Here is a 144,179-nt window from a genome sequence, read left to right as displayed (position 1 = left end):
CATGTAAGCACACAAGCAGGAGGCAGGGGCAGGGGCAAAGGGAGAAGGAGAAGCAATCTCTCTGCTGAGCAGATAGCCCAATGCCGGGGCTCTATCCCAGGACTCTGGTATCATGACCTGAGCTGAAGGCAGATCCTTAATCAACTGAGCCACGCAGGTACCCTGATCCCAGATAACTTATTTGAATTTATTTTTAATCTCTACAAATTTGTTTGGATATACCTTATTTTTTTTATTTTTTATTTTGAATATACTTTAAAAATGAAAAATTTGTGCATTCAGTTCACCTAGTTTTGGCTGTCATAATTTGTGAGGTCACCTAAAAAAATATAATGCCAGTGTCAATTCTAGGCAAAATTGTGTTGCCTCTGGTTCCCAGAGGTCAAGGAACTCTCATGGAGGTGAGTGACCCTCCTTGCAGAGCTGGATCAACAAAACCAGTTGTGCCAGGTGCTTTCTTTCTATCTTTAGCTTGATCCCCTGGTTTTCCTTTGATATTTGGTTGTATGTATCGTTACTGATTAAGTTTTGCCCTGAGGATGATCTTGTGCTTTTTACTGAGAGCATCTGCTGCTAATCAGTGGAATCAGGAGCTGCTGGCTCCTGTTTCACAAATACTGCCTAGTGCCCACAAAATGAAGATTGTGATCTGGTCTACCTTCTAGAATTGTAAGTGTTATATTTCATTGTTTTAGAGAATAATGGCTGCTCATCTTAGGGATTCAAGGGTCTCAGCTGATAATCATTACCTAGTTATATTTCCTTGATGGGTTTTATATTTGAGTCAATGAACCTTTATATTATGTAGTAAGCCACATCCTCATTAAATTGGGCATAGGTATATACAGTTCTCAGTCATAAGGGTCAGGAGGCACAAAATTTTAGGTAAAAGGCAATGGCTTCCTGTCATTCCAGGAGGTATCTGATAAAGTATATTCTCAACAACTATGTGGGTTATAAGGTTCTGTCCTCTGGAATTAGATTGGACTGGTCTGGGGATCCCTGGGTGGCTCAGTGGTTTAGCGCCTGCCTTTGGCCCAGGGCGTGATCCTGGAGTCCTGGGATCAAGTCCCACATCAGGCTCCCTGGACAGAACTTGCTTCTCCCTCTGCCTCTGTCTCTGCCTCTCTCTCTCTCTCTCTCTCTGTATCTCATGAATAAATAAATAAAATCTTAAAAAAAAAAAGATTGGACTGGTCTGATGTTTTTTTCATCTGAAGAAGAGTGCTATGTGTGTGGTTGGGAGGGGGCACAGACAGAGGCAGAGGGAGAGAGAGAGAGAGAATCTTTTTTTTTTTTTTTTTTTTTGAGAGAGAATCTTAAGCAGGTTTCAACATGCCCAGTGTGGGGCTGAATATGGGGCTCTATCTCAAAATCCTGAGGTTGTGACCTAAGCCAAAAGTAAGAGTTGGATGCTTAACTGATTGAGCCACCCAGGTGTCCCTGGCCTGACTCTTCTGTGCTCATTTGCCTCTTTCAGTTACTGCCCTTGGCTATTGCTCTTGATTCTTCACTGGGCATTTGAAGGCCTCTGTTTTGTTACCTAGATAATGGTTGTGGCTTTACTTCACAATGTTACCCTTGCCTTCTAATTGGAGTTGGACAAGTGCTGAAACTTTTGCAGAAAGTGACCTTACTATGCTTATTATTTTTGCATGACTATCACTTTAGAAAACCCTAGAGTTCATCTTAGAAGAGAGGAATTTTAACTAAATTATGATTTTAAAAGGTGCAGCCCAGAATGAATACAGAAAAAATACATTCAATATTACAAAATGGCATTAGTATGCCAGATGATGCTTTGTTGTGTCAATTGGGAAATAAATGCACATGCAGTAGGTATAACATGACCTCTGACCATGGAATATGGTTACATACTAACTTTTAATAACCAAATTATGGTAGGTAGAGTGCTTACTGAACAGCAGCTCCCTATAAGCTTCCTCCTAATTCCCACTTTGAGACCCTCAAAAACCTATAATCCAGTTTGCCATTTGGTGTGGGCTTCCCATTGACAGTGCCCATTATCATAATGCCAACATCCATGTCCAGAGTGGTATCCTTAGCATGCCAGAGAATCCCTAGGTTCCGTGTTGAAGTGAGAATTCTAACTTCTTTTCTGCTGAGTGTCACATTCTTTTTATTTTATTTTATTTTATTTTATTTTATTTTATTTTATTTTATTTTATTTTATATTTTATTTTATTTTATATTTTTTATATTTTATTTTATTATTTATTTTATTTTATTTATTTTATTTTATTTTATTTTATTTATTTTATTTTATTTTATTATTATATTATCAGGGCCTCAATAAACAGTTCCTCTCTTAAACAGTTCCTGATGTGAACCCTTTGGCTATGATTTTAACTGATCTCATTAAAAAATCCCTCACTTGTTCCCAGTGGTCTTTTTATTCTTTCCTCTTTCCCAATTGTTCTTCCTGTCCCCCCACCAACCTGGTGCCATTTTGTAAAGCAAATGTTTCTTTCTGCCCCAGCTATATAATAAAGCTCTTAGGGAAACACAAAGAAAATATATGCCAGGAGGTACATGGAGCACGAGAGAAGAAAGGTGGGATATTGTTGACTTTAATAGCATGTAGGCTCTACCTCAGTGAGGCAAAAATGTCCTGATAAGCTAACAAAAAGATACTCTGTAAAAGATTGATGCTCACTTACTTTGAAGGCCTTTCCTCTTATTTTCAACTCTCCTTGTTGCCCTTTTTTCTTAGAGTTGACCTCTGCCAGGAGGCAGGCTAATAGCCATCCTACAGAAGCTCTAGAAGAGGTGACTGTCAAGGAAATGGACTGACCTGGTCTTTGAAGTGAGGGGCACATGGACCTTAGATCATGCTGTTGTGGACATTATTCACTGTGCTTCTGCTGCCACCTCTACTACCTTCTGAGATGGGGGGCAATCAAAGAGAGGAAAGCTAAGAACAAGAAATTAAGGGGAGGAAACCAATATGGGCAGAGCATTTTGAATTATCTGTCTGGAAGAGGGGTCTCTCAAACCAAAATTAAGCTTTTTTTTTTTTTTTTTTTTTTTTTTTTTTTTCTGTAGGGTATCTTAATTGACCTTTTTTGAATCAGGTTTTTTTTTTGTTATTGTTCGGTTTGGTTTTTCTTTTTTCTCTCCTGCTTATGAAGGATGATTGCTAGGACAGCTGCTTGTGAACCCTATTCTTTCACAGGGCAGAATGTGCATATAGTTAATCTGGTAATTCCAATATACATGCTGTTTTGCCTGGAGATTGGGATTTCAGGATTTTGACACCTGGTGATAATTGAGGAAAACCATTATCTTTCTCTATGTTTTATAAGGTTATTATGAATCATTCATAAAGTCCTATGATCAAGAAAAATTCATACTGCATTTCAGAGAAGGTTAATTTAAAAATGTTTTTCCCATCCATTGAAAATTCTCATTTTATACATTTTGGTTGCAATTGTATCCTCATTTCTGAACTATATCCTTGCCACCTACCAGTTTTAATAAATAAAGGATTTCCAGCATCATGTAAAGCTTATAAAACTCATGAAATGTTCTTTTTATATTTTTAAACAAAAAATTAAGTTGTAATTGTGATAGAAATAATCTATAAAAGGCATTTTAAACACAATTTTAATAGTGGTGGCAATAATAATACCCAATTATATGTTCTGTATTGTTTGTATTGTAGACCTGTGACAAATGAAAATATCTTTTCTAGATGAGATAATAAACTGTCTTCTATGGTTAACAAGATTGAAACTCATCTTGACTTTGAGGAATAAACAAATCAGTTTGGTATTAATTGTAATTATAGATTTTTTTCCCAATTGTACCAATGTCTAAATTATTTCCCTTTAGGTGTGCCAGGGTGGCTCAGTTGGTTGGATATCTGGCTTTTGGTTTCAGGTCAGGTCATATCTTGAAGCCATGGGATAGAGCTCTGTGATGACTGGCTCTGAGCTCAGAGCAGAGTGTGCTTTAGATTCTCTCTTCCTTCCCCTTCCCCTCTGCCTCTCCACACATGCGCACATTTATTTATTAAAATAAATAAATAAATAAATAAATAAATAAATAATAAATAAAAATAAAAAGTTATTTTTATTTAATAAAGTTAATAAATAAATAAAAAGTTAAATCTTAAAAAAATTAATTTCCCTTTAAAATTTTCATAAAACAGTTTCCCTTTAAAATTCCCTTTAAAATTTTCATAAAACAGTTTCCCTTTAAAATTCCCTTTAAAATTTTCATAAAACAGTTTCCCTTTAAAATTCCCTTTAAAATTTTCATAAAACAGTTTCCCTTTAAAACTTTCATAGAAGAAAGGTCTATATTTACAAACTATATATATATATATAGTTTATATATATATAATACATATCTATCTATAGATAGATAGATAGGTAGATAGATAGATAGATAGATATGTATTTTTGGGTAGTGAAACAAGAAAGGAATTTATTTTGGTGGGGCCAGCACTAGGAAGATTGTAGGCTAGTAGTCCCAGTGGCTATCTCCAAAGGGCTGAAAATATGTCTAGGTTTATATAAGGAAAATATGGGACAAAGGTCAGTGGGTGCATGCAGCTGGGCAGTAAATGTCAGATTTGATCGTTGTCTTGGGGTCAATCATACAGGGTCTTGCTTGAGTCAGGGCAGCTGTAATTGCTTGAGGGAATAGTTTCAGTTTCCATCACAGGATGCTGTGCCCACATGGGTCTTTTGACTGAATTAAAGGTAAGCTGGAAAAAAAATTAATTTTCTAGTGCTTTCTAGTACAGACGGAGATCAAAATGGAGGTAAAGTTAGAACATATATTTGTAACTGACCCCAGACCTCGCTTTGAAATCTGGCTCCTCCACAATTTGCTAACTGTATGACACAAGTGAATTTTTTCATTCTTCTGAGTCATAATTTTCCTATTTGTAAATAATGTTGGCTTCAGTACAGTTTTGTAAGGGATGGGATGCTCTGTAAAGCACATACTAAGTGCCCATTAAATGGTAGTTATTGTTTTTATTATGATTATGCTTATCAAAATCAGGTCACTAATATGGAACTGAAAATTATTTTATTAAATGTAATTTAAGATGAGAAATAAAGTAAAACCACACTAATTTGGAAATTTGTCTAATTGAGAGGAAAATAATTTTGATTCTAAGAACAAATATTTATTGGGTCCTTACGATGTTCTAGGTGCTGTGCATCACAAACATTCCTCTTGCCTCTTTTGGGATATTGACTCACTAATTGCTTGATTTTTCTTTTAGCTACTTACCTCCACTGGCTCCTTCCTTTTAGCTTATGAAATAGTGTTCAGATCTCTCTCATTCTTAAAAAAAAAAGAAAAAAAAAAGAAAAAGAGAACAAAACACTCCTTTCTTGATTCCTGTACCCTTCCATTCAATACCAAGTTTTCCATGCAAGAATCCTGAGTTATCCTAGATCCAAAATTCTTTATCATCACCCATATCCAACTGATAAGGTCTGGAATTGTCTGTTCATTGTATCATCTCTTCTCACTATAAAGGTACTGCCTTAGGGTATGACTTTATTGTTTATGGTCTAGCCCTGGCAAAAGCCTTCCTTACAATGCTGCTAGAATGAACATTATAAATTCAGACCTGATTCTCATTCCTCCTCTTAAAATCTTTCAATTCTTTCTTGTAGAATAGTGTCTAAACTGCTGAATATAGCATACAGGACTCTTTACAGTGGGGAACCAACCTACCAAAAGCATCTTGATCTCTTTCTACTCCTTCCCCCTATCTTTGAATTCTACCCTCTGGTCTATTTGAATATCTTATTACTACATCCAGAAAAAGCCTGTAAGGAGATTTGGTAAGTCAACATTCTATTTTTTGCTTATTTTCTCTGTTTTGCCTAAGAAAATAGTTCTGCTTCAATTTTACACATATATTTACACGACTAATTTAATCAGGATAGTTATTCTTTACCAATATTTAAAAAAATCAAAGCATGAAATTTGCAAGTCATACCCATCAACAATTGTAACATAGCCAGCCAGATCCACAAAGAAATTCAGGTGATTGAAATTTTCTTCATTTACTCACATAATTATTTTCTTTACCTATCTCTCCAAGAGTCTGTTCGCACTGTTAGGGGGTAAACTATATCTTAGTCATGGTTCTATCTCCTAGATCCAGCACATTGCTCCATAAAGCGTTGTTGAATGAAACATTAAATAGATGTATGGATAAATGAATAAAAGAAAAGCCTGAGGAAATATAACTGTGTTACATAATGATTAAAATTTAGAATTTTTTTGTAAGGCTTCTTGTGTAATTTCTTACTTGTCTCATTCCCACTGACCAACACAAGGGAAAATTAAATAACAGAAAGCAGTCAATAATTACAAAGTGAATCTTACCAGTCTGGAATTATATGCTTTGTTCATACCTCACTGATAATGGTGTAGTGAATATTCTTTGAATGATGATGAAGACTAAAGCAATGATGGCACGTACTGTAAGTTCTTGATGCAATTGAAGTAAAATTCTCAGAAGATAGACATGCTATTATTTCACTGGTGGTGTAATTGACAAATAACTTATATGTTTGCTTTACTATTGTGTTAGTAACAGATTTCCACTTTTTATTATATGACATTAAAAATAAAAGGATAAAAGTCAAGTTGGGAGACCTCAAAATTTAATTTCAGATGGTTGCCTGGAAAAAAAAAATTACATTTTGTTTTTAAGTAACTACATTTTGTTTTTAACTAACTACATTTGAGCTCAAAGTTTTCAATTTAGTAAACTGTCTCTCAGAATGCATTAAAATATAAGGTTAACTGATGAGCACTGAAGTTTAATTAGCACATGAGTTTTAGAAGTTTTATTCTAATGGATCCCTGGACTAGATTTTGTGCTTTAACAAAGCCATTTATCAGTCACATGCCAAGTTTTTAAGTGATCTCAGTAAAATGATAAGGAAAATCTTAAAATAAATTAGTTTGTAATACTTTATTGATTAGGATACTGCTTAGCTACTTTAAACAAGATCAAAATAAAAATGGCTTGGGACACCTGGGTGGCTCAGTGGTTGAGCATCTGCCTTTGGCTCAGGGCGTGATCCTGGTTCCAGGATCGAGTCCCACATTGGGCTCCCTGCGAGGAGCCTGCTTCTCCCTCTGCCTATGTCTCTGCCTCTCTCTCTGTTTCTCATGAATAAATAAATGAAATCTTAAAAAAACAAAACAAATCAAAAGTAGCTTAAGCAAAATAGGAAATTATTCTCAATTTTTTTTTTCTCTCAAAGGCTTCTAATTCACTGTTCCATGATCTAGAGTGTTTACCTTAGCTGCATGTTCTAAGCTGGTATATTACCCACACATCGGAGTTCCAGCCTGTAGTAATGGAAAAATAAGTGGCTTCAGTATTCTTATATTACTTTAATAAAACTACCTTTTTGCACTGAAGATGTCTCAAGAGTGCTTTCTTGGCCATCAGCTCCAAACTCCAACTATTTCCTTCATCAATGGATAATGAAGGGCAATGAACAGTCTTTATCACAAATGTGCTACCTCAAAGACATAAAGGTTTTCTATAGATAAATAAATTTCAGTCTGTACCTTCTAGGGATTAATTAATATTTTAGAACTGAAGAAGTGAAAGAAGAATGCTAAAAACCTGGAATTTGGTGTGCCTGGGTGGCTCAGTGGTTGAGTGTCTGCTTTCAGCTCAGGTTGTGATCCCAGGGTCCTGGGATTGAGTCCCACATCAGGGTCCCCGCAGGAAGCCTGTTTCTTCCTCTGCCTATGTCTCTGCCTCTCTCTGTGTCTCTCATGAATAAATAATGTAATAAAATCTTTAAAAATAAAATAAAAACCTGGAATTCTTTCCTGACAGCAGTTAACCAGATGAGGAGAATATAAGCATTTTAATCACTGTTGCATGTTTCAATGTGTGGTTCATACATAGTTCAATGATGTGCAACTTGAGAAAAGAGAACAGAAAAATGAGAAGCAACTATACCAACATTTGAATTGTTAAATCTTACTGTACCAGTATCTGTCACTTTTCTAAACTTTGCATTAACACATTTTTTATGAAAAACGATCAGGACCTGTTTTCGCTAACTGAGAGAAATCCAAGGAGGATTTCCATTTTTAAAAATGATTCATTTATTTATTTGAGAGAGAGAGAGAGAGAGAGCAAGCAGGGGAAGAGGGGCAGAGAGAAGGAGAGAAAAATCTCAAGCAGACTCCCTCCTGAGTATGGAGCCATACAGGGCTGCATCTCAGATTTCAGGACCCTGAGATCATGACCCGAGCTTAAGAGTCAGAGACTTAACTGACTGAGACCTCCAAGTAGCCAAGGATTTCTGCTCTTATGAAAAAAGGTGGAAGGAAAATAGGGTTTAGTGTTTGTTTTATATTGAGTCATTTTAGAGGCAATATGCTCCCTGAGCAGGGAGAGTGGCTCCACTAAGTACCTTCCCTGAGAACTACACTCAGCATCTCAACATCAAGTCACCATAAGCTTTGAATTGTGTATATGAGCATCTGTGCTTTATCTTGGTATATTTTGTGCATTTGTTAGCAGGATGTTTCCTAAGGTATCAGAAAAGCCTAAGAGAGGTTATTTTTGGGTCTGGAAATGCTCAAAAATTTTTTTCTATATAAATTAATGGTAATTATTTCTTCACTTTATGTCACTTTGGTCTATGAAAGGTTTCATAGGAACTCTCTACTTTTGGACAGCAGGGAAAATCTCTACATAGTACAAATCCTTTTCTTCAGAATGCTCAGATGGCAACACCAACACCAACATGTTATTCTTGGGCTTAAAAAACAGGAAATCAAACCTCTCTGGAAGTGTGCATTGAGGAGAAATGGCTAGAGTTATTTTGCGTTACTCATTGTCCATTAAAGCTACTTCTTAATGTGAGTCCATGTCCAGATTTCATTGCAGTTACTTTTTGGGAAGAGGAAACACCTCCTGGGAAAATGAAATTCTTTCAAGTTCTCTAACAGGCTTCTGTTGATCTAGCTACCACTGACTTCAGATGAATCAGATTTCCCTGCTTGTTTGTCCAAATTCTCTTTCACGTGGTCACTAAAACATATCTTCTGACATTTCACATAGATCATTAGAAACACCTTTTAGGCAAAGGATGACATCAGAATAATTTGCATCAGAAACCGTATTATTCACTGAGATTAATTAACAGTGTGGTATTTAGGGAATTATCATTACAACTCCTCTTGTTACTAGCTGTGGTTTGTGTCCCCTGCAGGGATGATACTGAATGAAATCTTGCAAGTCATTTCAAAATACAATAACTCTCTGTGAGAAGTAGAATGTGCACTGAGCCAATCCCAGAAAATACTTTAAAAAATTGCTTGCAAAGCTCCCTCATTGTTTGCATGTGTTAGGTTTCAGTTAGCTTTGCTCTAATTATAAGTTTATAACCAACCTGAAAGTGTGAGAATTTTAGCAACTAGCATTAAGTACAAAAACAGTTTCTCCCAAACTCTCAATGGATCTGTTAAAGAATTGGTTCTTTGAACTCCTTGGGACATAGCTGGTATTTCAGCCTGATAATGTGTCCCTTTGCCTCAGTCGGACCTGGTTTCTGACTATTGTCTCAGTATAATTATTGATAATGCCCCTTTTTCACCCCTAAATTGTCTCTGTTGAGTGATAAATTATATAGTCCTCTATCATGAACTTGAAGTTAAAGCATTTCTTTTTTTAAAAAAGTACATGTTCTTCAATGAACTTAGTAAGACTTGGCTGTAATAATAGTAGGTTTAATACTTGATGACGGATATGAAATTTAAAAGTGAGTAATGCTGCTTCCTCCCTCTAATCTGGCAAATCAGAGTTCAAGTTTATGACAGCCAATTTAGACTTTAGCATTCATAGACTTGACATTTGTGATGTGGGGCCATGAGCCAATGGTCAAGAAAGAATCCATTTTCAGTGCAGAAAAGGTGCTTTTATTATAGTATGGAGACAGGGTCCAAGGGCAGGAAGAGTTGCACTTTTGGTATATGAAGCTGGTGGTTATATGCTTAGGGATTAAAGGGGAGGAGATGTGCAAGGGAGTATTAGATCATAAATACCTACTTTGAATTTCTACTTGTAAAATTACTTTCGCAAGATTTTTTCTGGTGCTTATTATTCAGCTCAACATTAACTATTTGTGAGATGTACAGGCAGTCATGAGACCCTTTAAAAATGGAGCAGCCAGCATGTATTTGATTCTTATTGGAACTCTACAGGCTATAGGTCAGCATTCTGGGCTAAAGTTGAATATTTTTTCTGCTTCTGCCCCTCCTCAGTTTGAAGATCCATGGCATGTTGGAATTTATAAGTTTGGTAAAACTTATAAAACGCATTAGAATTGTGCCACAGAGCCCACTGCAGTGCAACCATATTCCAGTGCAACTTTATTACGTATCTCCTGATGTCTTCAAAACTTTGATATCTGCTGAAAGATGCTAATGTCTAGATTCTTATTCAACCCCCATATTGATTCGAATAAAGTTGGGAACTTGAGAATTGAGTCACTGTGCCTTGTACATGCTAGATTTTCAAGAAATATTTATTTAGTTGAAAGGCACCGTTCTTCTGAAGTGTGCTTATAGTTCACAAAATATTTACCTTTTAAGGTATGCTTTGTTAATAACTGTGAAAAATCTGAGATTTTACCTTATTTGCAAGTTAATAAGTCAGGTTGCTACTTTTATGCATGCTGACCAGAGACATGAAATAGCTGGGTCAGAAAAGAAGTATTGCTCATGGCACAACAAACAGCATAAGCTTCATGTTCATGTCAGTTCCTCTTGCTCCTGAAGTCCCATGAGTACAATGTAGAGTGGTCCAAGTGGACAATGATCATATAGTGGATATGCATCACAACTGAGGAACTCTGAGCTCATAGAACTACAATCCTTCATAATGGGCTGCAAACAAAACTGCTCAATCTTTACCCTGGAGAGAGACATTATTACACTAGACAACAAATAAATCTGCCCTCTGTTCCCAAGGGAAACACTATATCCATTTTTCAATGCTTTTCAAATATCCTTGAAATAGTCTGGGACAGACTATTTGTGCCTCTGCTTACAAATTGTACAGAATCATGAGAGACCCATGGAGGATTTTCTCCTAACATATCTTTCCAATACAGATTTGAGTTTCTAAGTACATATGTTATTTTATGTATAACATTAGCTTTCTAATTGCTGAATCTTACTTCCTAATCAGCTGCAGTGATAGACTAAGGAAAAATTATTCTTATCTCTTGATCGTATTCTCATCTTATTTTACCCCTCCCCCCAAAAAGAGTGCATATAAAAGCTTGTTAGAGGAGTTTATATCTGCTCTCATTTCTCATTATAATATATACCTACTGTTTAAAGTATTGCATATTTAGAAAACATGGGTACTGTTTTTGAGTAATTTATGTAACCAAGAAGTAAAATAATCACCCCAGGCATTTATTTAGCTATAGAGTAATATGCCTTCCTTGTATAGTGGAGAAGGAATGTTAAAGATGATTGTGATATTTTATGCCTGGAAGAAGCCTCCAGCAGTAACCATAGCTCCATGAATATTTTGATTCAATGACTGGGGTTGCCAGATGTCTTCGAAACTTTCATTTCCTTATACATTTTCCACTTTACATGGTTCTGCTTCTCTTCTTTTCATTTTCTTATAACCTATAAACTCCTGTTGATTCTGAATTCAAATAATCAAAAAGCTCAGATACTGATTTTTTTTTGTTGGGGGATAAAGTTTATAATATACTTTTAAAAGAAAAAGAAAATAGAAAGACAATACATAACAAACTCCTAATAGGGCTTAATTCAGAAGCATAACTTCCACAGCATGTTTTAAGGTCAAAGCAGGTACAGTTTAGCTTCCTAATTCTAATGATAAAAAATACAACAATTATAACCGTAACAGCTACAATTTTTAAAAGATTTTATTTATTTATTAAAGAGAGAGTGATAGTGCAAGTGTGTGTGTGTGAGGGAGCATGAGTCCAGGAGTGACAGACATAGGGGGGGGAGCTATAGAGAGAGGAAGAAGCAGACTCCCTGCTGAGCAGGGAGCTCCACTATGGTCTCCATCCTGGGGTCGCCTGAGCTGAAGGTGGATGCTTAACTGACAGCCACCCAGAAGCCCCCATAACAGCTATTTATTGAAGGCAAATTATTTGTGAAGTATGTACAAGTGCTCTGTTATTTCTAATCCTCAGAACGGTCCATCAGGGTAGGTGTTACCTCTAATTCTCATGTCAGAAATTGAGGTTCAGAAGTTAAAGGTAGCTTGCCTTAGGTAACAACTCAAGGTCTTCTATGAGCCTGCAATGCTCTTCAAATTATCAAAGAGAGAGAGGCTACTATTTTTGAGGTAGCTTTTGAAACTGATAAACCTAAATTTCTTATGCCTTACTGTTTCTTTTCCAAAATATTCATTAGTAGGAGGAAAAATTTTCCTCTATTCTTCAAGATTGTTCTAGCTGGTCAAAGAATTCAGTTGACAAGAGACTAATTAACAGGAGGAAATAAAATTTAATTCCGTACTGACAGGGAATCCACACAGACATGAGATTCTAAAAGTCAGACAGGCAAAATGAAGTATATATGCCATCCTGAACGAAGGGATAGAGGTGTATGACTTCAAAGGGAAGGAAGGCAATTCACAGGAAGATGAAAGAGTACATATTTGGTAATCAAATGTTTGGTGGGCCATACAGAAACAAAAAGCCACAGAGAGGAATTTTAACAGACTTTGCTAGGTTTCTTCCTGTCTGCTACATTTATAATGTATTTATCTATGGTGATAATTCTCTTCTAGGAGTGGGTCCTCTATCTAAATTCTTTTAGGCATTTAGGGGGAAGACCAACCTGTCTTTGGACCTTGATTGTTTTCAGCTCAAAATAATCTGCATGCTAACTAAGTGGCACATCTTGGGGCAGCTTGCCCTTGGCCTCTACATAATTTATTTTCACATTCATTTTAGATAAACAGAGGCATGAATTATGCATTTAAATTATTTAAAGTCTGAGTATGTATGTGTATATACACACATATTATTATGTATCTCTTGTCTCTATGCATATGTAGAAATATGTACATATGTATATAAATTTTTAGTAACAGTTAATGGTGTGGATTTTTTTCCTCCTTGTAAGTTTTCTCTGACATACTTTGTTCCTTATTTTCTTACCTCTCTGTGATCACTTACAGCTTTATTTATCCCTCAACTATAGCCTGTAACACATTGTCCTGTAATTAGTTTCTTAGGTGACTAGTCTGCCTCTGTAAGGCCCTAGAGGACAGAGACCATTTCTTATTCATCTTTGTATCTGTGGGATCTAGGCTAGTGCTTGGAACTTCATTAGTGATTAATATGTGTTTTTGAATGAAAGAAAAAATTAGTTCACTCTGATTGTGTATATTATAAGTGCTGTTGGGGTCTTAATTTATTCATGTAATTTATACAAAGTGTTGGTATAATTCACCAACGTTATTTTTTTAAAGATTTATTTATTTATTTGAGGGGGTGCAGGTGTGGGGCAGAGAGAGAGAGAGAGAGAGAGAGAGAGAGAGAAACTCCAAGCAGACTCCATGCTAAGTGCAGAGCCTTATGTGGGGCTCAATCTCATGACCCTGAGGTTATGACCTGAGCCAAAACCAAGAATCAGCTGCTTAACAGACTGAGCTACCTAGGTGCCCCACCAATGTTATTTTAATAGCATTGAAAAATCACTGCGAATCTTAAAAAATATGACATATTACATAGAAATTGCTGACTCATCTAGAATATGAACCATATTGTTTCTTTTCTGTAACCTATTTCTTTCCAGCCAGGGCACTATACTAATAAGTGTAAAGCCATAAGGCTGGAGGAAATTTGAGTGGTTATATATTGCTTTATCATTAGGCAGCTTGAAACCTAAACCAGATTAGGCACTATTCTCTTCTCAGACACTGCCTGAAAAGACAGTTCTACAGCTTTGTGTGGTACCACATTCTGTGATTTTGTGTCACTAAGAAAATGTTTCTGTAATCTGGATCTTCCAATTTGGAATTTAATCACTATAGGTTAGGCCAAATGTCCTATAGAAGTGTGGAATCTCTTTAGTGTCTTTTTATTAATTAAGAAAGGCTATCTCATGCTTATTCAACAAACAGCTCCTAAGTTTTGGTGGCCTAAGACCATAATGATTCACTCCTCATTTCCAGTATATATCACTCATGGCATCTTTGGGTGCTTTGTACTGCTTTATCTGGAACCCATACTGAGGAGTAGTCATTCTTGGAACATTGCCATGGCAGAAGGTAAAGAAAGGTAGTGGTAAAACATGCATTAGTTCGTAACACTTCCATGTATAAATAACACATGTTAGTTCTCATGTTTTATTGGCCAAAGCAAGTCCTATGAACACACCTAACTTTGTAGGCAGAGAAGTGAAATCACATCACATGCCTGGAATGAGAGAAAGTCAGAATATTTGTGAACGTTTCACATGACTATCAGTTTCTCACAACATGTTTTCAAGGATAGCATGAAATGAACTTAGAAAAAATATTGTTAGCTACTAAGGGACAAATGGCAGGTTTAAAAACAAAGATTTTTATAGTATATTTAATTTTTTGACCTTATTTAAGTATTCTAAGACATCAAACAGTATGGAGTAATTTAATCAGTTTTTTTTTTTTTACCTTCTCAATGTTAATGTCAAATTCTACTCCATTTCAGATATCCATGAGTATAAGCTCCAAATAGATCCATCATTATTCAGAACTATGCTATCCCCAAGATTTCAAGATTTCAAATATCCCCATCATTTCAAGATGACCTTCCCATCGATTATAATTTTCTGTTATTCATTCATCAAGTACATATTGAATGTCCAACATTAGGGGATGCAGTGGTGAACAAAGTAGACCTTATAGGAAATTTTTGGTGTCCTAGAGTTTCACCATAAAGGGCCTCAGTGTAGATCTCCTTTTATTTGTTCTGTTAGGTATCACCGGGTTTCTTGAATTTGTGGATCTGTGTTTTTTTAAAAAATATTTTCTCAGACTTTATCTCTTAAAAAATGGACTCTGTCCTATTCTTTCTCTCCTTCTAGAACTTACAGACTTTTCTTAAACTTTCTCCCCTATTTTCCAGGTCTCTAAATCTCTCTATTATGTATTATATCTTGTGTCTCTCTTGCCTTCACTCTAATAATTTTTTTCAGATCCATTTTAAAGCTCATTGGTTATCTCTTTGGCTTGTGTCTTAATATGTTGTTAAAGCTATTCACTAAGTTTTTAATTTCAGTTACTATTGTTTCTACATCTAGACATTTTGTTCATATAAAATTGTCTTGATTATTTTTATAGTGTCTTTTTCCTTTCTCATATTTTAAAGCTTGTGTATTATTTCTTTAAATATAATATACTAATACTCATTATATTCTGTACTCATTAGTTCCAGTATCTGAAATATTAGAAAGTCTGCTGATTCTCAGTGTTAGTGCCTTGTTTTCTTTAGTGTTCTGATATTTGAATGTGAGTTGCTCATTTTTCTTGGACTGTTAGGAACCTTTGGCTTGCATATCTGCTTGCACTAACAATCCAAGACCACTTTAAACTAAGCTTTTAGCTTAGATTTCTTTGCTCCCCTTCCAAATTGGTAAAACTGATAAAAATAACTTATTTCTAATTTTACATAGTAGTCTCTTCCTTTTTAAAGAATTCTTTTAAGTTTGTAAACAGTGTTATCTAGATAATCTCAACTTTTGAAATCTCACAGAAACATGTATTCAAAAATCCACTCTAAATATTAAAACTGCAAGAATGACAATGTTTCCTATATATAGATTTTTAATAGTTTTATCTAAATAAGAAAAAAGAAAACTACATATGTGTGGTTAAATTGGAACACATTTACTTAGGTACCCAAGAATAAAATAAAATTTTATTTGAGAGAGAGAAGAAAGAGATCTTTTAAGGAATTGACTCAAGTGAATCTAGGGGCTGGTGTGCCTGAAATCTGTAGGGCAGGTCAGCAGGCTGGAGACTCAGGTAAGAGTTGATGTTGCAGTCTTGAATTTGGATTCCACAGGGCAACCAACTGAGGACTGAGTTTCTGCATCATGATCTTAAGAAAGATTCCTCTTCTTCAGGAAATCTCAGTCTTTGCCTTAAAGGCTTTTGACTGATTGGATGAGGCCCACTCATATTATGAATAATATGATTTACTCAAAGTTTACTGATTTGAATGTAAATCACATCTAAAAAGTACCTTCATAGCACCAGGTGTTTGACTCAACAATTGGGCACCATAGCGTGGTCAAGTTGACACATAAAATAACCATCACAAATGGATAGCATCTTAGAAGGTTGTTTGGCACTGGATGGGTTTTCCCATACTCTAAAAGATAGACCAGTAGTCTGTTTTACTGAGTCCGTTTACTAGCTTCTTCTTCAGACCGCAACTTAATCACCTTTCCTTCCAACATCTGCATGCATTATTCCCTAAAAGTCAGAGTCCTTCTGGATATGTGTATCTACTGGTGAAGGATTTTATGCTACACCTACCATGCTGGCTCATGGAATGAAACATGAGTCTGGAAAGGGTCATGCCAAGGAGATTGGCTCCCCTTGAGTCAAGCATGGAGTGCACAGAATCACAGCAGTGCAGGAAGAACTGCCCAGGAAACATACACTCATAAAGAATTAATCACTGTGAATCTATTTTCTTAGGATGCACTCTTCATATCTTTCTAGGGTGCTGTAAATGATGATATGGATTTAAGTCTTGAGAGATAAGTCAACAGGAACAAAATGCTAAACTGTTTAGGGGTTGTTCAGTAAGATGAGGATCTGACCTCATGCTCATCATCTCAGAATACAATATCTATAGTCCTGATTCTCAGGCTTCTTGAGATGGCCAGGTGATTCTTACATGATGAACTTTTGAGATGAATGTTTCATGTGGCAAGACCAGAAGAGTCTGCTTCCTTAAGACCATCTTGGCAGTTCCCTCAATTATTCATCTTAAATTATTGTTTCTGACAGTTACCTAAGTAGGAGGAAGAGAAACACAAATTGTATTTAGTTTGAATTTTAAAAAGAAAAGCTGTAACTATAACTATGTTTATCTCATTCAACTTCCTTGTTGGATGGTTCTGTGATGGTGCTTAAATAGCCAATATGTGAATATTTGGCAAGTGAGTGAAAACTTGACATAATAAGATAGTAAAATAACTGGGTTCATGTTTGGGAAAGTGATAACAAGTAAGAAGGAACACCAAAAAAAATTTTTTTAAAGCCCTATGAAAGATCTTATCAGTCAACTTTAGTTGCAAAACTTTCATATGATTAAGTTCCTAACATATCCCATTATTACTAATTCCACAGCTGCTAAATATAATGTGCATATATGTACATGGTGTTGTGGGAAATTTAAGAATATAGGCATGAAGCTTTCTGTTCCATTTAGGTAAAATGAATTTAGGTTGCAAAGGGAGGCCAGCTTGTGATTACAAATAGATTTGAGATAGGCAGTTTTCTTTGCAGGTGTCTAGATTGGGATTGTTGTCTTCTGGGATCCTGGGTTTACTGGCATAGAGTCTCTTATTAGAGGCTTCATTTAGTCAGGTCTTATTTCTCAGGCTCTTAATGTTGTGAAAATGAAAACTCAGGTTTACCTGGTCTGGCAAATGGATTTAAGGCTAAACTAGCCTCAGAATTCTATTTTTCCTTCTTGAGTTTTGCCTTCATTAAGTTTTTTGGTTGAGTATTCCTTACTTTCTTGCCAGCTTATAGGAGCATTTAATAAAATTTAAAAATATTTTAACCAGAATTTTATCTATTTACAGTATTGATCAAGGTACTTAGTCTACTGTATTGCAGATATTTTATGATTTAAAACAATTATAAAGAAATGTGAATAAATCATCTCAAGTTTGAACCTTACAAATAAAGCTATAAATATAAATATTGATCTCAATATGTTAATTTGTGAAAAAAATAATGAAAGGTAATATTTATTTTAGTCCTCTCCTCACTGTGCCAGGCACTGAACTAAGCATTTTACATTTTCTTAAACATTTAATCTTCACCGTAGCACCATGATATATATGCTGTTATTATCTCAATTTTATAGATGGACACTAAACTACAGAGACAGTTTTTAAGATAGAACTCAAGATGCAACCCGATATTAAGATACAATTCAAGATATGCTATAAAGTGGTAGAATGAGGATGGAAATCTAGGCAGTTTGAATTCAAAGTCTTGTAAACACTATACTGTTTCACATTTAGGTAGATATGCATAAAAGTCTAGTAAAAACAGCATAGGGCTGGGCTGGAAGAATTAATACCAAAATAATAATAGTGATTTAGTGATTTGAGAGGAAGTGGGTGGGAGCCTGGGAGCTTGGAAGGAATTAGGTGGAGACACTTTAAGTAGAATTTTAAATTTCCTTTGCTTACTATGGTAAGGTCACTTTCACTCAAAAGAGTTAAATTATTAAGTTGAAGTCCCCCAACCTCCATTTTCTGTACCCAAATCTATTATATCTTTACTCTTCTTGCTTCTGGCCCAAGAAAGAGTCTCTGCTTCTGGCTCAAGAAAGAGTCTCTGTACTTCCTTTCCAAGGGTGACTTTTTATTTGGATCCTAGGATCTACTTCCTCAATATTTTCTTCCTAATTTTTTCCCCTCTTCTAAACTCCTTTTCTTTGTCTACCAAGAAAATCTTCCATTAAACTTTTTGTCACTCAAAGTACCATAGACTGCCTTTCCTTTCTTAAATATTTTGAATTATAATTGTGGTAGGTAGAATAATGACTCCCCCAAAGATGTCTATGTCCTAATTCATGGAAACTGTGATTATATTAACTCACCTGACCAAATGGACTTTCTATATATGATTTAATTAATGATTTTGAAATGGAGAAATCCAGGATTTTCTTGATGGGCTCAGGGTATTCACAGGGATTCTTAAAAAATGGAAAAGAGAGGCAGAAGATGGGTCAGAAATTGGAAGATGCTACACTGCTGGTTTTGAAAATAGATGAAGGGGCTATGAGCTAAGGGATGGAGATGGCTTCTAGGAGTTTGAAAAAAACAAGGAAATGGATCCTTCCCTAGAGCCTCCAGAAGGAAAGCAGCTCTTCTGAGTCTTTGTTTTCAGCCCACTAAGACACATTTTGATTTGATATTTAAAATTATTGTTTACTTTATCGAGAAATTACAAATGAAAAATCCAACAACAACATAAAAAACAATAATTCTTTTTTTTAGCTCTCAGGTTCACCTTATAAATCTTATCTGTTTTTAAGTTTAGCAAATTTTAACTATCACTTTTCAAGAGGCCTTTGATTAGTATTTGGAAACATTCATAAATTTTATAGCTAATTAGACTCAAACATTTCAACCTGTATTTACAAATTTAATATATTTGATTTGTCTCATTAATAATATAATGATCTTTTTTTATAAACAAAATCTTCCCAGGTTCTTTATTAATTCTTATAAACATGAAAAAAAGAATAAACTTATTACTAGAGTGAAATTTAATTTCCCTTAATAGTATTTTTTTTTCTTTTTTAAAGTAATCTCTACATCTGACAGGGTAGTAATCTCTACATCTGACATCTTTAACCCTAAGATTAAAAGTTGTATGCTCTACTGACTGAGCCAGTCAGGTGCCTCCTGCCTTTTATTTTTTTATATTGGTTCAATCACGCACAAAATATTTTAATATCATATCTTTGTGTTTCACAACTGGCATTTTTTATGAAAACTCATTTCAATAGTTTAAAAAATTATCCAAACTCTTGCGACTTAGGTGTTTCTATTTTTTCTTGCTTGGATGAGCATCCCTTCTGCAGAGTTTTATAGCTGTTTAATTTTCTCCCATTATATTTACTTTGAAAATTGCAAGTTAAGTAAATAAATATCTTTCCACTGATAGGAAAAACAAAGGCTGGAGTAATCTTCTCAATTTGGCTATTTCATTACCTCCCAATTTATCTTTGTCTGAGATCTGAGTCCTTCATTTGAGCTTCATTTTGTAGGTGTTCCTTAGATATTAGAATCCAAGTCCCACAGTAGTCAAATTAAGCCAGAATAATTCTAATTCTGTATATAGATCCTACATACTGTTTTTTTGGTAACAAAACAAAAAAGCTCTAAGCAGCACTTTCTTCTGTTTCTTATATATCATACACATGTATATACATTAGAGAAATAAAACCCTGCCACCTTAAATTTCTCCTCATAGATTAAACATGATTTTTTTTTTTTCCATGAGCCTTGGAATAGCTTCTGTTAGGGGCTGCTGCTGTGATTAGAGAAGGGAACAGTGTCGTGCCTGCCATTTGAATAAGGGTTTAGTGAGGTCTATAACACTGAGCTAGTCAAAGGGGAAAGCTTGAAATATACATCAAAAGGAATTTAATCTAGGCAATGCTAAAAATAAAAAGGCCCATTTCATGGAGACGTGATAATAAAAAAAATTTGGAGTGTGAAAAAGAGATTTATCATCTGGTGAAAACAGTCTGAACAGGTAGGGCATAATGCTAGCTAGTGACAAATGCCATCATCTAAGATTTCATATGTATCAAAAGACTAGTGTTTACACTGAAGTAAAGTAATTTCCCCTTATCTGTGGTTTTGCTTTCTGCTGTTTCAGTTATCCGCTGGTAACCACCCACTGAAAGCAGATGATCCTTCTTCTGACCTCTTGTCAGAAGGTCAGTAGTAAGTTACCTATTGCTAGTCACAATGCTTATGTCATTCACCACGCTTTATCTCCTCAGGTAGGCATTTTTTCATCTCACATCATTGCAAGAAAGGTGAGTACAGCACAATAGATATTTTAAGAGAGAGACCACATTCACTAAATTTTTATTATATAATTGTTCTATTTTATTATGAATTACTGTTAATCTCTTACTGTGCCTTATTTATAAATTAAAACTTACTTATAAATGTATAAGGAAAAACGTATATAGAGTGTTCAGTACTATTCATGGTTTTAGGCATCCACTGGATGTCTTGGAAGATATCCCCCCGGATAAGGGGAGACTGCTGTATATGCTAATTTACAGATTTTTTTTTTTTTGGTTTAGCAATTTTAAAAGCTGCTAGTATTCACCGATGACTAGAGATATGGAATTTAATTTTTCAGTCAGAATAACTATGATCATGATATTAATATAACTGGAAGCATCCGTTCAGTTTTCCCTTGAATATGGTTAGTGTATTTTTAAGGTATGCTCTTTTTGTTGCTTGAAGTCTACTACTCATGAGGTTGAAGTCAAGATCATCAATTCTATCCTCTCTAATGCCTGTTACATTACCTAGAATAAATCTATTATGGGTTACAGACAATGCTATAATTCCAGGTGGCCATCTCATATATACTTGCCGCTGATCAAAACATCGGTGGCTAAGAGAAAATGTATTATTACTATTTGGGGGAAAAAAACAGCTCAAAATGCAAGTCACACTGTTGGCAACTCAATAGCTTCATTTTCATATGTATAATAATAACACATGCCTTAATGTGAAAGGCATTTCAGGATAATATGAAGAGTTAGCTAATTGTGCATGGGGCATAAATGATTTATTCAAGTAAAAGATTTTTACATAATTACCATATTTATTACTAAATGTGTTTGTAGGACAATGTTCAGGAAGAACCCTTTTATATTTATTTGGAAAAATATATGTCTGGTGTTTCTGAAAATAGAAGATGCTTAACAAGATAGAGAACTGTTTTTGTCCTTTAGACCTGCATGCTAACTTTATTTAAACAATTGCCCACTAACAAGTTAAACAAATGACCTTCAATAAATGGATATATTATGCCTATTTAGAAGGTTTAGCTCTACAAACATTTTATGAAATTTCTATGTATTTTACAGCACATTGGATATATTTAGTTAAATTACAATTTAACAAAAGAAAGGTGACTTTCACTGCAGTTCCAGTTGATTTTGGGTTTCAGTCTGGGATCTCTTCACATCTTCTATTTTAAAATTCTTGGAAGTGTTGCTTTGGTAGTACCAATAGCTGAGACTGGCCCTTGTAAATTACATGACATACAACTTAGAATTAATTCTGGCAAAAATAATAAGTGTTAATAAACCAAATATCCCAATATCAAGTTTAAAAATCTTTATCATTGCATAAGCATCTTTTATGTATGATACAGTAGAAATTGGTGTTCATGATTATCCTGTGAGGCATCCCAAGATTAAAAGATAACTTTTAATAAAAGTTAAATTTTACTTGATACAGTTTCAGAGTTAGGGTATTTGATTGTATTCTGCTTGACAATTGATTATTCATGTGTGATATATGAAGTGACTTTCAATTTCCCAGAATAGAGCTTATAAAACTTATGAACAGATTGAGTTCACAAAATATATTTGTATGCCAATTTGTTTAGAACTAGGAAAATATGTTTCCATGAAAAAGATGTTATTTTGTTTATACAGAAAAATTTATTGTATATCTATTATGTACCAGGCAGTACAATGATAAAAGAAAGATGACTAATATTTCCTCAAAGGCCTTACAAGAGCGGATGAGTGTGGCAGAGGTAAATGTAGGGTGCTTTAGGGATATAGACAATGGATATATAAATCATTCTAGGGTCCAAGAAAGGCTTTTCTTGAAGGAAAATGCCTGAGTAATCTTAAAGAATAAATGAATACTAGCATATTGGTTGTGTCAGTAAGAAGGAAGGTAACTAAGGAAGAGGAGCAGCATATACAACATCATGGTGGCATGAAATGATAGAGTGCATTCAGATAACTACTAGTGGTTTGATAGCTAGAGCATGGGACTGCTGAGGGAGAATAGGGTAGCAAATTTGACATATTACTTTATAGCTATGGAGAAATTTTTATGTCTCATTAACAGGGAAGTGAAATCATTAAGTTAGTACTTTGGAAAGACAATTCTGGTAGCTCAGTGGAGGATCGATTGAAGGGGTGTCACAAGATAAGGAAAGGCAGGTAATAGGCAAATGTAGGTGTCCAGGGGTGAAATGATGGAGCCAGAACTATGGGAAGTTTTATAATTATCCTCATTTAAAAAGCTTTTTGGCTTCTGCCTGTGTCCCATTTACTACAGAGGGTCAGAACAATCTCTTTGAACTGGTTGGGAAATTGATACCATATGGCTTTTTTATCCATTTCCATTCTACTTTTCTATCTCTCCTGAGTCCTACAGGCTGATCTCCTTTCTCTTTGCTTCAGTCACAAAAAAATCCTGAAAATTAAGAAAATAGACAACTGTGTGTATAGGGCATGAGAATGTGGGAATGGAATTGGAGGTCTTCAGCTATTCATGCCACATATCTGCTGGGCTCTGCTGGGACCATTCTACTATAGCAAATCCACAGGATTTATTGGATTATTTGGATGCTTGGAGAATGAAAGAAAGGGAAAAAATTAGGATTATTCTCATCCCTAATTCAAATAATGGAGGTGTCATTTATTGAGCTAAGGTTCACAGGAGGTGTTATAAAATGTGAGGGAAAGAAAAGTACAGTTTTGAGTCTTTGGGATATTCAGAGAGTCAGTTTAGTACATTTTTATGTTACTAGGACTTGGAGAAATGTGGCTGGCAGTATAGAAGGGGAGTCATCTGCCTATCGGATCTCATTGAAAATGTATTTCAGATCAACCTACTTAGAAGACTGATTAAAGTAAATTCAGGAGGAAGGAGACACAAGCAACTCTGAAATTTAAGAGGGCAAGCTGAGGAAGAGGCTTTTTGGAGGTGGATTCCTTCATTTAAACTAGAGGGATCATTAGCTAATCCTAATCCAAATATCTAAAACATATTGCCTTGAAAGGAAGGAATGACGTTCCCTTTAAAAACAGGAGTCTTCTCTCCCTGGTACAATGTTGTGGTTACAGGAAATTTACATAAGATTTCTAAGTTGCAAAATAGAATTAAAACATAGGAAAAAGTCATGAGGGGTGCCTGGCTGGCTCAGTGGGTAGAGCATGCAACTCTTGATCTTGGGGTTGTGACTTCGAGGCCCCTTTTGGAGGTAGAGTTTACATAAAAGAAACAAAGAAAATAAGTCATGAATAGGATGTAATAAATAAGTATGGTCTCTTCAAGAATCATGTTTGTTTTGAGAGCAGTGTTATTCTATATAGAACAATTTCAGCTAAACTGTAGATAAATATGCTGAAGAGAAACAGCCAAAGTTCAGAGAACTGTATAGAAAAATTCACTTGTAAAATGTTTGTTCTGACAAACACAGGATGCCATGAAATATTCTGAAGTCAGCAATTCTGAAGAAGTCTTGCTGTTCTGAAGGGCAAATTTCTCCCTGTCAATTATAGCAGAACAAAGTAATATACAATGAAAAGAAACCAGAGTAACAAAGTTTTTTTCTTCCCATGAGTCCCTGTTTGTGGACATTTTCCTTAGTTCTTTTCTTTTTGGCAAAAATCCTTTTCCTGAGTAAACAAGTTTGAATGGCTATACTTAGAGAAGTTTGACCCTTTTTATGAACCAAGAAGAGTAATCCTTAGTAAGGTGAGAGTCAACTCAAAGCTCTGTTGCTGTGCGCCCTAGGCTTTCTAAAATTTCTCAGCTTTAGGCATCTGCAACACAAGGCTAATTTTAATTGAGAAACATATCTTCTAAGAATTTATTGGTGAAACTAAATGTTATAGAGTATTTTTCCATTTTCACACATTTTAATAATCATGCTGAAGATTTAGAGTTTGTAGGATGGACAAAAGCTGTTTACTAAATCATTTTAACCAAAGACCAATCATTCATAGTTAATAAACTCTGCTGAATGGCCAATAAGATTGGTAACTTCATTTTTATCTCCACCTTCCGTAATTGCAGATATATATGACCGAATCTTACTCCATCCTGCTGAATGATAGGATTCAGTACTTTATCCTGCATTGTCTGGCATATAATATTCTCTTTGGCAAGCTGACATCCTCCCTTCATGAGCTATGACCAGCCCTGGAAAACATTGCTGACATTAAGCTCTGTTCTGCTGATGTTACACAAACTGCAGTATTTCCAACATGGCATTGTTCCAGAAATGTATGCTATTTTTCTTAGATAGCACAAGGTATTACAACAAAAAATGTCACATCTGGTCTTAGTTGTCATCTTATTTATCAGTTTGCACCTTCATCACCATGACATTAACTTTTCAGGTGTTCTTCTAACCTGGAATTCCATAGTTCAGATGAAGTAAGGAGTCAAAGTAGTCCTTTCAGTATAGGTTTATATTTTGTGTTTCTTACTTTTCATAGATTTTCTGTTTGGTGCTCAGAGCATATTTTCCTATTGAAAAACTGTATTGTAAATGGTAATTACATTCCCAGGCCAATTTAACCCATAATACAGCAGAAATTCCCAAATATGTTAAACGAAAAACAAGAAAACATTGTGGCATCACTTCTTTAAGTATCTTAAAATGTATGTAAATATAAGAATATGTTAAAAGAACTTAGAAAATACTTTTCTGATATTTTCAATACTAACAATAAAGCAAATTCTTAAAGAAAACAAAGTGGTTTAAACTTTTTTTCAGAATAGTAGTAACTATAAAAAAGCAGGCTTGACTGGAAGATGAAAGCATGGATAGATATGTTTGAGGACATTCTGAAAAAGACTTTTGGCGTTTTTAAGGAGTTTAGAGGTAAAAGGTACTACTTATTTTCTATGTATAATTTAACATCAATTTTTACTTTTTATTAATAAAAATATATCTTTACCAGTTCTTCCATGCATCTGAATTGTGACTAGGTTTAATTTTTTTTTTTTTTTTGTGAGATGAAGGGAGTTCATAAATGGAATAAATCCACAGGCCTTTAAGTCAGAAACCAACGACATTTATTGTACTCTTTTTTTAAAAAAATATTTTATTTATTTATTCATGAGAGACACATACAGAGAGAGAGGCAGAGACAGAGGCAGAGGGAGAAGCAGGCTCCATGCAGGAAGCCTGATGTGGGACTCAATCCGGGGACTCCAGGATCACACCCTGGGCCGAAGGCAGGTGCTAAACCATTGAGCCACCCAGGGATCCCCTTTATTGTACTCTTGAAGCAAAATTTCTCTATTTAATTTTTGATTCTGTATGTATTAAATACACGGACTCCTTTCTCTCAATAGGTTGACTGTCACTGCCTCTCTTTATCTTGTAGCCCACTTTCTCATTTCTTTGCTTCCATTCCTCGATCTGTTTCCCAGGGAAAACAGATTTATGACTTAACTTTCTTATACTAATTACCCACCTTCAATTTTCTCTGCTTAATAGCTTTGTAACTACAGTAATTTTAATTTCTTCCTTATACTTTTAATTTTTTTGTAAACATGAATACTACTCCTTATTTTAACTCCCTATTTTATAACTACCTATTTTTTCTACTCCCCTATTTTCATTCTTGAAGTTCTATTATCTATTCTATATTGTCAAGGATGATAACTGTGACGAAGGACATATTGTCACCCTATTTCCATCCCTTATTCTGCTTTTGTAATGGAATCTCTATTTTAGTTGTACAGTTGGCTGCCCAGAGTGGATGCTACCATTTCCAGTGTCTTTTATGAGTAGGTATGGTCATGTGATTGGCCAACAGGATGCAAGCAAAAGTGTTGAGTGTGATTTCCAGAAGTGTCCCTAGAGGGAAGGTTCACATTTTTCTCCATATCTTACTCCTTTCTGCTATCCAGAATGTAGAAGTTATGTCTAGTGCTTGAGCATTCAACGTGGGTCCTGAGATGGAAGCCCTGTGTTGGTGGAAGGAACCTGGATCTCTCCTGATGAGTAGCACCCTACCTGCCTCAGAATGCTTATTTATAGACCATTCATATGAAAGGACAATAAACTTCTGTCATGTTTGAGACACATGTTATTCTCACAGTTGAACAAAGTGATAGTTAAACTCTATTTTGTAACCAAAACTGGGTCTTTTGTAATTGGTGTGTAAATTGATTTAAAAAGCTGAGAACTATAAATAGTATTCACATAATTATAATCAGGTAAATATTATTCAATACAAAGTCAAAACTTTCAAATTTTTTTTTGTGTATATCTGCAAAAGTAGCCTATATATTTTTTTGCCCCAATTGTCCCCTCAACTTCTCTGAAATATCATCTGTTTTGTTTAGACTTCCCTTATTTCATTCCCTCTGGAGATTTCTCTCCCAGAGTTCTGATTCTCCCTGTTCCAGTTTTGGACTTGATGTTTTCTACACCTGCTAAATAGCTGTCATACTGGAACTTCCATTCAGCGTTTTTAGGGAAAGTGCATTAAAAAGTTTAAGCATGGAAATGACATCTGCCGTTCTTTTTTTTTTTTTTTTCATTTTCATACAATATTCTTTTATTTTTTTAATAAATTTATTTTTTATTGGTGTTCAATTTACCAACATACAGAATAACACCCAGTGCTCATCCCGTCAAGTGCCCCCTCAGTGCCGGTCACCCATTCACCCCCACCCCCCGCCCTCCTCCCCTTCCACCACCCCTAGTTCGTTCTTGACTTACAGGATAGTTGTATAGTATGAGCTGGGAATCTCTTTTGTATTTATAAGATGATTTTATGGGCAACCACTCCGTTACCTTCCTTTGAACATTAATCCACTATTACTGTTTTTCTGTGTCTAGCACAGTGCCAGACTAACCCAATTCATAGATTTTCATTTTGATTTCTATCTTAGATTCATAAATTCATGTTTTTCATGAATGTTGCTCTTTTACTCCCTCTGTATTTTTGAGCGTCAAAACAACAAGGCAGCCAAGTACATGGTCCCTAGAGTTAGAGATCCTGGGTATTATCCCAGCTCTGTTACTGTTTGGCTGTATGATTTTTAAACAAGTTAACAGTTATTTACTCTCTCTCTAAGTCTCAATTTCCCCATCTATAAAATTGGGATAATAATAGCATCAACTACACTGGTTTGTGAGTTAATCCCTTTAGTGTTACCATAATGCCTAGAATACAGAAAACATTCAATGTTACTTATAGCTAATGATATTAACCGTAGCATTTGTGAATTGGCTAAGGCCACACATAGAAAAGACTGAGTTAAAACCCAACTTAAAAAAAAAAAAAAACCCAACTTGATTCTAGAGCCTGAGTTTTTAGTGACCACACTATTGTTTCATGTTTTGAATGCTTCTGCTGGGGAACCAGCTGCCATCTAGAATAGTGTTTGTATGATGTGTGGGAGGTGGGGGCTTAATGTGAGATGGGGAACAGAATAACCGGATCCCTTGAGGAGACTTTTCTAAGTACACATACCTGTGACCCTTTTGGAGAAAGTTTGATAAGATTTCAGGGTGGGCTGTGGCAGGGATGTGTATTTTGAATTGGCTTCTCTGGGGATCTGATGCCCCCTCTGGTTGAGAAAACTGATTTGGAACAAGTTGCTATATTTTGCCAAAGTGGAATGAATCGACTATCAGAACTCCTAGGAAATCATCCAAGAAGGAAGTCAAATGAAAAGAAAGAAAAATGTTCTTAGGCTCAGTATGCCCTGTAGAAACATTCATAACAATCAACACTTTTTTTTTTTTGTATTTTCATGGCCATGACTCATATTTCTGCATGCAAAATGTCTAGCAGCTACATCAGTCTTTTTTTTTTTTTAAATTCAGCTAGTTCCTATTCGGCTAGTTTCTTCCTTTGATAAGAGGTCTTTAGTTAACTCTTACAGTACCAAATCTATATATAAACCCCAAAATGCTCACTCCTATAAATTACCTTCAAATAGTTAATTCAGTGACAGCTGAAATAAAAAAGGATCTTTAAGGATTTTCTGGTACTTCAGCAAGATTGTCACATTGCTCTTTTACCAGACACTAAAATCACTAAATCAATGCTGTGTATTTAATATATAGATTTTAAATAAAATTCTTTTACTGTAACATAAAGAGTTAAGATGTAAATAACTTAAAGCACAACAGGAGTAAAAAAGTGAATTCATATTAAATAGGTAACACTTACATGGGACTTATGATTTACTGGGGACTAAGTATCTATAAAATGTAACTCTTCTATATATGGACTTACCCTACCACACCCTGTGAAAGAAGTCCATTTATTATATGCCCACTTATTATTATTATTGTTTTAAAATTTAAATTCAATTAGCCAATATATAGTACATCATTAGTTTCAAATGTAGTTTGAAAATAATTCATCAGTTGCGTATAACACCCAGTGCTCATTATATCATGTGCCCTCCTTAATGCCCATCACCCAGTTACCCTATCCCCTGCCCGCTTAGCAACCTTCATGGGTTTGTTTCCCAGAGTTAAGAGTCTCTCATCGTTTGTCTCCTTTGATTTTTTTTTCCATTCAGTTTCCTCTTCTTCCCTTATGGTCCTCTGCACTATTTCTTATATTCTGCATATGAGTGAAACCATATGATAATTGTCTTTCTCCGATTCACTTATTTCACTTAGCATAATACCCTCCCATTCCATCTAAATTGATGTAAATGGTAGGTATTTATCCTGTCTTATCCTTTCTGATGAGTAATATTCCATTTTATGTATACCACATCTTCTCTATCGATTCATCTGTCAAAGAACATCTCAGCTCTTTCCTCACTTTGGCTATTGTGGACATTGCTACTATGAACACTGGGGTGCAGGTGGCCCTTTGTTTCACTACATCTGTATCTTTGGGGTAAATACCCACTAGCCCAATTGCCGGGTCCTAGCTTAGCTCTACTTTTAACTTCCTGAGGAACCTCCACACTGTTTTCCAGAGTGGCTATACCAGCTTGCAGTCTCAACAACAATGTCAGAGCATTCCCCTTTCTCTACATCCTCACCAACATTTGTTGTTTTCTGTCTTGTTGATTTTAGTTATTCTAATTGGTGTAAAGTGGTATCTCATTGTGGTTTTGATTTGTTTATTTTTGATGACAAGTGATAATGAGCATTTTTTTTTTTTATGTGACTGTGGGCCATTTGTATGACTTCTTTGGAGAAATGTCTGTTTATGTCTTCTGTCCATTTCTTGACTAGTTTGTTTTTTGGATGTTGAGTTTGATAAGTTCTTTTTCTTTTAAAGATTTAATTTATTTGTGAGAGACACAGAGACAGAGATACAGACAGAGGGAGAGGCAGGTTCCTCGCAGGGAGCCCGATATGGTACTCGATCCCAGGACCTGAGGATCACATCCTGAGCCAAAGGCAGGCACTCAATCACTGAGCCACCCAGGTGTCCCCTGATAAGTTCTGTATAGATCTTTGATACTAGCCCTTTATTTGATATGTCATTTGCAAATATCTTCTCCCATTCCATAGGTTGACTTTAGTTTTGTTGACTGTTTTCTTTGCTGTGCAGAAGGTTTTTTTTTTTTTAATATTTTTATTTATTCATGAAAGGCATATAGAGAAAGAGAAAGAGAGGCAGAGACACAGTCAGAGGGAGAAGCAGGCTCCATGCGGGAGCCTGATGTGGGACTCAATCCCAGGACTCCGGGATCATGCTCTGGGCAGAAGGCAGATGCCCAACCGCTGAGCCACCCAGGTGTCCCTGTGCAGAAGGTTTTTATCTTGATGAAGTCCCAATAGTTCATTTTTGCTTTTGTTTCCCTTGCCTTCATAGATGTGGCTTGCAAGAAGTTGCTGTGGCTGAGTTAAAAAAAAGTGGCTCCCTGTGTTCTCCTCTAGGATTTTGATGGATTCCTACTGCACATTGAGGTCTTTCATCCATTTTGAATTTATCTTTGTATATGGTGTAAGAGAATGGTCTAGTTTCATTCTTCTGCATGTGGCTAATTTTCCCAGCACCATTTATTGAAGAAACTGCCTTTTTTCTTTGGATATTTTTTCCTGTTTTGTCAAAGATGAGTTGACTGTAGAGGAGAGGGTCCATTTCTGGGTTATATGACCACTTTTGCAGAGAAGGAAGTGGAAAGGGGTTAACATGCCCAAGTTGCACACCTAATCAAGTGAAGGAGCCAGGGATTGAAGCCTGAGGCATCTGGTTCCAGAACCTGTAAGCTTACCCTTACTGCCTCTCCCTGCACCAAAGGAGAGAATGGAGAAATAAGCTTGTGGCAAACACCTAAAAGATATCAGGTGATGAGCATAAAATAAATTACCTTTTCCTTTATTATTTCAGGTCTCCAAGTCAAATTTTTTCATATAGGACACCATAGCTCTCCACTCTGACACATCATCACGTCATCTGGGGCATCCCTTTCTCCCTGCCCTTTCTTTCCTCCAAGAACTATAAGGCTACGTAGTAGTGTGCATGTCCATATAGAGCCTTGTGTTTTCTTAGGCTAACTCAGTGCGTCTTAAGTTTTAGTTTAATCAGAATCACTTGGTATGGGCAGTCCGGGTGGCTCAGCGGTTTAGTGCTGCCTTCAGTCCGGGGCATGATCCTGGAGACCTGGGATCGAGTCCCACATCGGGCTCCCTGCATGGAGCCTGCTTCTCCCTCTGCCTGTGTCTCTGCCTCTCTCTCTCTCTGTATCTCTCATGAATAAATAAATAAAATCTTAAAAAGAAATCAGAATCACTTGGTGGACTTGTTAAAGCTCAAAATTCAGAGTTTCTGATTTAGCAGTCCAGAGTGGGCCTGGAGAATTTGCATCCTGCATGCCTCTGCCACCTCCCATTTCACTGAGATATAATTGACAAAGTTGTCATATATTTAAAGTGCACAATGTGATGGCTTGATATACATATATATCAGAAATGATTCTCACCATCAAGTTAATTAACACATCCATTACCCCACATAGTAATTCTTTTTTGTTGTTGTTGTGAGAGCACTTAACATCTATTGTGTTAGCAATTGCAAGTACACAATACAGTATTACTATAGTTACCATGCTGGATGTTAGATCCTGAGAACTTTTTCCTCTTATAACTAAATGTTTGTACTTTTTGAGCAACCTTTCCCCATTTTCCCCAGGCCCTAGTCCTCATTTTCCCCAGGCCATAGTCACCATGATTCTATGAGTTCAGTTGTTCTTTTAAAAGATTATGTCAATAATTAATACCATACAGCATTTGTATTTCTCTATCTGGCTTATTTCACTTAGTGTAATGCCCTCCTGTTTCATCCAAATAGAAAGATTTTTTTTAATGGCTGAATAATATTCTGTTGTATGTGTATATATATTCTGTATGTGTATATATGTTGGGATATTGATTATTTTGCTATAGAGTTGTAAGAATTCCGTATATGTTTTGGACATTAACTCCTGATTAGATATATGGTTTGCAAATATTTATTTCCTATTCTGTAGTTTGCCTTTTCATTTTGTTGATGGTTTTTCTTTGCTTCTTTTTTTGCTGTGCAGAAATTTTTAGTTTGATGTAGTCCTTCTTATTTATTTATTTGCTGTTGCCTTTTTTTTGACTCTTGTCTCTTTTTTTTCTTAGTCTTGCTAAAAGTTTGTGTATTTTGCTTATCTTTTAAAAAAAGCAACTTAGTTTTATTTTTTCTATTGTCTTTCTAGTTTCTATTTCATTCACTTCTGATCTGATCTTTGTTATTTTTTCCTTCTGCTAACTTTAGGCGTTGTTTCTTCTTTTTCTGGTTCCTTAAATTATATTGTTTATTTGCGATTTTTCCTTCTTTTTGAGAGAGAGAGAGAGCACGCACACATGTGTGTGTGCTAGAGGGGGAGGGGCAGAGGGAGAGAGAGAATCCTAAGCAGGCTCCAAGCCAGTGTGGAGCTGACCTGAGCTGAAATCAAGAGTTGGGCACTTAACCGATTGAGCCACCCAGGTGCCCCTCTTTTTTTTCTCAATATAGGCATGTATTGTAACAAACTACCCTCTTGTAACTGCTTTTGCTGCAACTCATATATTTTGGTGTGTTATGTTTCAAGATATTTTTTGATTTCCCTTTAATGTTTTTTGATCCATTGATTGTTCAGGGCTGTTATTTCTACATATTTGTGAATTTTCCAGTTTTCTTCCTGTTATTGATTCCTTGTTTCATACAATTGTGGTTAGAAAAGATGCTTGATTTAATTTCATTCTTAAATTTGTTAAGACTTGTTTTGTGCCTAACATATGATATATCCTGGAGAATTTTCTGTGTGTACTTGGGAAGAATGTACTCTGCTACTGTTGGATGGAATATTCTTTATACATCTGTTAGGTCTATTTGGTCTAATATTTAGTTCAAGTCCAGTGTTTCTTTATTTTCTGTCTGGATTATCTATCCATTGTTGAAAGTGGGGTGTTGAAACCCCTTACTATTATTGCACAGTTTTCTATTTCTCTCTTCAGATCTGTTAATATTTGCTTTATATATTTAGAACCTCTAAGAATTTATGTTTTTTTTTTTTTTTAAAGTTCCTAAGTAATGGTTTTATAGCCCAGGACCAAACTTTGAGAACCATTGACCTAAACCCACAGAAATAGGAGGGTAAACTATATATTAGTATCTAATTTCTAAGATGAGGACAATAAGCATTTGTAAGCAATAAATATACTTCTAGATCTGCATATTTTGAGCCTATGCATAGTACAGTTTCTATGTATATGATTTGGCTAGAATTTTGGCCTTAATTGTTCATTTCCCTTTCCTTCTCTCACTCATCAGCTTTGATATAACCCACATTCTATTCTTGCTCATCCTTTTGCCTATTCCCTGCCCTGATTTCCCTTCATTTAACCAGGTGTCAGTAGGTAAGTTTGAGTAACCGTTACATGACATAGGGCTACATTTCTTGGATCTACTCTAATCATCAGAGCCCAGAGCCTGAGAATCTGGAAAGATGGTACTTAGTTGGAGTCTAATTTCTCATTGGTGGTGAAAGGTGACATAAGATTTAAGCACACAACCTTACCTCCTCCTTGAGACTGGTGTCCTTATAAGGAGAGGCGATCAGGACACAGAAGGATGATCATGTGAGAACACAGTGGGAAGGTGGCCATCTACAAGCCAAAAAGAGAGGCTTTAGAAGAAACAAACTTGGGACGCCTGGGTGGCTCGGTGGTTGAGTGTCTGCCTTCAGCTCAGGGCATGATCCTGGGGTTGAGTCCTGCCTCAGGCTCCCTGCAAGGAATCTACCTCTCCTTCTCTCTGTGTCTCTGTGATAAATAAATAAAATCTTAAAAAAAATAAACAAACTTGTTGACCCCCTCATCTTGGACTTCTAACACACAGAATAGTGAGAAAGTAAATTTCTGTTTTTTAAACCACCCACTCTGACATTTTAAAAATAGATTTATTTATTTATTTTAGACAGAGCCAAGTATGGGGCAGAGGGGTGGATGGAGCATGGGGAGAAGCAGAGGGAGAGAAAGAATTTCAAAAACACTTCCCACTGAGTACAGACCTTGATGTAGAGCTTGATCTCACAACCCTGAGATTATGACCTGAGCTGAAATCAAGAGTTGGACACTTCATCAACTGAGTCATCCAAGTGTCCCAACTGTGGCATTTTGTTATGGCAGCCCTAGCAAATGAATACAACAAATGAATGGAGAGATCATAAATACTTTTAGAAAACAAAAACAAAACAGAACACCCACAAAAAGAAATGAAAATCAGACTGACCTTGGACTTCTCATCAGCAACACTGGATATTAGAAGATAATGGTGCAATAGCTTCAAAGTTCTGAAGAAAAATAATTCTTAATCTAGAATTCTATACTCAGATAAGTATCAATCAAATATGATGACAGAATAAAGATACTATCAAACATATAAGAGCTCAGAATGTTTTACCTGCCACACATTACTTATGGAGGTTGAAGATAAATTTCATAAAAGAAAGTTGTAATTACAACATAGAGGAAGAGATCAACTTCAGATAAAATAAGCCAACCTAGAAGAGGAATGAAGGGAAGGCACCAGTCGAGGTGCAGGGGAGTGGCGGGGTTGTCAAAATTCAGTTGGTATTGTCCAGATGCCTGAGTACTGATTCTGTAGTGCAGGATCAAAATCCTCAGTTCCACTGATCAAGGGTGGTCAGTTTGGGAAAAGAAAAATATATCCCATGAAATATTTGGGACATACTTTTACTAAAAATACCACTCATTATTCTGAAATTCAGATTTAACTGGGAGTTCTGTATTCTATCTGGCAACTCTATACTGGTTGAAAGGCACTAGTTTTTGCGTTTCTTAGCACCTTGCCCAATACCTGGCTCATAAGAAGTGCTCATTATGTAGTCAGTGAAATGTCATTCAGAAAGTGTCTGCACTATAGGGACAATGAAGCATTAGGGGGAAAAACAATTAAGAAACTGTATTGGACTATTCAGGGGCTCAATTGCTAGCTATTTTACTGCTTGCATAATTTTAGAGACAGAGCATGTGACAGACAACATCTCATAAAGTTCATATTTGTTTATTAATGAGCCTTTACTTATCAGCAAATTCTTTAACACACCCTGAATCCATAATACATTGTATTCACTATTTGCTCTAAATCTAACATTTAACTTTGTAGCATATACTTCTATTTCTGGAATTTCTATTTAATATAGATTTTTTTGTATTGATTAGTTATCTCAAAATCTTTTAAAAGCATTTTGTGCTCTGATACATGGAAGTTCTGCATAAAGTTCTATTTAGCTGAAAAAAATCATGGAAACAAAATCTATTGATCAGTAGGGGCTAATTTTGATGGACTATTTGAAATAATTACAGTTCTACATTTTAAAGATATGTATTGCAACAGAAACCTTATTGTGTTTATCTTTCAGAAAGAAATTTCTTGGCTTTTTTCTTGTTTTGAAGATGGCAAAGTGATAAATTAAAATTCACAGCTTATCAGTGTGACAGAAGATTAAAAATAGAGGAATTTCAAAACAAACCTTTATATTTCTAAAAATATATGAAGTGCTTCTTTATGAATTTTCCACAGTTTGTTTTTTCTTTGGGGAAAGAAACCCCACATTTGATCTGCATTTGATTGACTGTAAGACAAAAGTCAAGTTGTTCTAATTTAAAGTGACTTGCTCTTATCATACAATGTCATCTCTTATTTTCAGCAGAGATAGAAGAAATTGAGTGAGAAAATTGAAAAATCATTTTAATGCTCCCCAAAGAAATTGTAACATGAGCTGGAACATATGGGTAATTTGTGAAGTAAAGTCGGCTATGGAGTCTAATCATTTTCAATGTAATTTCTATGGCTGAAGTGTTCTAAACCAAGAAAAGCTTGCTTTCTTTCTTTCCTTTTTTTTTTTTTTCATCTAAAACTCTGGTCAGACCTCTTCAAACTTTCTGTTTCATCTGTAAGTGGAGTATTGAGCAAGCATGACTCATAAGATATAAAAATGCAACTCAACTTTTGCCCCCTACTGCTCCTTTAAAATTTATTTAGTGGAATAATCTCTTGTTGCCTTTGGCTGGAGGACTGATTCCATTACCTTTGGCTCATGTTTAGGTAACAGACTGCACTAAAATCATTTTAGGTCAATACCTGTCTCAGGTTAAAACACTAGAATGTGCCTTCCCAACAATGATCAAAACATTAATCATAAATTTTTTTCTTTTTTCATAGCAGGGACCATTGTATTGGAAGGGGAAGGGCCTTTTCCTTCCCATCCTGTTAATATTTCTCCTCTTCTCCTAGTCTGCTAGCTAAGTTTTGACCCTCCGGTATTAGGCCCTGCAGGGTAGGGAGTTAGTTGAGGGAAAAGAGTAGATTTAAGTGATTGGTGCAGTCAGAACCAGCTACAATTTTCAGGGCCCAGTGCAAAATGAAATGTAGGGGGATCCCTGGGTGGTGCAGCGGTTTGGTGCCTGCCTTTGGCCCAGGGCGCGATCCTGGAGACCCGGGATCGAATCCCACGTCGGGCTCCCAGTGCATGGAGCCTGCTTCTCCCTCTGCCTGTGTCTCTGCCTCTCTCTCTCTCTCTGTGTGACTATCATAAAAAAAAAAAAAAAAAAAAAAAAAAATGAAATGTAGGGCCCCTTGTTCAAAAAGCAGGAAAAAGTGTCTTTAAAAGTCCTAAAATATAAAGCTTTTTCCTTTCTTGCATAATCTTCTCATCATGGTATTTTTATGTGCTACTTAATGTCATTACAAGAAAAAAATTCACATGATTTTATTGTTCATCTTTATAATTTGCAATGCCGGTTTTCAATCAAATATAAAAATATTTAACTTGTATGAAAAATCTCTGAGATTACATGGCTTATATTTTGTAGCTGAAACATACATGGGTAGAACAATGGAAATCTTGCACAAAACGAACTCAGTTGTTTTTATTCCACTTCTTGATGCATGTACATTCCACTAACACTTTCTACATTAGGCTTACTAATAAGTAAGGGAAGACCAAAAGGAAAAGGAACTATGAGTTGTCCTGTCTTTTTCTTTCCTTCCATGTCATCATTTTTAGTGTGAGTGGTTAGTTAATTCAGAGAAGTAAAATTAATAAGAAAGAATGTATGTTTCCCTGGTCATTTGTATTTCTTAGCATGCCATTGCCTGCTTTTTGTGTTTGAAGCAAGTTGTAATTCATATGTAAGGTGAAGCCTCTGGGGCCTGTCAGCAATCTCTGCTTACTTGATTATAGACCTAACACATTTACCTTGTACTCAACCTTGAGTCTTAATGAATTTCTAGGCATTGTGGGTCCACTGGAATTCTGTGCTCCTGGGAGATCATAAATGCTGGGTGCAAATAGAGCATCAAGGAATGACAGACACACATTATCCTATTGGAATTATAAAACACTAGTTCAAAGATACAATTATTAAGAATTTGAGAACACAGAGTATTCAATCAAGGTGGGGACTCTGAGTGCAGGGTTCTAGGTAACTGCATTCCTTGCCTTCCATGGAGCTGGTCCTGAATTCAGTTGTCCTTCACATGTAGTCCCTTGCTTTTGGAGTCCCATGGGCCCTTCTGGGTAGTTGATTTAGGCAACCTTTCAGCTGGCTCCTGTGAGGCCAATGTCTAATCCACATAAATGCTCATGTAGGGTCTGACTACAAATGCAGCTCATTCTCACGTGCGGCTACAACCCACTTTTATTTTGTCACTAGAGTATCTCCCCAATTTCCCTAGGGAGCTAGTCAACCTTTGAATCCTAAAATGTTAGAAGACACCTCTCCCTCTCTCTAGGTGGTTCCACTGAAGCACCCTTCCCTATAGGCTTGAGGTGAAGGATCAGAAACCTTTCTTTCTTCTTAGTTGGCTGATCGGTTAGAGCTCATAATATAGTACCTTCATCTTTCTCACAGAGTCCTCTCCCCAACTCTACTTTTTAAAGTCTGTTATATCTTCTTATGGATACAAACCAGACTTTGACTTGGTTTTTGGATAATGTCTTGAAAATCTGCATATGTTTTTTCTACAAAATTATTTTGGTATCTCTTATATAGCCTATCTCAGTGCCTCAGCTGAAACTTCCAATTAAACGTTCTGTTTCATGTAAATTATCATGTTGTGTGCAAAGCATGTCTTGAGCACAGGGATTAAGTGTGTTAAATGTTTCATCTTTTTGAGTTTCTTTGAGGCTATACAAATTTTGGATGCCTATGAATCTTCTTCCTAAAGACAATATGCTGCTAAGCTTTCAATCTGTCTTAAAGCACATAAAATAGGAGCACCGATCAAAAATAAGCTCATTATATGTTGGTCTGAGGAATTAAAACATTTAAAAATATATATATTAATAGCTGATTGCTAAGACCACCAAACTATTTGTATCGAGATAATATGCTGGAGAGAGAGAGAGAGAGAGAAAGAGAGAGAGAGAGAGAGAGAGAAAGAGCTCCAGTAACATCTGGATATGATTTCTGTTTTTTTCCCCTACTTCTTACTTTATTACCTTGTAGATATTGCTTAACATATCTAAGTTATAATTCCTCATCTTTAAAATGGGAGAATAATACCGTTTTCTAAGGTTATTTGATGAAATGCTATATGTGGAAATTTCAGAGACTCAACCAAAGTTACTTGCCTTAATAAGCATCACTAATTTGGTGGGAGTTTTAAATTTATTTGATGGAAGAAAAAATTATTATATAAATTAGACACTGACAGCAGCCCTTTCTTCTAGGAGTAGTATATATTGCCTTGAGTTTTGCAGAAATCTTTATGATGAGGCAATTTGTTTTTAGAAATATAAGCCTCGGGATCCCTGGGTGGCGCAGAGGTTTAGCTCCTGCCTTTGCCTCAGGGCGCGATCGTGGAGACCCGGAATCGAATCCCACGTCGGGCTCCCGGTGCATGGAGCCTGCTTCTCCCTCTGCCTATGTCTCTGCCTCTCTCTCTCTCTCTCTTTCTCTGTGTGACTATCGTAAAAAAAAAAATTAATAAAAAATAATAATAAAAAAAAAGAAATATAAGCCTCAGGATATGGATGAGGAGTTGAAGAAGAATAGGAAAATGAAAGTGTCCTGTATAATAAAGTAAGCAATTTGGAATTAAACCCAAACATGGCTATAGTGTCACATCTATCTCTATCTTTTACCCAAGCAAATATATCTATATATCTCTCTCTATCATCTCTATCTCTCTCTCTCTATATATATCTCTGGAAGGTAGTGAGAAATATAGATTTTAGGAAGGTGGAAGGGTGTTTTACATCTCAGGTGAACAGCATTTCATTCAAAAATATTCATCTGATATATCTTATATCTGCAAAGTTGCTCTCCTTAGCTTCCATGCAGCGTCTAGCTCCTGGTACCAGTCTCTTACCAACTCCCATTATTCTCCATTTCTCTTTTCTTAAGCAAACAAAATTAGCTTTGCCTAAGTTTTTCAGATTTTGCATCTTCATTCTTTTCACTGAACTCTATCTTCAAATGTGTGGAAGACCATTACATTACAAATGATGTGCTCAACAGCTAAAAAGTTTCTTTAACTTCTAGGATCCACTTTCCTTAGAATTTGAAAATTATGAGTAGTAATAGGTTTTTTCAGTATTTTTTTCCCTTGTCATAGGAGTTTCCAGGAATAGTTTAGAAATGAGAGAAGGGGTCCTGAAAAGCAGTGTGAAAAGTCCACAAAACCAGCTAGCTTTTATGGCACTTTGTACAACTTCAGGCAGATGCAGCCCCACCCCAGACAGATGCTGCAGATTGTGAAGCAAAATACGAGCTGAATTTCAGTTCCGTATTCACCCCTTTAGCCAAGCACCTTTGCACAGTGAACATCTTGTACAACTCCATATGGTGGCCCTGAGTAGGGAGGAATAAAGTAGTAGGTGGAATCTCTGGGCAAGGTGACCTGTGGGAAGTTATCAGTATCTAGGGGGCTAGAATAATTTCAAAGGCAGAATTGACTAATGTTCAATTTTAAAGATATTTGCTGAGAGGCAGTAAATAATTTCAGTTACCCAGATCCATCAGGAAAGTTGTCTTTGAATAAAGTCTTGAGTTAGTGATACTTTGAAGAGTGAAGGGATTAACTCTGAGTGGAGCTGATCAAACAATGACCCAAGGTAGAAATATGATTGAGGACTAGAAGCAGCTGTAACATGGGAGTGACTCAGCAGTCTCCAGCCTAACCATCCTTTTACCAAATATCCTGGAGAAATGGGTTTTAATTATAGGGGAAGGCAAATACTTGGATTCTATTATTTAAAAAAAAACTTTTTTTCATTAAAAAAATTTTAATTCTAGTATTCTTAACATTCAGTATTATACTAGTTTCAAGTGTACAATATAGTGATGCAACAATTCCATATGTCACCTGGCGCTCATCAAGACAAGTGCATTACTTAATCCCCATCACCTTTTTACCCGTCCCACCACTCACGCCCCTCTGATAACTATCAATTTGTTGTGTATAGTTAAATATCTGTTTCTTGGTTTTTCTCTCTTTATTTTTCTTTTTCCTTTGCTCACTTGTGTCTTAAATTCTATATATGAGTAAATACATATGGTATTTATTTTTCTCCAACTGACTTATTTTTCTTAGCATTATACTCTCTAGCTCCATCTGTATCATTGCAAATAGCAAGATTTCATTCTTTTTTATGGCTGAATAATATTCTATTATATATACACACACACACACACACACACACACACACACATACACACACCACATCTTCTTTTTCCATTTAACTATCAATGAACACGTGGACTATACTTCCATAATTTGGCTATTGTAAATAATGCTGCTATAAACATAGGTGTGGATATATCTCTTTGAATTAGTGTTTTTGCATTTTGGGGGTAAATACTCACTAGTGTGATTATTGGATCATAGCATAGTTCTATGTTTAACTTTTTTTTAAATATGTTTAACTTTTTGAGAAACCTCCATACCATTTTTGGATTTTATTTCTATAAACGGAATCCATGATTTGATCAAGGGAGGCATGGAGTATAACGATGAAAAGCCTTGACCCAGTCCACTGGAGTCATATCCCAGTGTGGAGAATGGCTCCTAATGATCCCCACATCCTGTATTCACACCCTTGTAATCTCTCCTTAAGTATGTGCTAGATTTATTTATTCACCTTTAGGGAATAAAATGTGATAGATTTGATATGCTGTCACTTTTGAGAGTAGATTGCAAAAGGGTGTGGCTTCCAACTTGGGTAGTCTCCTTTTATTCTTTCTTACTTGCTGTAAGAGAAGACAACTAACTGCCACTTTGTGAGCTTCTTCAGGAAGAGGCCTATGTGGCAAGAAATGGGGGGAGATCTCTGGCCAGTAATCAAAACTGAATCTTGCCTACAGCTGTATGAATGGGCTTAAAAGCAGATCCTTTCCTAATAAATTTTAAGATTAAGCCTCAGTTTTGGCAAATTCATGACTAATATCCATGAGAGAACTTGAGGCAGAGACACTCGGCTTCATTGCTGTATGAGTCACCTGTTATGTAACAAACTACCTTAAAACTTAGTGACTGGAAAAACAGCAACATTTATTATCCTGAAGTTTCTGTGGGTCAGGAATTTGGGACTGACTCACCTGGGTGGTTTTGGCTTGGAGTTTTTCTCATGAAGTTATAGTCAAGATGCTAGTTGGGGCTACAGTTACCTCAGGGATTGATTGAAGCTGGAAGATTCACTTCCAAAATAGCTAACTGATATTCCTGGCAGGTTGATGGTATTTAGGAGGTCTCAGTTCTTTGCCACATAACTATCTTACGACTTCTTATGTGTTCTTACAGTTTGGCATCTGATTTACCGCAGAATGAGGGATCCAAGAGAGCAAGGTGGAAGCTGAAATGGTTTGTGTGACTTAGCATCAGAAGTGGCACACCATTCTTTTTGCTGTAATGGTTGACCCCACAGATTATCCCTGTAGAATGTGAGAGGGGACCACTCAGGATTAGTTTTATCCATAGGCAAGCTATTTGATCTTGGACTATTTGTTCAATGTTGCTAAACTTCAGTTTCCTCTGCTTTGAAATGGAGATAATACTGGTAGCTATCTTATTGGGTTGTGAAGATTAAAAGTAATATTTCAGAGATTAGCATGTGATAACCAATAGATGCAAGTTGTCTTTTCTCTGTAATTTTTCTAAAAAGAGGAGACATATGTAAGAGCATAAAATGATGGCATTTCCAGTTGGCCATCTTGAGCAGTAAGAGAACCTTATGTGTATGCTCAATAAATATTAGCTATTTTCATCATTATTATTACTAGTTATGAGGATATTATTGCTTAGCTTACAAAGCTGCCTCATCTTTCTTAACACTGTTTCAGAGGGATTCCATAGATGACTTGTTATATGATCATCTGAAGTTCATTGGGAAGCTATCTAATAGCAGCTCTTGATTAGACCACATTTAACACATTATGACCTAATAAAATATTCTGGCTAGTGAGACTGCCTCATTACATGTCACAGAATTAAAAGTGCAGCTTCTAATATAAGTGTGCTGTCTTTAATGTGCTGGTAGAGAGCTTTTGCTGACAGGGTTAGCAGAATACAGAGCATGCCTAATCTATAATATCTGCAGGTCAATTCAGACATTCTGAGTCTTGTTTAGATTGTAGAGGGATATATTATATTTGCGTTCAGCTTCACAAAAATGGAGTATAGATTTTGCAAGAAAATAGGATATAGTTTTAGGGAAAATTTGGTTGTAAGGAGCAGAAACTGAAGTTGCTTAAGAGTAGGTACATTTATCTTAGTTGTTCAGAGAAATCTCATATAATGCAACTATTGGAAATAGGCATCTCTCATGAGCTGAAATCTGTCAGGTGATCTTTCCTTTTCTCTTGCTACATCTTCATATCTCATCCTGAGGAATGTGTGGTAGGCAACCTCTAACATGTCTGTAATGATCCTCCCCCTTCTTGGCATTCATGCCCTAATGTAGTTTTCCTCCCTTTAGTGTGGCCTGGACCTACCCCCTTGTGAAGGGAGAACTAATGGGATGTCACTTTTGAGGTTACGTTTTAAAAGGTGGTGACTTCAATCTTGTGTGTGTGTGCACTCTTTCTGACTCTCAGAGCACCTGTGTTGGGGGAACAAAGTGCCGTATGGAAAGGCCCAGTTCATTTGGTGAAGACTTAAGATCCTCAATCCAACGACAGCCTACAATGAAGTAAAGTCTGCTAATAACCACATGAACCTGGAAGTGGATACCTCTTCCCCAGTTGAGTTGTTGAATCTTGAAATGGTTGCAACATCAGCTGACAACTTGACTGTAACCTCATGAATACTCTGTGCCAAAATTTCCTAGCCAAACTGCATCTGATTCCTGATGTTTTGTTGTTTTAAGCTGCTGCTAATTTCTGGTATAATTTGTTATGCAGTAGCATATAATAAGTACAGATTTGGTGCCTAGAAGTAGGGTAGTGACATGATGAAAACCCAAAATGTAGGTGTGGCTTTGGAACTGGGATTTGAGCAAATCTAGTGAAATTCTAGAGTGCCTTGAAGAAGCTATTAATAGAAAAGTCTTGGTCTTTTATAAGGCTGAGGGAGATGCTGGCAGTAAAATGAAGGAAAGGGAGATCCTTGTTATGAGGGCCAGAAAGCTTAGCAATGTTGTTGCTTGTAGTAATGTGAAAAGTAGAAAACATACTTTATGAATTGGATGACCTAGCTCAGGAGATTTTTAAGCAACATGCTCAAGCTGCTGTCTGGTTTCTTCTTGCAGCTTATACAGTAAAATAGGAAAAGAATAAATTAAATCGAGGTAAGGGTGTTAAGTTAAAAGAAGCCAAGACTTGATCGTTTTAAAAATTTTGTTCTTCCAGATGGCAACTGGTACCAAAATTAAGAAATGGATTTTGATCACAAATCAAATGTAAGGTACTGCCAGGAGAACAGAGATCTAAAGATGAAGCAAGGGTTATGACTGTCACAACTTTTGTTAAGACCTCAGAAAGATCAAAGGTCATGCCCCAGGGATGCTATTCAGTAACACAAAAAGCCCTTTAAAGAGATTATCGATGCTCCTCACAGATCTTCTCATTCAAATTGTAGGGCTTCAGCTGTCTCAGCCAAGGCTCAAGGGAAAGAAGAGCTTATTTCAAGATTTGTGAGCGTGACTTTTTTCTAATGGAGTGAACCCCACGATGATTCACCGTAGACCCACAAAGTTCTTAAGAGAGTTATATATGCAGAAATATTGCCAGCTTGCACTTGGGGGTTACAGACAGTATAAAAAGTAGAGAGACTTTCGAACCTCAGAGTTACTGGAAGGAAAGAGACTGTGATAGCTGCTTAGCTATAAACACATTCTACCTTTCATGACAAAAGAAAGGAAGACTCAAAGGGCAGAATAAATAACTGAGAAGGTAGAGTTGAGAGTCAGGGAAAATTATTCCCAGGCATTGAAATCTAACCAAGGAGCATCCAACACTTGCCCAGCTGGATTTCAGAACTGTCAAGGACCATTGTGTATCCTTTATCTTCCCGTTTGGACAGGAATGTGCATAACAGTTTTCCAATACTCTGCTTCCATCATATATTGTGTGTGTGTATAGAGAGAACATATAATTCTTTAATTTTACAAGTCTGTTGACCAAGAGGTATTGAATTTGAGGAGCTATACTTCGGGAACTACACCTGAGAAGTCCCATCAATGTCTGGACCTAATTTTTTTTTTTAAAGATTTTATTTATTTATTCATGAGAGAGAGAGAGACAGAGAGACAGAGACAGAGAGAGACAGAGACAGAGACACAGGCAGAGGGAGAAGCAGGCTCCATGTAGGGTGCCTGAACCTGACATGGGACTCCATCCTGTGACTGACTATAGGATCACGCCCTGGGCCAAAGGCAGGCGCCAAACCACTAAGCCGCCCAGGCATCCCATGGACCTAATTTTGATGATAAGGTTCTGGACTTTGAACTGATACTATAATGGGATAAAACTCTCAATGATTTAGGAGGAGATGAGGGAATATTGCATGTGAGAGGGATGTGAATCATTGGGAGGCATAGATGTAGACTGCGGTAGTAAAACCAGAGAGCTAGGTTCTTGCCTCACGAAGCTGAAGAATGAATCTTGCGGACAAAGGAGAGTGAGTAAAGTGCTATAAATTTATTAAGCAAGGATACAGAAAAAGCTCTCAAGTGAGAGGGGTCCTGACAGAGTTGTCAACGTGGATCTCCACTGAGTCTTTTATTTAGAACTGACCAGGGAGCTTGTGGCCTTATCATTCTTGTGATGTCTTGGTTTGAGTAAGGACTCATGATAACATGTTTAGTGGCTTACTTCTTTTTAGGGTCTGGTTATTCTTTGTTGGTCACAGGGGATTGACATAAAAAAGCCACCCACCCCACCCACACCTAGGGCAGGGTGGTCTGGTTTGTTCTCTTATCTCTGATTTCCTTACCTCAGCATTTTTGGGATTTCTATGAACCTGATCCTATAGCGCCTACCTATCTCTCCCTACCTAGTCCTGTGCCTTACTCTGTAGGTGGCTTCTAATATGGCTCCCAATAATTCTCCCTCACGATATTCATACTCTTTTGTAACCTTTTCTCATGCCCTCTGGGCTGGATCTAGTGATTGATTCACTTTCCAAGGAATATAATACAGCCAAAGAGATAGGCTGTGACTTCTAAGATTAAATTTCACGGTGACTTTGGCTTCCATCTTAGATGTGTTCTTTCTCTCTCTTTTTCATACACACATTCATGTCACTGGTACCAGGAGAAGTAAGTTGCCATGTAGTGAACAGACCTTTGGAGAAGTCCATGTGGTATTGCAAGAAACCACGCCTCTTAAGGAGGTTCACCCCAGGAGGAAATGAAGCCTGCTAACAACCATATTAGTAACCTTAGAAGCAGATTCTTAAGGCCCAGTCTGGTCTTGAGATCTCTACAGACCCAGCTGACAACTTGACTACAACGTTATGAGAGACTCTGGATCAGTACCTTCTAGCTAAACTACTCCCAGATTCCTGACCCTCAGAAACTGTGATATGATAAATGTTTGTTGTTTTAAGGCACTGAATTTTGGAGTAATTTGTTATGCAGCTATAGATAAGCAAGACAGTCTGCTTTCTCGTTTTTGCAGACTGGATTTTCTGTTGACTCTTTGCTTTCACACGAGGTTGCTTTGCTTACTGACCGTAACTTACTGACTTACTCTTTTAAATTTTTGGAGAGACAATCTCATTGTTCAAGCTTGGGTCAGAAATCTCATCCTACTTCCAATTCCTTTACCTAGAAATGGTGGAGCATGAAGTGTGTAGAGCTGCCTTTTCCAGGCTGTTGGTAAGTTATGTTTTTATATAGACAGTAGGGAGGAAATGATGGGCCTTTTTAGAATTGCTACTTTGGGAAAAGGTGCCCTAGAACTGTTTTTGTACCTGGCAAAGTGAGCTGGATTATTCACAATGGTGAATTCAGGAACTATAGCACTGATAAGATTCAATAAAGTGTCATAGAATGTTACAGTATTAAGTGATACTTTTAAATAGTTATATACACTAAATGGAAATTAATGCTGGTTGCAACTCAGCAGTAATTAGTAAAATTATTTGTACAATATTTTCACTGAGAAGTTGAGATGACCATACTATTCTCAAGGTATAACAACACAGGTGATAACTGGAGCTGTCTGGTGAACACATTGAGTAATTCCTTCAGGGAGATGTTTTCATTCATCAGGGATGATTTAGAAGTCTGTCAGGAAGGAATTGGCTCACAACACTGTGATGAGGAGAGAGGACTGCTGTGTATGTCTAGGGGGACTAGGGTGATTGTTAACATTTTATGTTTCATTGGTGCATTCTAGTTGCAAACTGCAGTGATTTTTTTTTCTTTAGAGTAGATTGAACTCAAAATTGTATTGTAGTAATAAAAAGCTGTCTTATTGAAAGCCTTTTAAAAATCTTTCCCATTTGTTTAGTGATATTCTACATACATAGCACAGTGACTGGAATGTTCTAGAAGGGATTATATTGCACCCTACAAAGTTTAAAAAAAACCCACATATGTGTTTTAGCATAAAAAACTCAAGATGAAAGAAAACTTAAGTAAAATATTTAGAACAAAGAAGACTAAATGTATCATAATGTTGAAATGGTTTTGAATGTGACTGTGTAAGTTAATATTCACTTGTAATTGACTATTTGTATCATCTTGACACTGAAGCTTATACAGTGAGATTCAAGAGCAGGTGAATTTGCATATCTGCCTCATGAACTCTGGGACATTGGGTCAGGCACTAGGAGTCTTAATTCCTTGAAGGCTCCTGGGAATCCTATGAAGTGGCTGTAGGGACCTTAGACCTGAAGATTGGCTCCAGACTTATGGCAGTTTAATTATGAAGGGGAAGAAAGAGGGAGGGATGGTCTAGTTGCTGATTGCTCTAATTGCTCTAATTGCTGATGGGATGGTCCTGGAGGACAAATAAGTCATTCCAAAGTAAGAGAGTTGAAGGGATGAGTCCCAACAAAGCAGGTGACATTAGCATCTTCAGGAAAGGCAGCAGCAGCCTGAGCTTCATAGGATCATGTAAAAAAGGATGGGGACAGGGGACTAACCAACCACACACTTCCTCCTTACTGATTATGGTGGTGTGATCCAATTCTTTTCCAAAAAGCTTTTGTGTTCATTCCAGCTAGGGGCTGACAGAAGGATGAGTTGAATTTAAAAAAAAAAAAAAAAAAAAAAAAAAAAGGAAAGAAAGAAAAGAAAAAACTGCAACTACATATTCTAATCATAGTCATCCAGTCTTTTTAATTTGTCCCTCTGGGGCCTGAGACTAGGTCTGAAAAAAGAATAGTTAGGCTTGACCCGTGGAGTGCTGCTCTTTTTCTAATCAGAAATCAGGGATTCTCATTCAAATCACAAAGATACTTTTTTTTTTTTTTTTAAGATTTTACTTATTTATTCATGAGATACAGAGAGAGAGAGAGGCAGAGACACAGGCAGAAGGAGAAGCAGGCTCCATGCAGGAAGCCCAATGCGGGACTCAATCCGGGTCTCCAGGATGACACCCTGGGCTGCAGATGGCGCTAAACCGTTGTGCCACCAGGGCTGTCCTAAAATACCTTGTTTTAAGATGTGTCTGTAGGTGGAATTAGGCTGCCATATTGATGTCTGAATTTGTAATGTTGATGTGAAGCAATAATAAGGGCAGCCCAACATGGTCTCTGCATATCAGGCTGCTCTGGATGTACTAGGTCAGCCACTATTACACAGCTGGAGTAATTGGGTGCTCACCACCCAATCAGTTGGCTTCTTTTAAATCTCCTCTCATTGAATGCTACGTGGCCTCTGTGAATTTGCATCCAGTGGTAACAAAATTTTCATTCTTTCTCTTATAATTATTATAAAAGAATTCTGGTTTGGGGGCAAAAGTAGAAGTTAGAGTGTGCAGTCCATTTTTCTGTTTTATGGATACCAACACACTGAAATGTACTTAAGGTTCTGTGCTTCTCATTGCATTATACAATAAAATGCTCGATGTATAGTAAGACAAGTCATCTTTGTTGAGACCAGAAAGAAAAACAAAACAAAACACTCTAGCATAGTTCAGTTATAGAAGTGGTTCTTATGTTAAAATCACGAAGGGATTTGGTGATTTAAAAAAATCCTGATTATCCATACCAATTAATCAGGGATCAAAGCACCAGCTTTTCAACCTCTCCAGGTGATTTCAATGTGAAGTAAAGGCTAAGATTACTGAATTACAGTCTCAGTGCTCTATGGAACTGCAAATATGGAACTCAAAAATATGTATATAAAGCCACCCCTACTATATATTTCTAACTAGGAGATAACATCAACTTGTCCTTGTGGTTACTAGTTTAGTTTGAGTCAGTCAGTCTGTCTGTTATCTACCTATGATGAATCTATCTATCTTTCAGTCTGCTCATCTGTTCACCCATCCATCCATCTATCCATCCTGGAACAGAGGTGGTGTGTATTTTGTGGAGAATCTTAAGTGCAAGGGTGATCCAAGCATAAGTAGTTAAATAGGCAATTATTCATTAAAGATTTTTAGATAGCAAAGAAACATGATTGGACTTGGTTTAAAAATCATCTGGTGTTAATAGTGGATTTCATGATGAGAGAGCAGATCAGGTCAGGCCAGAAAAGAGGTTATTTTGTAATAGGAAGGTGATAAGGAAGGAAGTCTTAAAGATTTTGGTGATGAAAGTGAATAGGAAACAAATATGAAAGAGCATTTACAAAAGTAATGGCATTTGCCCTGCTGAAAAATCAAAACGATCCGTGGAAAATCTGTCAGAATGAATATTGGGAAAACCACTTGGGGATTTATTCTGTTGAACCCAAAGATCCTTTTCAAGGCTAGGCTTATTTTCCCCATTGTCTTTTTCCTGCTTGCTGCATACCCAGGACAGGCCTGGTTTCCTGTCTGTTTTTCAAGCTGCTACCACTCAATTTTTCTCATGGATCTTTCAGTGGGACCAAGTCCTTTATTACTTATTGCCCTGGAAGAGAAGAACCTAGGTCCTTGATACTTTTTAACATTTTACTGCACATCATCTTTTTTTTTTTTTTTAAGATTTTATTTATTTATTTATTCATGAGAGACACAGGGAGAGAGAGAGGCAGAGACACAGGCAGAGGGAGAAGCAGGCTCCATGCAGGGAGCCCGATGTGGGACTCAGGCCTAGGTTTCCAGGATCAAACCCTGGGCTGAAGGCGTCGCTAAGCCGCTGAGCTACCGGGGCTGCCCCACATCGTCTTTCTCATTAACAAAGATCTGCGGCATCATTCTTTTCACTGTTTTCGCTTAGTCCAGTATCAACTATCAGTTATTTATTACTGCATTAATCCTGTGTAACAACCACCCAAAACTCAGTGACTAAAACAATACATTTATTTAACACATAAGTTTTCAGGTGAACTGGGGCGGGGGAGGGGGGTTGGTCTTGGCTTGATAATTCATGTATTGATTGTGATTAGGATCTCTCACATACTCAGGTGTTAAACACCTTCTTGTCTAATCTAGAAAGGAACAATAGAGCTTGTGTTCCATGTCTTATTCCCCAGCAGTCTAAAATCCCAATGGCTAAAGCAAGTCATAAGGTCGTCTAAAAACCAGAGGTGGGATGGAGCCCCCTGCCCAGAGTGGGAGAGTATTACAAAGTCATAGAGCAAAAGCAGGCATACAAGCAGGGTGTAGATTTTTTTAAAAAGGTTTTATTTATTTATTGGAGAGAGGGAATGAGAGAGACAGCGCAAGAGCAGGGTGAGGGAGAAGCAGACTCTCTGCTGAACAGGGAGCCTGATGCTGATGCCAGGCTTGATCCCAGGATGCTGGGATCATGACGTGAGCTGAAGGTAGGTACTTAACTGAGCCACCCAGGCTTCCCAAGATGAGTGCAGAATTAATGTAGTCAATTCTTCACAGTCTTCTTTCTCATTCCTTCCACTGTGTGAGTGAGGGGTCAATCTTCATCCCTGTTTATCCTCAGAGTCCTCATGAAAACAGCCCAAGGGGGCATTTTGTTAAACCCTATGTCTTTATTCCTAGATTGATGCATTAGCCCAAATGTCTAATTTCTTAATAACAACAACAACAACAATAACAGCAATAAATCTAGTAAAAGTAATAAAAATGATCAAGCTTTTTCTATGTTAACAGACACTATTCACATTTCTTTACTGGCATTACAGCATTTAGTTCTTATTTAACAAGTGAAGAGCTGAAGTTGCACAAAGTCAACCTTTGAAAAACTTGCACAGTCAACATCTTAGTGTTTCTTTTATTATCAAAGAAGTAAGATGTTTTATTTCACAAAATATGAACAAGAAAAGATAAAATAACAGACAAAACTCAGCATTTTGATGAATGAATTTTTTGATTATGTACATTTTGAGAGCAGATACCAAGGAATCAACATTTTAATAACTGTGATATGGGAAACTAGCTTTATTGCTTATATTGAGCTCATGTGAACAATATTAACCTGCATTAATAGACTGCATTTATATGGAGCTGAAATCAGTATCTCTGTCCCAAACTACAACCCACCTTTCTCTCCCGGCTATACATGACTTATCTATTGACTTGACTTCCATTTTATTTTGTTATGTTGATAAAAATTTTTCTAAATTTACAATACACAGAACTTAATAGGATAAATTAACAATATAGCAGAAAGAACCACAATTAGAAAATCATAAAGCTTTTCTTCCATTATGCAGGAAGCATACAAGGTGGGCAAAGGTAAGTTTTATTTACTAGCAGAAGCATGTAATAGGTGAGCACTAGAAAATGATCGGTAGTATTCCAACACATTTTAACTCAAAGCATTTATCAAAATAAGAAGTAAGATTAGAATTCATATAAAAAGGTGTTATAACCCTGCAATTCCTCAGATTTTCTTCTAGGAAGAAATCATATTGGGTCTCAATGAAATTTAGTGGAAGTGTCCAGTGAATACCAATAGAGGTTCTCTAAGAATTACCCCAATGATCATGACATCATTTAGAGGGCCATAAGTGTGCTATTGGAATAAATGTTCCAGATTATTAAATTTTATTGCTCTTAAAAGCCAAATTAATTATTTTTATTTTAACCGTTTTTTTTTTTTTTGAAGGAAACCTAATGCCAATGTGCTATTGTTCTGTTTTTTGAACTGAGCATACTAAATATTTTATTCATTTTGTGATGAGTAGGTCTCAGGTTACCATTATGGATAATTTTTGTTTTATATGTTAATATAGCGTTTCCCTCAGGGGATAGTGAATTATGTATGTCTGTTTGATTAATTACTTCAAATTTTTAAATGTGTTCTTGTGATTCTCTTGCCTCTGTTGTCTCCTCCTTACTCTAGACTATTTCAATTTGACTATTCCCTTTCCTTGATACTTTTAATCCATTTTTTCTATAACCTTATTTTAGTATAAACATTACAGATCAGTAGATTAAATTGTATATTAAATTATAATTCAGTAGCCTTTTGCCCAAGAGCCTGAGTTCCACAATTCTTCTGAAAAATATCATAAATGTATTTGTTCATTCAAAATATGTTTCAAATGTCAATACCATATTTCATTGAATCTAAGATGTCAATCATGATACTGGCCACTGTCATATACACCACTGAGAAGGTAAAAAGTTGTGTATTATAGGATGCATCCCCAATTTAGAGATGTTAAAGTGTATACAAATATAAGTCTTAGAGGAGACAAAATATGATACATGAGTGAGATAATGTTCTGGGTGATAGGGGTATGTTGCTAATCAAAACTGACAATATACCTACTCTGATGGAGCTTACATTAGAAGGGAGGGAGCAAATAATTAGTGATCATTAGTGCCATGAAGTGAATGCAAAGCGAGGCAAGGAGAGGAGAGTGACAAGTGGAAGTGGAGATGTTCTTTTTGTATATTCAGAGTCAGGGAAGCCCTCTCTAATGAGGGGATATTTGAGAAGAGACCAGAAAAAAGGGAAAGAGTGAGCCATGATGTGGGATAAGATAACTCCAAGTGGTGAGGACAGTGAGTGCAAAGACTCTGGGATGGGAACATGTTTGGGTGTTGAGGGGACAGCAAGTTTCATCATGGCTTCAGTGGAAGAAAGGAGGGAGAGAGTAGTAGATGACATCAAAGAACTGATGAACTCTAAATTAGGTCAGGTCTTGTGCACATGGTAATAAGAACATTGAATTTTACTCTATGGCAGATAGCAAGCTGTACAAGGATTGTAAGTAGAGAAGTGATGTGATCTGATTACGTTTTAACATACATATTGTGCCTGTGGTGTGGTGAACAAGTGGAAACAGATCAGGTAGGAGACTATTGCAGTTATCCAGAGGTAATGGGAGCTTAGACCAGTGTAGCAGTGATGGAGGTGGTGAGAAGTCAGATTTGGGGTATATTTTGAAGGTCAACCTTTTAGAATTGAAGGATTCAGTAATGAGGTATGAAAAAAAGAGGGAAGTCAAAGATAACTCCCAGGTTTTTGGTCCACAAAGAAAGAGTTGACATTTGTTGAAACTGAGGAAAACTGAGGGAGGAGGAAGAAGAAATGAAAACATTTTGTACATGTTAGGTTTGAAATGCCTTAGCTGTCAAGTGGACAGACGAGATTTTTAGACTTCAGGAGAGAGGCCCAGACCAGAGAAATGAATCTAGGAGTCATGAAAAAGAGTGGACAGAGGTGTTTGTTGTTGCATAGAGATTGAGTAAAATAAGGACTAAGAATTGACATTCGATTTTTCAACTTAGACTATGTGAGACAGAACAGATTGAAGTAAATGCAAGAAAGAGTGAGAGGCAAATTAGTGGAGACAAATCTTTCAAGGGGGACAGAAAATGGTGTGATTATTACTTTACATAAGTTTTTAAACCTTTTCCGATTACTTTTAATATCATCCAGTTGGAAGGCATAGCAACAAAGTATCTGGGTTGCAAGGAACATTGATTCTCTGATGTCACGTCTCAAAAGACTTGGTCAAGAAAGGAAGTAAGCTCAAATATACTTTCCATTTAAAGAAAAACCCTGTGTTCTTTATAATTGGCATTGCTTTTTGAAAATTTAGGAAAGCATTGAAGATGAAAGAACAAGATTTGCAAATACAGGGTCCGAAAGGGTCAGTCACGTTGTACACTAGAAATCTCCACACTAAGTAGAGGTATCTGTGTTAATAGGTGCCTAGACATACACTAACTTGAGCCTCAGATTCTATTATTTGTATTGATACTTCAGACATTACCTGTCTGAAAGGATATCTGGGGATTCAACAAGAACAGCTCAGAATAGCTAAAAATATAGGGAGGCTCCTGCATGAAAGCCATGCTGGAGATTCAAGTAGCTGTTGTATTTCCAGAGTGGGTAGCTATAACCTTTTAGAAATAAGTATTTGAGGATTAAACGATTATTTTCAGTACCTGCAGCATCCTGTTAATATGCAGGACCAGATTTTTGCTGGCTAGATAACTCCCAACACTGACCTCAAGGCATGATGACAGCCCCACTCCCTTTTTTCAGACTACCTCAGTGGATTGCTAGGTGGTGTTTCACAAACACTCATGGGTCAGTCAGTGCTGTCACTGCTCCATGGGGTACCACACCATCCACTCTGCCATGGATGGCTGATGCTCTGCTGCAGCTTTGGGCTGCTTTTCTTTCACTGGGCAGGTTCAGAAAGCTATTTTGCGATAGCCATAATTGCCACTTTCCTCTAAACTTTAGGCTCTATTGCTGAGTCTTATTCATCATGCTAGATATCTTCTTTACTTGGAATGATTTCTTTCTTTGGGACTCTGCAGTACTTTCAGGCAATTTACTTTATCTTTCTCCTCACCTTTGTTTGCCAGAAATGTCATCTATGTCTGAGCGGTAATCTTGGACCCTGTTTGAGTTCTTTGCCTTTGAGCCTCCTCGTCCCTCACTTATATCAGTAGATACAAGGTGATACCAAGGGCTGTGACCCACCTCTACATGCCAGATGGACCCAGTCTCATCTGTTTCCAGGCTAACTGGGAATGCTTTAGAGCACCTGTGGGTTCTAGAGAGGGGAAAATGCTGTGGGTACGAGGTCTCTGTATTTTCTTCCCTTTCCCTTCGCTATAGTATCTCAGATCTTTGGAGAAGCAGAAAGAGAAATGGGAGTTCAGATCCTCTATTACCATATTTTTCTTTACCATAAAAATTCATTTTAGGGGCTTAAATTGATGATGGATGGATGGATGATGGATATTGCAGGGATATCAAAAAAAATTATCACTTTGTACATGTGTGCGCGCGTACGCGTCTGCATGTCTGCTACTTTGCCTGCCAGGCTAGAAAAAGCTTTTCAGTTGCTTTTTCCTTCACTGAGTATAGGGAATGCCTTAAAAATAAATCCTCTGACTGATTTTTCTCTTGGAAATTTGAGAGTTCAGATAGGTGGGGAATATGTTGGAGTTTCATTTAGAATTGCTATTAAAAAATCTTTATGTATAGGTGATGATGCTACTGTCATGCACTGCTGGCACACTGAGTGTTAGTAGCAGGTTTTGTTCTTCCTGGCAGCAGGGATGAGTCTGAGCTGAGACATCTCTGCTACTCTCCAGGTCCCCATTTATGAAATGGTTGGCTGCTTCCAGGGAGGAAGCCGATGGCTGGGAACCATTTTCTCCGTGCAATGTTAAGTGTTCCTTGTGGACACAGCTGCCAGAGGGATGATGAAAGCCTGGCAAATTATTGTTCATCTCAAGGCAGCTCCTAATGTACTTTCCTACTGAGGGGAAGTCCAAAAAGAAAAGGAGGCCACAGCAGGCAGGTGCTGATGCCTTCCTGTCTTTGGTTAGTCCCTAACTGCTGGGTCTTCCTTGTGTGATGGAGGTGTCCATGCCAGCAGCACAATCCATGCTCTCAGGATAGCTGCTCATAAACCAGCAGAGACAGCAGGCAGGTGAAACACTGAAACGTTATGCTATGAAATATTTAAAGAAAGCTGTGAATTCAGTTTTCTTTTGATTAGTTCTCCAAATCTATACTTCAGTAGGTTTGCTGAAGGGCCAGAATCAAACCTGAGATACCCCTAGAGCCCATTTAAGTACTTTGCAGTGTTTACTTAAAATTTTAAAGATAAAAACACTTTGGAACATTGAGCACTGCAAAAAACCAAAACCTATTTATGGACCCTGAGGGCATTTCACCTTTAAGACAGCAAAGCTGCCAGGAAACTGAAGTCTTTCATTTTTATAGCACTAGATAAATTATGGGATGAGTCAGCTTCATCGGGGTCTTTTAACTCTTTCTCCTCTGTTGTGGGGGTTTGTGAAGCATAACCTCTGGAGGAAAATACTTCCTTTTATTACAACGCCTCCCAACACTTTTTATTTAGAATATTTTAACAAAAGAAACAACCAAATGTGTTTTGCCATGATACAGGGCTTGAAATAGAAACAAAAGAACTGTAACAAAAGAACTGTAGATTGGCCCCTTTTCAGAATTAGAAAGAAAGCCTCAGTTCTAGTGCTGGCTCTGGTGTTTGGTGGTTATATAACCTCAGCAAAGTTTTGGCCACACCAGTTGCTAGCTGTGTGACTGGGCAAATTGCTTAATCTTGCTAGAGCATGTATTTTTCTCATCTGTAGCATAAGGAGAATTAATAATCCCTATCACACTGGCCTGCTACAAGAACCGAGTGCAGATACCGCACCTAGCACAAAGCCTTGCATATCACAAGCATTCAGAAATGGTAACTGTCACTAGATCTGAAAAGAAAACATTTGGCTTTAACTCCATTAAAAAAAAATTTATAAAATGATGACAGTACTATACATTGTATAAGGCTATTATAAGGTTTAAATGAATATGACGTGGGTAAGGGCTTTCTATACTAAATGCTATGGAAATGTAAAATACATTATAATCATAATGGATTTTGAGAATTAGCAGAAAAGACAAGTAAGAGGAAAGAAAAAACATCAAGAAAATAGCAGGAGAGTTGGAAACAAATCTATGGAGTGGTTTATAAGTTATTAGGAGTGAAAGAACAGATTTAAAACTGCCACTCAAGCCAAAGCAAACCAAATCTAAATCTAATCCAAACCAAATTAAAACATATAAATAAAACAAGTCACAATACCCCCCCAAAGTCCCCCCCACCTAAAACTCAAACAGCATTCCGCAAAACAGTAAGTTGCTCCTTTCCATCTTAAGAATACAGTCGTTATAGTTCTCTTCTTGGGAGGAACCTGCTGGTCAGTACTTCTGGTTCTGAGATAATTATGAAAAGAATGTTGTGAATAAAAGAGTCAACACAGCTCTTGGAAAACATTGCACAGACCTTCCTATTTCAGTCCCAGAGCACATCCTGGCTGCTCCTGACCTGGGGAGATCCAGGAGTGCTTCTGTTCTTTCTCTTCTCAGGAGCTATCACTATCCAACCCAGCACTTTGAGTACTGTGATGGGGAGATGGGTCTCAGTCCCCAGCTGCTATCACTATCCAACCCAGCACTTTGAGTACTGTGATGGGGAGATGGGTCTCAGTCCCCAGCTGCATACTTTCTTACGCTATCAGAACACAGGCAACAAAGATTTTTATTTCATTTCATTTTTTTTTTTTTTAAATTTATTTATGATAGTCATACAGAGAGAGAGAGAGAGGCAGAGACATAGGCAGAGGGAGAAGCAGGCTCCATGCCCCGGGAGCCTGACGTGGGATTCGATCCCGGGTCTCCAGGATCGCACCCTGGGCCAAAGGCAGGCACCAAACTGCTGCACCACCCAGGGATCCCAAAGATTTTTATTTTAAGAATTTTTCTGTTGATAAATATGTGGTAATAGCCAGGGGATATTAAAAGATGAGAAACAGTGAACATGGAAATGTTACAAAGTTTATAACAGTATTAGTATTTCCATATACATTATATACTAGTTTCTATTATACTGTATGGTAGGAATGGAACTGAAGAGTTAAATTTGAGTCTAGTTTACTAAAATCTTTCTTTTAGCAAAGAGAAAGTGAAAATTCTCTCTTGTATGCTCCATATCCTAAGTTTAATAGTCCTCATGTGTGTGTATATAGATCTTTTTCCCCACCGTATCAGGGCTGAACAGATGTTACTTTGGTCTCTCTTAAAAATCATTCTTCATTCTTCTGGTCATACACACAAATCTGTAAAGAACCTGAAAGAATGTGTTTATGCAAAGGGAGAAGATCATGTAAGCTGGTATGGAGTAAACTATCAGGGAGGTGGGGATAGTTTTTCAGAATCAATGAGGACATGAGTGATGAATGAATCATTATAAATTAGCCCAGGCTCAAAGACCAGGACTCAAATAAATCAAGCTGATGCAAGTCAGAGATTTAATAACATGTAGAATATGGCCCACAGTATAACCAGTATTCAGGCTCCTGACTTTTATTGCTATAAGATATAAAGGCTTGGAAGGGCTAAGTAAAAGGGTTTGGGGCCTATGTGAATTTTTGAAGAATGGGAATTTCTGGACTAATTCATTTTTTTTTTTTTGACATTCTGTCTGGAATACAATGATGCTTGCAGAAATATACTGTTTCTCCTTACACTGATGCGTATTGGTGAATCTGACAAGTGAGTCACTTACCTAGGTGCCCATCATAGTACATGAATTGTCATTCCAGAAATCCTGGGAGCTCTGTAAGAGTCTTCTGTCCTTCACTGTGGCAGGAGACTCTGTGGGGGATTTAACTGAACCAAGCATGAGGGATAAAGACAGACATTTGATGCTGAAATTAAAAGATAAATCTTAAGGGCTATGTCCTCCTTTATTAATCCTTACCGTCATGTTCCCTGTGTTCCCAGGGAAGCCAAACATAACTCACAGGATCAGGCTCTTTCTGTAAGATAAGGGTGGAAGGAATGAATCTGTAGGCTAAAGAATGGAACCATTAGGATAGAATTGGAATGAGAGGTAGAAACAGTGCCCTTTTATTTTTCTCTATGTTTTGTTAGCAACAAGTTGTCAATGGGAGCCTTCAAGACATATTTGTTTGAGAAAGAACAAATTAGACAAAAAGATCTAGTGTTAGATGTAAATTAAAAGCTGTTTCAATGAACTGCAACGATTCCTTGCAATACTCACAAGAAGGACTGTAAATTATTTTTTAAACCAAAATTTGGAGTTTGGCATTTGTGTCTCCCAATTCTCAGATAATTTATTATGACTTTTCTTTTTTAAGGTGTTAGAATAATGCTCTGAAGGATACTGATAATGCAGATGCGTTCTAAGCCTCTTGGGACCAGGCAGGGTTTGGAGTTATTTAGGGGCAACCAGACAATGCTTCATTACCCAGGAAACTGACCCTTCTCCCATCTGCTGTAAATGAGATCTGAAAACTTTCTCCATCCTATTATCTTGTCAATTCCTAGCATCAGTTTCTAACAAGAGAGTTGAAATGCAATATAGCTTTGGCTGGGAAAAAAAAAAAAAGTACTTAGGATTTAGTGGACTGTAACTTGGCTGCAAATCCAAATGGGTAATATTTAGCTTGTAATATGATTTTCTTCATGCATATTGCAATGTTTACATCTTGTAATGAAGCCCATGTTCCATCATATCAGTGGTTCTCAAATGGAAAACACTGGAGAATAGCAAGATGGATGAAAAAAGGGTACCTCCTGCATACCTATCTATACATATTGACCCTGTACAGAGTCAGAGCTGAACATGAATATAAGAAAATTCATGGGATTTTCTCCCTTAGAAATTAACCTTATATTCTTACTTACATCCATTTGATGTGCTCTACTATTTCAAAGCTTGTTCAATTAAACTCTTGCTTCCCCCAGTCACAAAATTCATTCATGCATTCAAAAAAGCATTTTGTTTCTTTTTTTTGAAAAGTAGGTGAGCGAGTAGCATAGTTCCATTTAGAAAGTAAAAAGATAAAGGTTGTACATACATTTCTCATAAACAGATTTGGTTAGACTTTTGGATGCAGAGAACTCAGCCTAAATAAACATGGGGCCTTTTGTAGGGCTATGTTTGGATTAGAGCTGGCAGTGAAAGGTGAAGTGGAACTAAAGCAGCTCTGGTTTTTAGCTTCTCTCTCCACCTTTCCCAGGGTCTCTCCCATGGTATTTTTATATCACTCTGGAGTCTGAGCCATTCTTTCTCTACTGACTGCCTCTGCTTACTTAGAGCGTTAGTTCCTTTCTGACTTTAGCTAGGATGGGAACTGTTTTAGTTACTCTTTGTACTTCAGCTCTCACCCTGTATTACTCAGTCTTCTATTGTCTCTGCATTCTAGTGCTTGAGAGTAAGAATCTTATTGTCCTAGCTCACCTTTGTATTCCATATTATCATGCTGTAAGTCATTGGCTATTAAATAGATGTTATGATAAATTGCAAAAAGAGTCACAGTTCCCTGCAAACGCACACTTGCAATGTAATTTTGTAAGCTTTACCATGAAGAGATGGAGTCTATTTCTCTGTCCTTGAATCTGGCCTGGCTTTGTGACTTGCTTGGTCAGTAGAAGGAAGAAGAAGTGATGTACAGTTGTATGCTTAGTCCTTTGGAGGCCTTAAATTCTTTTATTTGTCTTGTAAATCTGACATGTGAATATGTCTTGGCTAGGCTGCTGGAGGTTAAGAGACCCCGTGGACAGAAATAAGATATTTTAGACTAGCCAGCTAGCTGAAAGCTTACTGCAAATGCATGAGTGAGCCTAATGAAGAGGCCTGAAGAAGCCTGGTCCATATCAACCAGATCAAGCAGTCTATTTCAGCACAACTTGCTGTCCTATTTAATCATGAGCTAAATAAATGCCTATTGTTTTAAGCCACTAAGTTTTAGAATAGTTCATTGCACAGCAAAAGGTAGTTAATAAAGATGTATTCTTTTTGGTCTAGTCAGCCATTTTAGGTAGAGTGCCAAGATTATGGTATAAAACATGGTTGCTTGCTTCTTTCTCAGTAGCTATGGACAAGACAGTTTATTTAGAAAGAATATGGGCTTTTGCTTATTCAACAAACACTTATTGAGGGCCTGTAATGTGCCACATACTATACTAGGCAATGAAAGTCAAAGATGACAAAAAATATACATAGTCCCTCCTGCTAAGGACTTCATGGTGTTAAAAAAATGGAATTCTCACTTAGTAGGGGATATGGATACTAATCACATAATCACCCTGAAGAATATTTATTTACAAACTGAGGTAGGACCCATAAGCAAAGGCATACATTTTTATGAGAATAACAACACTTAGAGTGGGTCTTGAATGCTTACTGAATAAATGGTGCTTGAGTTAAGATTCAAAAACACAAGGGGGGAATCCATTAGGGAAAAGAGTAAGGAGAGAAGCTTGTGGATGAAAGGAAGAAGTTTCAGCATGTGCAGAAGTCCCATGATAGAAGCTAATATGGTTCATTTAAAGTCCTGAAAGTAGGTCATTGTGAGTGTGACTGGAAAATACTTTGAGAGACAGGCACTGTGAGGAGATATGGATGGAGAAAGGGTAGGGGCTTGCATGCATGAAGCTTTGTAGGCTATGTTATGGATTTTGGAAACATGGAAAGCTTACTGAAGTGGCTGGAGGGAGAGGGGAAGCATGGGGCATGATGAATTCTGATTTTTTTAAAAGATCACACTGTATGCAGTTGAAAAATGATTGAATTGAATTCAAATTGAGTGAATGTGGAAAAATCAGCTAATAGGCTATTGCATTGTGATGGTGAGAAATGATGGTAGCTGGGACTAGAATGGCAGCTGGCAGAGAACAGATCTGAGAGTTGCTTTAGGGATAAAATGAATAGGGTGAAATCGAGGTAGTTAAGAGATAAGACCATAGGTTTGGATATAAAGGTTGAGAAACAGCGAGTTATTGAGAGAGACTTCTAGATTTCTCACTTTCATATGCAGATGGATGAGGGTGCTTCTCAGTGAGATTAGGGACACTAGAAGAGGTGTAGGTCTGAGGAGTGAAATTATGAGACCTGTAGATAGGTTGAGTTCAAGGTGCATCGATGCTTCAATGTGGACTAGAAAGTTGGATGTATGGGTTAGAGGAGAAATCTAGGATAGAGATAGATATTTACCAAACATTGATACTGAGTTTGTAATTGAAATTGTGGACATGGAAAGAATTTAGGACAGACATGGTAGGTAATAATTAATAGGCCCAAACTGAATCACAAACATAGTTGGTCGATTTTACATGCCATTAAAAATAAAAATTGAGACAACATGCGAAAATCAAAATATTTCACATAAATATTTGGATTTACAACTTCTCTAAAAATTTGAACCACTCACAACATTAGGCTCTCATTCCAGCATGACAATAACTGGCTGGACCTGGGTTGCAGCCATCCTTTACGTGGATCATGAGCTCTCTAGTTTGACATATTTTCACTTGACTCATTTTCCTCATTTGTGTTCCCTGCTTGACCACTGTACAGGATTTGTCTATAAAACTGAGACTTGAGAAACCCCACCCTGTAATGGTTCAAAAACGGGCATATTTTCCAAGAAAGCTGAGAAAAAAGAGCCACAGGGGAAGGAGGACAACTTGGAAATTATGTGAAGAGAGTGATTCAGAAGAGGAGAGTGACTGACTACTTCAAATGTGGCCACGACAGTAAATGAGACAAGAACTGAGACAAACCTAAGGGGTTTAGACACTTGGAGGACACTGGGGTTTGTGTGTGTGTGTGTGTGTGGGGGGGGGGGGCGATTAGACTGGATTGAGTAATGCCTGCCTCCTCCTCCTCCAATTCGTGTTCCCCTGGAACTTGTGAATATGACCTTGTTTGAAACAGTTTTTGCAGGTGCAATGAAGTTAAGATGAAATCATATTAGATTAAGTAAACCCTAATCCATGGCGCTTGTCCTTATACAGAGGAAAATTTGTACACAGAGAGACATTAGAGAGGAAAACACCACGTGAAGACAGAAATGGAGATTAGAACGGTGCACCTACAAGTAATAAAATAGCAATGGCAACCACCAGGAGCTAGGAACACAAAAGGAAGGATTCTTCCCTAGAGCATTCAGAGTGAGCACAGCTATGTTGACATCTTGATTTTGAACACTTAACTTTTAGAACCATAAGAAAGTGGAGTTTTGTTGTTTTAAACTACCAAGTGTGTGGTACTGTGTTACAACAGCCCTAGGAAGCTAATATACAGAATGAAGAAACAGAAACTGAAATAGAAACTGTGAGTGTAGAGTTCTTTAGAAAAATTTGGCTACATGTGGAAGAAAAAGACAGGGTGCTACTTGAAAAAGACGAATTGGAAGTTGAGATGTAGCATTTGGACATTGTGTGCCTTTTTCCAGAACTTCTTGGCTACTGTACTATAGAGACGGAGAAATGGAGAGTAAGGTCTACTTAAGGTTGGAGTTTTGCCAGTTATGACAGAGAGACAAACAGATGAAGGGATTTATAGGTTCACCAGACTACTACTAAAATGAAGAACTGTGGGGGCACCTGAGTGGCTTAGTTGGATAATCATCTGTATTTGGCTCAGGTCATGATCCCAGGGTCCTGGGATCAAGCTCCACATCAGGCTCCCTGCTCCGTAGGAAGTCTGCTTCTCCCTCACCCTCTGCCACCCCCCCTGCTTGTGCTCTATTTTTCTCAAATAAGTAAATAAAATGAAATAAAAATAAAATGAAGAACTACGGATTCTAAGCTGGGTGAGGGAGGGAAAAAAAAGATGGCAGTGGGGGATGGGGTCTGATGAATTGAGAGAAAGTAAAGGAGTCCAAGAACTAGAAATTCCCATTAAGCTAATGTTATGAACTGAATTGTGTCCTTGTAAAATTTGTTTTTTTAAATAATAAATTTATTTTTTATTGGTGTTCAATTTGCCAACATACAAAATAACACCCAGTGCTCATACCGTCAAGTGCCCCCCTCAGTGCCCGTCACCCATTCACCCCCAGCCCCCGCCCTCCTCCCCTTCCACCACCCCTAGTTCGTTTCCCAGAGTTAGGAGTCTTCATGTTCTGTCTCCCTTTCTGATATTTCCTATGTCCTTGTAAAATTTGTATGTTGAAGCTCTAACCACCAATTTGATTGTATTTGGAGATAAGAGTCTTTAAGGAGTTAATTAACATTGAACGAAACCATAAGGGTGGGACTCTAACCCAACAGAACTGGTGTCCTTACAAGGAGTGAAGAGATACCTAAACTCTTAATCTCATTCCAGTCTAGCTGCTAGGCCCAACTCTCAATATATTATGTTGTGTTATATTAATTATTCTATTTATTATGTTAGACCAATATCAACAATGACCTCCAAGCCTCTAAACCCAATAGGTTTGTCTCAGTTCTGATCTCATTTTCTTGGCCACATTTGAAGCAGTGGGGTGGGGTCAAATCTCAGTTTTGTAGACAAACCCTACAATGGTCAAGCAGGGAACACAAATGAGGAAAATGAGTCAAGTGAGAATATGTCAAACTAGAGATCTCATGGTTCACGTAGAGGATGACTATAATCCAGGTCCAGCCAGTTATTGCCATGCTGGAATGAACCCAGTGCTGTCAGAGGTTCTAATAATTCTTTCCTATGAATCTCAAAGTCCAACCAGCCTCTTGCATAATTGACATTCTCGAAATGTGAATAGTGAATGGTAAAGATGGTAAAAATGAAAATTTAGGAGAGCAAGTAAGAGTATCTGATTAGTTACTCATTTTCATCTTTTATTCTTTAATCCCTCCCACCTTTTTTTTTGTTGTTGTATATTAAAAAAACCCCATAGATTTTATAGAATCAATAACAGTAACAAAGATCTTAAATTAGTTAAAAAATCTAGGGAAATGTTAAAATTATTTTTAGTTAACACATCCTTCACATGATCTTTAAGACTATGCTTAGAATGTAAACAATGAAACTGGAGAAGTCCCATGTTAGTTCAATGGAAATAATAGCACAGATAAAGAGTTCATTATATATTTCTTAGGAAATGAGTTAAAAAGTTAAAGTTCATTGTATATTAAGGAGAAGTGGTTCACATCTTTATTTTGTGCCCAACAGGTCACGAAATCTGTGATCTCTGCATCTTTATCACCTAGCACAGCTGCCCTGGAAATCTCTTAAAGTTTTTTTAGCCAACTGCAGTTTCACTTTCAAGGTTGTATTGATTTCATAGCATTTCATAGTTGGCACATCTTGACGTGAACCATAGATGCTATTTTGAATTCCCAATGCTTTTTATTAGATCTTTAAATCAATTACTACTAATATGATGAGAAATTCAGTTTTTCAACCACAGGCACTATTTTCAGAACTTCAACTTGACAGCATATGTGATTGGAAAATAGATGAATTGAACTCAAGTTTTCTGACTCCTAAATCAGGTTTCTTTCTAGTGAACTGTTCTACTTAACAGATTATAATTTACTTTGATCCCTACAAGTTAAATGAATCAGAGATTATAACATGAGCACTTTACCTTGGATTCACATGCTTATGTGAAAAGGGAATCTAAGATGAGGAGAGGGCTGAGTTGGTTATGGTAGGGGTGGTGTAGTGGGGAGATAAGAATTTGGCAGGATTGAGAGGATTTGGGATGTTTACATCTTAACCCACATTTACTTGTGGATCCATGTCCATTTTAATTTTTCTTTTTCCTCTTATTTTTTTCTTGTTATTTCTCTTTCTTTCCCTTCCCCATTTCCTTCTTTTCTCTTTAGCCTACTATTATTTATTTATTTATTTATTTTTAAAAGATTTTATTTATTTATTCATGAGAGACACAGGGAGAGAGAGAGAGAGAGAGAGAGAGAGAGAGAGAGAGAGAGAGGCAGAGACACAGGGAGAGGAAGAAGCAGGCTCCATGCAGGGAGCCTGATGTGGGACTTGATCCTAGGTCTCCAGGAACAGGCCCTGGGCTGAAGGCAGCACTAAACCACTGAGCCACCCAGGCTGTCCATAGCCTACTATTTATAAAACCAAAGCATTTTTTGGTTGTTGGACTTAGTGGATAAACAGTCTCACTTGAGTTATAATTAAATAGCAAATTCATGAGCTCTGTATTTCTTTCTTACAAAAGATAAACATAATGTCTCTCTCTTTTTTTTAAAAAGTGTACAGTTTATTGGTTTTTGTACATTCATAGAGTTTGCAGCCATTATCACTATCTAACTCCAGAACATTCTCATCACCTTAAAAAAAACACATCTGATATGATCCAGCAATTTGACTTCTGGGTATATACCCAAAAGAATTGAAATCAGTGTCGTTAAGAGGTATTTATGCATTCATGTTCACAGCAGCATTATTCACAATAGCCAAAGGTAGGAGCAACCCAAGTGTTCATGAATCCATGAATATATAAACAAAATATGGTATATACATACAATGCAATAGTTTTGAGCCTTAAAAAGGAAATGAATTCTGACACCTGCTGCAACATGGATAAACCTTGAGGACATTATGCGAAGTGAAATAAGCCAGTCACAAAAAGACAGACTGGATGACTCCACTGATATGAGGTATGTAGAATAGTTGAATTCATAAAGACAGAAAGTAGAATAGTGGTTGCCAGGGATTGGAAGGAGGGGAAAGATGAATTAGTTTTTAATGGGTAGCAGAGTTTCAATTTTGCAAGATGGAAAGAGTTCTGGAGATGGATGGTGATGATGGTTGTACAACAATGTGAATGTACTTAATGCCACTGAACTGTACTCTTAAAGATTATTTATGTGTATTTTTACTACAATTAAAAAAATTAACTTTGTATCCATTAACAGTCACTTCCCATTCTCCTTTCTCCCAGCCCCTGGCAACCACTGATCTACTTTTTGTCTCTATATATTTGCCTATTCTGGATATTTAATACAAATGGAGTCATATAATATGTGGCCTTTTGTGTTTTGCATCTTTCACTAAAAATTATATTTTTAATATTCACTTATGTAATATGAGTCAATATTTCATTTTAAAAAATATTTTATTCATGAGAGAGAGAGAGAGAGAGAGAGGAACAGACACAGGCAGAGGGAGAAGCAGGCTCCACACAGGGAGCCTGACTCGGGACTTGATCCCAGATCTCCAGGATCAGGCCCTGGGCTGAAGGCGGTGCTAAACCACTGAGCCACCCGGGCTACCCAATATTTCATTTTTTAAACTTAAATTCAAGGTAATATAAAGTATAGTATTAGTTTCAGGAGTAGAGTTTAGTGATTCAACTCATATATAAAACCTAGTGCTCATTACAAGTGTTCTCTTTAATGCCCATCACCCACTTAGCCCATTCCCTGCTAATGTCTTCTCCAACAGCCCTCAGTTTGTTCTCTATAGTTAAGACTAACTTAGAGTTTGCCTCCCTCTCTGTTTTTATCTTATTCCTTCCCTATGTTCATCTGTTTGGTTTCTTAAATTCTACATATAAGTGAAATCATATGGCATTTGTCTTTCTCTGACTATTCTGCTTAGCATAGCATCCTCTAGTTCCATCCACATTGCTGTAACTGGCAAGATTTCATTCTTTTTTTTTTGGCTGAGTAATATTCCATTATACATACATACATATGTACATACATACATACATACATACCACCTCTTCTTCATCCATTCATGGTTGATGGACATTTGGGCTCTTTCCTTAATTTGGTTATTGTTGATAGTGCTGCAATAAACATTGAGGTGTGCGTGCCCCTTCAAATCACTATTTTTGCATCCCTTGGCTAAATACCCAGTAGGGTAATTGCTGAGTGCAGGGTAGTTCTACTTTTAATTTTTTGAGGAACCTCTATACTGTTTTCCATAGTGGCTGCAGTTTGCATTCCCACCAACAGTGCAAAAAGCTTTCCCTTTCTCCACATTCTTGCCAACATCTATTTTTTCCGGAGTCCTGAGTTGCTAATTTTAGCCATTCTGGCAGGTATGAGATGATGTGAGTTGGTGTCTACATTAGGATTCTGATTTGTATTTCTTTGATAATGAGTGATGTTGAGCATTTTCTGATGCATCTGTTAGCCATCTGTATATCTTTGGAGAAATGTCTGTTCATGTCTTCTGCCCATTTCTTAACTGGATTATTTATTTTTGGGGTGTTGATTTTGATGAGTTCTTTATAGATTCTGGATACTAGCCCTTTTTCCAATACATCATTTGCAAATATCTTCTCCCATTCTGTCAATTGCCTTTTAGTTTTATTGATAATGTTTTCTTCACTGTGCAGAAGTTTTAAATTTTGAGGTAGTACCAACAGTTCATTTTTGCTTTTGTTTCCCTTGCCTCGGAGACATGTCTAGTAAGAAGTTGCTACATCTGAAGTTGAAGAGGTTGCTGCTTGTATTCTCCTCTAAAATTTTGATGGTTTACTGTCTTATATTTAGGTCTTTCATCCATTTTGAATTTATTTCTGTGTATGGTATAAGAAAGTGGTCCAGTTTCATTCTTCTGCATGTTGTTGTCCAGTTTTTCCAGCACCATTTGTTGAAGAGACAGTCTTTTTTCCATTGGATATTATTTCCTGCTTTGTTGAATATTAGTTGACTGAGATTAGTTGACCATATTGTTGTGGGTCCATATTTGGGTTCTCTATTCTGTTCCATTGATTTATGTGTCTGTTTTTGTGCCACTACCATATTGTCTTGATGATTACATCTTTGTAATACAGCTTGAAGTCTGGGATTCTGATGCCTCCCACTTTGCTTTGCTTTTTCAACCTTCTTTTGGCTATTTGGGGTCTTTTCTGGTTCCATACAAATTTTAGGATTGTTTATTCTAGTTCTGTGAAAAATGATGGTGTTATTTTGATAAGCATTGCATGTGTAATTGCATGTGTAGCAAAGCATGTATAGATTGCTTTGAGTAGTATAGACATTTTAACAATGTTTGTTCTTCCAATCCACGAGAATGGAATATTTTTCCATTTCTTTGTGTCTTCAGAAGGACACAAAGACCTTCTTTCATGAAGGTCTTGTAGTTTTTAGCATAGAGATCTTTTACCTCTTTGGTTAGGTTTATTCCTAGGTATTATGGTTTTTGGTGCAATTGCAAGTAGAATTGATTCCTTGATTTCTGTTTCTGCTGCTTCATTATTGTTATATATAAATGCAACAGATTTCTGTAATTCACTTTTATATCCTGCAACTTTGCCGAATTCATATATCAGTTCTATCAATTTTTTTTTGTGAAGTCTTTAGGGTTTTCTACATATAGTATCATGTGGTTTGTGAAAAGTGAAAGTTTTACTTCTTCCTTACTTATTTGGATGCTTTTTATTTCTTTCTGTTGTCTGATTGCTGAGGCTAGGACTTCTAGTACTATGTTGAACAACAGTGGTGAGAGAGGACAACCCTGTCATGTTCCTGACTTTAGGGAAAAAGCTCTCAGTTCTTTCCCATTGAGGATGATATATTAGCTGTGGGTCTTTCATATATGGCTTTTATGATGTTGAGGTATGTTCCTTCTATCCCTACTTTCTTGGGGATTTTGTCAAAAAAGGATATTCTATTTTGTCAAATGCTTTCTCTGCATCTATAGACAGGATCATATGGTTCTTATCCTTTATTTAATCAATATTGTTAATCATGTTGATTGATTTGCACATATTGAACCACCCCTGCAGCCCAGGAATAAATCCTACCTGATCATGGTGAATAATCATTTTAATGTACTGTTGGATCCAATTAGCTAGTATCTCGTTGAGAATTTTTGCATCCATGTTTATCAGGGATATTGATCTGTAAGTATCAGTGGGGTCTTTGTGTGGTTTGGGGATCAAGGTAATGCTGGCCTCATAGAATGCATTTGAAAGTTTTCCTTATATTACTATTTTTGAAACAGTTTCAGAAGAATATTAATTCTTTAAATGTTACAATGCTGGGAGGCTATCCAGCCTCGGACTTTTGTTTGTTGGGAGATTTTTGATTACTGATTCAAGTTCTTTGCAGGTTTTGTATTTCTTCCTGTTTGAGTTTTGGTAATTTATATGTTTCTAGGAATGCATACATTTCTTCCAGATTGCCTAATTTGTTGGCATATAGTTGCTCATAATATTCTCTTACAATTATTTGTATTTCTGTGATGTTGGTTTTAATTTTATAATTTATTTGGATCCTTTCTCTTTTCTTTTTGATAAGTCTGGCTAGGAGTTTATCAATTTTGTTAATTCTTTCAAAGAATCAGCTCTTAGTTTTGTTGATCTGTTTTTTGTTTATTTCTGTAGTCTTTACTTCTGCTCTAATCTTTATTATTTCCCTTCTGCTGGTTTTAGGCTTCATTTGTTCCTGTTCTAGCTCCTTTAGGTGTAAGGTTAGGTTGTGTATTTGGGACTTTTCTTGTTTCCTGAGGAAGACCTGTATTACTGTATGCTCCCCTCTTAATATCACCTTTGCTTCAACCCAGAAGTTGAAGCAAAACACTGTCGTGTTTTCATTTTCATTTGCTTTGATGTATTTTTAATTTAGTCTTTAATTTCTTGGTTAATCCATTCATTCTTTAGTAGGGTATTCTTTAACTCCCTGTATTTGTGGTCTTTCCAAAAGTATTGAGTTTTTACAAAGTTTTTATTTTTTTAAAGGTTTTATTTATTCATGAGAGACACACAGAGAGAGGCAGAGACATAGGCAGAGGGAGAAGCAGGCTCCCCATGAGGATCCCAATGTGCAACTTGATCCCAGGACCCTAGGATCACACCCTGAGCCAGAGGCAGATGCTCAACCACTGAGGCACCCAGGAGTCCCTCAAAATTTTTTCTTGTGGGTGACTTCAAATTTCATAGTATTGTGGTCTGAAAATATGCATAATATGATCTCAATCTTTTTGTACTGGTTGAGGTCTGATTTGTGACCTGGTATGTGATATATTCTGGAGAATGTTCCAGGTGTACTTGAAAAGAATGTGTATTCTGCTGCTTTAGGATGAAATGTTCTGATGTATTTATTCAGTCCATCTGGTCCACTGTGTCATCAAAGCCATTGTTTCCTTATTGATATTTTGCTTAGATGATCTGTATATTGCCGTGAGTGGAGTGTTAAAGTTCCCTACTATTATTGTATTATTAATGAGTTTCTTTAAGTTTGTTTTTAATTGATTTATATATTTGGCTGTTCCCAAATTAGGGGCATAAATATTTATTAGATATTCTTGTTGGATAGACCCCTTTATTATGATATACTGCCCTTTTAAATCTCTTATTATAGTCTTTGATTCAAAATCTAGCTTGCGTGATATAAGTATGGCTACTCCAGCTTTCTTTTGATGTCCATGAGCAATGATATATGGTTCTCCACCCCCTCATTTTCTTTTTTTTTTAATTAAAGATTTTATTTATTTATTCATGAGAGACACACGCACACACAGAGGCAGAGACATAGGCTGAGGGAGAAGCAGGCTTCCTGTGGGGAACCTGATGTGGGACTCAATCCCAGGACCCCCAAGATCACACCCTGAGCCAAAGGAAGACACTCAATCGCTAAGCCACCCAGGTGTCCACCCCCTCATTTTCAGTCTAGAGATGTCTTTGGGTCTAAAATGAGTCTTTTGTAAGCAGAACATCAATGGGTCTTGTTTTCTTTTTTTAAAGATTCATTCTGATACCCTATGTCTTTTGATTAAAGTAATTAGTCCATTTACAATCAGAATAATTATTGCCAAATATGAATTTAGTGTCACTGTATTATCTGTAAAGTTACTGTTTCTGTAGATTGTCACTATTCCTTTATAGTCTTCATTGCTTTTTTGGTCTCTTTTAGTACTCATGAACTCTTTTAGTTTTTGGTTGTCTTGGAAACTTTATCTCTCCTACTATTCTGAATGACAGTCTTGCTGGACATAGTATTCTTGGCTGCATATTTTTCTCATTTAGCATGTCGAATATAGCATGCCACTCTCTTCTGGCCTGTCAAGTTTCTGCAGACAGGTCTCCTGCTAACCTTGTGTCTACCCTTGTAGGTTGAGGACCTTTTGTCCCTAAATGCTTTCAGAATTCTTTATTTTTGTATTTTGCAAGTTTCACTATAATATGTTTTGTTGACCTGATTTTATTGATTTTTGAGGGGAATTGTCTGTGCCTCTTAGACTTGAATGCCTGTTTCCTTCCTCATATTAGGGAAGTTCTCAGATATAATTTATTCGAATAGATCTGCCTCTTTTTTCCTACTTTTCTTCTAGGACTCCTGTGAAATAAATTTTGTGAGATTGCTCAGTTCTTTAAGTCTTTTTTTTTTAAAGATTTTATTTGAGAGAGGGAGTGAGAGAGAGTGAGAGAGAAAGAGCAGGAGAGACAGCATGAGTAGGGGGAGAGGGAGAAGCAGTCTCCCTACTGAGCAGAGAGCCCATTGTGGGCTTGATCCTAGGACCCTGAGATCATGACCTGAGCCAAAGGCAGATGCTTAACCAACTGAGCCACCTAGTCACCTCAAGTTCTTGAAGTCTATATTCATAATCTAATAGTTTTCTTTCCCTCTTCTTTTCAACTTCATTATTTTCCATGATTTGGTCTTCTGTATCTCCTATTTGTTCCTCTGCTTCTTCCATTCTTGTTGTGATTACAACCAGTCAGTTTTGTATATCAGTTGTAGCTCTTTTAATTTCAGCCCTACTGGTTTTTAGGTCTTTTATCTCTGAAGCCAGGATTTCTCTGGTGTCTTCTATGCTTTGTTCAAGCCCAGCTAGAATTCTTATGACTTGTTTTAAATTCTTGTTCAGATATAGTGCTTGTATCTATTTTGAGTAAATCCCTGACTGTGATATCTTCTTGATCTTTCTTTTGAGGAGAATTCCTCCATCTTATCATTATATCTAGGCTCCTGTCTTTTGTGTGCTATGAAAGCTTGTTATTTTTCCTACACCTGTGAATACTACTATATTAAGAAGGGGTCATACACTGTCCAGGGCCTGGTGCTCAAGGTGTGCACTCTGCTGTGTTTTGGCTGTTCTTTCCCACAGGTCAGTCCTCTGCAGAGTTCCTCCTTGCTTGTAGTGGGGACTGTTTGGACCTTTAACTAGGTGTGCTTTGATTTGTTTGTTAAGATAAGCCTGATTAAAGAAAAAAAAAAGTGTGATCCAAGAAAAGAAACAAAAACGCAAAAAAAAAAAAAAAAAAAACAAGACATGCAAAAAACTATAATACTGATTCCAAAGAAAAAGAAAGAAGAAGAAAAAAGGAAGCCTGATCCAAAAAATGAAAATGAAAAAGGAAACCAACCAACCAACCAACAAATGAACAAAAACCTATAAGCCTGATTCCAAAGAAAAAAGAAAAAAAGAAAATTAAAAAAGTAAAAAAAAAAACAAAAAAACAAGACTGATCCTTTTTCACTAGAACAAAGCTGACACTTCTGGAGCACTCTATGATCAGTAGACCTGGTACATGTTGGGGCCTGTGTTGGTCTTCTGAGGGAGAGGGCTTGTGCTGGCTAAGTTAAACCTGCCCTAGTAATGATGCCCCTGCCAGGTGCAGGGGGTGGGATTTGGCAGAAGCAACTTCAGCCTCACTGAAGGTGCTATCTTTCTGAAGTCTGACTGCTGGTGGGTGGGGGTAAGGCGTGGAAGATGGCATTATCCCCATCCTCTCATGTCTGGGATGGGAACAGAAAAGTAAAAAACCAAGCCAAAACAAAACAAAAAACACTCGTATGTCTCAAGTCCTTGTCAGATCCCTGTCCTCAACCTGTCTGTGCCCAGGCCATTGTCATGCCTGGTGCTACAGTTCTATGTTTTATCTCTGGTGACTGAGATTCAAAACTCCAAACCTGAAAGGGCTCAACAAGGCACAGGCCTGCTCTCTTCCCCTGGAGGAGAGTCTTGCTGTGCTGTGCTTGGCACTGTTTTGTTCCAGAAAAGCAGTTGCTTGGTCACAGCGGTGCCTGGAATCTATGATGAAGCACAGCAAAAAGCTATGACCAGATTATCTGCCCTTTATGCATTCTTCTGTCCCCTGCTATTGAATGGCAGCTCAAAGGTGCCTGGTGGGTCCTTCATCCTTGGAGAGGCAATATGCCCTCTTTTAAATGTACTCTAGGAAGGGAGATGTTCATTCTCTCCTGGTAAGACCCAGGGGATCCCCACACCACTGCATCTTGCATGAACCTTACATGCTGCTTTCTCTCCTGTTCTTTCCTCTCCCTGAAGTGTCTCTGTGCAAAGGGCTCTCTTCCCTCCCTGGCAGCACAGCTTTTCTCTCCCTCAATTTGTGCCTCCAAACCTCACATATGCCATGGTCTCTCCCTCCAATTGTGCAGATTGTTTTCTTAATCCTCAGATCAGTTTCTGAGTTGTTCAAAATGGTTTGATGCTGATCCAGCTATGTTTGAGGGTCAAGACAAGCCCGGAATCCCCCCCTACTACTTACTTCACCATCTTAACTCCTCTGGTCTATTATTTCATTATTTTTTATGATCAAATGATATTCTGTTGTATAAGTATACCACATTTTGTTTATCCATTTATCAGTTTAATGGACATTTGAGTTATTTTCACTTTTTGGCTACTGTGACTAATGCTGTGAACATTTGTGTACAGGTCTTTGTGTGGATGAGTATTTTCATTTCTTCTTGGTAAATACCAAGAAAGGGAATTATTGGATCATATGGTAATTCTACATTTAACATTTTGAGGAACCATCATACTGTTTTCCAAAGTTGCTGCACCATTTAATATTCCTACCAGCAGGGTATGAGTGTTCTAGTTTCTCCACATCCTCATTGACACTTGTTGTAATCTGTCTTTTTTATCATAGCTACCCTAATGTGTCTGAAATGGTATGTTACTGTGGGTTTGATTTGCATTTTCCTAATGATTAATGACATTGTATATTTTTTTGTGTGCTTATCGGCCATCTGTATAACTTCTTTGGAGAAATGTTATTCAAATCCTTGGCCCTTTTCTGAGTTATTTATCTTTTTCTTAGTGACCTATAAGAGTTCTTCATATTTTCTGTAATGACTCTTATTAGATATAACTTGAAAATAATTTATCCATTCTTTGGATTGTCTTTTAACTTCCTTGATTATCTTCTGAAATAAACAAGTTTTTTTATTTTGGAGTAATTTACCTATTTTTCTTTTGTCACTTGTCATATCTAAGAAACTCTTGCCTAATCCAAGGTCATAGTGTTTTATACCAATGTTTCCTTCTAAAATCTTTATAGTTTTAGCTCTGACATTTAGGTCTGCAGTTCATTTTGAGATAAGGGTTCATTCATTCATGTACATATGTGTATCTAATTGTTTCACCCTATGTATTATAAAGACTGTCTTTTCTCATTGAATTTTCTTGGCCCCTTAGTTAAAAATCAGTGGAAGATAAAAATAAGAGTTTAATTCTGCGCTTTCAGTTTTATCACATTGACCTATATGTCCATCCTATGCCAGTGCTTTCTTGGCCACTCTAGCTTTGTAATAAGCTTTGAAATCAGCAAGTGTGAGTGCTCCAACTTTGTTTTTTTTTTTTTTTTAAAGATTATTTATTTTGGGTCCTCTGTATTTCCACATGAGTTTTTGGATTAGCTTGCCAATTTCTGCATATAAGCCAGTATGGACTTTGATAACAATTACATTGAATCTGTAGATCAATTTGGGGAGTATTGCTATTTTATTTTATTTATTTTATTTTTTATTTTTTTTGTTAGTATTGCTATTTTAGCAATATGCTTCTCCTGAGCCATGAACATGGGCTTTCTTTCAATCTGTTTTCAGTGTACAGGTCTTGAACCTCTTTGGTTAAATTTACTACTAAGCATTTTGTTCCTTTTGATGCTATTAAGAATGGACTTTTTTCTGGAGGGTATTATGCGGAGTGAAGTAAGCCAATCGGAGAAGGACAAACATTATATGTTCTCATTCATTTGGGGAATATAAATAATAGTGAAAGGGAATATAAGGGAAGGGGGAAGAAATGTGTGGGAAATATCAGAAAGGGAGACAGAACGTAAAGACTGCTAACTCTGGGAAACAAACTAGGGGTGGTAGAAGGGGAGGAGGGCGGGGGGTGGGAGTGAATGGGTGACGGGCACTGGGGGTTATTCTGTATGTTAGTAAATTGAACACCAATAAAAAAAAAAAGAATGGACTTTTTTTTCTTAATTTCATTTTCATTTGACACACACAATTGACTTTTGTGTTTCCTCTTGTATCCTGTGACCTTGTTGAGGTTATTTATTAGTTTTAAGTTTTTTTAGTGAATTCATTAAGATTTTCTCTAAACAAGATCATGTTGTCTTTGAAAGAAAATTACAGTTCTTCCTTTCCAATCTGGATGGCTTTTTGTCCCTTTAAGTTTTTATTTAAATTCCAGTTAGTTAATATACAGTGCAGTATTGGTTTCAGGTGTAGAATTTAGTGATTAACTCATCACAAGTGCCCTCCTTAATGCCCATCACCTACTTTATCCATTCCCCCCCCATCTCCCTTCTGTAAGCCTCAGTTTGTTTTCAATAGTTAAGAGTCTGTTTCTTGGTTTGTCTCTCCCTCCCTGCAATGTTCATCTGTTTTGTTTCTTGCACAGATGAGTAAAATCATATGGTATTTGTCTTTCTCTGACTAACTTATTTTGCTTAGCATAATACTCTAGCTCCATCCATGTCACTGCAAATGGCAAGATTCCATTCTCTTTTATGGCTGAGTAATACACACACACACACACACACACACACACACACCACATCTTTATCTACTCATCCATGGATGGACACTGGGGCTCTTTCCATAATTTGAGTATTGTTGATAATGCTGCTATAAACATCAGGGTGCACACATCCCTTCGATTCAGTACTTTTGTATCCTTTGGGTAAATACCAGTAGTGCAATTTCTGGGTGTTAGGGTAGTTGTAGTTTTAACTTTTTGAGGAACCTCCAGACTGTTTTCCAGAGTGGCCTCACAATCTGGATGGCTTTTATTTCTTATTCTTACCTAATTGCCCTGGCCTGAAGTTCCAGTACACTTTGAATAGAAGTGGTAATAGTGACTTAACTTTTGCTCAATGAGGAAACATGAACCTAACAATGAGGAAGTATTTAATATGGATAGCATTATAGTGCAAGTGTTAAGAAAAAAGTACTTTGGAATTAGTCCTAGATTCAAATCTCAGCTATTTCATTTGTGTTCTTTGTAACTTTGGGGAAGATAATTAATCTCTATCAACCTTAGTTATTGAGTGTACAATGAGAGAATTGAAATCTAATTCATAGTTTTGTTATGAAGGTTAGGTAAATGAATGCATATAAATTAATGAAAGAATGCCTAATGTTACTCCTAGCAACATTAGATAAATGTAACCCATTGTTATCATTATTGTTCTACTCTATAACTTCTTAAAACAACTGGGATATTATTAACACTATATATTTCTATATTTTTCTACATTATCTTTTTTTCAACCCTGTCCTGGTACTTCTGATTACTTATCTAGATCATTACTAATATTCTTTTTTGTGGTCAATTATTCCTTCTCCCTGCTGCAGCAATAAATGAATTAAATAGTAAACTGGCTAATGTTGGCAATATTGTATGTATTTCTCCTTAATTTTTCCATTACTTTAGAAATGTGTGGGTATTAAATATAGAATACTTTACTGTTTGCTCATTTCACGTTGCAGGGATTGTATCTTAAAAAGAGCTAAAGAAGATTATTTATATTTTATTTGTATTTTACATGATCTTCCTAGACAGTTTTATTCAGCAACATGACTGCAAGAATCCATAGTTTTCATTCCTGACCTATACTCCCTCCATTCTCCTGGCCTTTCACCTCTTTCTCCTGAACTTACAATTTCCTCATGAATACCTTATTTTCTCAACTAATATCATGACATTCTTTCTTTCCTCAAATGCACTTCTTTTCAAGTCTTGGTTATGCCATGCTCATGTCAGAGGTAGTTAATTCATGTGGCCATTTAAGTCAGAAAACTTGGTTATCATTCTCTCCCTCATTATTTGTAACTACTTACTTACTCACTGTTACTTTACTTTATATTTTTAATTTGTCCCTATTCCTCTTCCCCACTATCTTAGCAATAACTGCTGTTTTTATTCAAGCCTTTACTGGGGCTAATTCAATAATCTTGTAATCAGTTTCTCTATTTGTAGTTTCTTCTTACACAGTCTGCATTGTGTTCTGCATGCCAGTTCTTCATGCCAGCCACAGTACTTATTTTTCTAAAGCACATCTCTTATCGTGGTTTCCCTGCTAGAAACCTTGGTGGCATCCTATCACTTGAATAAGGCCTAAATCCTTTCTCAACTCCTTAGCACAGTGTAGGAGGCCACACAAAATCTGTGCCAGATCTGCTTTTCTTTCTTTTGTGCAACTCTCTTGTACAGCCTTACCTTTCCCATTATTTTAGAAGAAAGAGGGATGCAATGTTGGATAATTTGTCATGTGTTTCATTTGAATTCTTGTTATTTTCAGACGATGTCATAATTTTTCATGCCTCTGTATGCAACACATTATTTCTGCTACTTGGAGTCCTTCTTCTTTTATCTGTAAAGATGTTCCTGATTCAATTCTTCCAAGACTTCTGACTCTCTTCATATCTCTTATAGCTCATTAGAATAACTTACTACTTTTTTTTTTTTTTTTTTTAACAAGCCTATCTTACCCTTAGATTGTGAGTGCTCTCAGAACCAGGACTTGGACGTATTTCTGTTTCTTTAGACTCTAATAGCATGGTGCCTGGGACATTGGAATTTAATAAATACTTGTTGAAGAATGAGTAAATGAATGAACATAAAACACAGGAGCATCTAGCAGTTTATATTTTGCTGATACATTGTGGTAATACTTTACATGTTTTTAAGGAAATGTGACTGAGGGATTTTTAGGCTTCAGAAGACTGTTACATGTATTTTTGTGATATTTGACATGTTAATCTTATATAAATGGATTAATTACAAATGCTATTTCAAAGGGCTTAATTTCTTATCATAAGGTCATTGCTAAAGGATAAAGTTGATGAGGTTGGGCTGAATAATAATGTGCAAGTCACATTTTCTGGATGATCAAGCTGTGAATTATAATAAAAAGGAGAAAGATTTGATGTTGTGGGTTTGAGACTCTGCTTAGTGTTAGTGCCAGCCCTGGTAGCATGTGGATGCTACAGATTAAAAATTTCAAGCATTTCATAGCTTAAGGTTACTCATGTTAATAATAATTTATTTTTTTAAAAAAGGACAGGAACTGTCATTTGTGCTTCAAATGCTTGATATCCATCAAAATTAAAACATATATGTGCACATAAACCATGTTTCTGATGTTGCATGGGTGAAGTATGCTTTATAAATGTGGTAGTTGCTTTAGGTGGAACATGGAAGACAACTTTATACCCAGGTTTGATTCATGGTTCATGCTCACAATCATGAGGTAAATCATAAAGATAAATAAAACTAGGTAGTGGTGTGTTAGACATTACCAATTTTGGATGAGGAACAGAAACATAACTACTGGGACGCCTGGGTGGCCCAGTGGTTGAGCATCTGCCTTCAGCCCAGGGTGTGATCCTGGGTCCTGGGAAAGAGTCCTGCATCAGGCTCCACAAAGGGAGCCTTCTTCTCCCTCTGCCTATGTCTCTGCCTCTCTCTGTGTCTTTTATGAATAAATAAATAAAATATTTTTTTAAAAAAGAAACACAACTACTGAAATACCATAAGTATTTTAAATAAGAGGTGAGCAGAAAAGAAGTTTGGCACAAATTCAACTAATACCAGTGAAAGTAGATTGATTTCTCTTGCCTATAGGACTTATCCTTACATATCTGATTTTTGGAAACTTACAGAAAGTATGTACCCTCAAAGTATATGAAATATTTCAGATTCTGCATATTTTGGTTCAAATTAGAGTTTTTTTTTCCTTTGTGATGAGATAAAGGATAAAAAATTAGTAATGGACATTATTTATCTTGAAAATTTATAGAAAACACTCATAGTGATGTGGAAAGAGCTAAACTAACATTCAGAAGTAGGGAGTCTCATCTTGGTTCTGACAGAAACTTTCTAACTCTGGGCAAGTCTTGATCTCTGAGATTTTCTTTCCATGTGAAAGGGGCGTAATTGCAATGCTGTCCCCTTCTCCCTCCCTCCTCTGAGTTCTGTTTCTGGGATCAAATGAGATAATATAAATTTATTTTATCCTTTACTATACATTTTTTCTGTAATGTTTATTGAACACAGCCTAGAGGTATTAGTGATAACCAATGACTTCAGGGCTTGTGGAAAAAAAGTAGAGTTGAATAATTAGGCAGATGGTACATGACAAAGAAAACAAGGAAGAAAGCAGGGAAATGAATGGGATCCCCCTGAAAAGTTCAATGCTACGTGACTAAAAATTACTGTTTATCCAGACTTTATGTGCTATTGTGTATTTTATGTATAAGTACCATTTGTGGAATAGTCTGTTTTATTCAGTTATATCCTTAAGAGCAGTTAATTTTATTTTTAAATTATAGGAGGATTTCTTACAGGACAACCTCAGAATTACAAATGAAAATCAATTCCATTATAATTTCATTGATTTGGAAAGTGGGTGGACAGCTAGAGGAAAATATGAGAAATGGACAATACCATTAGGGTCAATAATGTGAAATCTTCCCTGATCTCAAAATTTTCCCTTTAAAAGCATAATATTATAGAATGTTAATGACCAATTTAAGAATTTGAATTTCCCAAATCATTAGGGAAGGGACAAGTTAGATTTTAATAAGATAAATACTATTGGGAATTGTCAAAAGAAAAATTATTACTTTAAATAAAATGCATAGGAATCAAAACTCACTCTCTTTTTTTCAAAATGTGTGACACATCAAGTTTCATTCCAGAATGCCTACCCTTAGCTTGTTTAGGGTCTTCACATCTCTTCATTAGAAGAACTGAAGCATACTTTTTGTGGAAGGTATAGGAATAACACTGCCTATAGTCTAGGGAAATTGTGAAACTGGGTGACTCCAAATTGGACAGACACAAATATCTATTCATTCTCAAAGAATAGGATAATTTATTTTTCACTAAGTGCTTCTGTTAATCAGTGTCTAGTTGATTATTACTATTAAGGAAAAGAGTTTTACATTTAAAAAGAGAGCCATGGATCTCTGATTGTTTTTGTAAATGTCAAGGATCATAGACACTTAAATTCAGCTCTGCTCCTTGACACTTTAAATGGTTTCCAATTTTCTCCATGACAGCATTCACATTGATTCCTCTTTTGGATTTTTAAAATAATACTCTTATTTCATATTCCAGAGAGAATTAGATAAGGACATTATAAGCCTCAGTGATTCATCAAGAGGCAAGGTGAAGGGAGGAGAGTGTGAGAACCAAAGGATGGTCTTTAATCCTGTGGTCCTTAGATTGTGTTCTTAAAGTGTGAAGGGTGGAAATATATAGCTGTCTTATAGTTGGCTGCCCTGCTTTGCCCAGCACCCAAACTCAGAGTTTGGAGGGTGAATGAGGCCTTGGAATGCATCTTGGAATGTTTTAGCAGTTCATACTATTTGTTCTTCTTTTATTTTTTGTATACATCATATTATTAGGAAACATGAATAAAAAAGTGGAAATAAATTTGATTTCTTGGATTTGTGGTAGAAGTATAAAAAACCATCCTGTTTTGTAAGTAAAATCTAAAATAGTGGTTAAATTAACATATGTTTCTTCAAAAAACAGAATTTCATGTTGAATTCAAACAATATACTTTTCATATAGGAAGAGATACATATTAAAAAATAGATTTCATCTGGAGCACCTGGCAGTCTCAGTCAGTAGAATGTGTGACTCTTGATCTTGAGGTTGTGAGTTTGAGCCCCATGTTGGGTGTAGAGATTACTTAAAAATGAAAACATAAAAAAGAATCAGAGTTCAACTATAGTTTAGTTATTTCTCATCCACTCAAAACTTGATCCTAACTTAGAAAAGACTTTTTAAATAAATGCCTTTTCCTTTTCTTTAAAAAACATTTAGCACTAAATTATTCCTAACTTTTCAGAAAATATAGGAAAAATGGATTCTTTAATAATTCACTTTTTAGGGGAACTCTAAGCATTTTTATTTTTAAAAAGATTTTATTTATTCATGAGACACAGAGAGAGAGAGAGAGAGAGAGAGAGAGGCAGAGCCATAGGCAGAGGGAGAAGCAGGCTCCCCACAAGGAGCCGGATGTGGGACTCGATCCCAGACCCTAGGATCATGCCCTGAGCCAAAAGCAGACGCTCAACCACTGAGCTACCCAGGCGTCCCAGCATTTTTATTTTTTAAAAATATGTTTAGATATATTTGACTTGCAATGTTATATTTGTTTCAGGTATGCAATACAGAGATCTGGAAAGTTTATACATCATACTGTGCTCACTGTAAGTGTAGCTACTATCTGTCACCATACAACACTATTATATCATTGATTATATTCCTTATGCTGTGTCTTTTATTCCCATGACTTATTCATTCTATAACTGGAAGTCTGTATCTCCCACTCTCCTTCACCTGTTTTGCCCATCCCACCCCCCATAAGGCAACCATCTGTATGTTCTCTATATTTATAAGTCTAATTATACTTTTTATTTATTCTTTTGCTTATCCAGATTCCTCCTATGAATGAAATTATATGGTATTTGTCTTTCTCAGTTTGACTTATTTCACATGATACTGTCTAGGTCTATCCATGTTGTCCCAAATGGCATAATTTCACCCTTTTTATGGCTGTTTAATATTCCATTTATATACATACCACATCTTTCTTATCCATTTGTCTGCTGATGGACACTTAGGTTGCTTCTATATCTTGGCTATTATAAATAATGCTGCAATAAATATAAGGGTGCATATATCTTTTTAAATTAGTGTTTTCATTTTCTTGGAACCACAAAAGACCTGAATAACCAAAATTATCTTGAGAAATAGAAACAATGCTGAGGGGCATGTGGATGGCTCAGTCAGTTAAGCATCTGCCTTCTGCTCATGTCATGATCCTGGAGTCCCGCCTCACATCAGGCTCCCTGCTCAGTGGGGAGTCTACTTCTCATTCTGCCCTCACCCCACTTGTGCTCTCTCTTTCTCTCTCTCTCAAATAAATAAATAAAATCTTAAAAAAAGAAAGAAAGCTGAAAATATAACAATTCTGGATTTCAAAATACACTACAAAATTATAGTAATCCAAACAGCATGGAACTGGCACAAAAATAGACACATAGATCAGTAGAACAGAATAGAGTCCAGAAAGACATGAAATGTGAAAAACATGTGAAAAATATACAACATTCCTAATCATCAGGGAAATGCAAATCAAAATCACAATGAGATACCATCTAAAACTTATGAGAATGGCTAAGATAAAAAAGACAAGATATAATAGACATTAATGAGCATATAGAGAAAAAGAAATCCTTGCACACTGTTGGTGGGGAGGTAAACTGGTAGAGCCTCTGGAGAAACAGTACGGAAGTTCCTCAAAAAGTTAAAAACAAAAATACTATATGAGTAAATAATAACTTACTTTTAAAATAATTCGAAATAATTGTTACAACAATAATGATATTTGGACAGTATATATTTTATCACTAAAAATATCCTTTTATCAAAGAACACCCAAGAATTTAGGTTTTCAGGAATCTGATGTTTATTAGTCTATTTTATAAAATGTACATTGGCTCTCTGTCTTTCTCTCTCTCTTTTTAAAAAGATTTTATTTATTTATTCACGAGAAACACAGAGAGAGGGGCAGAGAGAGAAGCAGGCTCCTCACAGGGAGCCTGACGTGGGACTCTATCGCGGACCCTGGGATCAGGCCCTGAGCCAAAGGCAGATGCTCAACCCTTGAGCCACCCAGGCATCCCAGCTCTCTCTCTTATTTACCAATGTCATATTTTCCTTTTTTGTTGACCCCGATTTTCTTTTACATATTAGCTGGCTCAGAGAAGATGAGCTTATGCACATAATAAATCTCCTCGTAGTTTATTTATAAACAGGAGATCTGAAACTATATAGCATGGAGAGGAGGGTACCATGCTAGCTGTCTATAAGCATTCAGTGTGCTATCACATGGCAAGCAGTGAGGCTTATTTATGCAGCTCTAGAGACCAGATATAGGACCAGTGGGTAGGAGAGTACATTGATTAAGTGTAAGGAATAAATACGTAATAAGTAGAATTATCAAAAAATAGAATGGATTACCTTGGAAAACAATACATTTCTCAATCCTGCAAGTATCAATTAGAAGTTGATTAATCACTTGTTCAAATATGTAAAAATATAGCATAGGACTAGAAGGCCTCAAAGATACATGGATTCCGATATTATATAATTCTTTATAGAAAAAACATAAGGTGGTAAGTAGGAGAGCATTTCAGAGTATCTTTAGAGCTACCATCTCATTTCTAATAAAGCAACCTTTATCACTCTTCCAACCACTTTACTGCTTCTTTCCATCATTATTCTAACCCTCTGAACCTTTCCTCTATGAAAATTATTGTTATATTTATTGTTGAAGATATTCACTACATTGCTTATAATAAAAATTTATCAGAAATACATTTTCTTAGATGCTTTATTTCTATCTTGTGAGAACAGTGATATATGTAAGAGATAGTTATTTGTGTTGGTTGCTAGAAAACTTTTTGTTAAATTTGGTTTCCATCTTATAGAGTGCATTTGGTGTTCTAAACTTATTTCTGGCTTCATCTTATTCTTATTCATCTATTCTAATTCTATCTGCTCACCAGCGATCCTCACCTCAGCTCAATTTTCTTACATTCTCCTACTTCAATTTCATTTTATCTTATATTAAATATAGTGTAACATCTTCAGAACATAGCAGAATAACAAGAATATAAATAAATAAAATCCTGATGCAAGTTCTACTTAAAGTCATTCCCTCTTTAAAATCTTTTCTGGGGTAGATGTTCACTTCCTCAGATCGTATTTTAAAGGAAGAAATAAAGGAAGCTAGCAAGCTAGCCAGCTTCCCCAAATCTTATAATTCAATATGTGGTTTTTAACTTCAGTATGGTGGATAGAACAATGATTTATTTGCTACTAAAATGATGTTATAGGTTTAGGAAGAGGATAAATTGAAAAAGCAAATGAATGCAAACAATGAGGTGTGGTTATAAGGATGGAGTGGGACTGGGACCAGTAGACTATAGACTTGAATTTCTGGTGAATTGAAACTAGGAGAGATGGATAAAACGTAAAGGTGAAAGTAGCTGCACAGAACTACTTTACTACATCTGAGAAAAGGCTATAGCCGAGGGAATAGCTTTTCTTTCCTTAGGAGTCCTGGACAGGCTGCAAGCCAATAAGTACAAGAACAAGATCCTACTGGGGGCTCTTCCCAAGGCAGTTAATTGAAGGGCTGTGTGCAGAAAGGTGGGCCAGATCCCTTATTTACTGCTCACTCTTTCACTTTCCTCTCACAGAGTACTTCCCTGCTGGAGCACATGATTGCCCTTTATTCTACTGACAGACACAGCTCAGAGGTGCTTTCCACTACAGCAATTGAACTGTCTGTCCAGGGAGGCAGAAGGTTCCTGGTTTAAGTATTCCTACCACAGAGTAGAGTCCCCTTTATTTGACATGGAGGATATATGCAGTTGGTTTGCTAGATCACCATTTATTCATCCTAAAGTGAACTTGCCAGTGGAAATACCCTGGCCGCAATCACAAAACTTGCAGTCAGCTCTTAAGTGCAGGGGAAAGAATTGTGGTAGAAAATTGAATTATATAATGGCAGAGGAATTTCCTTTCAGTAACTGATAATTAATTTAGTCATTACTCATAAATATTAACAGTCAGTCAAGAATTTTTCTAACATGTTCAGCAAGCCAATGACACAAAGAAGAGGATCAAACAAATATAACCCTCAGGATAATCCAGGAAATAGGATAATAAAAAAAGTTGTAACTTATTTCTCAGACAGATTTGGATTGATAGGATATCATTTTTTAAAAGATTTATTTATTTATAAGATTTTAAAAAAAGATTTATTTATTTACTATTTATTTTACAGAGAGCATGATGAGCAGGAGGGGCAGAGGGAGAGGAAATGAGAAATCTTCAAGCTGACTACCCGCTGAATGTATGGAGCCCAACTCTGGCTTGATGTTGGGTGACCCTGAGATCACCACCTGAACAGAAATCAAGAGTTGCATGCTTAACAGACTGAGCAACCCAGGTACCCCTGGATTGGTAGGATATGAGCGGCAGGCAGAGGGAGAGGGAGAAGCAGGCTCCCTGCTGAGCAGATATACCAGTTCCATCCCAGGATCCTGGGATCATGACCTCAGCAGAAGGCAGATGTTTAACAGACTGAGCCACCCAAGTGTCCCTGGTAGGATGTTCTTAAATACTGAAGATGCTGCCATAAAAAAGGGGTAATTAGAAAACAAAGAGGAATTGAAAAATTTAAAAATATGCTTTCTAAAATAAAAATTGTTCAGTAGAAGGGCTGGAGACAAAATACCAAGGGAACATCCTAAAATATTAACTAAAAGCCAAAAAGAAGTAAAATAGATAAAAAATTACGAGGCATAAAAAAATCAACTTGAGTGGTTCATTATATCTAACAGAGTTTTTAAAGAAAGAGAACAGAAGAAATTAAATAAAAATAAAAGTCTTAAAAAACAAAATTAAGGGATTTAAAAATAAATATTTCCTTCATTATATTAAAAAAATGCCCTTAGGCTCTGAAATATGACAAGCCTGCAGACTGAAAAGTGGAGTTTACTGAAACCTGATGAGCCAAAGCTTGGGGAACTTTAAGACACCAGAGAAAGCAAGAGGATTCTGGGGGAAAACAGGTTGCCTACAAAGGAGTGGCCATCAGAGTGGCATCAGACTGCTCATCTTGCACACGGGATGCTGGATGACAACAAAGCAGTCCTGTATGGTCCTGAAAAGAAATGATTGAAACTTAAATGCCAAAATATCAAGTGCGAGGCATCTGGAGACATTTTTAGGGATAGATGAGCTTAGCAAGTTTACCTCTATGTACCTGTTATTTAAAAAATGATGTGAGAATGAGTTTTATCCAAAGAAAAATAGAGTACATGAAAGATAAAATTATTAAGTCTAGAGAAAAAGTGAACCTAATCCAGGATGTAAATGGAAAGAAATCTTAGGGAGTCAGTTGTCCAGCAGGCTTGGAAATTTCTTCAGTTGTAACTAGAGTCTAAGAGGGTTTGTATTAAAAAAGGAAGCAGATATTTTTCAATGGAAAGTGTGATAAAAATCAAGTGGTATTCAGAGCTTCACCTTGAAGCAAGTGCCTGGTAACATTCACAGCCTTTTCTCAGTCCCATTGGCCATTGTCTCTTGTGATGTTCATGTTACCTTTAGTTGTGATATATTCCTTTTTTTTGGTGTGTGTTATTTCTTGCTATTCTTCTACTAAATGGTAAATTTAATGACTTCTGTTACATATTTTATTTAGTTGTGCATGCTTATATTATAGTTACAGAGCAATTATATTAATTTGAAGAAATTTATTTGTCTCTCAAGATGTGAAGATCTTTACTTCTGTTTGGGATTGTTTGTTATAAAAAGTACAATGTCTTTGGATAAACTATTATGGCTAGTTGGAGTAATATCTGTGTATCTCCTAAAATCACAAGTAAGTTTGCTATCAAACTTATTTCTGCTCAAATTGACTTTGTGACTGCTGTTTAAATCTGGGAGAATTCTCATTAATGAGCATGGCTAACCCAACCTGCTGTGGCCTATAATATAAAAATGAGACATTAAAAAGCCCTTTTCAGGTCCAGGAAACATTACCATTAATTTTGAAAACTTAATAAAGTAAATTTATGAATAACAATCTCACAAATCTTATTTTTTAGAGCATTTATATTCCAAAATATAAAATACGTTTAGGGAGAACAATTATAGGAGCACTTGAGTGGCTCATTCGGTTAAATGTCTGACTGTTGATTGCAGCTCAAGTCATGATCTCAGGGTTCTGAGATTGAGCCCTGTATCTGGCTCTGAGCTCAGTGAGGAGTCTGCTTCTCTCTCTCCCTCTTCTGCTCTACAGCTCCTGCACATTCTCTTTCTCTCTCTCTCAAATAATAAATAAATAAATAAATAAATAAATAAATAAATAAATAAATAAATAAAAAATAAATAAATAATCTTTAAAAAAGAGAGCAATTATATTGTATTCAATATGATGTATTATAGATGTAGTCAGGCATGTGTAAGAGCTAAGCATTCTTCTAGTCTAAAATATGATACATCCCTAAATTGGACCCTTCTGTAGGTTTTTATAAGTGATGTAGAAAAATAGCTCGTGGTTTGAAAGGCTTATGGTTTCTATTGAGATTTATCTTAATTTGAATAGGGAGAATTTCAGAAGAAAATGAAATATAAATACTGTCCTTTTGGACCCTTTATGTTCATGAGAAATGACAGGAGAGAATTCTTGTTGGAGAACTATTTATATTTCACATTAACAAAGGGAAAAGTAAAGTTTTAGAATTTAAATTGGTATTTGGTAGGACTGTAATTAAAAAAAAATTTGTAACAGCTTTATTGAGGTGTAATTTACATGCCATAACATTCATTCTGTTGAAATGTATAATTCAATGATTTTTAGTTAGTTTACAGAGTTGTGCAACTATAATCTTAGTCTAATTTTAGAACATTTCCATCTCCAGAGAAATCACCTGTCCACTTGCAGTCACTCTGTTCCCAATCAGGGCAGCGACTAATCTACCTTCTGTCTTTAGAGATTGACTAATCCTGGATATTTCATATAAATCAAATCATACCATATATAGTCTTTTGAATCTGGCTTTTTTTCTTTAGCATAGTGTTTTTGAGGTTCATTGATCTTATATCGCATACTTCATGTTCAACATCCTTGTGGTATCAGTACTTCATTTTGTTCTCAAAGTAGAATAGACATTTGGGCTGATTTCCAGTTTTACTTTTTTATATGTATCAGTCACAATTCAGACTTATTGAAAGGTGACAATTGTGTAGCTAATGTCAGCTTTTATAAATTATATATCATATACAAATTATTTTTTATACAAATTATCTGAATGTTCAAAATAGTTTTTTGGCTTTGGGGTTGTCTTTTTCAGGTATCTCATTTTCTTAGTTCATTTCTGTGTGTGGATAACATGGTTAATCTCTGAGGAAAATGATGGTTATTTTGTTATTAAAAATGTTGAGGCATTTTTCTGTCATAATTAAAACATGTTTATGAATTTTCCTTTGATTAATTGTAACTCTGCTAGCTCTTTTCTTGTAATGGAAAATTTTCAAGGTTTAAAAACATTTTTGTACTCGTTTTTCTCACTTCCTCATCATTTGCTAAAGTGATGTTCTGAGGTAGGAAAAATATGATACCAAACTAAGACACTGTAGAGAACTAGAACAAAAGAAAAGAATAATAACTCTTTTCTGCTCTAGTCTTCCAGTTTCTTTTGAGCACTGTCTTATTGTCCTTAAAAATGTCCAAATTGTTTTTAAGTAAGGAAAGAGTATGATTGAAATCTTAGAAAATGAAAAATGTTTTATATAGGGATTACTGGCTTCTGTAGTAAAAATATATTTCTCTTTGTTTAATTATATGTTTGTACTTCTTCATGTTGGCTTAGGGTACTTCAACCTTTATGTTGCCTGGTAATTGTTTATAATCTGTTTTATTTTCCCATTTGTCTGGACATCGATGGTTCATAGTGATTATCTTTCCCTGCTTCATGGAAAGTGTTCAGTAAAGGTATTAACTGACCTCCACCTTAATCTTTTCTTTATCTCTAAAATAACCATATAATTCATGTTCTCTAAAGTTGTTAGAAAGATCATTCAGCATTCTGCAAACATTTTCTAATGTCTGTTGCTTTGGGCACCCTACTTCATAATTGTTGAATCTATTGTTCCTATAATCAATAGAATAAGAAACCTATTACATTAAAAGTGAGTTATTATAGTGAAAGAACTTAGGATTTAGAGTCAGTTTGAATGCTTACTACCTAACTTTCTAGCTGTGAATGGAAAAATGTCTCTGAGCCTCATTTTCTTTGTCTTCAGAATAGGGCTAATATCCTCTTTTACAGTTGTTAGTAAAAGAAATAACCAAAATGATACTCGTATTTTGACTTTCAGTTTTTCTACTTTTGAAAGTAAATTAAAAGATTTAAAAACCATGATCAATACTCACTTCTAGGACTTGTACCACAGAATAAATTTAATGACTCTGGCCACCCATGTTCTTAGAGGAAGTGCTATGGATTCAAAAGCTTTTGGTCTACTTATACTTTAAAAGTCTGTCTTCTTGTTTTGCTTCATTATACCAGCCACTTTCCCGGATAAGTTCTTCAGTGTCTTTGCATATAAATAGTGCTCTTTGTTATCTGTCTTTACTAGTCTATTCAGTGTAGTGTGTCACTATGTTAAATGAATGGTTAAGTTGCTCTGACCATCAAGGTTATTTCAGAAATGCAACTTCTATTGACTTCCATGTCAACAATTCTTTTCCTATGAATTCTCTCTCTCTGGATTCAATTTCTTCACACAAATCTTTGAAGCTTAGACCTTCTGCAGATTCAGTTAAAGGTGTGTCAATAGAACAAACAAACAAAAAAACAAATAAAAACCAAAAGGAATCTCTGTAGTGGTAGTGCAGAGAAGCTAAGAAGTCAGAAATAACCAGAATCCTTACTTCCCATTTTCACACCACTCCCAAAGCAGAGAAGAAAAAGCAATGAGGATGGCAGAGGAAGCTCTATGGATTTATTCAAGGCAATCTTGAAAAAGATTCATCAAAGTCTTATATTTTAACAACTAAACAGGAATTCAGGAACATGTCCTGAATCTGATATGAGTAATTTATTTTACCTATGTATGATACTTAATGATGTTCAAAATGCTTTCATGTACCATTTTCTTATTTGATGCTCACTAGGAGCATGATTGGTATATTTCCAACATTATACATGTAAGAAAATGAAGCTCAGAGATGTAATGTGACTTCCTTTCTATTATAGTTTCTGTCTTTCATAGTAGAAAATTCAGTAGAAAATAGTATCTGCCATGGCCAGATTTTTCCATGATCCCATCTCATCTCCTGTGCCAATTTTCTTTTTCTGCCACCATTGTGATAAAAGGAATATATTGGTATGCCAGAATAACTCTGTGGGCTTGGCAACTAAATAACTTGGGAAGTAGGCAAGTTCTCAATGCTCTAGTTGTCATTTCTTTGGTCATTGCCTCTTTTTTAATGGTCTCTCCTCTTTCAGGCTACAGTGCTTCAAATCCCAACTAAAGAATTCAATTCTAATAAATGCTTTTAGTAGTGTAGGATAATAAAATATGTAAACTTTTGGGAAATATTTTTAATTTAGAAATGAAGTACAAAATGAATTCTGAGATGTGAAGTTTCGGAGATCAAAGTTTTTTTAAATTAGGGAGACAGTTTAGGGCACCAAGAATTACTTGGATCACTCAAATTTCCCAACTGAGATGAGTGCTATTCTGCTTAAACAAAAGGTTAACTCATTACTCAGCAATTACGAGCCGATATATATTTATAAGGATCTGAATGATTCAGGTAAATGTTTGAGGTTGCTAGTTTTACATTGGGGTACAGTCTATATGTGGAATTTTTGGGACTGCAATATATATATACCTTGCAATAATAGAAATGCATCAATGAGAAAATGAGAATATGAGTATGAATGAGAGACACATCTTCTGTATTTGTATTTTTTAGGTACTTCATATGTGCCTCATGTAACTTAATGTAGACTTTATATTACAGTGAATTATTGATAATCACTGAAATGGAGGTACCTTGAGTTTGGGTTCCATAGGCTTTATCTCTGAGGAACTCTATTCCTATACCACCAGTTGTGTGTGGCAGTATTAGATTATAATCAAATCATGTTAGATATATTCACAAAATACTTGAAATCTTGATGATGAATTTATTAATTAAAATATTTTAGATAACAATGTTGACATTTCATTTAGAAAATTTTGGTGTTTATAATTTTCTTCTACTATGGGCTTTCCCACTTTACCATAAGGGTGGGTCATAGGGACCACAAAGGTAGGTCTTAGGTTCCATAGAATGGAACTCTAGAAAATGCACTTTTAATAAATTTCCATTAAACTTTCCCTCAAGATTAAATGTGCATGAGAATTTTTGTAACAGCAGAGAAGTGTCCTACTACAATGATATAGCAGTTGGTGCAAGGCAGACTTTCCCAGATGATACCAAATAGGAGCTGACTATAATAGATAGGGTGGGAGAGCTAACAATGGCAGGCCCCACACGCAGACTTGTCAAAGCCCACATGAAGCAGCCTGCTGTTGGCCAAGTACATCTCCACAGGACTCGAGGGACTGAGGAGTCAATGCAGATGTTATATATGGTCATTTACTGTCCATATGAACACAACTAAATATATGTCTCTCTGTGCTTTTTCAGTGAAATGCAATTCTAACCCTGGTAGTATCAGCTCAAAGATACTAGTGGGGGGCAGCCCAGGTGGCTCAGTGGTTTAGTGCTGCCTTCAGCCCAGGGCCTGATCCTGGAGACCTGGGATGGAGTCCTGCGTTAGGCTCCTTGCCTGGAGCTTGCCTCTCCCCCTGCCTGCGTCTCTGCTTCTCTCTCTTTCTGTGTGTGTCTCTCATGAATAAGTAAAATAAAATCTTTTTTTAAAAAAAAGATACTAGTGGGAAAAACCACATTCTTTTTCTATAAGAAAAGGAATTTTACAACTTCAAAAGCTTAGACAAGTTTTTGCTTGTTAACTGAATTTTTATACCTTAAAGCATCAAAGATATTACTTCAGCCTGCAAATAGTCAAGGCCAAGTATAACCTTGCTTATAATAGAACTTCAGTATGATCTCTGTAGAAGACTGAGTTTTTATAAAAATCTATATTATTGGCTCTACCAGGATGAGCTGGCTGTAAAATATACTCTTATATTTATTGAATAGGTTATTGGATAGGATTATTTTGGTGTTGTTTATTTAATTAGAGGACAATATCTGATAAATATAATAGATTTAGATTTAATATTATTATTTATGGCAATAATTAGTCAAGATATTGCCTCTCCCCTCTTTTCCTACAACTAACAACTTCTTATGGGAACTATTAGTTGGTGATAATAAGTGCTATCAGGTCTGAGGGGGAAGCCATAATGTTATATTACCAAGAGACAATGTGTTTACAAATGAATGGGAGGTTAAGTGAAGCATCTTGCGGGTGGAACCCACTCATTTCTATCACTAGTGCCTGAAATCTAGTTGGTACTCAATAGTTTTATCTGCAGTTTCCCCACCTTCATCCCCCTGTAAAATGGCTTCTAAGTTAATAGTGGGAATCTGTGTGTACTCCTGAGCTGGTCTTTCCAATAACTGAATGGGCCTTGTTTTTAACTCCCTTTTTTTTTTTTTTTTTGGTTTGGCCATTCTTTTGATCTCCCTCTGGTGTCGTATATGTTGGATTTTTATGTCTTACATTGGTTTTCTGGTTTTCTGAAGTCCTTCAGGAGGCAAAATTGTATTAGTGTTCTCCAGTATCCTCAGAATTCTGGAATCCATTCTGTATTCTGTTAAGAAACAGGAATAAAAAATGCTTTTGCTTTTAACTTTATACTTTCCCAAATGGATACTGAAGCAGAATTACTCATACCCCTATACCCATTCAACTACTAAGGCTTTGTTAATTTAAAGCAGCTTGTTACCCTCACCATTTCATTCCTTTGGGTTAGGTACCTTCAGAAGATGTCTCATTCCTTGATCCTATCAGATTTCTGGTGAGGAGTCTTGTCTTTTATGGATATAGCTGTCACTCATGGTGGTGTCATCCTTTCCCACTACTAACTTCCTTCTTGCTTGCCTCTCCCTTACCCGCACCCCCCCCTCAATTAATCAGTGCAAACTGAATTTCTGGAAAGAGAAACCTGTTGTGTAAAACTAGCTTCTTGTCAAAAATTTTGCCATCTTAATCAGGTGGGGACAGCAGTGCCCGTTTAATTCCAAGGATTCTTGGGTGCTCACTAGGAGAGCAGTTTAAGGTTGCCACTAATGAAGAAGGTAGAGGAACTGGGAGTGTCTGGGTGGCTCAGTTGGTTAGGTACCTGGATCTTGATTTTGGCTCAGGTCATGATCTCACGGTCCCAGGATCAAGCCCTGCGTCAGGCTCCACGCTCAATGGGGAGTTGGCTTGAGGATTCTCTCTCCCTCTCCTCCTCCTGCCCTGCCCCCACTCACTTGTACTATCTCTCTAAAATAAATAAATAAATAAATAAATAAATCTTAAAAAAAAAAAAAAAAAAACCCTCCAAAAACCAAAACCAAAAACATGATAGATGAGCCAGGGTGCACCTTGAAGCAAAGTTATGTCCAATGATCTAAGGCTAAGGTTGAATGGGGACAGGGCTTGTAGATTTGAGGGTCCAAGAAGTAGGATAAATAATGCATTACTTCTTTCGTTAGTGGTGGTGGATAGATCTTTTTCATAAGACACTAAAAGAAACCTAAAATTAAACTTCCCAAGAGGAAGGTTAAAAAAAAATTACGATATTATGGAAACATACAATGTTTTGTTTCCTTTAAATACTATAAATATTAAGCCAAATACATGAAAAACTGCAAGTATATATTAATTTAATATAAAACATTCCATATGTGAGCTATGTTAGGGGAAAATATTATTGTTATGGGAATTAACAAAATAGGTCATATTTGACTCATAGTAAAGATCTTTTCAGCTCCCATAAGGTTCAAGGCAAAATTTTCAGACTAAATGAGGCAGGTAAGAAATGAAAATAAATGAGCTATTCTCCTTGTTATCTTTGAAGGACTGATTTCTAGACCCAAACAGCATTTTCATTTTGCCTATGCAGAACTGTTAAAGAGGACAAAGCATATGGCAAAGGTCAACATGCTGGAGGTGTTTTCGTATAGATTAGGCTTCTCCAGTGAGCTCAGGTACTATGCTATCTAAACCCTGGGCTCAGGCTTTATTAGGGTTTTTCCCTGAGGGCCTGTACACAGTTTGGTGGATTGCTTTTACTTTTCTGAGCCTGCTCCCCCATCCAGAAAATGTGGGAATAGGACTAAACTGGTGATCTTCAACTCTAGCTGTGAATTGTGATCTTTTGTTGCCCAAACCCTCTTCTGGGAGGTTCTGATTGGTAGGTCTAGGGAGGGGGCCTTAGAGTTTGTATTTTACCTGGTGATTCTGTGTGTTGCTAAGATCTGGGACCACTTGACTAAATGACATCTCTTTATTTATTTATTAATTGAGTGATTGATTGACATCTACCACTTTAAGGGAGGGCTATGGATTTGACCTAGAGAGAAGAAATTAGAGTCACCTGTAGCGACTTTGGTGCATTTTTAAAAAATAAACATTTACCAATGAGAATGTGGTTAGAAGAGTTTGCTTTACTGACCTGGTAATCCATTTAGCCCAGCTCACTGACCGGCTCAATGTCATCATTTCATGACATGACACTCCTGACACAAAGCCTTTGATTTATGCTTGTTGGTATGAATAAAACAAATGCTCTTTGCTTACATATAAAGAAGAAATTTTCTAATAATATAAGTTGGTCTAGGAAGGAAGAGAAGGTTGCCATTGCTCTGGTGGTATTACTGATTAGAAATGGAGTTCTGATTATGGTTTGGGATCTGGGCCAAGAGAATATTTAATATTTCCTTTATCTTTCTTCCCAGCACTAATTTGTAAAAAAAAGTCTACTTGCATTGGGTGAATGTGTTCAGTTGGTGGCAGCAAAGTTCTGTTACAGAAAAATTGAGGCCCTGGTCTTAGATATTTTGAAGAGAATCAGAGGGAACAAAGCAGCATGTATAATAACATCCATGTTTTCTGTTAACCTGCAGAGCTAAATTTATTGCATGGGCTCAGGAAAAGGAAAAATATGTAAAAGGAAGATTTCTTGCTGTCTCTGTCTAAATCTAATCCCCTAAATATGTTCTTTGTTTCCAAATCCAGAAGTAGTGTAGGATCAGCTTCAGATGAAAGATTTAGTCAGGTTGTGATCCAAAAGGTGGGCATCTGAGGATTTATTGTTGGTTGTCATGTAAATTTATTAAAATAGGAGCTTTGATCTTGAAATACATCCAGATAAGATTAATGATTTAGCATCTGGGGAAATCAAGTTTTTGATGCAATGAATGGATAAAGAAGGTTTTACAATTTCACATTGGCAAAGATAAAAACCCAGTATTTAGAAAGCTATTTTAGAATTTTAGCTTAATGGGAACTGTAATAGGTGCCAAAGAACATTAGGTGGTATCTGACTAATATATTGACAAGGAGGATTTGTAAGCAATAAACAGATGGAGATAAGTGAACAAAAATGAGATGATAAGTGGAAAATTAGATGATGACATTTTATGGTTTGCACCCCAGTTTTCTGCCTATGTCCCAGAGGTAGAATTAATCATTGTGTCTAAAATTGAATGTTAATATAAGGGCAAATGGATAATTGAACCCTAAACTGGGCAACTGAATGCCTTATGGTTGTGCTACTAACTTTACTTAAGTGATTATCATCCAAAGTGATTCATGTGACACTCCAACACTGTGAGGTATGGGAGGGGGAAGAGAAACCATATATAAATGGAGACTCAGAGAGGGTCTCCACAAAACTGTTTCCATGTGATCAGGAGAATATTGACCTCCCTAATGAGAGACTACCAACTAGAAAAATGGTTCAAGTGTGAAAACATTCAAGAATAGCAATTTAAGTAGTGATTATAAATGCTTTGATATGATGCTTTTATTTATTGTAAGCCAAGCATTGGACATCAGATGATTACTAATATTTCTAAGTTCAAGTTCAGAATGTAATCCTTTTAAATCTATTTGTACTCTTTTGATTATATAAAGGTTGTTCAGAAATAATTTTGTGTTTTGCTGTTAAAATAATTTTTACTTAGCTTGATAATTATGTTAAAGTTGATTCAAAGCTAAAAAATGTTAGGTGGTTACGTCTTCAAAGAACTTGAATGTTGAAACAGTGACTTATAAAAGTAAGTTATCCCAGCTTAAGTCAAAAAGACACCATCAAAGTTGCACATTCTAGGTTAAAATTTCAAAGTAGTTTGGAATGTAACCATGTAAATCCCATTTAAAGTAATGGGATTTTCCAAACCTGAAATATTATTCCCTATACACAGTTTTGAAAATATGTCATAAAAGTACTCTTCCTGTCCCTGTCATCATATTCTCAGATCAAAGTTTGTTTCTTCATCTTTCATTTTTGAAAATATAGCAAGACAAGAGAAAATTGTAAATATAAATTTTTCACACCTGAGGAATTTATAACTAGAAAAAAATGGCAAAAAATTTTGTGGATAGCATTTTTTTTTATTACAGCTTATTCCAAAAAGGATATGCAGCATTCAGTTTCCTATTTAAACACAGGAATGGATTTTTTCATATACTTGTTGAAATTGATATGGCAGTTACTTAGGTTTCAAGATGAGTTTTCTGAAATGGACTCTTTAATGTGAATCAATAGACACAATTAAATGTTAAACATTCCAGGCTAAACTTCAAAGTAGTTTCCAATATAGAATCATCTTAGGAAATTTTGGTTTAGGTGGTCCTGATACATGTGTGTGTATGTATATAAGTATGTATATATGTGTATATGTGCATGTGTGTATATATATATATAAATAAAACAAATCATCACTGATTTTGGTGGTCAACAGGGTTGAAAACCATGGGCCCATTGCTTTAGAGAAAGTTCCCTGGTGAGTGACAGTGGCCCACTCTCAATTAGTTAAATTCTATCCTTCTGTTGAAGAGTCTGCTGGTGAGTTTCCACCTATATAATTAAGAAAAGGGAATATCTGAGAGTGAAGGTTGCAGGTAGATAAGAAAGTTTTTCTACATTTTTTTCTTTTCAACATAGTCTGTCTTCCTTCCCCTTCTTCCCATAGCGTGAACTGTCTAACCTATTTTGCCTTACCTCTTCTCACTTCTACACTGTAAGCATCGTATAACAGTGGTTCTAACTGGTTTGTGAGTTAATTGTTAAATTTTAAGGAACTATGAGAACCCGTTGTTAAACACACCATTATTAAAAATTAAATTATATAAGCTTATAATTAATTTATATCAAAATAAAAGTACTCAATATTCAAAATTCATAACTCCTTAATTTTTAAAATTACTTTTAACCATTATCTCTGCTCTTAAGATTATACATATCAATTGTTTGATGGAAGAGACACTACCGTACATCTCTTCCAAACTTAGCCCTCTGTGATATCATGTTAGTAGCTTCAAATTAGCCAGGTGGGAGTCAGTCTTTACATCATAGCAATCAGCAAATGGTGCAAATTAGGACTTGATTTAGTGTCTTGATTGTTTAAGTTTTAAAAGTGATGGAGAAAATGTTAAATGCTGATTAAATTTAAAGTGTGTCATGTCTGTAGCTGTTAAATTGTGAATAGCATAAAAAATGAGGAAATTTACTTCCAGTATTCACAAACTATTATCACATTTAGCCAGGAAATCACTTGCATCATTGAGGAGTAAAGTTCTTGCATAGGCCTTTGTATTTCACTTTAATCTTAACATTTTAATATAAACAAAATTATCAATTAATTTTTGTGTCGTAACTATGCTTGTTAATGATATGAATGATGTCTTAGCTGAATTAAATAGTAATCAAGTGTATTCAATGGTATTTTGTAATACCATTATTGGCAGTAGAGTTAAAAAAACTGGATTTTCAAAAAATAATAACTCACACTGAAGCTCTAGGTATGTGGAATTCACAACAAAGAATATTATATATTTTATTATTCTGTGTATGTTACATGTCTTTTATATTGGCAAAGTGGATAATAAGCAACACACACACACACACACACACACATTTTTTGCCCCAGGATCCAGTTATTAAACCTTTACTAGCTCAGCACTGTACATAATCCTTGAAGTGAGGTTGAAAAAATAATTTTGTTCAAATTTTCTGCAGTCAGATATAGGCTAATGGAAATCTAAAACAGTTAAACCTGGTTAGTGTTTATGCAAAGGTAGATAGGAAGCTACTAATGTGTGATTTCCCTTCCAAAATTTTTATATCCATTGCCCATGAGTTAAGTTGTACTATTAGAGATGTATTACTTTGGGGTCTGATGCTTTTTTTTTTTTTGGTCTGATGCTTTTTGATCTTTTAAGTAGTGACTCCTAAATGGGAGTGTGTTTATTGGGAATACTAGCTAAAATACTGTTTTCTGGCAAGTTCTTTCACGACCCCCCCCAACACACCCCCCTGCTAAACTGTAATTACAGGTAGTATGGTCCAAAGAAACTAGAATTTTATTTTATTTTTTATAAGATTTATTTATTTATTTATGATAGACAGAGAGACAGACAGACAGACACAGGCAGAGGGAGAAGCAGGCTCCATGCCGGGAGCCTGACGTGGGACTCGATCCCGGGACTCCAGGATCGCGCCCTGGGCCAAAGGCAAGCGCTAAACCACTGAGCCACCCAGGGATCCCCAGAAACTATAATTTTAATGTTTCCTATACAAGGATTTGGGAACCATTGCCTTCATCATGTGTTAAATATAAATAACTGTAGAGGAGCAATAATATAACTCAGCTGCTGCCATAGTTAGACAGTATTAACAGATAGCAGAGATCAAGGCAATATGGACATGGCCTTCTCTTTCACCTCCCTGAGGCACTGAAGCTGAGTGGGATAATGAATCCTGATAGGAGGCATGCCAAGAAGAGCCAAACTAACTATAAATTATAACTCACATTTAACTATCTGGAAAAATATTAGAAAGAAGTTTTTCCTATTCCCTTGGCCTTATTGCTTAGGCTGAAAATTGCTGTGTTTTCAAGTGCAGTGTTATGAAAATCAGGAATTGTTCATCCGTTTTGTGTGGGCCAGCTATATGGCTTCCCAGCATGCATGCCCATCTGTCCGGCAATAAAACCTTTAATTTTCTATGCTGGTAGTTTTTACAAAACTATTGGCAGATAATGAAATGATCATGATTCTTTATATCTGGTTGGTCATTTTGAGTCCATATTGCTCTTTTCTGAGACTGGCACAAGGTCCTCTAAAGGGCCTACCAGGTGTCCAATCTAAATCAATGCGAACAATCATTCTCTTTCTAACCTGACACATCCAGTTTGTCTGGAACTCAGCAGGTTTTCCTTACAACCATCCAATTAATACCTAATTGCTTTTCTTCCAAGGAGAAGGTGAAGGTGGCTAAAATTACCAGGTAGGAAGTTTATCTAACTTTTACTTTTTAGACATAGGCTTGGAGTTGTAAAGAAAGGTTTGTACATGAAAACCAACTAAGTAATGGGTAAATGGTGTAAATATATATTTCTCATCTCTTGAGAGGCAAGGCAAGTGTGATTAAATTATTTTCAGGATAGAAACTAAGATAAAATTCTACATCATATCCTTTCTTATTACCAAAAGGAAAACTGAATACATCGATTTTTACATTTAAATTTTTAGTTCTGTGGTTGATACAACAATTATTTTTGTTAAATTGTCTTGTTACTTTTATGCTTTTATCTGTAACAGTTTTTTATTTTTGTTCCTGGACTCTGCAAGAGTAGAGACTATAATTATTCAAACTATTTTGTTTATAGAGTAGCCATAGCATTTGGAAATATAGATAACATAATTTTATTTTTTTTATTTTTTTTTATTTTTTTAAATTTTTTTAGATAACATAATTTTAATCTGTATCGTAATATGATATCAATGAATTATTTATTCTGTATTTGTGTTTCCAGATTTGGTGGTTACTCCTTATAACCCAGAGTAATTTACGTGTAGAGGCTAGTTATGGCTGAAAGCAAGGAGACGGTGTTTCATTTCAAGATAGCTGTCATTCAGTTGGGACAGCTAATGGCCTTACATATATGTTATGTAGTCACATCACCTATGGATTTAAGGCAAACTTAGCAAGAGGGAATAGGGAGAGAGTGAGTGGAGAAAAAGAAATTTAAATTGCAGGGGTGATTTCATCATTCTCCTTAGGGTGTCTGACCCAAAGTAAGTGTGGGAGGGGAGGTGTTAATCTGTTGTTCTTCCTCAGGTGTTCTCAGTTCTTTCCTGCCTCTCATAGCATGAGATCTTGGTGTCAGATTGTGATTCCAATGTTTAATGATAATTATTTATTAATACAATTTGGACTCCAAACAGAAGTCTACTCTTTTATCTGGTTTTAAACTGAAAGAGTAAAGTAGTCCACCCCAGAAGGAAAATTGTGATCCATTTATTGAGAGATAGTATATTAGTCTCCAATGTGGGTCTCCTAAGAGACTTTCAAGCATAATTTTGACCATATTTGCCTTTCTGTCTTATGAGTTATAAAACCTAAACCCTAACAGGGAGGATGCAAGTCCACTGTAGTTATTTTCCTTTTTTACTGCATAGCAATAGCTAAGGACACTTAAAAATAAAGATAATTCTTAATCACTAGTGTCAAGAATCCTATAGATAAATAAGATTTTTTTAACGGGAATTGTCTTTTTGGTGCTGTCAGGAAAACAATAGGATTTCTGAGAGAAATGAATTCTTTTTCCATGTTGAGCAGAAGTAAGGAAAGAAGAGTTGTAGAAAGCCCCAGGGTCTAGTGGAGTATTAGGAATATGTAATGTGTTGGATTGAGAAATAAGCTTAAAAATATAAAAAGAAGCAGAAAAAAGAAGAGAGCATGGACTCTTAGTAAACACATAAGAGGCAGTTGCCAGGAGAGGCAGAACCATAGTTATTGCAATTGCAATGTCTGCGTACTGAGCTTGATCCAATGGGAATGTGCGTTCCCTTTGAATATACAACCGTCTGTAGTTAAGGTCAGTATCAACTTAGTAGAAGAGATAATTTGAGACATTGTGTGACAGAGAATAAAGGCACAGCAGACAAATGAATTAACCTATTGGATCTAGATATCTGTGGTTAATAAAATTTGGCCAGAGAAATTAGGAGTATAAGTAAATTCCAACTTATTTAGGTTACTTTAGATGTTTCTGTTCTTATAACTAGTGTGTGGAACACTTTATTAAAATATTCAATTGGGGCACTTGGTTGGCTCAGTTGGTTAAGCAGCCAGCTCTTGGTTTTGACTTGGGTCAGGATCTCATAGGTTATGGGATTGAGCCCCACCCACTTCTGGCTCCTCACTCAGCAGGGAGTTGGCTTAAAGATTCTCTCCTTCTGCCCTCCTCCCACTTTCACTTGCTCTCTCTCTCTCTCTCTCAAATGGATAAATCTTAAAAAATATTAATTAGATTTTTACCTATGTTCTGAAAATTTCAGTGCCTTCTCATTACTTCTCAATGCTTGTACTTTTCAGCTATTCCATAACTTTAAAAATTTTTTATGATGAGTTCGTATTTTATTCCCTTACGATCATATTCTTTCTTGGCTTGTAAATTGCAAAGTCTCTAAGGCCAGATGGGTTCATGAGCTCATGGGATAGAAAAATACCTGTGTAGGGAAGTGAAAGAAGTAAAGGTGATCATATAGCATGTATTGTACTGTACTTTCAATGAGTTGCCACCAACTGGGTGACCATATGATTAGTTCTATTCACTCTGACTTAGATATTGTAAGTGTAACCAGCAAGAGGAGTCATGAAGTCATGGAGGGATTTTAAGTAGAAGAGTAACATGGTTTGATTTAACCATGTTAAATCCATTTTAACCATTTTAAAAAGTTCAATCCCCCTGCTATGTGTAAAATGGATTGGGGAAGAAAACTATGGAAGCAACTATGAATTAGGCCACTAAAGTTGTCCAGGCCAGAGACCATGGCAGCAAAGATTAAAGTAATCATAGTGGAGATGGAGAAAAGTAGGCAGATTGAAGTAACCATTAGAGGTAGAGATTTATAATATGAAAACCATATGTTTTATTTGGTTTAAAAATTATTTTTAGGGATCCCTGGGTGGCGCAGCGGTTTGGCGCCTGCCTTTGGCCAGGGCGCGATCCTGGAGACCCGGGATCGAATCCCACTTCGGGCTCCCGGTGCATGGAGCCTGCTTCTCCCTCTGCCTGTGTCTCTGCCTCTCTGTTTCTCTCTCTCTCTCTGTGACTATCATAAAATAAAAATTAAAAAAAATTTAAAAATTATTTTTATTTACAAAAATATACATTCTTATATTTTCATTATAAAGTCAATCTCTCAAAGTTATTAAGATGAGCTTATGTATATATGTAAAGTCTCACAATAAATGGATGAGTGTTTAAATATTGGAGAGGCAGTATAGGCAGTGTGGAAAGTAGAAGGAGCCCGTACTTCACCAGTCAGAAAAACCTGGTTTCTAATCCTTGTTTTGCCACTTACTGAGATCTACATCTATTAGTTATCTATTTCAGTTACAAGTTACTCCAACATTTGGTGGCTTAAATAAATATTTATGTTTTCATATAGTTTCTGAGAGTAAGGAATTTAAGGCAAACTTAGCTGGGTGGCTGTAGCTTAGGGTCTTTGTTGAAGTGCATTTAAGATATTGACCCAGGCTGTAGTCATCTGAAGATTTGACTGTAGCTGGAAGAACTGTTACCCAGCTGCCTAACTGACATGGCTGTTAGCTGGGGGCTTTAGTACCTAGCAATGTGAAATTTTCCATAGGGTTGTATTATGGACTGAATATTTGTGTCTTCTCTAATTTCATAAATTGAAGCTTTAACCTCTAATGTGACTGTATTTGGAGACAGAGCCTATGCTAAAGTAATGAAAGTTAAATAAAAGGTTATAAGGATAGGGCTCTAATCTGATAAGGCTGGTGCCCTAATAAGAAGAGGAAGAAAGACCAGAACCATGTCTGTCTCCAGCATGTGAGGACACAGTAAGAGAGTAGCTGTCCACAAGTCAGAGAATTCTCAACAGGAACTGAATCAGATGACACCTTGATCTTATAGTTCCCCTTCTCCAGAACTGTGAGAAATAAATTTCTGTTGTTTAAGCAACCTGGTGTATGGTATTTTGTTATGACAGCCTGACCTGACTAGTCAGGCCACTTGAATATCCTCACACTGTGGCAGCTAGTGTGCTACAGAAAGGGCCATCCAAGAAGAAGTTTCCATATCTTTTATTATCTCACAGAAATCACAAAGCAATATTTATGCCATATTCTTTTTTTTAATTTTTATTTATTTATGATAGTCACAGAGAGAGAGAGAGAGAGAGAGAGAGAGGCAGAGACACAGGCAGAGGGAGAAGCAGGCTCCATGCACCAGGAGCCCGACGTGGGATTCGATCCCGGGTCTCCAGGATCGCGCCCTGGGCCAAAGGCAGGCGCCAAACCTCTGTGCCACCCAGGGATCCCCTTATACCATATTCTAAGTAACTAAATCCAGCTCACATTCAAGGGAAAGAGAAGTAGACTCCAATTTTAAGATTTATTTATTTATTTATTTTAGAGAGAGAGCATGTGCCCATGAGAGGGGAGGGTAGGGGTCGAGAGAGAGGGAGGAGAAAAACAGACTCACTGCTGAATACAGAGCCCAACATAGGGCTCCATTTCAGGACCCTGCCATCATGACCTGAGCCGAAACCAAGAGTCAGGTGCTTAACCGACTGAGCCACCCAGGTGTTCTGGAAAGAATTTTTGAACATATTTAAAAATCACCACAGGTCTTTATATAAGCTTCTCTTCTCTTTTATGAAGTATGGCTAATAATAAATACATTGAAAGGATTAAATTAGGTAAAGTGTGTATGATCAAATGACTGGCTAGTTGCTACTGAATAGAAGTCAGTTTCTTTCCTTGATAATTTAGAATTAATCTAGAAGCTAATCAATGAAAAGTAGGATGGTGCAGTTCTTTTGGGTGGCCTCTATCCTTTCTAAGTTCATGATAACAATTTTTGCATCAAGTAAACACATCTTAAACTCTATTTATCTAATGTAATTAGGCATATGAATTTAATTGTGACTGTAGTCTTTTTCTCTTTAAGATGAAAATATAAACCTCTCAGGAATTTTCTGAATGTAGAAACTATTACATATGTCAGTAATATATTTTCTTAATTCTCTCTCTCTCTCTCTCTCTATATATATATATATATGAATTTTAAACAGTGAAAATTTAAATTAAAATAATGTATCTTTACTACAAGTAAGTGAAGATCAGTACTATATAAAAATAGAAAAGATATTCATAATTAAAACAGCATTTCCAACTGTAGCCTTATTATTTTAGTGTGTTTCCAGCTGTGGATGACTTTACATATCTTCAGGCATAATCACATATCAGTATGCATGGAATGACTTTCTTAATGTCCATTAATTCTTGCATAAACTCTGCATAAATCTGTACCAATCAGGATGTGATTAGAACCCACCCACTGTCTTACAAAATCTAACTATATTGAAGTAAGATTTGAGAAGCTTTGACTTTTACCAAATTATTATTTTTTTTGTTTTTACTTTTTTAAGAAATCCAGTCTCTGAACTGTAGGATTTGAATGAAATGATGATGAATACTTTATGAAGTAGAACACTCATCATATCAGGAGGCCATTGTACTGATTATTTTGGAGGTCAGCATTTTTTGTTTAAAGGATATATTAAAAAAATTTTAAATGCTGGGATAACTAATATTTGAATGTCACTTCTTCCAATCTATGACATAATTATTTCATTTTTTAAAGTAAACAATTAAACATCTGGAATAGAACAATGTACTTTAGACTGAAAAGAAGTGCCCCAGATCTGGTCAGGGTCTCCCTTGCCCAGGATCTCAGGAGTAAGGTCAGGGCTAAACAGATAAGGCTATTGGTATTTGGGCTACATTAATGAGCAAATGCATGTTTAATGCATAAATGAATAGAACCTAAGAGAAGAGAGAGTTTGGTTTTAATAAATAGCAAGGTTAAGGAAGATAACATAGTTTCACTCGGAGAGATTTTATTGATTTTTTTTTTTTTTTTTTGTACAGAAGACAGAGCCAGCTGCCTTAGTGACTGAATGGGTCTTAATGTTAGTCTCTATTTGGGAAGGTTTCTTTGCATGCTTAATTTCTGAATGTGTTACCCTTCTATGGTTTCCATTTCAAGTGGTGATTTGGTGGTGAAGTTTTACTTAAATTACTACCTATATGCCTTATCTGTCTAGCTCTGTCCTTTCTCCTGAGATCCTGATCTATATATAGTGCCTTCCTGTTTATCTCCAGGAAGTATTCCACAGGTTATTTAAATTTACCATTCCAGAAAGACAATTATATGATTTCACTCATATGTGGAATTTAAGAAACAAAACAGAGAAGCATTGGAGAAGGGAGGGAAAAATAAAACAAGATGAAATCAGAGAGGAAGAGAAACCATAAGAGACTCTTAATTATAGGAAACAAATCACTGAACTCTACCTCTGAAACTAATAATACACTATATGTTAATTAGATTAATTTAAATTTAAAAAATGTAAAAATTTTCCAAAAACAAACTCTTCATTTTGATCTCCAAAACTTTTCCCCCTTTCTCTCAATCTTTTAACACAGTGAAGCCACTGCCATCATCCACGTGTCATACTGCAAATCTGGGTATTAGCTTGACTCTTTTGCTTTCCCCTCTCCTTTTCCTCTTTGTTCTCCATGTACAGATTAATCATCTGATCCTATTTATCTCCTAAATGCCTCTCTAGTCTCTCTCTTCTGTCCCTACTCCTACACCCTGGCCATTGCTGGAGTTGGGCTCTTATTATTTATCTTGGCTGGTCATCTGATTTTTCCTCTTACCTTTCTCCCATTTTTCCTTTAGCATGGTCAGAGTAATTTTGCAAAGTACAAATTTGATCATGCTACTCCTATGGATAAAGTCCTTTGATGGCTTTCTATTTACCATCTCAGGTTACAGGCCAGTCTTTAGCAAGATATACATAAGTCATTCTGGATTGTATTCTTGCATTCCTTCTAAGCCTTATTTTTTTCACTTAATTATAAGTATCTAATTCTCTAGATATATCGTTATGTTGATTTTCTACTGCTACCACAAGTGCTTTGGTTTGGCAGTTGTAGTTTTTTTAGCAGCCAATTTGTAGGCCTTTGGTCTGGCAAACTTTTATCCACCCTTCAGGATATAGCTCAGATATCATACTTCATGTGAGAACTTTCCATATTCCACCAGATTTAACTCCTCTGAGTTCCCACTGTGCCTGTGTTTATTTTTGCTATAGTATTTATCAAATCAGATACAAACAGTTGTGTACTTGCTTTAGTCCATTCTCTGTCTAAACAGGAGGCTGTGAAGGACAGTGACATTAGTAAAAGGCAGATTTTCCTGTGTGAAATCTGAGTCACAGGACGAGTGACAGGTAACTGAATAAAAAAAGGGAGAGAGAAGAGAGGGAGAGATAAAAAACAAAGATGATGATAACAATGACAGTGTCAGGGATTTTATATCATGTACTCTAACAGTCTTAGAAAAAATCTAGAAATGACAAATCAGAGGTTAGAACAGACTTTCTCTGTGTGGGTGCACCTGTGTACATGTGTTTACACTCACACCTTATAGTTCTGGAAATTCTAGTTCTTAAAATAGAAACCAATAAACAAGTGTTTCCAGAATGATCATCTATAGATAATGCTGGATAATTGAGGATGATGGAGATTTTAATGCAGGAGTTCTTCATGGACAGGGATTATTTTAAAATTCAGTTTTGTGCTCTTTGCTATGTGTAGATAATTCTCAGATAAGTCTTTTTCTGACTGATGAAATGCTATGGCCTTTAAGGAATGTCTGTATTCAGATTCTATTTTGTTTAATTCATCTTTTGGATCAATGGCTCTAAGCTGAGATAGTTTGGCCTGGCTGTAGGAGACATTATAAAGAGGTTGCCTCAGTATATTTGGGCTGTTCTAACAAATACCATAGGTTGACTAGTTTAAAACAACAAACATTTATTTCTCACATTTCTGGAGGCTGAGAAGTCTGAGATCAAGATACTGGCAGATTCCCTGGCTGGTGAGAGCCCACTTCCTGGTTCATATAAAGACAACTTTTCTTCACTGTGTCCTTACATAGTAGAAAGGGTGAGGGAACTTGCCCTTATAAGGATAACCAATCACTTCCCAAAGGCTTTGCCATCAATCACATTGGGTTTAAGAATTCAAAAATATGAATTTTGGGGGAAGGATGCAAAAATTCATTCCATAACTTAGAGTTTATTTTTAGTACCTCTAGCCTTTCTGGTGCTTCCTGTCATTGAACCCAAAGCTTCCCAACATATTCATTAAAACCCACTCACCATGTTGAGCCCCCAGAAGGGATTTTCATTCACCACTTTTTCAGGGGTGGGACTGCTGTGGACTATATTATGGCAGTAATATTTCCAACAAAAACCGATAAATCAGGCTGATTAATTTGTGGATTAGGCTCAGACTTTCCGCTTCCTTCATTAATTAGCTGGCCATAAGGAACACTCACAAAGGTATGAATTGAGAGATTGGAATCACTGCAACAGAGCTAGGTGACATGAAGGTCTGGGCCACTTGTTTGAGTAACTTGTACCTTTGGGGCTGCTCAGGTCTGATCCTGAAAGTATCTTTTCCATCAGGTCAAAATGCTGTGTCATTTTGACCATATCACTTAGTGGCTGACAATTCTAAGCTCATTATGAGTATCTCCAATTAAATAGTGGCCTGATGTACCCTAGTTAAGCATTCAGACTCTATTAGGGCTCAGTATATGCTGGGAACTGCCTTTCTAATAGAGAACAGTTTTCTGCTGCAGATAGCAGCATTGTTCTAGAATCATAAGAGTCGTACTGTGTTTGTCCTGTTGAGGTTGGCCACCTCAATATATAGGGTTTCCTTAGGGATCATGGGTACCTCTGGTACCTTTGGATCAGCTGATTTGTATTGTCCATGTGTTAGAGATGCTTATATCACAATTTGAATCTGCTGCACAGCCATCTGTTGCTTTGGGTCTACTCAAAATTGGCAGCCTCCTGAGTTACCCAAGAAATGATTTGGAACAGTTTTGCTAAGTGTGGTATGCAGTCTATAAAACCTGAAGAGATATATAAGTACTGTGCTTTTTTTTCTTAGTGATAGGAAGAAAGGACACGGTAACTTACCCCTGACTTTTTTTTAACTTATCAGTTTACTTTTCTGGTTACTTACCCTTTACTATTTTTAAAAATTTATTTATTTATTCACGACACACACACACACACACACACACACACGCACACACACAGAGGCAGAGGGAGAAGCAGGCTCCATGCAGGGAGCCCGACGTGGGCCTTGATCCTGGGTCTCCAGGATCACGCTCTGGGCTGAAGGTGGCACTAAACTGCTGAGCCACCTGGGCTGCCCACCCTTTACTATTTTGTATGCCTTTTATACACTTGTTCAGGGTTCTGTCTCAAAAGGACTTAGTTTTCCCCTCTGCTTCCATACCTTCCATTTAATCATAAGTTAAAATCTAGTAAATATGTTACAGCATGCCAAAGGTTATTACCACCCTACTAAGTGCTAAAAATGGGGTTATTGTTACCTCTGGCAGGCAAATGATCCTATCTCTAGAATATATTTCTGAGAATCTGATTCCTGGTATTACTTCTGATACCCCTTTTCTTGGTTGGTTCTACCAGAAGCATATGCTAAGATAAGGATTCATGTGCAAGTGGTTTATTTGGAAGATGTAGGAAATACTGCTAGAGATTTGGGGAAACTGAGACAGAGAGGGGAAGGCAGTCAGAAAAGTATATACAACCAAGCCAGTTGCCATTGTGGGTATTTGAACTTAACCCCACTGGGGAAACTCTGGCTGGTGTAAACACATCTACCTAGAGGAAACATACCAACTTCCTTTAGTCATTGGTTCAGAGAGGGTTATTAATTAACCCAGAGACCAGAGGGTTATTCTATAACACTTCCGGCTTCCTGCATGAGTGGGTAAAGTGGACTTCAATGTCTAGAGAAGATTATCAGGTCTTCAGTTAGAAATCAAGTTAATCGTGCTTAAGTAGGAAAGGTAAGAGGATATGGGCAGGGTACTGACAATGTCCAATTATCACTATACCAGAAAGTTCTAGGACCTGTAAAGTTTGGAATGTGAAATATATCACATTCATAAAAGCATAACAGTCTAATAGGTAAGATAAGATCAGTACCACATTATATATTTCTCAGCTGATGTAAAAACTATCAATAATACTACTGAATCCTGCATGAGCTATCAAAGGCACTGTGATTCTCTTTGGTTTTAAGTGGACAACACTTAGCACTTGCTATAGTGAGTGACCAGATGAAAGAATTGTGCATTATAGTTATCAGAAAGGGTATTACTGAAATACTATGCTATTGGATAAATGAATAGCCAAGATGGATTAAATTGATATAATCGTAGGGAAGTTTGAATTTTTCACTATTTCTATGAAAATAGAAATTCTAGGAAATGTTTATATCAAGTCTGTAATACTTTGCATAAATTAGGACCTTCCCTCATATGGTAGGTCATTCCATTAAAAAAGTTCTGAATTTTCTCCATCTCCCACAATTGTCACTTTAAATTGACAATTTAAATTGACAAAGAATTTTATTATGTATAAAAATGCTGTAATTAACTTTAAATATTTCTAAATATTATAGTGTTCTACTGATAAACACAATTTTTATACTCTACTTCTCCGGTTGCCAGTAACATTTTTGAGGATAGGAATTCACATTTTTTCCAAGAAGGCAATCTAAAAAACATAGAAGTATCTACAGATAATTTTTTTTCTCATAAATCCTTCATTTTCCCCCCTCAAATGGTTTTATAAGCACTCTCTTCCTTCAATAACAAAGTATTAATTGCATCTACTTTAGGGGACAAAGAAAGTAGTCAATAGTCTCAGTTTGAAACTCTTTAGAAAGATTTCATTTAACAATTAGTATGTGATACAGAGCTTTAAGAAAAAAAGATAAATTTAATTCTGAAACATTAGTATGCAATAGACATTTTAGACAAAAGATAATTTCAAATTTGCAAAACAAGGATAGCAAACCTCTTGATTTGCCAGTTATCTGAATCTTCAAGTATCATTTGCTAAAATATATGTTTCCTTATCTTCAGAAATTCTTTAAAAACAACTAATAGTGCATACAATGTAGTCCAAAATCTGTAAGTCAAACTATGTAGCTTCATGAACAGAGTGACTTTGCTCCTGCTTAGAAATGTTAAAAAATATTTCTTTGATTATATGTCACTCTGTCAGAATATTGTTATGATTGTCTCTCTCTTCATGTGAGAGTCACATTCAAAATGTTTATGTTTAAAAACTGAATATTCCTGGTTATATTGTACAGTGAATGAGATGTAATTTGGTACAGGTTACAATGGCCTCATCTTAATAATATAATTCTTAACTTTGTCTTCCTAAGCAAGACAAAGTACTAAGTTAATTATGATTCTCTGAATTGGTCTGAAGAGTAAACAGCTGAAGGGGAGCAAACCCTGTCTTGGAGTGCAAAGACATCACAGGAGCCAGAAAAGAGCAGGAGAAGAGCATGGCAAGAGGACACAGCCCTGGTCAGGAGTGAGTCCGTTCTGAGTTCCTTTTTAACTCTTTCAAATGGTGATTTGGGACTGACGCTAGACTCCACTCTTAAGATTGCTTGTTATTAAAAACTTGTTGCTCTGAAATTTTCCAAGCACATGTATTTCTAAGTCTTTACTACTCAAAATGTGACCTGTGGACCAGCAGCAATGGCATCACTTGGGATATAGTTAGAAATGCAGAATCCCACATCTATACGGAATTAGAATTTGTATTTTAACATGATTTCCAGGTGACTTGTATGCACATTAATTTTAAGAAGCACTGCTCTCTTTGCCTTTTCTCTTGTGTTTTCCCTTTCCAATTTTTCAATTTCACCTTCCAGCTCTGTTATTGGATTTTAAAAAAATTTCAGTAAAACATTTAGCCTTCCAAGGCAGTTAAAAAAATTCTCTGATTGCTCCATTGGCATAGAACCTTATTCTAATCTTTTTTAAAAATTGAGATATAATTGACATATTATATTAGTTTCAGGTGTACAACACAATGATTTGATATTTGTATGTATTGTGAAATGATCACAATAAGTTTTAGTTAACACACATCACCACACATAATTATAATTTTTTTCTTGTGATGATAACTTTTAAGATATACTCTTTCAGCAGCTTTCAGATATGCAATACAGTATTACTGACCATAGTCACCATGTTGTACATTACATCTCTGTGACTTATTTTATGATTGGAAGTTGATACCTTTTGAACTCCTTTACCCATTTTGCCTACTCCACTACATTTTCCTGCCACCCTGCCTTGCCTCTGGCAATCATCAATCTGTTCTCAATATCTGTGAATTTGGTTTTTTTTTTTTTTAGATTCTACATATGAATAAAATCATATGGTACTTATCTTTCTCTGCCAAGACATGGAAGCAAGCTGTTTTAATCTTATGGATATAATATATTTTCCATCTTTAGAATCTTAATTAGGATAAAAAATAAGTTCTCTATTATTCCAAATTATCAATTATCATTGGGCCAATTGTTCTGTTTGTTTGCCTTAGCTTTTTGCTTTGTACATTTTTCTCAAAGGACTGGAGATTGTTGACTGTGTATTCCTATTTATATAGAAGGTGTAGGTTAACTCTGGAAGTGCTGACCATTTGTATTAGGAAGAGGGGAACAGTCTGCAGGACACCTGTAAGAACCATTTCCAAAAGGATAAGAGATTTATGATGATGGAACAGAGATAGAAGTTTAGTTTCTTTAGAATATATGTTTGGCTTCTGATAGGAAGTTAACACAACACCTCAGAGGAAAGGCCAGAGTGTTTGGAGGGGAGATAGGGAAAGCATGAGAAGAGTAATTCTACAGGAAGACTTATAAATCTTGCAGATTTCTGCTCTCTTTCCACTGTCACTGTCTTTACCTCCTGTCTTGGCTCTCGGGTCTCACATGGGCTCACTTAGATAAACCAGGGACCACCATTATGGTAGGCTAACCTGAGAACTTTCTGGGTTACTGCTTTCTGTTTCCATCTTCTAGAAAAAGCATTAAGATCTCTACTCAGTTATAATAGGAAAGAATTTCCTTTCCTATTATTAGTGCTCCTAGGATTTTGTCATTTGCATTTATTTTTTACTATCATTTCATTGGAATTCTAGTGATTGAGAGGTAGGTAAGTGTATTTGGTTCTTAATATTTACCAGAAGATTAAATTTTTGATGGTGACAGAATATTTTTTTGCAGATTTTATCTGGTTATTTTATAACTCACCAAGTAATCTTGAAGGAATTTTTCTAAAAATGATAACGAGTTCTGTGTTGACATAATTTTAAGATAGTTATACATAGCAAGAAAGAAACTACAGCTGATCCTGACCAGAATATCAAACAATTGAAACAGAGTAAAATGATTTTGTTCATGCATTAGTGTTCATGTGTGTGCATGCACACACAAACTCATGCACACTTCTCTATGGGCAGGTAAGCATGCACAATACAAACTGGATAATGATTGGCACTTGAGTGATAACAAAATGATCATGCTTTGGATTTTTATTAAAAGAAGTGTACTTTTTATCATCTCAGAATAGATCTATAACTTCTATTTCATAACTTATAGACTTGGTTTTATGTACTTTTGATAGTCATTTCATATTTTTGACATTATTATTTCTTTTTCCCTTGAGAAGATGTATGTGGGTGGGCTATTTACTCTTTTTAAGATAAGTCATCCCAGTCTTACCTGTATTAAGACAATTTTTTTCTTCTGTCTTATGGACGGTGCCCTGGCGGGCTTCATTCTTTTCTCCGCCATTCTTGCCTTTAGTGCTATTCATGTGGGCTTTTTGTAAAAGCATCTTAGGGCACGTCAAAATACTTTGACTGGGCTCCATCAGTTTCTCTCTTTACCTCTTTAAGTTTCTCATAGCAAACTTATCTATGCCAATTTTGTTATCTACTTCATTTCTTCCTTTCTCTTCAAAACAAAAAAAAAAGGTATCACTTTTTTGTTGTCAGTGACTAATATAATGCTTGATATTTAGGTTTCAGATGGGGAAAAAATGGCAGTTCTGTTTCCTTATGTTAAAGCTGGCGTGAAAGCCAATTCTGAGTCTAGGCACCACTAGTGGTTTTTAAGTAGATATGGAATTATTTTATGATATATGTTAACTTTCTATTTTCTATTTGCTATGTCAAGAGCACTAGATTAGGTATTATGATTCAAAATTGAATAAAACCTAGTTACTGTTCTCCTAAGAGTTTGTGATTAACTATGTGGAGTATGAAAATGAATATGTAATGTATACACTTTTGTTAGGAATTTAATTGTGGAAGCCCATCTTAAATTGTGCCCTAAACTTATATTATTCTTATATCCTTTTATTTTTTTATTATTTCTTCCCCCCCCTGCCCCGCATTACTGTTGGATTGCAACCTTGTGTGTTTCTCCAGGTGAAATATGAAGCTGGCCCCCATACATGGAAGGCAAGGAGAGACAGAAGAAAGTGGCAGGTTACTTCAGATTGTTAGGTAGCAGGTTTAATAACTGAACAAAGAAATTTACTTATGACGCTTGTCTAGGGTGGTTGCAAGATGAGTAGATTCTCTGCCAGAATCCTGAAAGTTTATACAGATGCCTTAATAGAGTTCAGTCATGTATACTTCCAGATGGTCTCAACAATATCTTACTCTCTCAAGGCTATGTCCTTGAAACTGGTTCTTTCTGTAGGAACAGTGGGCAGAATGTATGTTCCAAGGACAGGGGATGAGGTGAGGAACCTCAGACTGACTTGTGGGTCAGCTGGTGATTATGTCCTCTTGATGACCTTTTCCAGGAGTAATGGGTTTAGTGAATTGAATGGTAGTCTTGGAACTGGAGGGTATTATGCTGAGTGAAATAAGTCAATCAGAGAAGAACAATCATATAGTTTCACTCATATACGGAATATAAGAAATAGTGAATGAGTGAATCATTCATACACGGATTATAAGGGAAAGGAGAAGAACTGAGTGGGAAAAATTAGAGAAGGAAAAAAAACTACGAAAGACTGCTAACTCTGGGAAACAAACAAAGGGTTATAGAAGGGAAGGTGAGTGGGGGGATGGGGTAACTGGGTGATGGGCACTAAGGAGGGCACTTGATGGGATGAGCACTGGGTGTTATACTATATGTTGGCAAATTGAATTTAAATAAATAAAAAAATGAATGGTGGTCTCCATTCCAAACCAGTGAATGTGATTATATTTGGAAAATGAGTCTTTACAGAAGCAATTAGTTAAAGACCTTGAGATAAAATCATCCTAGATTACCTAAATGGGCCCTACTTCCAATGACAAATGTCCTTATAAGAGACAGAAAAGGAGAAGATGCAGACATACAAAGGAGAAGTTGATATGAAGATCAGGGAAGTAGAGATTGGAGTGATGGGATGATAAGCCAAGGAAGCCAAGGAATGCTGAAATCCCTGAGAAGCTGGAAGAAGCAAGAAAGGATTTTCCTTTAGAGCCTTTGGATGAAATGAGGCTCTACAGATACCTTTCTTTGGCCCTATGGTGTCCAGAACTGTGAGAGAATAAATTTCTGTTGTTTTAGGCCACTAAATGTGTGATACTGTTTTATGGCAGCCTCAGGAAACTAATAAAACAGAGAAGAACATGACTAAGGTTTGTAGTTGAGAATAGTTCCTTTGTGATATATTTTGCCAATTAAAAAGTCAGCTAAATATCAAAAATTCCTGTGGGTTGATTTGGGTAGTTTCCTGGGATTACATAAAAATGATGTGGAGAGTAGCCTGAGGTTTACACATATTACCTGAATAAGGAAAATAAGCAGAAGTTAGGAATGAAATAATTAATTTTCTACCTTCTTTTCTTATAAAATTTTCAAACTGATATTTTAATTTTATTCCTTTCATGAACAATAAAGTCCAATCTGATTGCAAAAAAATATTGCGTGTGTATGGGGAGACTAAAAATCAATTGGTAACACCATGTGGATATTTAGGTATTTAAATATTAATATACAATTGGGTTGGATTACTGAGAATTATTTAGATGGATACAGTGATAGAAAATTTTGCATTTTAAAAAGCTTGTCCTAAAGTAAGGCAAGAAATCATAGCTAGAATAACCATATAAAAGATGTAATAGGCTATAGAAAAAATTATTGTAGCAGGGTGGTAAATATAACACTGTTATCCAAATATGGAAGGAAAAATGGTAGCTCTTTTTTCTAGTCTTTTTAATTATAAATTATAACATGAGTACAGAGAAATGCATAAAATATAGATACAGCTTAATGAATCATTTTAAGATAAAAACTATGTGTAACCACCACTTAAGTCAAGAATAGAGCAGTACCAGCACCCTAGAAACCCCCTTGGCCTCTGACAACTATAAACTCCTAAATATTCATCCTCGAATATTTGACATTTGTTGTGTTCACTTTTGAATTTTGTATAAATCGATTATATAGCATATAATCCTTTTAGTATGGCTTCTATGCTCAGAATTATGTTTGTTTGGTTCATCTATGTTTCGTGAATTGTAGCTCACTCATTTTCATTGCAGTAGCATATGCCATTGAAGGAAATGTAAACAGTTTACGTATTGATAGGCGTTTGGTTTATTTCCAGTCTGGGAGTTGTACAAATAATGCTGCTGCTGCTGTAGGTGTTCCTGTAAATGTATGTGTTGTGGTGCATAAATGTGCACATTTGTATTGGTTGTATACCTTGGAGGAGAAATTGCTGAGTGTTTATCTTCAATTTTGGTGGATAATGGCAAATAGATTTTCAAATTGGTTATACCAATCTGAAATCTATAGACCTCCTGTGATTACATATCCTTGTCAAAACTTGGTATTGTCAATCTTTTCCACTTTAGTCACTTCTAGTGGATGTGTAGTGATATATTATTGTGGTCTTAATTTCTTTTAAAATTATTTAATGAGGCTGAGCACTGTTTCATATGCTTATATAGGCTAATCAGATTTCCTCTATATGAATTGCCTATTAAAGTCTCTTGCAGGGATGCCTGGGTGGCTCAGCGGTTGAGCATCTGCCTTTGGCTCAGGGCGTGATCCTGGAGTTCCAGGATCGAGTCCCACATCAGGCTCCCTGCATGGAGCCTGCTTCTCCCTCTGCCTCTGTCTCTGCCTCTCTCTCTCTGTGTCTCTCATGAATAAATAAAATATATAAAAAAATAAAGTCTCTGCACATTAAAAATTTGGGTTATCTCTTATTGACTTGTAGTAAATGTTTTACATATTTTGTCTAACAGTCCTTTGTTAGTTTCTGTGCCAAAATATTATCCCACTCCATGGCTTACCTTTAATTTTTCTAATGGTGTTCTTTGATGAACATAAGTTTTTATTTTAACGTAGTACAATTCATTATTCTTTTCCCTAATGATCAGTGATTTTTCTGTATAATTTAAATAATCTTTTCCTAACATGAATTAAGAGGATATTCTCTAATATATTCTTCTAGCTTACAGCTTCTCAAGAGAGATATGAGAACTACATGTGATACTTAAAATTTTCCACGTTTAAAAAAGTAAAAAGAATCAAGTGAATTTAATTGTAATGATATATTTTATTTATCCAATATATCCCAAATATCATAATTTCAATATGTAATCAATATAAAAAGTGACCAATGAGATGTTTTACATTTTTCAAATCATGCTAAATCTTCAAAATCTGTTGCATATTTTATAATTATGGTGTATCTCAATTCATAGCATTTAATTTCAAAATTTTGAATGTTTAAAAAGCCACATGTAGCTAATGGTTATTATATTATTGAGCACTATATATTATATTATTGGGTAATATAGTCCTAGAGACGTTTTGTTTTGCTACTTGGAATTCATATTTGTGCATGCAGCAATGTAGGGATCATTTCATTTTTTTCCTCATATGGTAATCCCCCTATGGTTGCATCTACATAAACTGAAAAGAACATCTTTCTCTGCTGCTCAGTGGTGCCATCTTTGTCATAAATCAAATGTTCATGTATGAGTAGGTCTACTTCTGGGCTTAATAAATGCTTATTTTCTACACAGATCTAATTTTTCTGAAAAACTTCACCATGATAGTCAGTGGGGATAAAAAGGAACAAACTGAAACTTTCCAATAAGCTGAATCTGAGTCTGTCAGTTAAAACAGTATCTTTTAGAAAGCTCACTCTTTTTCATGTGCTCAGCATCTCAGATTTCTTCCCATTCCCCTGCTTCTCCCCAAAATGGTTCCTGGATATCTGGGGGCATTACCATGACATCGTGGTGCTGAAGAGGAAGGATCTTAATCCAACAATAGGTCCTTTGCTAGCCTTTGTGGCTTTTTGGTTCCTACTTCAGTATACATGTCATGATATAGTTCTTGGCCTCTTATACTTATCAGTATACTGATATGTGGCAGACAGAGTTGCATTTTGTTTGTTTACATCAGGCAGAGCCTGGTCACCCTTACAGATTTGGCATCACTGTGGTTCACCTGAGTCTGAACCATGATCTTCCCTTTCCCATGACTCACACCTGAGTTACCTCTACTTACAGACAGAGATCTGGCTCTTGATATGTTAATTGGAGCTTAAAGAATTTATATAATATTCCTGTTTCAACTAAGGCTAGCTTTCAAGACCATTCTCTTGTTAGTGATTTCTTAAAAATCTGATTTGGCAGTCAATACTGAGCAGTGACTTTATTGTGCTAGCTGAAGTCAGCCTTTTCTTCAGCAGAAAATCATAGGACAGTATGATTTACAGGATGTGAAAGTGCATCGGAAAATATTTCAAAAAATATTATCCCCATTGCACTACTGAAAAAGAGGAAAGAAGAAAAAAACCCCTCATTTCCCACATATGAGTGCCAAATAAGTAAAAGTGAAAGCTAAAAGGGAAGCCTGGAAACGGAATTGTGAATCTGTCATTTAAGGAAGAACACCTGCATGGGAATTCATTTTCTACATGAAAGCAGCTGCAGAGTTTTAAAGTCCTGAGGAAACAGGGAAATCACCTGTGCAAATAGATCATGCTGATTTGATTGTAGCAGAGGCAAATATCAAATTATGCATGGGTATGAAGTAACAAAACACAGTGTGCAATCTGTTAAGAAACACTGTGATGTTAAACATGGTAAGTTAAAAAAATCCTGTTTGTTGTAAAACTTTTAGAAAACACTGATAAAAATAAATAAAAATTACCCATAATCACTAGCAGAGACTGTTTCCAGTCCTTGTTTTTTATGATGAATGGGTGAGGGGGAAAACTGAAAGAAATAGAGAGGCTAGCTCATTCAAAAAAGCAGAAAGCTGTGAGTAGGAGAGAATAACATGAAGGGAGAGAAAACTAACCTGTCCAGAGAAAATTGAAAATGTTTTGCTAGGAAGTTTACAGAGGGACAAGAAAGAGACTTTAGGGACAATGGTCATGTGTAGGAAAGAGAGGACAAAGGCCAGGGAAATGAAATTTAAAATTTTTCTTTTAACTTTAGTTCCATTAAGGGTGAACTCATTGAGAAATATTACAGAAGCTGCCCCCACTCTCCAGTTACAGTATTTAAAGATATCACAATACTCTGTTTTCTCTTCAACAAATGGTGTTGGGAAACTGGACAGACACATACAAAAGAATGAAACTAGACCATTATCTTACACAACGCACAAAAATTAACTCAAAATGAATTAAAGATTTGAATGTAAGATCGTAAACCACAAAACTCCTAGGAGAAAACAGGCAGTAAGCTCCTTGACGTTAGTTTTGGTGATGATCTCTTGGATATAACTCCAAAAGCAAAGCAACTAAAGCAAATGTAACAAGTGGATCTACATCAAATTAAACAGCTTCTGGCAGCAAAAGAAACCATCAATAAAATTAAAAGGCAATCTACTGAATGGAAATAAAAAACTTGGCTAATCATATACCTAATAGGATGTTAATATCCAAAAAATATAAAGAACTCCTACAACTCAATAGCAAGAAAAAAAAAGGAAAAAAAAAAAAAAAAAGAAAACAAAAGAAAAAAAATCAGTGAAAAACACAGATCTGAACATCTGAATAGATCTTTTTCCAAAGAAGATATATGGATGGCCAACAGATACAGGAAAAGATGTTCAACATTGCTAGTCATCAGGGAAATGCAAATTAAAACCAAAATGAGATATCATCTCACACTTGTTAGAATGGTTATCATAAAAAATACAAGAGATAAGTGTTGGCAAGGATGTGGAAAGAGAGAAATCCTTGTGCACTGTTGGTGGAAAAGTAAAGTGGTACAATCACTGTGAAAAACATTATGAAGGGTCCTCAGAAAATTAAAACTAGAACTATCATATAGGCCAGCAATTTCACTTCTGGGTATTTATCTGAAGAAATTGGAAACACTAATTTGAAAAAATTATGCACCCCTATGTTCATTAAAGCATTATTTACAGTAGTCATGATAGGGAAACAACCTAGGTGTGTGAGGTTGTGTTGATAAGGAAAAAGTGATATATACAATGAAATACTACCAATCAGCCACAAGAAAGAATGTAGCCTTGCCATTTGTGACAATACGGATGAATCTTGATGGTATTATGCTAAATGAAATATGTTAGACAGAGAAAGACAAATACTGTATGATTTCACTTACCTGTGAAATCTAAAAAACAAAACAATGAAAAAACTTCATAGATTCAGAGAATAGAATGGTGGTTGCCAAAAGAGCGAGGAATTGGAGTGGTGGGTGAAATGGGTCAAGAGGATCAAGACGTACAAACTCGTAGTTTGAAAATAAATAAGTCATAGGGATGTAATGTATAGCATTGTGACAATAGTCAATAATATTGTAGTGCATATTTGAAAGTTACTAAGAAAGTAAATCTTAAAAGGTCTCATCCCACGAAAAAAATATTTTAAATTTTGTAGTGATGGATGTTATTAGACTTATTGTGGTGATCATTTTGCAGTGTATACAAATAACGAATTATTATGTTATACACCTGAAATTAATATGTTATATTCCAGTTATACCTCAATAAAAAAGAAATCCTCAAAAAATACTGTATTGTATATTTGAAAGTTGCTAAGAGAGTAGATCTTAAAATGTTCTCATCACAAGAAAAAAAATGAAACTACACATGACAGATGTTAACTAGACTTACTGTGATCATTTTGCGATATATAGAAATATTGACTCATGTTGTATACCTGAAATGAATGTAATGTTGTATGTCAGTTATACCTCAATAAAAAACAAACAAGGCATCACAAAGCTGGTAAGAATTGTGAAGAATTATGGGGCTAAAATATAGGGAAAAAAAGAAACCCAAAGAAACAAGGAGTTTGGAGCCACTTTTATGCTAAGGGACTCTGCTTATTCAGGAAGAAGTAGATGAGAAGCAGCAGTTTTGAGAGTTTCCCAGAGATAGGAAGGCAAAAATTAATGTTTAGAGCTAGCCAAGCAGGGACTCTGATAATTCTTTCAAAGTACCAACTTTGAAAAGTAAGTTTCACCCTGAAAGTAAGAGAGGATGGGAAATAGGCTGCTCCTTGCTGGAACTATGGCTTAGATTTGAATCATTCCATTCTCTGGAATTGGATTAAAGTGATCTTGGAATTCTAGTTTTTTCAACAATGTGTAGCAAATAAATGTAAATCTTTATTAAAGAAAAACTAAAATCACCCATTGTGTCAAATTTTCCTTACAATTTTCTTTTAAAGCACAGAAATACAAATTTCTGTTGATTTACAACTTTTCCAACCACCTTTGCCGTTCTTAGTTTTTGCTAATATAGTGGATTTAAAATTTGATCTCATTAATTTCTTTACATTTTTTTCTGATTAAAGCTGAGCATCTTTCTACTTGTTTATACCCGTTTGTGCTTCCTCTTTTGTAAAATGTTTGTTCCTATCCTTTGCCCATTTTCTATTGGACTTTCTGTCTTTTCCTATTGATTTGTAAAGGTCCTTTACAGTATATGGTAATTCTTTGTCAGTTATATATGTTAAAATATCTTCTTCCACTTGCTTTTCCCTTTGATGTTTATGGTGAATAAAAATTTTAAATTATATTGTACTTATATTTAGTTTTCTATTATGGTGAATACCTTTCCCATCCTTCTAAAGAAAGCCTTCCCTATCCTCAGGTGACTATAATATTCTTTATATTTTTTCTCAGCCATCTAACAGCAGCAGTAATAAAAGCATTCTTTTCTTTAAAAAAATGATTTTAAAGGGAATGCTTCAGAGTTTTGTGACTTCTCTTTATCAGGTTAAGAATGTTTCTTCTTCCAGTTTTCCAAGAGTTGTCTTTTAAATGATGAATAGATATTGAATTTTATTAAATTTTTTTTGAATTATTTGAGATAATTATACTTATTTCCTCTTAATCTCTTTTCTGCTGGATCTAATTTACTCTTTAACCTAATCATTTAGTTTTTAGTTTCTTCTATATTTTTTATTTCTAACAGTTCTATTTGAATACTTTTGTAAATTACCTGATTATTTATACAATCTTGTATTGATTGTTCACTTTCATGATTTTGTCTTTTGTTTCTTCATTTTATACGATTATTTATATTTGGCATTTTATAATCCCTGTATGATTTTTCTGCAGGTCCAAATATAATGTTTATAATTTCTTCTTTCCCTCTGGATTGCTTAATTCCTTGTATAGTTGTTGATTGTAAGTTCATATTTGTTGATTTCATCCATGGAAATCCTGAGGGCTTGCAGTAGTGATCAAATTTTTCTCAGGTGAATATTTTATATTGCGTCTACAGTGAGTTGGGGGATGGCACACAACTACATTTTAACCACCTTAGAGGGGCCCAGGTTTAAGTCTTGAGGTTTCAGGTTCATTTTTCCACTGAATTGTTCTCTTAATTGCTGGGGCAATGTCAACTATTGACTTCTAGAAAATCCTGACTCTCCATTCTCCTTAAAGCTTACTGTTCTCAGCTCTGAATTGTGTATATATGTACGTGCTGTGGTAGGTGTGCATATGGGAGAGAGAGAACAAGAAAATCTGTCCTTAATGATTTCACTTACTTCCTAGGAATGTAGAAATGCATTAAGGAATATTAAAAAGAACCTAGTTGTTTTATGATTGAAAGACTATTTGAAGTAGCTGCTAGAAGTAGATGTTTCTTCTTTTCTTTTTCTTTTTTTTTAAAATCTTTTTTTTTTTTTTTTTTTAATTTATGATAGTCACAGAGAGAGAGAGGCAGAGACATAGGCAGAGGGAGAAGCAGGCCCCATGCACCGGGAGCCCGATGTGGGATTCGATCCTGGGTCTCCAGGATCGTGCCCTGGGCCAAAGGCAGGTGCCAAACCACTGCGCCACCCAGGGATCCCACTTCTTTTCTTTTTAAATTGAAGTATAGTTGACATACAATATTATATAGTGAATCAACATTTATATGCACTATGAAATGATCACCATGATAAGTCTAGTTACCATCTGCCACATAATTATTAGAATATTATTGACTGTATTCCCTATGTTGTACTTTACATTAACATGACATCTATTTTATCAATGGAAATTTGTTCTTCTTAATTGCCTTCACCCATTTTGCCCATCCCTCTAACCCGTCCCCTCTAGCAACCACCAATTTGTCGCCTGTATTTATGAGTCTATTTCTGTTTTGTTTTTTCATTTGTTTTGTTTTTTCGATTTTACATAAAAGTGAAATCATATGGTATTTGTCTTTCTCTGACTGCCTTAGTTAGCATAACACCATCAATCCATCCGTATTGTCACAAATGGCAAGATTTAATTATTTTTGTATGACTGAGTAGTATTCTGCATATATGTGGATGCAAAATGAACGAATTTCTAAAAGAAAAAAAGAGTTTTGCTGAAGCTCAAGTTAAGACAGCTGCTGAGGATACATAGTCTTCACAAAGAAGAGAGTGCTCCAATAAGGGAACATTTGGTGTAGGATTATATACATTTTTTACATAAAAAGTTTCAAGTTTTTGGACAAAGAACATTTCAGAAAGTTGCAGACCTTATCTTAAATTTCTAGCATAGGTAAGGCTGTATGAGTTTACTTTTTCATTTTTCATTTTGAACTTGGTAAATGTTGAAGTATAGCTTCCCTGGGAGCCTAGGAACAGGGTCCACAAACATTAAAAATTGAAAATTTCCTTTATAATTTATAGCAGTTTTCTTTATCCACTCATTCTTTTGATGAACACTTAGATTGTTTCCATATCTTAACTATTATAAATAATTTTGCACTAAACATAAAATATCTTTTCAAAATAGTGTTTTTAAATTCTTCACATAAATACCCAATAGGGGAATTGCTGGATTATATAGTATTTCTACTTTTAACATTTAAGTATAGTTAACATTAAATGTTACATTAGTTTCAGGTGTATAATATAGTGTTTCAACAAGTATATATGTCATACTTTGCTCACCACAAATGTAGCTACCATCTGACAAACGACACTTATACAATACCATTGACTATATTCCCTCTGCTGTAATTTCTATCCCTGTGACTTATTCATTCCATTACTGGAAATCTATATCTCCCACACCCTTTCACCGATTTTGCCCATTCCCCCAACCCCTCTCCTCTGGCAGCCATCAGTTGGTTCTCTCTATTTATAAGTCTGTCTTTGCTTTTTGTTTATTAATTTGTTTTATTTTTTAAATTCCACATGTAAGTGAAATCATATAGTATTTGTCTTTCTCTATATTTACTTATGATAATATCCACTAGGTCTACCCATGTTATCACAAATGGGAAGACCTCATCCTTTTTTATGGCTGAGTAATAATCCATTTTATATATGTAAATACATGTGTATACCTCCCCTCTACCCACACATCTTCTTTATCCATTCATTTGTCAATGTACATTTGGGTGCTTTTATATCTTGGCTATTGTAAAAAAATGCTGCAATAAACATAGGGTGCATATATATTTTCAAATTAGTGTTTTCAATTTCTTCAGATAAATTCCCAGAAGTGTTATTGGATTATATGGTTGTTCTATTTTTAATTTTCTGAGGACCCTTCATACTGTTTTCCACAGTGGTTGTACCACTTTATGTTCCCACCAACAGAGTACAAGGATTCCTATTTTTCTATGTCTGCATCCACACTTGCTATTTCTTGTCTTTTTTATTTTAATCATTCTGACAGGTATAAGGTAAGACCTCATTGTGAGAACAAATGCTGTTAAAATGTCTTGGTTTTAATTTGCATTTCTCTGATGACGAATGATGTTGAGCATACTTTAATGTGTCTGTTGGCCATCTGTATATCTTCTTTGGAAAAATGTCTCTTCATATCCTCTGCCCATTTTTGAATTTTTTGTTATTTTGTTATTGAGTTGTATGAGTTATTTGCATATTTTGGATATTAACTCCTTATTGGATATATCATTTGCAGATATCCTCTCTCATTCACTAGGTTGCCTTTTCATTTTGATGATGGTTACATTCACTATGCAAAAGCTCTTTTGTTCTATGAATCCCAATTATTTATTTTTGCTTTTGTTGCCTTGCCTGAAGAGATAGACCTCCCCCCCATAAAACTATGGCTGATGTCTAAGAGTTTACTGTATATCTATATATTTTTAAAGATTTTATTTATTCATGAGAGAGAGAGAGAAAGAGAGAGAGAGAGGCAGAGACACAGGCAGAGGGAGAAGCAGGCTCCATGCAGGGAGCCTGATGTGGGACTTGATCCTGGGTCTCCAGATCAGGCCCTGGGCAGAAGGCAGCGCTAAGCTGCTGAGCCACCTGGGCTACCCAACTGTATATTTTTTTAGCTTTATAGTTTTAGGCCTTACATTTAGGTCTTTATCTATTTCAGATTTATTTTTGTATATGGTATAAGTGATCAAATTTCATTTTTTTGTGTGTAGTTGTCCAGTTTTCTGAACACTATTTACTGAAGACTGTCTTTTCCGCATTGTGCATTTTTACCTCCAATGTCTTAGATATTGTCTAGGAATAGTTTTGTGTTTTACATCTAGACTTATGATCCATTTTGAGTTAATTTTTGTGAAGGATGTTAATTTCCTTTCTTCATATTCTTATTCATACTTTCTTAGGTTCTGCCATTGCCCTTTGTCTTTTTGAAATCTTCATTTGCCTTTATGATTTACATATAGATCCTCCTCTTCCATAAAGACTTTGCACAGAGTTTTTTTGTTTGTTTTCTGAGCTTGTTTAATGTTTATCTCTAGCAATCTTGTGCCATGTATTTTGATTCCTACTAGTTTTTTTTGTGTGTGTAATAATTTGTATATAGTTAGCCTTCCTGAGTAGACAGTAAGATCCTGGAAGGTAGGTGTATCAGTTTTGGTATATATGTTTCTACCATTCCCAGAAATGGTCAAAGCTATCTCTTCCTTCCAAGACTAGCTGGCTCTCTTCACTTCCAGTCTTTTCTAACAATTGCTATTGCTTTTGGTGACTTAATTTTTACTAGGAAGTTAGGGAAAAGAACATCTTAATAGGCTGGATATTTGCGGATGTTACATGAAAGACATTTTGCTGTAGTGTTGGGGCAAAGAAGAGTGATTAAGCACGGTGTCTGAGCTTCAGAGACTCAGAATCTAGAAGGAGACCAGTGGAATTATAAATAAGCAAACATTAGTTCTATGTGTCTTATTTTGTGGGTTACTTCTAATATGAATAGCAATATTATAATAAATAGTGCAAATCACACTTTGTATATCATTTTATATATAATTTTGAATTTATGTCTTTTTATACTGGTTTATTTATTTATTTAATTTTTTAAAGATTGTATTTACTTATTCATGAGAGACACAGAGAGAGAGGCAGAGACACAGGCAGAGGGAGAAGCAGGCTCCATGCGGGAGCCCGATGCGGGACTCAATCCCGGGACTCCAGGATCACACCCTGGGCTGAAGGCAGGCACTAAACTACTGAGTAACCCAAGGATCCCCTATACTGGACTATTTTAGGCATAAAGACTTTGAATCATCAAATTGTGCAATGATCATTTTCTATTATTGTCAGGAAATATTTGATGCAAATTTTAGGAATTAAAAATATAAGGATTTTTCAAATGTATCTTCTTCAGACAAGGAGAGAAGACTGAATTCTCTGGATTTTTCATTGAGAATAGGAATACATTTGTGTAACCTCAAGATGGCTTTACTTGATGATTGCTTCAGGGGATACCTAATGGATTTTTGGAATGGGCAGATTGAGATGAAGAAATGAAAGGAAAGGTTGAGGGAACTGCATATATGAATAGGATACTAAGAGCTCATGCAAATGATTTCATTTTTAAAAATTTAAAAGAAGGTAGGAGTCTCTAGGTGGCTCATTTGGTTAAGCATTGGACTCTTGATTTTGGCCCAGGTCATGATCTCAGGGTTGAGAGATTGAGCCCTACATCAGGCCCTATGCTCAGTGGGAGTCTGCTTGAGATTCTCTTCTCTCTGCCCTTCCCCCTGCTTCCTTGCACATGCATGCTCTCTCTAAAACAAACAAGCAAGCAAGCAAAAAAAAAAAAAAAACCAAACAAATAAACAAGTCTTTAAAAAAAGAAGGTATATTTGTTATTACTTAAGGAAATAAACACTGACAATTTGCTGGGACAGCAAGACAAAAAACTAGAGTATTATCACCTGAAGAAATCTTACCAAACAGACTTTTGATTAAGCATGGAGTGGTAGAATAAAGCAGCCAGCGAGAAAGTCAGTTTTAGTGTAGAACTTTCATCCATTGATCAAACTAAATATTTCATATACTCTATCTGAGAAAGTAAAGCAGCAACAATAAAGACAACAGAATTATGCTGAAATTATGGGTACATGAAAGCAAAAATGAGAAACAAGATTTAAGTACTGTTTTTGGATGAAAAAAAGCAAGACTAATAATTTCACATGTTAATTGAATATGTTTATTCAAGAAAACTTATACCACTTCGGGTTTCTAAATCTTAGCCTTGGGGGACCAGTAAATACAATAACACTCTGATCCCACTATGATCTATTAGACTGTAAACTCTCGTTTAGTGAGAATAATTTGTTCTTGCTCATTCTTGGTCTCCAGTGCCTAGTGGAATGCTTGGCATGTAGAAGGTCCTTAATATTTTTGAAAGAATGAATGTTTAGCTATCTTGTGATTTGGTTTGAAGCAAGGATTTAGGCCAGAGAATTTTACAAGACTTCAAAAGATTGTCATGAAATCGATGCAGTAAGACTCCCATTTTACTCAAGGGAAAATAAAGATATCTCTCAGTGTGCATTTAATCTTAATTTATCCACAAATTCAATAGCCTCTGTTTCTACTTTTATGTTGATATCAGAGGAGAAGCAGCCCATTTGAATTGGTAAAAAGAGTATTGGTAGAATCCAATAATCAGTCCTCTCTTGCTTTAGTCAAACATTAATGTTTTCACCATTACTAAACCGAATCTTCCCAGGTAGATAAATCTTGATTGTGCTCATGTGCTCGTCTCGTCATGGTTGTCTTTCCTTGACAACTTAGTTCTAGGCAGGAATTGTAATTAAGGACAGGGACACAAGAGACAGAACTTTCTATGAAGGGTTCTTGGGAAGATTTTCATCCTTTTGAAATAGGATATAAGACAGAGAAGTTGCAGATTATACTTCTCTGGATGTGGTCCACACATGATAAGGTATGTGGTAGGGCTGTCTTGGATCTGTAAGAGAAAATTATTTTATCTACTTGGGTTAAGATGGCAAGCAATAGCTGTATAAAGATTTCTATTTTAGATAATAAAAATAAAAAATACTTTGTTATTTAAAGCTATAAATGTAGCTTCTTAGAGTGAGTACTTTTCTGAGGTTTTAGATACCTGAGAATTAACTGTATTACATATTTATCTGAATAGAATTCAGAAACAAATTAAAAATATAGGAAATCATCAACTTCTATAAGTCTCTGTTCATGGAGTGAAATTTTGTATTAGTTTTTGACATTTGGAATGCATATATCTGCAGGTATCCGAATACCAAGAGTAGGTAGTTTTCCCAGGTTATCTTATGATATTCATTTACCCAGGGTAAGTACATATATATGTATTTATGTATACATATGTATATACATTGACAATAGAAACATTATTGTTAATTCTTGCTAATTTACATTATGTTTATTTCTTGAGTAAGCATAACAACTTCCTGGTTATTTTTTTTAAAACTCACTTTTAAAATGAAATTTTAGGATTCAACTCATTTTGGTTTTATTTTCTATCTATTGATAATGTATTCCATCCTGCAGAAAAGTAGCAAAAGGATGATGTGATATAAGTAGAATGACTTTTTAACTTATTGGTTATTCTTTAATTATTGAAATCACATATATATTATAATTTTCTAGAGTATGATAAATATTAGCTAATTAGAAAAAATACTTCTCTAAAATAAGTGCTTAAAAATATTTGGCCAGTCATAAAATTTTATTTTCACTTAGCTACAACCAATGATAAATACTTCAGAAGAAGCACTTCATTAGGAGGCATGCTCTATTGTTATGCCCTCTACTTATTCTGTGACCTTGAGTGAGTCACTTAATTTTTTAGTACTCAGTTGCTCATCTCTAAAGTGGGATAATATCTTATTTGAAAAGGCAGGGAATTGTATTATTTCTTCCCTTTTATCTGTAAGAGCTATTCAATATTCTATGGCTTTGAATTTTATGAGTAAAGTCATTAGTATATCAGATGTCTATATTTCCTAGACATTTTTCCAGAAATGCAAATGTTCTGTAAGATGTAGTCCATCTGCACTTTTAATGAAAATTTCTTTCTGATGAAATATGCATTTTCAGATTTTTGTTGCATTTCAAAAGCTGGATTGTATTTCAAAGAGAATGTAATCATCAGAGTTGCCAAGATTTTTTTTAGGTATTTGAAACTTTGAAAAAAGCTATTTGATTTAATAAGTACTATATTATCTTTTATTTTTTTAAAGAAATGACGATCAACTATTTTGTTAGTCATCTACTTTAGGGCTACAGGGAAAGAGATGGGTACATTTGAAAGGGCAGACAGTTTTTTTTGTCTGAATCTGTTAGAAAACTATGAAAAATGAACCATAGCTGTCTGTGTGGCTTTCAGATGTGGGAATTCGGTTAGCCTAATTCATGGAGGATCTTTGAATCCTAATAGCAGGATTTGCCTCTGTGTTAGGAGACACTGTCTTTGTTATTCATCTGTAAGTAGTTATATATTTTGGATAAGTAAAGAGTTACTTTTAACCATTTGCTTAGAAAATTCAGAAGAGGAGTGAGGACAAGTGTGGAAGTTTTTAGTCTAGTCCTTCCTTTCCCACAGAAAGGTTTTTGAAACTCTTAGCCTATGTGCCTCCAAACTCCTCTTTCACTGACAGTATTCTTAGAACCCAATAAGGTGTGCGATGAGATGTTCACCTGGCCCACTTGATGGCCTTGGGCTGTCCTGACTATAGGAATCTTAGGAATAAAAGGAAAGTTGAAATAGAGGGCCTAGAAATAATGGAACCCTGTTCCTTCAGAAATACTTTCATGTGGGTCTCATAAAAACAAAATAAAACAAAATTTGGATTGGCTGCTTTCATTCCCTGGGAAAGAAAACTTTTTATGATCTCATAGGGAAGCTTCTGAGGAAGTTCACTTTTTTCCCATTTGGACTTTAGAAAAAAAATATTTTGCATATGTTTGACAATCAAACCTTATTCTTTAGAGAAAAGTATAGAAGTATACTTAGAAGAATCTAAGTATAGATTCTTTATAGTAAAGTATAACTCTTATTTTTGTGATAATAAAGTTGCCTCAGGCTTGGATGCAGATAATTAAAAAAGCAATCTCTCCTTGTCAGAATAGCTAAAATTAACTACACAGGAAACAACAGATGTTAGCAAAGATGCAGAGAAAGGAGAGCTTTCCTTTACTTTTTGCAGGAATGTGGACTTGTGCAGTCACTCTGTAAAACAGTATGGAAGTTCTTCAAAAAGTTAAAGTTGGAACTACCTTACCACCCAGCAATCACACTACTAGGTATTTGCCTAAAGGATCCAAAAATATAGATTTGAAGGGACACATGCACCCTGATGTTTAGAGCAGTATTATCAACAATAGCCAAATTATGGAAAGAGCCCAAATGCCCATCAACTGATGAATGGATAAAGAAGAGATAGTATATATATAATGGAATATTACTTAGCCATGAAAAAGAATGAAATCTTGCCTATTGCAATGATGTAAATAGAACTACAAAGTATTATGCTAAGTGATATGTCAGTTGGAGAAAGAGAAATACCACATGATTTTACTCATGTGGAATTTAAGAAACAAAACAGATGAACATAGAAAAAAAAAAAGAGTGAGAGGCAAACCATAAGTTACTCTTAATTGTAGAGAACAAACTGAGGGTTGCTGGAGGGGAGATTGGTGAGGGGATGGGCTCAATAGGTGATGGGTATTAAGGTGGGCACTTGTTGGGATGAGCATCAGGTGTGATATGTAAGTGAGGAATCACTAAATTCTACTCCTGAAACTGAAATTACACTCTCTGTTAACTAACTAAAATTTAAATAAAAACATGAAACGAAGAAAAAAAATCTCTTAAATTGATCTAAGCAGAGACTTCTGTGGGCTTCTCATGTATGTTTGGGGCACTTTGGCACCCTTAATTGGCCCTTCCTACCTGCTTCTAGAAGATACAGGTGCTATTAAAAGGACATACAGGTATGTACACTTAGCGTCCAATTCCATCTATACCCTTCTATTCCAATCTAGCATTTCCAGCTCACACTTGGACTCTGCCTTTATGTCTTTTCCTCATGTTCTGAGGCCTAACCTAATTTGCCTGGACCTAGTCCCTTGATAAACCTTGGGTCTATACTCTGGTACTCTGGCCAGTATACTTTACTTTGAAGTTGGCTTAGACCTCTAGGCTCTGGTTCAAGTTAGTAGCCAGGTTACTTGAAATATCAGCCATTACTTATAGTAATTGGAAAGCATCATTTCTTAAATGAAAACATTTTATTTTTTCATTCTCTCAAGAAGGATATTTACCAAGGTGCTAATAGTAATAGAAATAGCAATAGAAAGAGCTATAATCACCTCAGTGTCTTCATTTATCAGTTGCCTATCATAAATAGAAGACAAATTTACTAAATCTATCATCTTTCTTTGTACTATTAAGAAAAATTCATTCTTGGAAAGTATTTATAGGGTTTTGTTTGTTTGTTTTTAACAAGAAAAGAGAAGAAAGTTTTGCTTATAGAGAAAATACTAAAACTTCCAAGTTGTGGCTTCTTTTCTTTGTACTGTATTAAGGAAGACACAGGGAAAAATATCTTGAGAGCAAGAATAGTTTTTTCTTAAAAGCCACCATGTTGGGGCACCTGGTGGCTCAGTGGTTGAGTGTCTATCTGCCTGTGGCTCAGGTTGTGATCCTGGGGTCCTGGGATTGAGTCCTGCATCAGGCTCCCCACAGGGAGCCTGCTTCTTTCTCTGCCTATGTCTCTGCCCCATTCTCTGTGTCTCTCATGAATAAATAAATAAAATCTTTTAAAAAAAAAAGCCAGTATGTTTTTTATTAGTAAAAGTTACAAATGAAAGTGACCAAGACTCCATAATTCTATCCAGTAATAATGACTATGTGGGGAATTTTGTAACCTGGAACATAGAACCAGGATTCTTACATTATTCTATGATTTTTATTGTGTGCTAAATAAGGAAAAAGCAAAGACACTGGCATTCAACTATTTCGGCATGTTAGTAAATTCTTCCACTGGATCAATACTAGAGGTAATCAAGGTGGTGTTTAAATTAATTAAAGTTTCTTTGAGTTTAAATTAGAGAATGTATTTTGTTTATTAGACATACAAACCATGTTTAAATGAGATTTAAAAAGCTTTCATTTCCGACTGATGAATTTTACAAAACTTTGCTATATGTATCATTTCTAATTCAAGGTTCAGAATACAGAAGTCCATTTGAACATGATAATAAGAGTTGTCACATAAACAAAGATAAAAGGAAATTTAGTGGAATGTCCATCATGGTTTGTGAACAGATGACTGCTTATCTTGATGATTTTTTTCTTTTCAAAATGTATTGCTCAAACTAAACCATATTCTGCTCTTATGTAGACATTTGCTTTGTTCTCTTCCTTTACAGGTCTTTTGTTTTCAGTGAAGGCTTTTAATGCATTTTTTTTCCTTAGGTGGCAAAATCCATTTTATATATGTATTATTATTAATTTTTCTTCTTTGGAAAAAATTCCCTTGAGGGATTGAGCCAAATCATTTAGCTATACTAATTAATATTTAAATCAGTAGAGTCACAGTCCTCCACTAAGCACATTGCTGGGCAGGTTGGCACGACATGGAGGAAAGTTACCAGCGGTTTATGAAGAAGGTGAAATTATATGCTGGTGCCCAGGTACCTGCCATTGAGCAAAGTGTGCCCACAGGGTCCTGAAAAGCTGTTGTGGTAAAAAATGTGGAGCTGCTTGTTTGAACTCTCTCAGTACATGTGTATCCCTTTTTGGAATACCTTGTTATAGCATGCCAGAGGATGAGCCCAGGAATCTGTGTTTTGATAAACCAGTATATTAAGCACTTGTAGTACCTTTCTTTCTTTAACTTTGATTCACAGTTTGAAGACTGACTTCTCTGTCTGCTTATTGCACACAGTTTGAAGACTGACTTCTCTGCTTATTGCATACAGTATGAGTGAGGAATCAGGGGAGTGATTGCTAGAAAAAAAGTCCTGGGATATTTTGTGGATTAAGGAAGGATTGGATTGGTTAGTGGATATTGCAATTGTGTTCTTGCTATCAGGATTGGTTAGTGGATATTGCAGGATTGGTTAGTGGATATTACAATGTGTTCTTGCTATCCCATTTTTCTTTTCCCATTTTGTAGTAGTCTTGTGGTTAGGGGTGGGATAACACCCACAATACTAAGGGTGGATCCTAATTCTTTTAATCCTAACAGGTTAATCACATCCTAGGTTTGCCCCTAGGTTCAGAAAACAGTCTAAACAAATCAGTCAGTGCTTTCTCCAATGGCTTACGAAAGGACCGTGACCTAACTTGGGCTAGGAAATGTGAAGAGAAGTTTGCTGGGAGCTGATCAGTACTTTCTTTCCTTCTGGACAGTATGATTTGAGTATGTGAAAATGATGAAGGAATTTTTTTTTTTGTTTTTTGTCACACTAGAGAAGAAAGACTTTGGCTGGTGGTGCTTTTTTTTTTCAAGATTTTATTTATTTATTCATGAGAGACTCAGAAAGAGAGAGAGAGAGAGAAACAGAGACACAGGCAGTGGGAGAAGCAGGCTCAATGCAGGGATGCCTGATGTGGGACTCCATCCTGGGTCTCCAGGATCAGGCCCTGGGCTGAAGGCGGCACTAAACCACTGAGCCACCTGGGCTGCCCAAGCTGGTGGTGATTAAAAGAAAAGCAGAGGGAAGAGGGAAAGAAACCAAGTCCTTGATGGCACTGTTGAGCTGCTGAATCAAACCAACACTGAAGTCTTCCATTTCTCTGAACCTTCCAGTTACATGAATCAATAAATCCTCTTTATTGTTTAAGTCAGTTTGAATTGGGTTTCCCATTACTTACAAAATGAAGAGTCTAGGCTGATACAGAAGAGTAGTTTTGGAAGAACTAGAGAAAGAAATGGCTTTACCCATTTTAATTGTCCAGTTTCAATATTTAGCAGAGATTAAAATACAGAGCTGTCATTTTGCATGATATCTGCAATAATACACTGAATGAAATCTAGAAATACAAAATAGGGAAATAAAATCTTGCCCAATGGATTTTTAGTTCAATTTAAAAGGCAAAAATAAATAGCTTGCCAGATGGAAGACCACAATAGTCATCATTAAAAAGCTAATTATTGGTCATTTCCCCAGATGGAAATTTCTCTTTATTATTTACAAAAGCCTTGTTTTGAAAATATCCCTTTAGAGTAAATCCTTTTGCATATTCTGAGTCTTTTGGAAATCAGGAACTAAATCTTTGTTTATAGAGTTTTTATATGACTGATTGTCTCAATATGAACATGGCTCAGAGTGATGACAGCATCAATAGGAACTCAAGAGTATCTTATTCTTCTGTGTGTCTAGATGATGAAAACTAAATATTAAGCAGGGAAGATAAATTAGGGAAGAAGAAAGTTTATCAATTAAGGAATAGATAAAAATAATGAACTTAGAAAGCAGACTACAAAACTAAATGCCCTATACCAGCCCTGGGGAAATCACTTTTGTTTTATTTATTCAGTAGGTATTTGTTAGGTATTCATTCTGTGGATTGTCTGCCTCAGTGCTATGTATGGAATAGTCACCAATCTAGAAGTCACACCTCATATTCCAGCTCAACATCATTGCTTCCACAAAGCCTTCCTCTTTTAGTCCAGGCCTCTTTTCTGATCCATTGTACTTATAAAAGGTATTGCATTACTTGATTTTGTTATTTACTATCCTTTATTGTACTCTAATGTATGTGAAATAGTAAATTGTAGGATTTTGGAGACCACAAAGTATGTGTGAGTCCCAGTCTCTCTACCTATTACCTGTGTACCTTTGACAGTTCTCTTGTATTTTCTGAACCTGTTCTCTGAACGTTGGCTGCCTCATCTGTAGAAAGGGAATAATGGTTTGTACCTTACAGAGTTGTGGTTGTGAGGTTTAAAGGACATAATGAATGTGAAACACTTATCCTAGTAATTGAATGCTAATTAGCATTCATAATAATGCATAATTAATTATAATAGATTTTTATATTGAGAAGTAGGTTTTTATATTAGACTAATCATATTGAGGCAGATGTTTTACATTTAGTCAGGCAATCAATGTTTACTGAATTGAAATCAGTTTTGGTTTGGACTTTATGGGAAATATAAGAATTTGAGACATTGTTACTTACGCATATAGTATATAATTTATAATCTCTATTTACCAATAATTAGGTACATTGACCAAAAAGCACTATGCTGCTTTTAAAATAAATGTAATATATTTGGCATAATTTGATTCTCTCTGTCATCCCATGATCTCTTCTGGGTAGATATGTTTACCTGTGTTTTCTAGTAGTATTTGGGGATCAGGAAGGAAAAAAAAAATATAGTGTTATCTGTAAATGGAAGAACTGAACTAAAGCCTAAATCTTCTGAATGTGATCTATGGCTTTCTTCTGTAAAATTGACTGAAATCACCATTCTTTTTGATTGTTCTTAGTGACTTGTCTTTATAAATATAGCAATTACTTCAAACTCCTTTAGAGTAACATTAACTTCCTAGAAGGGATAGTGGAGAGTGGGGAAAAAAAACAAAAGGGAAAAGTGCTTTAAAAAGGCTTTTTGGGAGAGGAGTCTTTTGAGGCACACTTTTTAGAAAATATTTTATTTATTTATCTGAGAGAAAGAGGGTACAAGCAGGGGGAGCAGCAGAGGGAGAAGGAGAAGCAGACTCCCTGCTGAGCAGGGATCCCAATGAGGGGGGTGTCAATCCCAGGACCCCCCCAGGGATCATGACCTGAGTGTGAGGTAGATGCTTAACAGACTGAGCCACCCAGGTACCCCTCAAGGCACACGTTTTTGAGAGGGTTCATATTGATGTTGTATAACTTGAAATTTCTTTTTTAAAAAAAGATTTTATTTATTTATATTTGAGAAAGAGAGAGAGAGCATGAGCAGAGGGGAGAGGCCGAGGAAGAGGGAGAAACAGACTCCCCGCTGAACAGGGAGTTCTAGATGGCTTGATCCCAGGGCCCTGGGATCAGGACCTGAGCTGAAGGCAGGTGCTTAATCAACAGAGCCACCCAGGTGCCCCTAAATCTGTGTTTCTGAAGAATTTTTGAAGAATATTAATTGTTTTTGAAATATTCTCTGCTTTTTAGCAACAACCACTTTTTGGAGACAATTGTTTTTCTTCAGAAATTTATTTTGGGAAGAACTGAAAGGAGAAAACAAAACAATCAATTGAGGACAGAACTGCAACAGAGAGAGAGGAAAAAGGTTTTTTTAGCCTGATACAATGGTTTCAGATGACCATAAGTAAACTGGTTGTTGCCCAACCAGCAGCAGCATATCAACAGAATATAAAGTTAATATTTATACATTAGTCATGTTCTGAGAAGTAGATGAGGCCCCTGAAATAATTTCTCAAGAAGTAATTGTAGCAATGCTAAAAATAGCACCCTGATGTAGTTCAACTCTTGATATGAATCAACTGAGTATGCAAGTTTTTACAGCAAGGGCGTTTTACCATCCTGTGTCTTCAGTGTAATTGAATATGTGGTCAGCATTGAGTACATAAAGCTGCTCATGCAGAGCTATTTTTAACTGTGATTCAGAAGGAGGTAAGCTGAAGTTTTTAGCAATGAGTATGAGAGAAAAAAAGAAATAGTTGTGATTTGATTTAAGATGAATATAAAAATCCATGAAATTTATTCAAGACTTTCTCTACTGAGTAGCCAGGGCGTATTTTTAGTTAAGTACTTAATAACAATTTATTTGATTATTTGGGGACACAGAAAAGAATTGAGCTTCTAAGCTTGGTACTGAGAGAGGACAAAGCATGAAACAATGAGATCAGTGGGAAATTCTTCAGAAATAATTATGAATTCAATGGTAGTTCATTGATAAGAGATATTATTATAGACTAGAGATGTTAGAGAAGGCTTCAATGAAGAGGTAGGTCTTCTGTGGATATATGGTTAACAAAGTGAAAGCCACAAGTAGCAAGATGTATAGAATGTGAAAAGGTCCTAGGTGTAGGAATAAGCATAATACTTGTAGAAAACAAGGAGGGGAGATTGTTCATTTCAGCCACATTAATCTTTCCTTCATTTAAGTTTTCATATACTTCCCATATTTGCCCATTTGACAGTATAGTATTATATTTACTTTCTATTGCTGTGTAACAAATCATTGAAAGATTACTTAGCAGCTTAAAAGAATACCCATTTATTATCTAACAGTTCTGTAGATGAGAAGTCCAGATGGGCTCAACTGCATTCTTTGATTAAGGCTTCACAAATCTGAAATCAATATGTCAGATAGTCTGAGCTTTTAACTGGAGACTTTGGTGAGTAATCTCTTTCCAAGCTCATGCAGTTATTGGCAGAATTTAGTTTCTTGGGGTTGTAGGACTGAGTTTCCTGTTTCCTTGTTGGCTATCAGCAGGAAGCTTCTCTCATCTACTGGATGCTTGCATTCCTTACTGCATGGCTTTCTCCATCTCAAAGCCAGGAATGGCCTGTCAAATCCTTCTTTATTCTTTGACTCTTTCTGACCTCCTCTTCTGGAACTACCTGGAGAAAACTCTTTTCTGCTATTAAAAAGGACTTATATGATTATATCTTATATTAGGTTCACTTAGATAATCTATTTTAAAGTCAATTGATTAGTAACTTTAATTATAGCTGCAAAATCCCTTTTGCCATGCTATGTAATGTAATAACAAGAGTAACAAGAAGAGCTGGAGATTATGGAGCCATCTTAAAATTCTGCCTACCACATTTACATTTGTTTTTTTGGGAATGTCATGAATAGCTATGTTTTCTCCATACAGCTCAATTGTAAGCTGCCTGAAGATAGGAAGTTTTCTTCTTCACTAAAGTTCTCCTCAGCATTTATAACGGTCTATTTTTGTTAATACTTCTTGAATTAAATTACTTTGCTCTAGAGAGAAAAGAATGAAATGTGCCTGTTGTCTTGAAGGCTCTTTATTCATTAAATTTGGGCCCTCAGTACTAAAGCTAAGTGAAATGTCATTCAGCTGTCTAGAAGCATTCAGACTGATCCAGCTAACCTGTCCAGTTATTTCAGGCAATCTGCTTTCATGCTTGGAGGGTGATTGCTGTGGGACATTGGGCTTTAGATGCAAATTTCTGAGATATAGAGAAGAAAGTCATGCATGTTTTCTGGGATGTCTTCTATTGTGAAGGCTTAATAAATAAAGCTGGAATGGGGATAAAATAACATGTTTGAGCTTTATTGTATTGATGGATCTGACCTTATCTTATAATTTTATTATATGATTTAAAAATTCAGGCTATCTTTCCAATTTTTTGGATGATATAAATGTTTTCAAAAACCCCCACAAAACTCCTACTACTAATAAATATGGATTAAATGTATTTTAAAGCAGTTTAGTAGACATTTCCTTCTATAAAAAGGAACATGTGCACACCAAACTGATATCATCAGGGTGGTTAGCTAAAAATTTTGAATTACAAGAAGAGAAACAGAAGTTATCTTTAAGAAACTTATATTTTTTTTCAGGAAGAGTAAGAGAGAAAACTTGAGGCTATAGACAAAAGCATTATAAGGGCTAAGAAGTTATAAACAGCATTTGAGAACTGACCCAGAAAAATAGGAAAGATATTAACTCACTGCTCTATCACTGGTATTAATTGTTCAGAAAAGATTTTAGTTATGTTTTATACCTCTGAGTAGGTCATTAGTATTTTATATGGTCTTTATTCGCAAATTGGAGAATCCTCTGCCAAAAGGGATTATTTATACTTTCCCAGCTATTTCCTATCTCAACCCCAATTCCAAGACTATCACTATTTTAACCCTTTATAATACCAACACGTGAAGACAGAACAATGTGTTTTGAACTTCTTAAAATATTGTGCAAATGATATGGTGCTCTCTTTTGCAGTAGAAAAAATTGATAGCCAGATGCATCTGAAATCCCTTAGCAAATATATGCTGGAGTTGGCAGGTTTTGTTGAGTCCCTGTCACCTGGCTGCTGTTCCTCTAATCATTAACTTCCTTTACGATTAGCCCTAATAATTAGCTTCCTCTAAGGAACAAAAAATGGAGTAATCACCTTTCATATTTCAAGATGATGCTGCCAACATTTATTATCTACACTATATTTATTATCACAGCAAACTTGTGCTTGATTTGTTTATAGAGATGAAAGTTTGAATCATGTCTTCCTCATTTGCCTTTTTTGGCCAGTGACAACAAAAAGACAACTGTAATAAAAAAGATATATCCATGACTACGGAGAGATGGCAGTTCTATGTTGCTTTCAAGGAGAAAATATTAAGAAATGAATCTTAAGAGTACAAAGGCTTTGCCAGGTACAAATGCAATATTTAGCAAAACGATGTGTTTCCAAATAGCCCTTAGGTTTCTGTAAAGATCTCTTCACCGTTGAACACATGAAATAACACTGACTTGTTCACTTGTTATGTTTTACCATTGCCTTTCTCACATTTTAAATGAAACCTTTCAATAAATCTGTCTTTCTAGAAAACAGCGTATTTAAACTCAGCAGTGGCACTTAATGATACAAGAACAGTTCTTTTTCTTCTCTCAGTGCCACTATCTAGAACAGAATAAGAACAATTTATAATAGTGAGAAGTTAAGTTCTCTGAGGAGCTTTCATTGGAATTGTAGATATGGGTAAGCTGGTGTATTTGCTAAGCTGAATTTCAAATAGCTGACTAGGGATAACATGGTTAGACTCTGCTGTTTTCTTATGAACTTACTACAGAAAAGGCTATAGAAATGTCATGGATTACTTGTGGCATCATTAATATTTTAAAGTGTAGCATTATAAAATATTTAAATGTAAATATTTTGATGTGAGCATCTTAATACAGTTGCAGCACAGTAAGATTAGAAAGGTCTCATATGCAGCATTTTAATTAAATCCATAAAGAATACTCCTTTAACTTCTATGCAAGTTCTTGTTTAAATCCAATATAAAGCTTACATTTCATTGATTGCTTCCACAAATTATGTGTCTCATAGTCACACTTTTTTTTTTTCTTTTTTTCAGAGGGAAATGATGATTCTTCTGCTTGGAGTTTTCCCCAAGCACCTTATTCAGAGTATTAAGTTTGCAAGGATGGGTTACACGAAACTTACTGATCATATGTATATACTTCTTTGGGTTTAGAGGAACAAGTTTCCTATAGTGTCATGTCCAATGGACTAGCTTTTGTGTTTTTATGGAACCAATGAAAATAATCTATTTATTTTTAACATTTTTACTACATTTTTATTTTAGCACTGTGAATTTCCACAGAAAAGTGTTTTATAGAGACTTTGTCATAATCATCAGGAATGGCATTTCCTGAGTGTCTAATGGGAATAAAATAGAAAATAGAATACAACACACTCTGAATGCAAGAGTGTTCAAAGTAAATGTGTATGTGTGTTTGTATCTGTATTCTTATGCAAGTGCAAATTTTGGTGATGAACAACTGGGAAGTTAATATTTCATTCATTTTTTTCATTTATTTCTTCTTTCTTTCTTTCATTAACTCAACACTCACTCACTAGATGTTTCCTGTGTGCCAGGCACTGTGCCAGGTTTTGTAAAACAGAACAATGAAACAGATATAATCTCTATCCTCAAGAAGATTACATCTAACTCAGGAAATAAGCATGGCTAGTCTTTTAATTCTGTTCCTTATACTTATTTTAGACTTCTTCCTTACCCTGTACTCAGTTCTAAATGTGTATCATGATCAGTTTAAGGTTTATTTATTTATTTATTTATTTATTTATTTATTTATTTATTTATTTATTTATCTAGGGTTTTTACCTAGAGTCTAGGCTTTAGACTTCATGGCTATGCCATTGCCTACTTTCCCCACCTTCCCTGGAGTTAGCACTGGCCATGTAACTCAATTCTAGCCAGTGAAACATAAGTTAAAATTAATTTTCTGGGAGGGATTTTTTGTTTTTAGCCTAGAAACACTTTTGTTGTCCAGGTAAATGAAGTGGCACTGATGGCACTACTCCCTCTCTTCTCTTTTACTACCTTCTTCTGTCTTAAAAGCAAATATGAAGCTTTATCAGATACCTGGTAACCAGGAAGGAAAAACCAGGAGAATCCTAGAGACATCATGAAATTAAACCAGTGCTAGCAGTCTCTTATCTCTAGACTTATTATTACATGAGAAAAATAAATTTTTAATTATTTGAATCACTGTTAGTTAGATTCTCTGTTTCTTCAAGTAAATTGCATCCTAAGTGATGCAAGGAGTAAGTGGGAAATTACAGTACAGGGTAATAAATGCTGTGATAGGGTAAGCACAGGTACTGTTGGAGTACATAAAAATATTCCTGTCATTTGGGTTCAGAGCAGGCTTTGTAGAGTACTCCTTTGTAGAGTAATCCTTAATTAATTAAGTTCATCTGGCAAATTCACTATAGTGAGTCATGAATATTGTAATCCTGATGTCCACTAAGAGTTTTTATATGAAATGTGTCAAATTCTTAATTTTTATAGGTTGGGAGCAATGTTATTTTTGTGTGTGTGTGTGTGTCTTTATATTTCTAAGAGAATTAAGCATTTTTAAGAGTTTAATATTGCTCTAGGATGAGTAGGTCATGATACCATCATAGACTCCAGTGCTGCTGGTTGAAACAAAGGTGGTTTTAAGCAGCACTGCTTAAGAGGGGGCATTTAGCCACTCATTTGTCCACCACTGTGCAGAAGTGTCATTGTCTGAGTCGAGTTCTCTCTGGGCACCTCAATTTCATAAGAAGATGACAACTTACTTCTGGCTTAGCCAGCTGTTAAAACATAGAGGGCTGCACTTAGCCTTGCAACCTGGAATAATAACAATCTAGTACATGAAAGTGGGGCTCACCATTGTTCAGTCCTTACTGATAATTTGGTTAAAAGAACATACATGCCGGTGTGCTCAGGGGATTTTCAGTCCATTTAAAAATTTGACTGTTAGTTCATACCAGGTAAGCAGAGAACTGGAACCTCACCCCATTTCTGATCTCTACTGTAGAACTGCTTTGCCACCTTGCAGTTTGACATTACATCACTCGACTACTTTGAGAGTGTAAAAAGAAATAGTCCTATGAGACACATTGTCACACTTTCTATAAGGGTGCTATGGAGGGTGAAGTTTACTATCTCATGCTACTTACTTCCTTTCAGATCCACATGAAAAATATTGCTTTGTTCTTTGTATCAGGAAAAGTTGTGCTTCTCTTAAGGAATTGGTGGATTTTATATTATGGACACTGAGAAGCATATTATTGTTGATGCTTTCCTTCCTGGTATGATTGATATTATTCCCAATTTTTGACTCACCTCTGACAAGTAAATAGATATCAAACTTCTTCCTTCCTTCTTTCTTCTCTACCTTCCTTCCTCCCTTCCTCCCTCCCCTCCTTCTTTTTGTTTTTGGCTAATCTCATTCATGAGTTCATCTTATGTTTCTTTCTTTCTTTCTTTCCTTCCTTCCTTCTTTCTTTCTTTCTTTCTTTCTTTTTTTCTTTCTTTCTTTCTTTTCTTCTTTCTTCTTTCTTTCTTTCTCTTTTTTTTTTTTTTTAAAGAGGGAGAGAGAGGCAAGTGGGGAGGGGCAGAGAGAGAGAGAGAGAGAAAATCTTAAGTAGGCTCCATGACCAGCTCAAAGCCTGATGTAGTGCTTGACCTCACAGCCCTGAGATCATGACCTGAGCTGAAATCAAGGGTAGGATGCTTAATCGACTGAGCCACCCAGGGGCTCCCATCCCTTCCTTATTTGTGTGTTTCTTTTTCCCTCCTAATTTATTCGTGTTTTAAAGTTTGGTTTTCTCATATTTTGTGGTATTGTATGAATTTTTGCTAAATGTTTCATATCCTTGCTGGTATAAGGCAGGATATGTGTGCATATATACAAGGAAGATCACACGAGAGGAAGCATTTTGCCCGTAGCACTTCAAAGTAAAGCTTTTTTTGTTGTTGCTTGATATAAGTGAGTTTAGAGTAGGAGTTCTTTTGAAAGTATGTTCTAAACATGATTCTTAATATTAGAGTAAATGTTTTTAACCTTCCCCAACCCCCCCTCTTGAGTTAACTTTACTTCAGCTTAAAAGTATTTTTGGTTGAGAAAGAAAGTCTGCAATTGATAGTTCTCACAGCAGTGTTTGCAATTAAAGTAGAATCTTGGGGAGAGGAGGTTGGGGAATATGTAAAGAAGATTTTCCTTTTTCTTTTTTTCCTCTTTAAGTTTCAACATCAAGTCAGATTTTTTCTGACCTTAAAATGTTGGTTTGAAATTATCTGGCAATTGGGGATCCCTGGGTGGCGCAGCGGTTTGGCGCCTGCCTTTGGCCCAGGGCGCAATCCTGGAGACCCGAGATCGAATCCCACGTCGGGCTCCCGGTGCATGGAGCCTGCTTCTCCCTCTGCCTGTGTCTCTGCCTCTGTCTCTCTCTCTCTCTCTGTGTGACTGTCATAAATAAATAAAAAATTAAAAAAAAAGAAATTATCTGGCAATTGAGGGCTATCACTTAAAATACTTTTCTTTTATTATCAGAGAAATTAATAACAACCAAGTATCTGAGCTGGAACATTGATTATATTCTGATGTCTCACCCTTTTAAACTTAATAATGGATTAATTTAATGTTAACCGTACAAATAGTTGCATAAAGTTGTTATGAGATTTTGAGAAAATGAGTTCTTTTTTTAAGGAAGGCAGATATTGTTTCCTGAAATTTTTAGTGATTGCTATAATACTTTGAAGAAATAGGCATGCTTTGAACAATGAAGTGA

This window comes from Canis lupus, chromosome 8 (assembly GCF_011100685.1).
Source record: "Canis lupus familiaris isolate Mischka breed German Shepherd chromosome 8, alternate assembly UU_Cfam_GSD_1.0, whole genome shotgun sequence".
Taxonomy (NCBI): domain Eukaryota; kingdom Metazoa; phylum Chordata; class Mammalia; order Carnivora; family Canidae; genus Canis; species Canis lupus.
Note: the sequence above shows the minus strand (reverse complement) of the source record.